The following is a 144,179-nucleotide window of genomic DNA, read 5'->3' as shown; positions in this document are numbered from 1 at the left end:
CAAAAATGGAGCTTGCGAGGGCTACATGCTGTTCTCCTGAGCTGCATTTTCACTGGCCGAGGGCTGCTGGAGGCAGTCACAGTTGAGATGGAGCTTGGGAGCCCATTTTCACTGGCAGAGCGCTCGGGCCTCTAGGTGGCCCCTGACACAAGTGACATCAAGCTGCCATGCCCACCTTGGCCATGCCCCCCCAAGCCCCCCAAAGTCAAACACAACCCTGATGTGCCCCTCAATTGAGGCCCTCGATTGAGTTTGACAACCCTGATCTATATGAAGCAGTTTCATATCGATGTTAAGAAGAAGCAGAGAGAGTCTTGAAAAACCTTGCAAGCTTTTTGTCTCTTCACCAACAATACTATCTGGAGCTAAGCCAGAAAGATACTACAATCGATGGTATCAAAGCCATGAGAAGTCAAGATGGGCCCAGATAGATGCAGTATCCCTCATTCTAAGCCTGTGATGTAATTAACAAATGTGATCAGTGCTGCTTCCGAACCATTTCAGAACTAAATTTGAAACCTGACTGAAAATATTCCAGATAATCCACTTCCTTCAGGATCCTCTACAACTGTAAACTGTAGGTATCTTCACTACAACCTTCCCTTAAAATAATAGTTCAAAATCTGGACAAAAATTGTCCTGTTCCTCTGGCTCCAGAAATGGTTTCTTGAGACATGAACAGATAAATGCTTCTTTCAAGACAGGTGCCACCATCCTGCAGAGAACCATTAATTGCTTCATGGACTCAGGCATATGACACTTTGCAAGAGCCTCCACCATCCATGAGGGCATCAATTTAAAGTACAGGTCATCAAACTACAGTGTCAAGGAATCTGTCCACCACATTTTTTAAATTTATTAGATTTTTATGCTCCCTAAGAAAGTGAACATACATAATGAGAAGGGGGAGAGGGGGGAAGGAGAGAATTGGGGGAGGGCAGGTTAGGGAGGATCACCCAGCTGGCTTTCATGCCTAAAGTGAGGTTAGAACTCACAGACTTCCATTTCTTACTTCATCACAAGTAAATTCTTCTCAGATAAGCAAGAAGGACCATTCCTCGGGCACCTCCATAGGATCTGTACAACTGAAATCTAGTTCTGGGCAAATCCTAGTAATTTATTCCAAGAGATGCCTACAATGATCTTCACAAGGACCAGCCCTGCAGGAGGGATTAGTCATGCAAAATGCACTGAAACCATGATGTCATCTCTCCGTAGACACCTCACACATCTCTGATTAACTTAGCTAAGAGCTACCATTCCAACCATTGTATCTATGATTCATCAACATATTTCCTGCAGTATACCATCACAATAAAAGTTGAAGAACATTTTAAGCATCTTAAATAATATGACCTCTGAAGAATTTTTTTTAAAATGGGGGGGGGAGAGAGAAAACGAAAGTAACAAAGTGCTATGAATAAAAAGCCAGCTTTCCCCCAGGCATTGGGTAGGGTGAGGCTGGCGCCCAGTGACTATCTTTTTAAATATATTGGGGAGTGAGGAGTCCTTGATGCTCTCTGAGCCTGCTTATTTTCTTGCAAACCTTTAATTACCCTACCCAGGTAACATCATAAGTGCTAATAGAAGTGTTGTTTGCTATCAGATTATATTCTGGTGTCTTGCCTGTCTGTGTGGGTGTGGCTGGTTTTAGAGATTCTTCAGTTGGGCTGTTTACTGTTGGTTCTTTGGCAGTTTCTTGATTGGGGTATTGTTTACTTGATTGTTGCTCTGAAGTTAACTTTGGAGTTATCTATGCTGATTTGGGTGTTGAATTTTGGTGGAGAGTCTTTTTCTCTTTTGGGCTGGTTGATTGTCTCTTTTGCATAATCCGTAGATGTTGATAATGTCTATGTGTCTATTGATGGCTGATTTGTCAGAATGCCAGGCTTCTAGAAATTCCCTGGCATTTTTGGACTAGGTCTGGTCTAGGATTGTCACATTTTCCCAATTGAAACTATGATTAAATCTGCCTATATGTTGTGAAATTAAACATTTTTTGCCCTGTCTTCTGACTGCTAGTTGGTGTTCATGGACATGTCCTGCCAGTCTTCTGCCTGTTTGTCCTATATAGTGGTTGTTGCTATTCTTACATTGTATGTTGTAGATGAGTCCTGTTTTTTCTTCTGAGGTTACTGGGTCTTTTGGTTCGTTTAAGCTGTTTTGAAGGGCTTTAGTTGGCTTTGGGGGGCATATTGGGGAGTGTCAGTTTAGGATACTGGGTGTTGGAGTATCTGTCCGATGTTGGCTTTTATTTTTGATGTTTTTTAATGTTATCACTGTTGCTGTGAGCCACCCAGTTATGGCTCATAAAATGTTAATTAGTTGCTGGTTGTAAGCATTCAAAGGTACAAAACTGCTGTTCATTTATTTGTTGTGGGCCCTGCCATCTTTACCTCAGCCTGCTTTGGTAGTCCACCCAAAGGAAGGTTTTCCAGGTAGAAGCTTTAGGATGTACAAAAAGCCGGTTCCCATACCTGGGCAAATAAGGTAGATGCATTTTTATTTTTGCTACTCCATTGTGCGAAAAATGCCTTTTAGAAAATGACGTTGGCTGCAGCAAAATAAAATAAAACGGGGGCAAACATCATAAGCATTCGCAGGACGGCATTTCTGCTTTTCTCACAGGAAAGCGCTTCGTGATTTCCACCCGGCCAAGGAGACACAGGTGCGAAGGGCACACCTTTCAAGCACAGAGCCTCGTTTTTTTTAAAGCTTTCCTGAAGGCTGCGGGCCCTTTAAATGTTCGCGCTCGGCCCGTGCTGCCTTCGGCTGGGAAACCCCGTGTCGCCAGTGAGAGGTGAAACCAAGATGGCGGCCGCATAGTGACTGAGACTGGGGCAGAAGGACACGGGACGGCCACCGCTTCAGCCATCCTCCCCACCCGCGGAGGCGATCCACTTCTTTGCCGGGTGCACGGAAGGACTCCGGCGGCGTGAAAGGGACGAGGGAGCTCGGCGGGAGTGCCGGCAGCATCCGGAAGAGCGAGCGCAGGAAGAACATGGCGGCGGCATCGCGTTGAGAGTGCAGTCATCGCTGCTCGTGAGGGGGGGGGACGATCACGCCACAGGAGACGGGCGCCCACGCCGCGGGCCGTTCCGCCGCACGCGGGCCTCTTCCTCTCCCCGCCCCGGTCTCGGCAAGCGCGGCGTCCCCCCGTGGCCCCCTTTTAGGTCGTGGCCTTCCCTGGAAAAGAAGGGGCGGTTCCGTCTCAGTCCCTTCGCCTGGCTAACGGAGCGCGAGGAAAGGGGCTTCGGGCCTAGCAGCGCCTTGCACAATAGGCCTGGTCTAAGGGGAGGATTTGACCCCCTTTCCTCCCCCCCCCCGCTTCCCCGTTCCCCTCCGCTGGCCTTCGTTCGCTCCCTTCTCAGGATGCCCGGGAAATATCCACGGATTTCCCTCCCCGTCCTCGTGGCGTTTTTACCTCTCCTTTTGAAGGCTTTTTGCAGGGCCAGTTAAGTCCTCCCCACTTTTCCTGTCACGGGCCTGTTTTCCACTTGCTGCTTTTCGGTTCACCTCATCTGCCCCCTAACCAGCGTTAGTGGTCTGCACTGCTGAATTATTTGTTTTTGGTGGTAGTGGTTTTTTCCCCCGCTTTGAATCGCCTAGATTCCTCTTTTAACTGTTTCCATTTTCATCGCCCTCTTCGTTTTTTCCTAGTGTTTTCTTCTGTTCCTTCTCTTTGAAATCTTGGCGTTTTTTATTTCCTGTTTTTCCCCCCTTCTTTTTACAAAACTACCATTTTGACAGCAAAAAGTTCTATGCTCCCTTGGTAGCGTTGCCTTCTATTTTAAGTTGCCCCCCCCCCTTTGGGGTGATGAGGCAGTTATTTTAACAGTCCCGATAAAAGATCTGTTTGGGGTATCGTGTGGGACTCTTGCTCCCTTTTCTGCTCCCCTTCATTGAGGGGGGCAAAGCCCCCCCATCACAGCTCTTCTTGGTAGACTATCACAGACCCTTGTGGTTTGGAAAAGGCAGAATGACCGATACTCGGAGGAGAGTGAAGGTTTATACATTAAATGAAGATAGACAATGGGATGATCGGGGCACTGGACATGTGTCCTCTGGCTATGTGGAAAGGCTGAAGGGCATGTCCCTGCTTGTCAGGGCAGAAAGTGATGGTAAGTATAGCTGAACAAGTCTGCATCAAATATATTAATCCTTGTATTAATGAACTCTGGCACATTCTTATAATTAGATGTGGGGCAATGCATTTTTGTATTGCTTAAATTGGATGAGAATCAGGTAAGGGCTATTTTCTATATGATAGCTTTAACAAAAGACAATTTTCATCTGTGTTCATGTAAGTTGCATAACAGTCATCAAAGTATGTAGCTTTAAATACTTCTAGATGGTAGACTATGGATAGTGTTAATTATTTAAAGTATTCATTAAACTTTTCCTAAACATTGAAAACTTTTCCTATGATACCTAAATAACCTAATTGTTTAAGCTTATAGTATTCTTGTTTAACCATTAAAATACTGTATGGCCAAATATTTAACAAAATGTCTCCAGATCTTTATACTGTATTAGCTTAGAAACTTTGTAGACTATTTAAAATACTTTGTCATGTTTTCCATATCCTGTAGAAATTTTTAATTCGTTTTTTTTTAATAAAAGCAAACCCTATCCATTAACCTCCCTTCTTCGACTAAATGGAATCCATAATTTGAGCATGTTAAAAAAAAAATTAAACACTGTTTCCAAAGTTGTCAGTTTTGGAGCATGTCTCTATTTTCATTTAAAATCTTTTTGTGAAACAAGTGAATTTTAAAGGTTTCAATATATCCTATGTATTTTAATTATTACCAATGAAATTTAAAATCCCATCTTGTCTCAATGTATTAGTACTCCTGGCTATTTGGCCATGTCATTCTTGTGTTTTTAATCATATAGGTGAAAAATTTCACATAACAAGTTTGAAGGTTTTTCTTCTAAAAGCAAGCATGAATGAAGCTAATAGATAGGGCAAAAATAAAACTGGAATCAATTTGCCACCAGTTTCAGTATGTTATTAATTAACAGTAAGTCACATTCACTTCAGTGAAACGTGTTTTTAATATGTGCATAAAATATTCCAGTCTGATTTTAATTAAGAGATGTATTTGCTTAGATTTGAATTAAAACACAGTGACATGGTCATAATTTTAACCAAATACTCAAAAAATCTCAGAATATAAAATAACTTAGAAGGTTGCAACAGATTATCAGAAATGTATCTTATGTTTATTATACTAAAAATGTGAAATCTCTCATTTGGGTGTATTAGTATAATAATGTATTTCTGTGCTGTACCTGGCATTGTAAATACTGATTGTAAATAGATCAGTATTGCCCACCAAACAGAATATAGACCATGTGACATTTTGGATGGCAAGATGTATTTGACCTTCCTCTAGCCAACCCTCATATGGTCCCTTATATGATCCTTTCATCATAACAAGATTATACTTTGAATAATATATATCCTTGGGAGGTGGGATTGGTAGTTGAGGAACAAATTGAACTCTAGACATTGTATGTCTATGGAGATTATCAGTAATCCAGATCATGGTTGTCCCAAAGGTGCTTTTTAAGAGGCACCTGGACTTTCTAGAAGTCCAGTTGCCTCTTGAAAAGCACCTTTGGACCAGATACTACAGTTTTGTGACAGGTCTATAGGAAATTACTGTGGATTAAGTAAATAAAGCTTTATTAAGCTTTCTTCTCTAGCAGAGAATTGAACTAGAAGACTCCAAGGTCCCTTCTAGCCTTATGATTCTATGATAGTCTTTTTATTATGAGTAATTTGAACACATTTCGTGATTTTTATTCTATGGGTATTCATACATTGAGTTTAGGCAGTCATTTTAATCATTACCATTAAGGAGCACACTTTAATGTTATTGTTAAAAAAGAGTATCAGATAGGATATATTGAAACCTTTTAAAATATTTTGAGACAGTCCTTTAATGTTTAAATAATGGGTGTCTTTTTTTTTGCCTGGATGTAAACATGAACCATTGTTATCATTCCTTATTATTCTGTTGTGTACAAAGTAACCATATGGATAGAAAACCTGTGTCCTCTTCACCTAAACAGCATCTTTGTGGCAAGTCACAAAGACCTACTCAAATAGCCCCACTCATGATTAGAAAAGTCCAGCATGTTTCAGTGGCATAGAATTTAACATCAGATATAGGGCTGATATAATGATAAAATAATGACGTGTGGAGTCTTTGGTGCTCTCTAAGGTTGGTTGTTTTCAAACTAGGTAATGTGCTAGAATGGAGTGGAGTTTGCTCTCTTTTTATATTCTAGTGACTAACTCTGTGAGTGTTGGTGGGAGTGTTCTTGGTGAGTCCTTAATTAAGCTGTTGTTTCTGTTAGGTTGTCTGAGTTGGTAACTTCTTGATTGGAGTATTGTTTGCTTCTTAATTGTTGCTCTAAAGTTAATCTTGGTGTTACCTCTATTCATGGGGGGGGGTTGATTGCTGGCAAGGCAGTGTTTTGGCTTTTGTTTTCCTTTTGGTTTTTTGAGTCTTTTTTTAATGGTACATAGATGTTGTTTATCTACATACTATTCAGAATAACAATTTGTGATACTTTACTTATTGTTAATTGTTTATCACACAAATCAGTGCAATGCAAAATGACGCCTAGGGTTTGTTGTCAAAGTACATTTTGTTATAGTTCACCTCTTCTTCTGGTGACAAGTTATAAAGCACTAAAATATTGCACAACAATATAACCCTAACCCATCATAATAATTTCAGTTTAGTTTTATTTCGGCCTTATTTGGAGCAGATTTTAGTGGGAAAAGTATACTTCTTTAATAATTTTGAAATACTTGCTCCATTTCTATATTAAAATATATAAATAATATAAATGTTTTTAGTATTTTGTGAAAATGTTTTGATTTCCCATGTCAATTTCAGTGAACTTTATCTTTGTACTCTAAGGTAGCCGTTATAACTAAACACACCATTATTGGTGAGAGTGTTAATATTTTAACCATTAACTTTATGACATTTTAGCAATACAAAACTTCCTTCTAGTTGAACTTTGAGGAAATGACAACTTTAAAAGAAACTTTATTATGTGATTAAAGTCGGTGTTGTTTCTATTTTTTAAAGAATTTTCAGTTATTTTCAAAATGCTTTATACAATTGTATTATAAAAGAGATATTAACATAGCCCTGACAGTGTCAGTTACACTGGGAATCAGTTTTAAGAGTAAGATTGTCTTTTTGTGTCTTTTTGACACAAATACTTCTTCACTTTGCTACCATCCTAATTTTTCAACTGTTATTCAGCCTTATCAATATATTTTATCTGTTTTTATATAATTTTCAGGTTTTGTAGATCACCCAGAGGCTATTGAAATTGTGTAGTTTATAAATTAAAGCAAGTATAATCTGGTGCTTGGAGGTACTGTAGATTACAGTTCCCAGATTTCATGATTGTACATCCAGCATATCTGGGTGATATCAGATGGGCGTGGGTGGGGCTTTTGAGCCACTGATTTAATAAATTATAAAACTATGGCTAATGGTAGCAGAAAATATTCTGTATTGCATACAGAATGTTGCTTCTTTCTGACAGAGACAGTGAGCGCAAATCAGTAGTTTCAGTGGTCTGGGAAATAATCTTTAGGAATTATTTCCAAACCTGGAAAGTTCATAATTGCCATCTAATATTTTTAAATGATTAGTGTTCAGTAGTGTGACTGAATTAATAAATGTGGCTTAAAAAAGCACAATTTTAACTGTGGGGCTGTTTTTAGGAAATTTGTACTAGCTTTTCTTACCTTATCTCTGTATCGTTGATTGCCTATATTTCTAATTCTATAGAATAATGATACTTTCTGTTTATGCCTTTCAAAAGCTGAGAAAAGGTGTCGATGGTTGATTCTTCCATTTGGATTTTTTTCAGATAGTTTTTATCACAATGAATATTTATAAGAAAACACATCCAGAATGATAACTTGAAAAGTCTGCTTATCCAGTCTAATTCTTGCTTTAATTTTAAATATTGTATGATTTAATCATTGTCAGTTCATAGGAGAACTCCCTATAGGATAAATATTTAATAAATTACTCTTTAAATAGGCATGTGTTATTTACTAATAGATAGGTCTTTTAATTTTTAAGCATTCTTTGTAGAATGCTATGCACATTTAAAATCTATTTTATAAGCACAAAATATGCTGTACAAATGGAAATGGAACCAATCAAGTGGTTGATTTGATTGTGTTGTCTCTGCCTTGGGGTGGGGTGACTTTTTCATGGGGTTTTATGTGGTGGATTTTTTTAATGTTGTAAGCCTCGTGGAATCACCTATGTATGAATTGGGCAGCCATAATAAATATATTTAATAAATAATAAATTTGCTGTAATAAATATTGCATTTCCCCCCTACTCTTTAGGTTCTCTACTTTTGGAGTCCAAAATCAACCCTAATACTGCCTATCAGAAGCAACAGGTAATAGTTTACTCAGTTTTATTTCCTTGTAATTAATGAAAAATGAAGATATACTTCTTTATGAAGTATAATGATGATAAAGATGGAGAATTTATGTTGATAAAACAAAATTACAACAATTTATTAAAGTTAAAATAGAACACCAAAGAAAATCTTACAAATTAATTTCAAATTCATAGATTTCAAGTTGATTGAAAAAAATGTTTTTATCTCTGCTATGAACCTCTAGCATGATATTGAAAATAGTTTATCAAAACTATGTAGCAAGCATTACAGTCTTTTGATAGTCTACTAAAAATAAAGAATGGGTCAAATTGATAAATTAATTGTGGATGAGAAGAATGAAACAAAACTAAAGTCAAGGAATTTTGTACTATTATGGCCATGTGGGTAGAATTGATAAAATAAAATACCCAAATCAAGGAGTATAAAGTAGTACAAAAATTAAAATAATTAACGGATGTCTTGTTACATTAAGAATGGATGAATTAGCATGATTTCAAAATGGATGTTCAGAATCAGCATACTTTATCATAAAATTAATCAGCTGCAATCAAACATGATATTGATATAAAATAATTTTAAGGAAATGAACCAAGCAATTGTAATTCACATGCTACAGAGGCATTGTATGGATATTGTCATTGTGCGACACATATCCATTTCTTTGCACATTGTTTCTAGGAAAGTAATTATTATTATAGTAACTCTTAGATAATATTTTATGTCCTTAAATATATTTGAAGTGCAATCCTGATAAATGCACTTTGAAGTAAGAAGAGGCTGGTTCTGAATTTGCATCTCTTCTGAAGCAGCTTGTTGACCTTCTTACCTCAAATGCATATGTTGGTTAAGATTATCATTTGAGCCCACAAAAAGGCACCTCTTCTTTGATGAGGTGTTACCAGATGTATAGTATTTTTACCCAGAGTTCTATAAAACTTCTGCTTTGCATGTCCTGACTGACTACAGTTCTAGTAAATTCTTATGTATGTATTTATTAATTTTGAAGGACACGCTGATTGTCTGGTCTGAAGCGGAGAACTATGACTTGGCTCTTAGCTTTCAAGAAAAGGCTGGTTGTGATGAAATATGGGAAAAAATATGTCAGGTAAGATTTGTACTGTGAATGTTTATCTGCCATAATTAATGCAATTAACAATACTAAATAATCATCTCCATTTTTCCCAAAGGTTTCACCTCTTGAAATTCATACACTGTGTTTTCAGAATTTTAGTTGGAAATAATTTAAAGGAGTTGTAAGTAGACTAAAGGTGTAAGCAGATTCTTAAGTGACAAAATAAGTAGTACTAAGATATCAGGAGCAAATGTTTATATTTTAATGTGAGCTTATTTTTAGCTTCACATATGCAAGTAGTCCTAGAGAAAAAACTGTAATGGAGCCTGCCTATCATGGTCACGTTACAACTGTCATTAAGTTAAGCATTTCACCTAATGACCCCATCCCTGCTTTCCTCAATGAATCATTAAATGAAAACATGGGTCATTAAATGTAATTCAGGTTGGGGAGGCCCTTGGAGGCCTAGCACAGGTCCAGGCCCGCCTGCCTTGGCCCTCCCTTCCGCACTGGGGTCTCCAAAGACTTTTTTCCACTCCCACCAAGTTTACCCAGACCTTAGGACTGATTCCTACCCCACCAGGCCAGACACCCTCCTCCTCAACTTTTGAAGAACTCCTAGGGTTTTAGAGCACTGGAATGGATTGCTTCTTTGCACAGCTGCTGGTTGCAATTTTGGAAGTGGCTGCTATTTTGTCCTGGCCACAAAATAGCCAGGTTTGTTTTGCTGCCATGTGACCTGGGGACAAGTTGCTTGCTTCTGCTGTTTTAACAAGGTCTGCATAGCACTGAAGAAGCCTTCTGCAGCATGCAGAAACTTCTTCGGTGCTGTTCAAACCTTGTTAAAACTGCAGAATGAAGCAGTTTGTCTGGTGGTTACCATTTTGTCCTTGTCCACAAGCAGCCAAAACAAAATGGTGTCTGCTTTCAAGTCATTGCTGTGTGGCCCTGGGACATGTCGCCTACTTTCCTTTCCCAAAACAGGGTGCAGAGAGCTACAAAAGGTAAGTACAATGACTGATGGGCGTATTAGGAGCAGGTCCAAGTGCTGTGGAGTCTGGTGAGGTGGGATGGGGATGAGAAAAGGCGGAGGATGATGTTCAAGTGCCAAGTGGCTCACAGCAAGTGGAGTTTTGCACCCTTGCATACGTGCCTACCACTCAAAAGGGACCATCCCCTCTTCCCCCCATCCCACCCCTTCAGGTTAGGAAAGGTGGGGGACCACAGCCTTAAGTGACCTTTCATTTCTCGTGGAATACCTGTATAGATCAAGAAACTGGAAAACATCAATTTGTAATAGAAGGCTCTCTCACCCTCTGGAAAACTATAAATTATTGATATGCCATCTTGATTTAGGATAAATTCAGGGCAATTTACAACAGTTAAATGAATGTTGAACTAGAAATACTTTAAGTCAAAATATAAAAGTACATGCCTACATAATAATCTGAGGCTGTTAAGAAAAAGTGAAGGTACAGAAAGTTGTTAGTGTTACATACTATTAGTGGTTACATCAAAAAAGTTATTTTAAGCATTTTGTTATCTTTATTTTTAACATATATATTCCTTGGAAATGCTAGCTATAATATCATAGCCTTTTATGTAATTGAACTCCTTGATTCATGGCTTCGTTCTATGGTAATTGGTAGTGTATTTAAGTTTTAATGTGCTTTATTTTGCGTTTATTCATGCAGATCTATAATTCTCAATTCTATTAAAAAATAACAGTAATACATCTGTATAGGTTTGTAGACATTTAGCAACTGAGATGGTATACTTTATAGTTTTCTTTCTCTTTAACAGGTTCAGGGAAAAGACCCTTCCGTGGACATTACTCAGGATCTTGTGGATGAATCTGAAGAGGAACGTTTTGATGATATGTCATCTCCAGGTCTAGAGTTACCGTCCTGTGAATTAAATCGATTAGAAGAGATTGCAGAACTTGTGGCATCTTCACTGCCTTCCCCATTGCGGCGTGAAAAACTTGCTTTAGCACTTGAAAATGAGGGCTACATAAAAAAACTCTTAGAAATTTTTCATGTGTGTGAGGACTTGGAAAATACTGAAGGACTACATCATTTGTATGAAATTATTAAGGGAATCTTCCTCTTGAATAGAACTGCACTTTTTGAAGTCATGTTTTCTGAAGAATGTATTATGGATGTAATTGGATGTCTAGAATATGATCCTTCTTTATCACAGTCACGGAAACACAGGGAATTTCTGACAAAAACTGCAAAATTTAAAGAAGTTATTCCAATATCTGATCCGGAGCTGAAACAAAAATACACCAGACATACAGAGTACAGTATATTCAAGATATGTTCTACCTACTCCTTCAGTATTTGAGGAAAACATGTTGTCTACGCTTCATTCATTCATATTTTTTAATAAAGTAGAAATAGTTGGTATGTTACAGGTAAGTCTGGATATTTTTTTAATTGAGTTTTTTTTCATTTACAGGTGGTCCTTGCACCAGCCTTACTATTAAAAGTAATATTGCATTTAATGCTGACAACACATCCTTCACAACAAAGTGCCATAAGTGTTATGGATAGGGTGAAGAAAATAGTTTTGAATTTGAACCACTTCTATATATTTTGTTTTGAATGTAAAATACTTTTTAACAGACCAGTTTTACATTCTGATAATCTCTGAACATTTGAAATGTTTTTGCCTTTCTATAAAACATCAGAGGTTGTTGACAATTGCAAGGCTTAAAATGCTACATAGAAATATTTTTTCTTAAACAAATAGATAATTTTTAATATATAATATAATATATATATAATATATTTTGGGCCGTTCTAAGTAAAAAGGCAAGAAGCTGTTTATAAAACAAAGAGATATTTTTAGCACTTGCCATAGCAAAAGGTGAAAGCATCTATGCATGAGCAGGTTGTTCAATTAATGTAGCAGCTGCACTTTCTCAAGGATATGGTTTTTAAATCAAGGATTTATCAGTGATACGATTCTTTGAGCAACTGGCTTATAGATGTACATTTGACATTTAGGATGGTCTATGACAGCTCGCTATGGCCAAGTCACCATGGCCAACTTGTCATGGAATAACTCACCATGTGACAACTCACTGGGACAATTCAATGCTGAATTAATCATTTCATTTAGTTACTTTTATTATTGGTGATCGCATTATAATCAAACTTATTGTAACTCTTGTATTTTAAGATTGAGTTAATGTTATTATTGACCACTGTTCTGTTGAAATTAATTTAATTTTTATGTTTGTTGAATTACCTTGTGGTGAGTTGTCCCTGGCAAGTTGGGCAAGTTGGCCATTCCCTTCAGGGTTTTTTGAAAGTTGCTACCAGGAATGGAAATGATAAACAATTAATAGATTCATATAGCTGAAGGAGACAATGTATGTTTATGCTCTTAATACTCTGCTTAGTGCAGTATCCATTAAAATACTACTGACATAGCCAACCAGCTTATGTTTGAAGAACAATTGATACTTTTTATGGCAGTCTCTTCCACTGTCTTTCAGACAGTTCATAAAGGAAATTCCCTCTGAGGTTTAGACTGAAGTGTTTCCATGTAGTTTTATTCCATTGGTTCTGATCCTTTCCTCTGAATTGGACAATAGGGAATAAGCCCATTCCAGCTTCTGGTGGCACAGTGGTTAGAATGCAGTACTGCAGGCTTTTTCTGTTGACTGCCAGCTGACTGCATGCAATTTGGCAGTTCGAATCTCACCAGGGTCAAGGTTGACTTAGCCTTCCATCCTTCCGAGGTCAGTAAAATGAGGACCCAGATAGTTGGAGGCAATATGCTGATACTGTAAACTGCTTAGAGAGGGCTGTAAAGCGGTATAGAAGTCTTAAGTGATATTGCTATTCTGTGTAGCAGCCCTAATTTAGATGCCTTAAATTCTGACTAGAGAGAGGTAGCACATTTTCATGATAATGTCTTGGTTCTACTTGATCTGTAGATAGTATGTGATCAGTCTGACCATAATATCTCTTTACAACACTTTTTACATTGACTTTAGATATCACATTGCTAGGGTTTGTCCGTAGATGTTCTGTTACAGAAGCTAAATTGGGAGACTTCTGATTCCTTCTTATTCATCCAATGACAGTTTCAGATTATAAATCTGTTGACATTATAGCTCTGCTCTTCTTTCACACCCAAGAATACCATTATGGGCCTTTTGGATTTATTTGTTGGTGTCTAAGAGGCGACAGCAGTAACCAGGAGTGCTTTTTATTGCCTCTTTATTATATTCCAGTCATGGATGGACTAGAGTGATTAGATCTGAGCTATTTCAGAGTGCAATGTGCTTTATAAGAGCAGAGTGCAAGTGCAATGTGCTTTATCAAGAGCATCCACTGGAGCTTTCAATTGATACAAAGTAGCACTTCCCAAAGGCTGATGTGGCCCAGAAAATGTGAATCACTTCTAATTAAAATTGCCAAGTTTGTTTTCATAACAATATGTCTGGAACCATGTTCCATCATAACCTAGCATTCAAAGGAAGTATTGACTAAACAGCAAAGGGTAAAGTCACTGCCAGTAGCAACAATATATGTACTTCAGAACAGAATATTTCTTCCTTCAAAAAGATCATTTCTACTATGCATTACTACTTGTTGAAATACTGTAGAGCAGACGATAGCAGAATACTATCAGGCTTGTTCATCTTACTTGCTTGCAGGTACTTTGAGGACTATCCTTTTCAAATAGAATTGACATGAAATACAACTTTTAGAGCTACTGAGAATTTCTTGTTTTGGGGAAGTGAGAGAAGCAAAGACCCAGAAACAGTCCCCTAAACCAGATATTAACGTAATGATTTTATGAATGCTTAAGACAAGTTGTATCAAAGAACCAATAGAAGAGAATACATAGCTCAGGGTTGAACTGTGGAGTTCTTGGTGCTCTCTGAGCATGGTTTGCTTACAGACATTTCATTACTTGACTAGGTAACATCATCAATTCTAGGGATGTTACCAGAGAACCTGGTAACAGGTTTAAAGGAATGGGCTCACTTGGTTTGATTTTGGTTATTTATTATTAGGGATATCATGTTATTCAATTTTCATATTTATATTTACATTGTTAATTGCTAGAAAGTTTGTGATTAGAACATTATAAAAGTTTGATAAATCAGAAGTATCTATTGTGAGGCTTTATGTGGAGATAATATGAATTTGACTGTTGTACTACATAGTGAAAAATTGTCATTCCTTTTCATAGCATTTTGTTACTTTGAGATATGACTATAAGGCTTTATTAAAATATAGTATATTTTATTCAAGGTATTTACTGTTTTGTTTTTTAAAGTAGTTTTATAAAAAGTCGATGTTAAATCATTTAAACAAGTCTTATATTTTTAAAAAAATTGAAAAGAATACTGGCAAAGGAGGGGCTAATACAATACTAAATCTCCTTTGAGTCCTATAAACTGATTTATTTACCTTTTTGTCACTATTTTGGATAAGATTAGAGATTATTAGTGGATTAGAAGTAGAAAAAGTTAACATGCTACAAATATTTCTAGTCAGTCAGAATAAAACCTTGAAGAAGTAATAGGGCTGTAATGTATAGGAATAAATGTGGAATGGTAATGTAATACAGTAGAGAACATAATGGACATTTTAAAAAGTAAGGTAATATGGTGAATAAATATGTTGGTACCTGCAAGATAGGAATTATTCTGATTAAAGCTCAGTTTTAATTAAGCTGCTACTGAGATAAATTAAATACATTCTTGTTATTTGACACCCCTTAGTATATATTAATTTCTACTGAAAGATAAGGTATGTGTTTATTTTGTAAGTATGACTATTACGAAACATTTTTATTTTGTTTTTTTCTGATTAATGTTAATGCTGTAAAACAATTGGATGATGATATTTAATACTAAAACAGAAGCAAAGCAGTGAAATCGTTAGGTGGTAAATCAGTTTCATTTCCAGTTTAATTAAGTATGACTGGAGGATATTGTTTTTACAAGTTTAGAGAAGAATCATAATTAGTAAGCAGTTTTACATTGTATTAAAAGATTGTTTATGTTGTTTATGGAATAAAAACTAATCAAATAATGGTTTAATAAATTAATTTCAATTAATGAAATGTATTTCTGAATTGTTTTTCGTAAAGTATTTTTTTAAAGGACGGGGAATTTCACCTGAGTTACCCTTATTTATGTTTGCATTGTTCATAGTCTAAAAAGAAACCTTGTTTCCCAGTTTTGCCTATTGTACGGTAGTCCTTGACTTACAACAGTTCATTTATTGACTGTTCAAAGTTACAACATACTGAAAAAAGTGACATGACTGTTTTTCACACAACCAATGCAGCATCCCCATGGTCATGTGATCAAAATTCAGATACTTGGAAACTGACTCATATTTACGAAGGTTGCTGTGTCCCAGAGTCATGTGGTCACCCTTGCAACCTTCTGATAAGCAAATCAATGGGGAAGCTAGATTCACAACAACTGTGTAACTAACTTAACCACAATGATTTAGTTAATAACTCACAAGAACGGTCGTAAAGTGAGGTAAAACTCAATAACTCTCTCACTTAGCAGCTGAAATATTGGCTCACTTGTCGTAAGTTGAGGACTATCTATTTTTTCAGGATTACTATGGTAGGCATTCCTTTTTATGATCAATAGTGGACATTCAGAATAATTTTTCTTGAGCCTGTATGTTGCTTCTGTTTCATTATCTAATCTGTGCTCCACATCCTGTATTCCTTGTACTACTGTCATTGTGTTTTAGAGGAAAGGATAAGAATTGATGAGGGATGTAGAAGGACATCTGTTCGGTATCTACCATCTCCAGATACTGGTCATCTGTAGAATATATTTTGGTTTACTCCTTGTGATATCTGAGATAGAACCCTTGTTAATAATATAGAAAAGAAAGTATTTACATTTTAAACATCAGTTTTAGTTATTTAAAATCCTCATTTTTATTTACCTGGCTTATGATACTATGGTATCAAAAAACCTAAAGGTACTTTCTACAGCATTAATAGGAATTTCATGCCTATGGATGCAATTAGAAGGTATTTGAATAATATAAATAGGAATGATATGTAACTATTAAAAATAAACCATCTTTGCAGAAATGATGAACAGAAGTGAAGACCACTGTCTTCCTTATAGCAATAAACCTTATTCATATAAAATTCTAATTTTATTTATTTGTTTATTTATTAGAGATTGGCTTTTGATGGTCCATTTACATTCTGAAATAGTAATATTTTTAATTTAATATTCAAAAAATGTTATTCCTACTCTTTAAAACTGGTCCATTTTTAGTTTTAGGAGATTGGGTCTAAAATATGGTCTAACTATTCAAATACCATTATCTTTGGATATTTTTAAATAGGTATTTGATTACAGTAAAAATTAGCATTTTGTTTGCTAAAAAATTAATATTTAAGACATCCTCTGAACATGAAAAAAATAAATAAACTGAAGAGGAATTGGTTAGCATGACATAATTTCTATTCATATCTCTGCAAAAAACTTAGTAATATTACATAAATGACATGTCTTGAAATACAATTGATCCTGGTCACTTCTTAAACATTCTCAATGATTGAATGGTAAATCTTAGTACTGTTTCAATTCCTTAGATTCTGATGTTCAGTGATCTCTTGCTTAGAAAATGTGTATGTAGCATGAATATTGTGTTTGACTTTTAAAATTTGCGGAAATTTATTCTTAGAGCAAAATAAAATTCATTTTTTACAATATTTTTAAATTGAGCACATATTAATGATCTATATACTGTACTTGTCCTTTCAAATTATCAGATTTGTCCCTGGTGCTTTATTTCCTAGAGGGGAATGATGGAAGATTCATTATAGATATTTTGTTTTAATTCAAATTTGTGAACATAATTTGTGTGCTTTCTGTTTTATTTTACAGGAAGATGAAAAATTCTTAACAGACTTATTTGCACAACTTACAGATGAAGCTACAGATGAAGAAAAAGGCAGGAATTGGTAGGAATGCTTTTATAATTGATTAAAAAGACAGTGCTGTATTCTCTTTATTGATAAATAAGGTTCTTTTTCCTGTGTTTCAGGTAAATTTCCTTAAAGAGTTTTGTGCATTTTCTCAAACATTACAACCTCAAAACCGTGATGCTTTTTTCAAAACGTTGTCAAATATGGGCATACTTCCAGCACTAGAAGTTATACTAGTAAGTTTCCAAACTAGATATCTTAATTTGTGTAGCTTTTTCAGCCTTCCATAATACTAAATAACTTAATTTTGGGTGGAAATACAGTCTATATGTAATTTATATTCTGTCCTATCATGACCCACTGAGAAATAAAAGAAACAGAGCAAAAAACACAGGCAAACAGAAAAAAAGAGGAAAAGCCTAAAAAACTTTTTCCTTTCAGTTTTCCTAAAAACTGAAGTTTTAAGTCAAGGAACACATTTTGTTTCAGTCTTATATAAAACCATAGAAACAAATTTGAACTGCAATATTGTCAGAATGGAGAATACTTTAAGATTGAGGCAGTACATAAAAAATGAAATTATAAAGAAATGAATTAAAACAGTGAAAAATAAATGTTAGTGTTGCCTTTCCATCACAGTCTGTTTTGTTTGTTTCCAGGGCATGGATGATGCCCAAGTACGTAGTGCGGCTACTGATATATTCTCATATTTAGATTGAATATAACCCATCTATGGTACGAGAATTTGTCATGCAAGAAGCTCAGCAGAAATGATGATGTAAGTAGATGATCTTTGGTGATACATCTATTAATAAGGAATATGAATAAAATTTGTTTCAGAACTGTTAATTGAGTTACTTTTATATAACTTTACAAGTGGCTAACAGTTATATAAATTTGTGGCTCTCAGTTTTGCATAACATACAGTAAAACTATATTACAACTTCTTGAGATGTGTTGGATTATAAAATTCAGTATATTTATTTGATGAAACATAGAAAAAATATCTCATCTGAATAATCTGTCACTAACTTCTTGCAAATGAGTTTACGTTTAGAATTTAATTTGGGGAACATACAACCATCTCCCAAATTTATTTTCTTAGCACATATTTCTTTGTTTTCTCCCAGGTCTGCAACTGTGGTTCAGTATTACTTATTTATCAGCACTATTATTGTTACAAATGACATTTCCTTATGGTAGCTAGTATTTGCAAATCAATTCCTTTAAATTATTATTTGAGTATTCTACTTATTAACTCTAATGCTAATCATATTGTAATCTTGTGAGCAACAATTGGGCTATTAAATTTTTTTCTCCTCCATATTACTAAAAGAAATATAGGTAGTCCTCAACTTACAGCTGCAATTGATCCTGAATTACAGTTGTAAGTTGTGACAGTCATTAAGTGAGTCATCTTGTGACTGACCCAATTTTATAACAGTTTTGTAGTGCCCGTTAACGAATCACCTTAATTCATTAAGTAACTCACGGTCATTAAGCAAAGCAACTGTCAATAATTGGCTGGTTTTTGATGGAAGCCAGTAGTAAATACTTGTTTCTGCAAAAAATGATGTAAATCATGATTATGTGACTATGGGGCAATCCACAAGTGATCACAGAACCTTGTGGGCGGGACAACTGTCAGAACTTTGAAACCAGGTCATAAATACCTTTTTAGCATCTGTGGAATTCAACAGATTAACAAGAGTTGGAAGGGACCTTGTAGCCCAACCCCTCCCCTGCCCAAGCAGGAGACTCTACACCATTTCTGACAGATGGCAGTCCAACCTCCTCTTGAAAGCTTTCAGTGATGAAGCTCCTATTACTTCTGAAGGCAAGCTGTTCCATTGGTTAGTTGTCACTGTCAGAAAGTTCCTCCTTATTTCCAGGTTGAATCTCTCCTTGTTCAGTTTCCATCCATTATTCCTTGTCTGGCCTTCAGGTGCTTTGGAAACTAGATTGACCCCCTCCTCTCTGTGGCAGCCCTCAAATATTGGAACACTTCTATCATGTCTCCCTGGTGCTTCTCTTCACTGGACTAGCCATGCCCAGCTCCTGCACCGTATGTTTCAGCCTCCAGTCGCCTAATCATATTGGTTTCTCTTTTGCACATTCTTTTTAGAGTCTCAACATCTTTTTATAGTGTGGTGACCAAAACTGGATGCAGTATTCTAGGTGCAGTCTTACTAAGGCTTTGTCCAGGATTCTCTTTTGATCATCTTAACAATATAATTGAAAAGAAAAATTTGCACACAAGACTATATAATTGTCTAAAATAACGAATTTACTGATGGCTTCTTGAGGGGATGGAAGATAAATGCTTCTTTTTCAAAAATGTGTTACTTTGTCTACATCAAGTATTTCCATCCCTTGCTGCCTATTTCCTATTATAAATATATTACCTGTCAAATTGTGCAGTCAACATAAGTATCTGTGATCATTGGCCAATGACATTACATAAATATTTTTGCTGCCTTCAGAGATCAAGTAATAAAAAAAAGTATAACTCTTATTGGGATCTTCTTGTCTCTCTTTGTGGATGCTCCTTAAAATATTGTTTATAATATAAAATAGCTACCTTGGAACACATTACTTTTTTGAAAAAGTATTGAATTAGTGGATGCTGATATAGAAACACAGTTCCATTTGATTCACAAGTTCAGACCTCTTAACTGGAATTGCTTTTTGGTATATTTCATCTTTTAGTAATGCTTAATGTTTTCGGTGTTTTATATTTTTAATTAGGATATCTTGCTCATTAACCTCATCATAGAACACATGATTTGTGATACAGATCCAGACCTTGGAGGAGCAGTCCAATGTATGGGCCTATTACGTACTTTGGTGGATCCAGAAAACATGCTAGCTACTGCAAATGTAAGCACAAAAATAAATTCTTACATTATTTTTTTCTGTTAAAACATTAAAGGATTAGAATGCATTAAGTAGCAATTGGTTTCTTTTTGTTCTATAGAAAACAGAAAGACAGAATTCCTGGGATTCTTTATAAACACTGTATGCATGTTCTCACTGCACCATTACTGGCCAATACTACGAGGAAAGCCTAGCAAAGGTGAGCCTTCAGGGTTTTTTCCCAGTGTTGTTTCTGAACCATAAAATTAACATGATGATGCATATAAGAAACATATAAGGATTATTGTGGTATCATACTCTATTACATTCCTATTAGGTTTTGGGTCATAGACCTGTCCATCCTAATGTGTTTCCATTTTAAAGTTATTTGATGTTACAGCTCGCTTGAATGTATTTCACTCAAGCCCAGATTTTTTGCTTATAGATATGTGAAGTTTATTTAGCTCTTTATTTATATCTTAACTTTATTCTAAAGACACTTCTGCAAGTAAAATAACTTCAGAAATAGTGGTGAGGAAAAAAAGCTTATGCTTTCCTCCCTTTTTAATGGTATTAAATTCTATAAAGTATTTTCTTTACATGCCTAACAATTGAGAGAAAAATTAAGTGGTACAATATAGCTTGTTTTATGTTTATGGTTAGCTTTTTCAGGTAATAATTGTGAGCTATAAAAGGACATCTGTTGAAAATAATGGAAATGTATCAGCAAATACATTATTTGTTTTGCTTTTAGATGACTTTCAGACTGCCCAGTTATTGGCCTTGATATTAGAGTTATTAACTTTCTGTGTAGAACATCATACATACCATATAAAGAACTACATAATTAACAAGGATATTCTCGAAGAGTACTAGTTCTAATGGCCTCAAAGCATGCATTCTTGGCACTATGTAAGTACGATGTAGTGTAGGCCTCTGGCTTTATGTATTCACAGTCTTTTTAGATGTTTCATTTGCTGTTATTTTGAATGAAAACAGAAAACATGAAATAAAACATAATTTGTGTTGTTTTTAATAGCACTGTGTAGTACTTTGAAATTCATCTCTAAAGATACTCCTGAGTACAAATATGTAGTACCTGCCAGCAGAACCTTGGAGCACGCATACTTTTTCCCATCCTGGGAACAGATGTTGTAGCCAACTGTATTCATACAGTCTTAAACACTTTTTGGAGGACTGAATCCAAAGTGCTGCACAGCCTTATTTTTTCTCCCTAATTTCTAGCTATAAGTATTTTATATATATATAATACCTTAATATTGTTATGAGTGATATAAAGGATAGGGAATCTGATATTGAGATGCTTTGGGATATAATTTGCAGATTTCTACTATTGACCATAGAGATCAGACTGATAGGAAGTTGCTGGACAGGCCCAAGACTGCTTGTCCTTGTTCTGTGTATGTTTGCTGCTGCTAGTATATTTCCAGTGTCAACTGAGTTTGCTTCTTTGCTTTTTGCTATAATGTTGCTATGTTAAGAAAAGGCCCCCTATCTACAGATAGAATAGCTTCTTTAAAACAAAAAAATAATTCACTCTTCCCTTCATGTAGCTCCACTTTGCAGAGTTGGATGATGTTTCAGTGTAGAATTTGGCAGAGCATAGGAGCTACAGATAGAAGGACATAGAGAACTTCTCATTGCACAACTAGAAATTCATTTACACAATATTACATGTCTGTTATATACAGTAATACCTTTTGACAATACATTCTACAAAACAAGAATAATCACAAACATCTTGACCAAAGAGTGGGCAGTTTTTATTCATCAGTATTGTCATTTTACCTGGAAGTGTAGCATGGCCAGTTGTAAAACATACGTTTACTAGACACAATAAATGAGGCTCTACACAACATTTTTAGAAAATAATGTGAATATGTAGAAAGTTGCCTGCAGGTACAGTGTTAACCTGTCTATGATCTATAATCCTAGGACTATTTTTGTACAAGACGAATGAAAATAGCTGTTTTCACTATTGAAAATATGTATTTTCTCTACTAGGTGCCCTACGTTTTAAAAGAAAAATAATTGGATTGAAGGATGAATTTTACAATCGCTATATAATGAAAAGTTTTTTGTTTGAACCAGTGGTCAAAGCATTTCTCAGCAATGGATCCCGCTATAATCTAATGAATTCTGCTATTATAGAAATGTTTGAATTTATTAGAGTGGTGAGTATTTCTTTTTAGAGAGGAACTAATGTCGATACTTGGGAATTAGTTGAAGTTGACTTGCATATATTCACATGGAGGGAGAAGTTCATAAAGTCATAAATATTGGAGATTAGGAATAATGACTGTTCCCATAATATTGTGAGACTTTATATGGATTCTTTGAGGAAAACATTCACAATCACTTTTTCCTAGAAGTAAGACTTAAGGAAAAATGTCCATTAATCATTGTTATAAAGACAGAAGCTCAGAAATACACAAAAATGTAAAAATGGAAATCTACAATTTACATGAATCAAAAGATTGTGATTAATCTTTTGCCACAAAATAGGGTTCAATAACATTAGATCAGGATTATAGAAGATAAAGAACTTCGTTTGACTATACAAAAGGAAGTCACCATTCCTGATCTTTAAAGAAAAATAATGTGTTCGACTTCAAGAGACCTGTGTTGGATGCTGCTCTCAAAAAATTCCAGCTAGTATTTGTCAATGTGTTCTTCTACACACATAGCCTTAAGCAGAAAAAAATTGCATTTATTTTACATGGTGGCCCTAATATTTTTTGAATTATTTTCTAAATTAAACCTCACATTATTGTAAAAGTACTGAAATCTTTGAAAAGTATATTTTATTTTATTTCCTTATGGAACGACCACAAGATCATGTAATTCTATGAATTTTAATTTTGCCAAATTGGAAGTTACCCTGTAAGTGGAATGTAAATGGAATGAAGATAATTCTGATCTAGTACCTCCTCTTCTGATCATCACTGACATACTAGGAAATAATGGTATTTAAGATAGAGGCTTATACATTTTTTTGAAAAGTACTTTATTACCAGTTCTGGAGGACAAGTTTGATGTAGTACTTAAAGATTCTGAATTAGAAGTGGGTAGATCTCTGTTCTAGCCCTCACTTTAGTACAAACTTCAGTTGAGTGGTTTTGGACCAGTCATTATTTCTCAGCCCTAGCATGGAAAGTTGAAAACTATTCCAGAAAATATTGGCAAACCACTTATAAAAATGTTGCTAAGAAAACTCTATAGTTCTGTGTTTGTAGCCGCCAGAAGTCAGAATTGATCCAGAAGGCTTAATAACACCATTATAACTTGTGTTAGAAATGATTGAAGCCTAGATGTTTTGAGCAAAAATAAAATGAACAGTTTTATAAAATTTTGATGGACATTCTTTAGTCTACCATGTTATTACCATGAATTGGGGCCATAGGTTCCTTTCTGCCTCCACAAATAAGCACTGGTTTATTTGACTTTATGTTGCTATGACATCCAAATGTAGCATGACGGATTCTTTCAAATAATTTAGTTTTTTTTTTTTTTAATTCAGTTTGTACTGCTTGAAAGAATGGCAAAATAAGATTAAATGACAAAGTAAAAACATACTAAGGTAGATGGACAGTTTACAACTATTGCACTTCAGTGCAGTACACCAGATGTTTTTTGCAGTGATAATTATGTTTAGCTTATCAGTGATGTGCAAGAAAGACTACCTGACTTATTAACAGATCTGCTATGCTCTATTATATGTTTTTGAGGAAATTGTATAGTTGTTAATGTTTTAAATGGATTAAAATAACTTTGTTTTCCAGGAAGACATAAAATCCTTAACAGCTCATGTAATTGAGAATTATTGGAAGGCACTAGAAGATGTAGATTATGTACAGACTTTCAAAGGTTTGAAATTACGTTATGAGCAACAAAGGGAAAGACAAGATAATCCCAAACTTGACAGGTTAGTGCATTCTGAAATTATTATTAGATTTTTGCCTATTGAAAATTTACTGAAAAATAGAACAGGATTCATAGCCCGGTTATTGAAATGTCTTTTCTAGGGTAGTTGAATGATTGTTATTTTGAAACAGCAAGAATGAGAGTGGTGTAACAGATGATTTTGGAGATATGTTTTAAGTTTTTAAAAAAACTTGTACAGAAAATAAACATATCCATTGAACAAATGTATATATAAATTTTGCAGCATAAATTCACATTATTCATTGCCAAAAACAGATGGTCCTGACAACTATTATATAATTTACTACCAATATGGTGCTATAGGTACTAAATGCATATTACAAGCATAATTTGTATATATACCACTCACTTGGCAGATCCTCTTCAATTATCCAATTAATGTAGATAATTTAGTAGAAATCTCTGAAAAAGTGAAAAATTGATGAAATTTAAGCACAATCTCTTCGCTGATTTAAGTTGCATGAAAAAATGTCTTTTTAAGAATACCTCTGAATTTCCAGTCTGACTTTGAGTAGTAGATACTTCCTCGAGGCTGCCAGAAATTGATTTATGTCAACCATATGTTTGCACAGTGGCTAAGTAACTAGGTCAACACACAAGCATCTTCTCTTTTTCATTAATGGCTGCAATCTAGAGTTAGTTTATTGGGAAAATGTATTAAAGTAGTTGATTAAGTGTGTTCTAGAAATATTAGAGAATTAGGATTCAGTATGATTCTATTCTTAACAGTGTACGAATATTATAAACTCATTAAAAAATCATCCTTTTATAGCATGCGATCCATCTTAAGAAACCATAGATACAGAAGGGATGCAAGGACCCTGGAGGATGAAGAAGAAATGTGGTTTAACACTGATGAAGATGATATGGAAGATGGAGAGGTAGTGGTGCCACCTGCTGATAAAAGTAAAAACGATGAAGATATTATGGATCCTATAAGTAAATTTATGGAAAGAAAAAAATGTAAGTAATTTGAGTAATGTTATGTTCCAGATAAGTGCTTTTCAAACTTTATAATTTGAGGATGTGTGGACTTCAATTCACAGAATTCCCTAGCCAGCAACAATTAACTTCCATTGTTCAGTTCCTAAGTTGTGTCCAATTCTTCACGGCTTCATGGAGCATAGCATGCCAGGCTCCCTTGTCCACCACCGTCTCTTGGAATTTGTTCATTGCTTCAATGACACTATCTAACCATCTAGTCCTCTGTTGTCCCTTTCTTCTTTTGCCTTCAATCTTTCCCAAAAATATGGTCTTTTCCATTGAGTCCTCTCTTCTCATTTGGTGGTCCAGGTATTTCAGCTTCAGTATCAGTCCTTCCAAAGAATAGTCAGGGTTGGTTTCCTTTAGGATGACTGATTTGATCTCCTTGCAGTCCAAGGGACTCTTGAGGATCTCCTCCAACACCACATTTCAAAAGCAACCAATTAATTATTGGGGTTATCTTTCTAACATGGGTCACCCCCTGCTTTTCCTCTGTTGCCCTTTGTTGTGATTACAACATATTATTAACAGAGGGATAGAATCAAGATCATGTGAAGTGTTAATACCACTTTATAATGTCTTGATAAGATCGCATTTGGAATACTGCATCCAGTTTTGTTCGTCACAATATAAAAAAGATGCTGAGGATCTAGAAAAAGTGCAGAGAAAAACAATAAAGAAGGTTAGGAGATTGGAGGCTAAAACATATGAAGAATGTTGCACAAATTGGATATGTCTAGTTTAATGAAAAGGTGGGTGACATGATAGCAATTTTCCAATATCTAAGGAGCTGCCACACCTGAAGGCAGGAAAAGAAGCAATGGATGGAAACTAATCAAGGAGAGAACCAACCTAGAAGTAAGAAGAAATTTCTTGACAGTTAGAACAATTAATCAGTGCAATGACTTGCCTCCAGAAAGAGTCCTCCATCACTGGAGATTTTTAAGAGATTGGACATGGTCTGAAATGGTATAAGGTTTCCTGCTTAAGCAGGGGATTGGGTTAGCAGATCTCCAAGGACCCTTCCAATGCTGCTATTCTGTTATACTATTAGTTGTAATCTAATGCCAACTTAAGGGCTCAGTGCTAAGACACTGAGCTTGTCAATCAGAAAGGTCGGCGGTTTGAATCCCTAGCACCGTGTAATGGAGTGAGCTCCCGTTACTTGTCCCAGCTTCTGCCAACCTACCAATTTGAAAGCATGTAAAAATGCAAGTAGAAAAAATAGGAACCACCTTTGGGGGAAAGTAACAGCGTTCCGTGCACCTTTGGCATCTAGTGATGCTGGCCACATGACTACAGAGACATCATTGGACAGCACTAGCTCTTTGGCTTTGAAACGGAGATGAGCACTGCCCCCTAGAGTCGGGAACGACTAGCACATATATGCAAGGGGAACCTTTACCTTTAATGCCAACTTGGATTTGCTATTATTTTTAGATCTGGTTATAACACTCTTCAATCATAAAAACAAGTTAGCAAGAAACGTCTGTCTGAATTAAATTTACCTGACTGTTTTTGGATAATAAATAGATATTGAAGTTATCAATATAATAGATAAATAGGTATCTATCTATAGACAGAATAATTATGTTATCTATTCAGCAATTCTTCTGTGAATCACTTTCAACAATGAATACAATATAAATTTGTAATAAATGAAAGTAATGCAAAACATATCAGTAGTCAGCAGCAGTTTATAAAGCAGGTAAAAGAATAATTGAAACTTTACACTAGAAGTAAAATTTAGTCAGTTGAAATTCACAGATTTAAAGAGCTTTGGAAAAATGTATGTAGTAATGCATAGGTATAGGTAACAACTAATGTCCTTTCCATTTGGAGGAAAGATGGTGATAAAATGTCATTGAAATAAGCAAAGGTACTCCAGTAATATCTTTATCCTATTTGTTTAATAGTCCAACTTGTTTCAGCAGTGTTTGTTTTACATTCTAGTTAAAGAAAGTGAAGAAAAGGAGGTCCTTCTGAAAACTAACATTTCTGGTCGCCAGAGTCCAAGTTTTAAACTTTCCTTCTCAAGTGGTACAAAGACTAACCTCACCAGCCAATCATCAGCAAGTAATTTGCCTGGGTCTCCTGGATCTCCAGGATCTCCTGGGTCACCAGGATCTCCAGGATCAGTTTCTAAAAGCACATCTCAGATGGCAGCTATAACTACAAAGGTACTTTTTTCCCTTTAGTCTGATCGCGCCTCATTATATTTTCCATATTATTCAATCAATCCTGTTGTACAAATAGAATTGCCATTTGGTTGAATAGAGTTTGTGTTTCTTTCTCTAGTTTTGTATCTGCTTAATAATTAACTGCTTTAAAATAATTATTGTTTGTATCTAGTTCCCCTCTATTGTATTTTATTATCCACATCGGAAATATAAAGAATAATTCAGGGGTCCCCAACCCCCCGATCCATGACCCAGTGATGGGCTGCAGCCTATTCAGAACTAGGCTGCAGAAATAGTAGGTGAGCACATAAGCGTGAAGCTGCTAAGTGGCACATGTGTGCGTGAAACCATCCTCTCTCCCATCCCAACCAATTTTGTTGTATTTAAGTACAATGACAATAAAGATTATACTTATCACCTGCTCCACTGCCACCACCAGTCCACCAAGCCAGAAAGATTGGGGACCGCTGGAATAATTGATAGAAATTAATCTAGTAATGATTAAGAGATTGGGGTCAGGGCTCTCTTGAGTTTCTCAACTTGATGGTTAAAATGCATACTTTTAGAGGATTCACTATAGAGGATTTTACCTGAGGATGCTAGGTGAAAACTGCCCTCCAATTTATCTTCTCCCCTCAGTTCTTTTTCAATCTCCAAATTATCAGAGATGTTGAGACTGTTCTATATTTCTCTTGAGATAAATTGCTTCACCTTTGCTTTGGCTTTCCCATATATCCTGATTTACAATAAAGCACTTAAAGAATGATGAATTTTTATTGGGGGACGTAAAATAAAATTGAAAATCATTAGCTTTCCCAATGGGTCTATAGCTATTAAATCTTTTCAGGGATGTGACAAATGCAATAATAAGCTTGCATCTGTGGATGGGGAATTCAAATGTACCTTTCATATCAAATATTTGACAAAACATTTCAGACAATTCATATCAATAGATCAATCATTAGCTGCTTTGGTGGAAAATTGGTTTCCTGACAGCAGTCTTAACCTTTTGGTTGAATCAATCTTATTTGCGGTTCAGCATGAGCAATGTAATTTTCCAGTTGAAGTTACAAAACTCTTTCATAAAAGTAAGGGTCAATGTAAATTTTCCATTCCATTCAATAGATCTGGAGTGACCTCCATTCTCTCAAGATACATTGGCTTATTTTGTAGTTTGGACTGTATGTCTCCATTGGTTTGGGCATGTACATTTGTTCTTGGGGACTAACAGTTTCATTTAAATGTATCTGCCATCCAATCAGATTGGATAGATATACTCCACATTTCTTCCCTTGAATGTTGCCATCTTGTGAGACTTAGGAATCTCACTTTTTCCACAGGTTCCCTACCCTGGGGAATGCCTTTTCCCTTGAGATCCAGCAAGCCTCTGCCCTCTTGAACCTCTAGAAAATCATAATGAGCTGGCTGTTTCCTGAAGTACTAGATACAATAAAGTTGGACGATGTAAAAAACTGTATATATTTGTCATAGTCAGGTTTTAGGACATGTTGTGAATAGCATTCATTTAGTAATAAAGGCAAGACAAAAACCTAAGAAATAAATATTCCACGTTTGCCTTACCTGAGTGCTAAAGAGACATCATTGTATGTTTTAAGATGTGGATAAACTCAGATTAGACAGAACATGTGCTAGGGTAACAATTCATAATCTTTAAATTTCAGGCACCTTAATTCTTTACAAATCACCTAAACATTTCTTAGTCGTAATAATGATAAAGCCATTTACCGAGTTCCTGCAATAATATTATTGTATGGTGGTTCAGTGTATTTGTAATGTCTAATTTAAATACTGTTAACTTTAAATATTGTAAATACTATAATTTAAATATAAATATTGTAATGAAATATTGTAAGCATTGTGTTTTACAAGTTTATCAAGGTATTATAGTTCTACATGAAACAGTTCATTTAACTGGTAAATTAAATTTATGAATGAAATTCAGTTCAATTTACAAATGGTTTTTAATTTTTTCAGAGAGGACTAGTTGGGCTCGTAGACTATCCTGATGACGATGAGGAAGAGGATGAAGAAACTCTACCTTTGACACAAAAAACAAAATTAGAGTCTTCATAATGACAAGTCTGAAGACCAGTATGGATTATGATATAAACTAGGTTTCCGGGTTTCCAGAGTGGGAAGTCCATATTATAAAAATAATAAACTCTAATGAATTACTGTGTATAACACAGATCAACTTTTAATACAGATTTCTGCTAATCAGTGCCAATTTGGCAGAGCAGAAGAAGAGGAAATACTACGCTTTATGGAAAAACATGCCTTTGACCTCTCCAGCTTGGACCACACATTGCCCTTTTCTCAGGGAAGGAAATGGAAAATACAACGCCAACAGGGCAGGAGTTTTGATGGTGGAATTCTGGATTGGCTGTTCAGTTGTTACAATCAGATTATGATTTCTTGGACCATGTATGCGATTTTGAAGAAAAGGCTTTTCTGCCATAATTCTTCATTAACTAAGAATGCCAGCAGTTTCTTTATATAAAGAGACCTGCCTTTAAAACCACACATTCTGAACATTTTAGTCAAACTTCAACAGATTTAAAAAAAAAAAAAAACTTTTCGGGGAGGGCTCAAAATGTTTCCTCTTTTTTTAATCTGTTCCCTATTGCCCTTTAAACTGCAGATTTTTGTTTGGAGATAAGGGATATATCTGTCCCTTAATTAAAAGATTGAATGGAATTCTAGATGTCACTTTTATGTCATAATTTTATTTTTATTTTGCCCCGAGTGTATGCTTGGTTGTTGAGTATATATTTGGGACCATTAAAATTTTTTGATGTAATATAATCTCACTGTTGTGCTGGTACCTGTTTCATATGTGTAATTCTGTTCTACATCACATTTCCTAATGTGTTTAGAATTTTATGGGAGATGGTATAGTTTTTATTGAAAAAGAGCAAATTAATCTTGCCACAATGTGCATACAAAAGCAATACTATTTTGTGACTAAATATTTTATATTAAACTTTACATCATCAACTGTCTTGAAACAATTCAGGGAAATAGGTTGATTTTTTTTACCAGAAAATACTTTTTAAGTAATCTATAAATATGAAATTAGTATTCCAAAGAGATTTTGAATTTTTTTAACTCGGAACATACTGGTATGTTTAAATTCAATTTAAAGTGGTTATCAAGAATACAGTCATACTAACACATTTGAATTTTGAAAATAAAAAAAATTAAAATTAAGGACTACAGCATAAGTTGTATTTTTTAAAAGTGATTCCCTTTGGAATACCAGTTTTAACGTTGCACATTATTCTGGGCTTATGACATTTTTATGAGAATTCAATTAAACTCATTCATGGTAAGAAAGTAAGTTATTATAGGGAGAAAATAGTTATCATTGCCTTACTGCATACTAGACTAATCTTTAAAAAAACCTGTTATACAGATTATATTTGAATGCACCTACGATTCTAGTCATAAAAATATAGCATTTTTTCTGTAAAAGTGCAGATTTCAAGTATGATTTATATCCAGTTTCCTCATTTCTTCACAGTTTAGAAGACTTATTCTTTAGGTTAAAACTTCACATAAAATTCCAATGCCCAAGTATTGTGCTTTACAAAATTGTCTTGGTTTTTTTTAGATGTATTAGCTGCAAATATATACTAGATATATTTACTGTTTATCCTAATAACACAGTTCTCCAACAATTCATCAGGGAATAAGGAGATGTCTGTGTTGTTGCTTCCAGTGATTTATTATCCATACCATGGATAATTGTGAGCAATGGTGATGGCAAGCACACAACTATGTTATTGCTAAATTGACTTTTTCCTAATTTTATCTACTCAATGACAATCATCTTGTCCTCATGAGATACTTACATATAAGTCAGGAAGCCATGGTAAGGTCAAAACATGAAAACTGAAACAGACTGCTTCCAGATTGGCAGAGGAGCATGACAAGGCTGTGTACTCTCCCCTTGATTATTCAATTTACATGCTGAAGCTGGATTGGAAGATGAGCATTGCATGCAATTTACATGGGAACAAATTAGACTATGTTCCTCCATCAATGATGCTAGCCTTATCTCAAACCCTAGACCAACATATAGGTCATCTTATGTCAAATCTTCCAATTCCAGAAAGTAACGAGTTTCCTGCTTCTATATATCACAAAGCAAGACATATAAACTTTGTTTAATTACATCTCCCTCCAAGGAGACCACACCAGCTTTGAAAATCATTGAGCGATTCCTAAGATGTACTTGTATTTTAGGACAGAACACAGGTAATCCTCGCTTACCAAAACACATTTGGGATTTAAGTTCCATTGCTAAGTGCTACAGTTGCCAGGCAAAAAAAATCATAATGATTGTACTGGACTTATGACACTAGACCAGGGGTAGTCAACCTTTTTATACCTACCGCCCACTTTTGTATCTGTTAGTAGTAAAATTTTCTAACCGCCCACCGGTTCCACAGTAATGGTGATTTATAAAATAGGGAAGTTACTTTATAAAATTTATAAGCAGAGTTACAGCAAAACCCCTACTGCTCACCATGAAAGCTGGAACGCCCACTAGTGGGCAGTAGGGACCAGGTTGACTACCACTGCACTACACAGAGTATTTGTAGCTCGGGTTGTAGGTTTTAGCAGGCGTTTGTTCTCCAAGCTTGCTATTTAGCTCCTGGGTGTTTCATTACCAAACTAGGTAACATTCACAACAGGATTTCTGGGTGAAGTGTCTTGTTCATTTATATAGGTCCTGGTGGTCTATTGGTCTTGTCACAAGGCCAACCTACTTCACTCAAAAAACCCATGTTACCTAGTTTGGTAACAAAGCATCTCAGAAGCTAAACAGCAAGCTTACAGAACAGACCCCTGCCAAAATCTTATTAGGTATATTGTGTGAAAGAAACCCAGTGACCTCTGTGGCTGAGCAAGGACTTGAACTTAATCTCTCGCATCAAATTGAACACTTTTCAAATGCTACACTATCTTAGTTGATTTTAGTTAATTTTAATTGAATCTGCTCTTTAAAATGCTGCCTTGCATTTGAGAGGAGAGCGTCCCTCTTTAGGAAGCTGTTAATTTTTTTTCTGAAAGTCAGCATAAGTAGAGGGATTCCAAAACAAACATTTTTTTGATACTCTAAAGGTGGAGAATAAAATGGTTATCTTAACTGAGTTTTATTACTTGAATGTATAGTGTACAAATTTACGGTAAACTCCCAATTTTTTTAAAACAAATATAGAATCATGTGGCATCAGGATCTTTATTTTTAACAAGGGTTACATTATTTCAGGAACTCCGTATTTTTTAAAATCACTATGAGGTTGAATTTATTTTGGGAACTTTTCCTTTTTTGGTTTCCCCAAATTTCTGCTTTTAATCTAAATCTACAAAACACTTAGTAAAAAGGGTAAAACCAGTTGCAAATACCATGTTTTCCCGAAAATACAACCTGTCCTGAAACTAAGGCCTTGTCACATCTTTCGCATGGGCAAAAATATAAGCCCCCCCCCCCTTGAAAAAAAGCTCCCTGGACAACCCCCCTCCAGCCAGGCAGGGCACCCCTCACTGACCTAGCGGTATCCCGAAGGCACCAAGCTGCAGGAGCCGGGGGAGAAAGGCATTCACGTTGCTTGCCGCCTTCGGAATTCTGCTAGGTTGGGGAGTGGCGTTCTGCCTGGCCAGAGGGGGGAGTTGCCTGGCGGCTGCTTCCTTGTGAGCAGGCTCCTGAAGAGCCGGGCACAGCCTCGGGTGAAGAAGCCATGAGGTGACCACACTCAGAAGCAGCCACTTGGCAAACCCCTTTCCAGCCAGGCAGAGCGCCACTCACTGACCTAGGGGGTATCCCTAAGATGCCAAGCCACGTGGCGCTCTGCCTGCCCCCAGCTCCTGCGGCTTGGCACATTTGGGATACCCCCTAGGTCAGTGCATGGAGCTCTGCCTGGCTGGAGAGGGTGGTTGTGTGTGTGCCTGTTCTGCTCCCAGCTCGCATACCTGCAGGGAGAGCTGGGCCAGGGCATGGAAAGGCTGGGAGGCATGCAACTGGGGGCACAACAGGTGCTTGTGCAACCACCCTCTCCAGCCAGGCAGAGCTCCATGCACTGACCTAGGGGGCATTCCAAATGTGCCAAGCCTTGGGAGCTGGGGAGCGGGCAGAGCACCATGTGGCTTGGCGCTTTAGGGATACCCCCTAGGTCAGTGAATGGCGCTCTGCCCAGCTGGAGAGGGGGTTTGCCGGGTGGCTACTCGTGAGCGTGGTCACCTCATAGTTGCTTCACCCCTGAGGCTGTGCCCAGCTCTTCGGGAGCCAGCTCATAAGGGAGCAGCCACCCGGCAACCCCAAAACAATAAGCCCTCCCTTGATAATAAGGCCCAAGCCATATTTTGTGGGCGAAAAGAAAATAAGACACGGTAGTGCTTGCCGACTGATTACTTGGGTATATGTATAAATGAGAAAAATATATCAACTACAAATAAGCCAGCTTTATTTTATACAGCTTTATTTTATACTGATTGCTATTATATATAATCTGGCCTGTATTTGCAACAATGTAGTTTTTGAAAAGTTTTTTTGAAGATTTAAATATACTTACTTTAAAAAAGTAGTAGCTACAATGTTGTCTTACTTGTTAAATCAAGAAACATTTTATGCAATTTCTTTTTAAATTCTGAGAATGGTATGGCTTGTCATCCCTTTAGTTTTGTCCAGCCATTTTCTAAAACCAAAATACTTTTACCTTCCCCCTAGTAAATACTAATAGAAACACATGAGCAAGGAAGCTTTTGTTGACGCTTGGAATGGTTGCTGAGTAACAGTCAAAGGCAGGCAATTATTTTGTTGACAATTGGCACATAGTATATTTGAATGTTTTCACACAGGAAATTCCTCTCAACTCCAAAACTGTTTGAATATGCCTAGGGAAACCGCAATATCAAAACATCCACATCTAGAGTTAACAAATCTTCAGTGAAAAAAATAATGTTACCACTAAATGGCAGGAAGGCAATTCAGAAAACAGTTTGCTTTTATCTAACTGGATTTTTTTCAGCCCAAATCTGGTAGTTTTATCTAAGTTTTTAGACTTTCTGATTTGAACTAGCATAGATGAAGCTTGAAGGGAATTTTCATTTTAAAAAAGAACAATTGATTATAAAAAAATGGCGGACACCACTGTTGTGTTGTAAAAACCAGAAAAATCTAACAACTATTTAATCCTATACATGCCTACAAGTAAGGTCCATGATGTATACTAGAATTTATTTCAAGATAACTGCTGATTTGAGGGGCCCTTTCTGTCTGAGCTTGGTTATTTTCTTGCACACATTTCGTTAATCAAACTAGGTAATAGCATCAGCATCATAATGAAGTGCTAGCATTTCATTACCTAGTTTGGGTAATGAAATATCTGTAAGAAAACAACCAAGCTCAGAGAGCACCAAAGGGGCCTCATTTCAATCCTGAGCTACAAATATTCTCCTTTTTTAATGTGTTGATTTTTCTGAAGGTTTAATAACTGCTAGTCTAAGCTGAACTAGTATTAGCAGTTTATCTGAATTCCTTTTATATGTACAATTGTGTTTTCAGTTGGTTCTGAACCAGTGGTGGGTTTGGGATCCCATCACAACTGGTTATGCTGTGACGGGGCTGGACGACCACCTTTGGGCACATGCGCTATGCGTGCATGCACAGACAACAGCCCTGCGACATCACAGCTGCTAGGCAAAGTCGTGCAGGTGCCGTACACTGCATGCAAGCACAATTGGCCCTTTTCCCTAAAAAAGAGGTAAGGAAAGCGGGCGGGCGGGCAGGTGGGCCCACCAAAACAACATTCCGGTATGGTGGCCGCTACTCCCAGCTGCCACTAGTATGCTCGTACCGGGCTGTACCGCCTGTAACCCACCATTGTTCTGAACGATGGCTTAATGGTACATCAATCTAAAAAGATACATTCACAGATCTTTTAAATAATGATTTATATTCTCTCTGTGTGTGAATATGTATGTATGTGTATGTATGTATGTATGTATATATATACATACATACATACACACACACACATACATACATACATACATATGAATGTATGTAGTGTCACAACCCCTGGTATGCCCAAATATTGGAGGAGGCATACTGCTTCCTTTCTCTGTCTATCGGCTATCACAAAAGACCATCCAGACAGAAAGCCAATATTTTTACTGTTGCCTTTGTTACATTTGTGTTGTTATTTATTGTGTTATTTATTTATCAACTCAAATACAACATATATATGAGTATGTATGTATGTATGTATGTGTATGTATATGTACATACATACGTACATGAGGGCTAATAACATAACAAATAACAAAAATACAAGCCAGGAAAGGTACTGATGAAAGCGCAACAGTTAAAAGTGTTTGTTAAAAGCAAACATTTAATGTAACAAAGCAACCATTCAGAACAGAATAAGCAAATACTTGCTGAAACAGTTTATCCAGCTGCAAGCAATGCCTATTTTCAATCTGGGAGGATGGTTTGCATCACTTTTGTCTTTATGTGTGTTTTGTTTGAAATTCCCCATTTGCTATGGTCACTAGGATATTTTTTTTGTCATAATAACCACTAGATGGTGCAAATATACTACTGTAAGGTCTTTGTTACTGTAAAATGCACCTAGTTTATCTTTTGTAAGATAAATCACCATGTTTAAAGCGTCAGTTCCATGATGTATTAGTTTTTAAGACACCAGAATTATATTTGTATCAAAGTTGGTAGATACTATGTATGAAATCAAACCACTTGGTATATCCCCACAAAGCCCAAATGTTTATTTTATATAATTTTCACTCTTCTTCAAATTTCCAATAGCTTCTCTCCTGATGTTCTATAAACCAGAAACACAAAGACTGGATGAAATTCATAGAGACTATTATTAATTTGCAGAAAAAAATCTAAAAAGTATCCACATTTTTATTTAAAAAACATTTTCCTGAGACATGGACAGGTGTCAAATAATGTCATCAAAGAAACAGTATCAGTTATTTAAGAAGAGAAATGGAAGAAAGAAAAATTGATACAGTATGCTTGAGGGGCAACTCACTGAACTGTAATGCAGTGCCTGCCAAACTTGTCATTAAAGTTCCTGCTTCATTTGTGCATCTTGCAATGCTGAACAGTAATGTGGTAAAAGCAACAGATCCCCTTCCTGCTATTCCATGCTCTAAAACAATAATTTATGAAACTATGCCATGGAGGGAGTTCCTTTTTTTAAAAAAATGTCAGTTCCACCAATCAAAACTAAGCATAACCTTGAAAATAAGGCAAATTAGCTGATCATATTTGATCACCGTCCAACTGTATATACAGGCATTTCCTGATTGTCAATTAGACTACAATTTCCAAAGCTGCAACTATTTCCTGATATCCATACACAATAGTGCCTCTGAAATGTTAGAAGTCTGGCTGTCTCATTGTACTTATTAGCAATAGAAAATAATGCAGATTCAAATTTCCAACATTACTGATTTGGGAAAATCAGTTCAGGGTCAGGACTATGATAAAACAGGAAGTGATTTCCTATCTGATTGGCATGTATTTATTAAGACAAGACATTGTTCTCGGCTTCCAATAACAAATTACCTACCTGTTCAATACATAGCTTCCCCCAAATGCCTTAGGTCCATCTTTTAAAACCTTTTTTTTTTCCAGTCAAACTATATTTCTCAACCTTGGCAACTTGTGGACTTCAAATCCCAGGATTCCCCAGCATGCAGGATATAAGGTGTTGGGAAGGAGGGACAAAGCTTTGATTGTGCTACACATGACAGCTAAAAGGGACGCGGACCGGTGGCTCCGTGGCTAAGACACTGAGCTTGTCAATCAGAAAGGTCAGCGTTTCGAATCCCTAGCGCCGCGTAGCGGAGTGCTCTCCCACTACTTGTCCCAGCTTCTGCTAACCAAGCAGTTCGAAAGTACATAAAAATGCAAGTAGAAAAATAGGGATCACCTTTGGTGGGAAAGTAACAGCGTTCCATGCAGCTTCGGCGTCTAGTCATGCTGGCCACATGACCACAGAGACGTATTTGGACAGCGCTGGCTCTTCGGCTTTGAAATGGAGATGAGCAACGCCCCCTAGAGTTGGGAACAACTAGCACATGTGTGAGGGGGAACCTTTACCATGACACCTATCTTGTTTGTTTTTTAAGTTCTCCTCTAAAAACATCTGGCTAGATATCACAGTAGTTAAAATGTTTGAGATGAATATATTTTTAATTAATGCTATATTAGTAGATATAGTAGATTAGTAGATATTAAAATATATTTTGAAATCATTTATAACAAATCCACTGGGTGGATTGTGATTTATACAGTAGCGGTAAAAGCATTTCTTTACCGGAATACTGGGAATTGAAGCCTACCTTGGCAAGGCTGCGAAACTTTTAAATTTTCAAAAGTGCAGCTAGTACATCTCTGTCCTTATCAGTTAATTTTAAGGGCAAGGTCAGAAGGAAGGATAAAATAGGGAACTTTTAAACCATATTCCAATACACAATAAGTCAAACACTAATTGAACTTCCCTGTAAAAGACAACTTGTTATGCTTCCAGAGGTTAAACACCTCAGTCAAGAGAAAATTGGGAAGGACATTCTTCCTACTGAAATACCCGGGTGACCATACGTGGTTAACCCACTCTCATGCCCTCCAGATGTGAAGATTACAACTTTTATTTAACTCAAACAATATGTCCATTAATTCTACGGACTGGAATAATGAGTTGGGGCTGAAGAATGCTCTAGACCAGGGGTGTCAAACTCAAGGCCCAGGGCCCGGATCCAGCCCACAGGATACTTAGATCTGGCACATGCAGCTGCCCTGGGAACAGCGAAGGAGCAGCCCATGGTGCTTCTGCCAGCAAAAACAGGCTCCTGACCTGTTTTTGGCTGCCACAGCCTCCTGCAGCCCTCCGACAGTGAAAACGGGGCTTGGGAGTCCGTTTTCACTGGCAGAGCACTTGGGCCACCACAGGCATCCCTGACAGACTAATGTCGAGCTGGCCATGCCTACCCTGGCCACACTCACCACAGTCCCCCAAGGTCAAACACAACCCTAATGCGTCCCTCAATGAAATCGAGTTTGACACCCCTGCTCTAGACAAGCATTTATTTAAGCACCAATGTCCTCCTCAGTAGCACCAGACTAGTTAAAGAATGAGGTCATACAACATACTAAGTTAAAAGTAAGTAAGCTGTTTATAGCTCAATTATTTAATTTAGCAAACCAATGTTGACTATCCTGTGTTTGAGGAAATGCAATCCTTGTGATCTATGGCAGTGATGGGCAACCTTTTTGGCGTGGTGTGTCAAAAATCGGCAAAAAATCGAGCATAACTCGCGTTGTGTGTCACTTCGACAAAAACATAATTTTGCGCAATTTATAGTTTAAACTACAAAAATGTATAATGGCGCTCGCAGTTCCCGTTGGCACTCCGCTGTTCCCTGCTGTGGTGCGGTCGTAACCGACAGTCCCAGGAGTAGACTCTCTGTGCCGGCCTGACTGGAGAGAGGCGCGCACTGTTCCCGCGCTCCTCTCCTGCGGGTCCTCCCTCGCCGCACTGATGACGTGTGTGCGCACGGCACGCACACCTTACCAGCAGCCCCTGCGCTCAGAAAGGGGCGGCGGCGATACAGTAAGTGAGTGTGGGCGGGGGAGATCACACGTCCCCCCCCCCATTCCTCCAGCACAGATTCTTTCATCCTCGGCGGCCGTGCAGGAGCCGAGGATAAATCGCATGAAATCCTGTGCGTGTCACCCCAAATGGCTACGCGTGTCAGCACTGACACACGTGTCATAGGTTCGCCATCACTGATCTATGGTATGATATGGAATTTGCACTATAATTGACCTTTCAGTTAAAAGTACTTTCCCTTTGAGTTCTAAAATAGATAATCTACTGTAGTTATTTTGCTTCTGCTAAATCTATTAAAACCTAATGTTATTTGCTAGACTGTGTTTCTACAGTATTATACATTCTGCATATTACACAAATCCAGAAATCCAGATATCCTGCATATTACACATATCCAGAAATCCAGATTTCTACAACCGCCCATCTCAACAAGTGACTCTGGGCAGCATACATCAAACATAAATGTGTATTACTACCATAAATCACAAGGGAGTGTATTGTGTGAACAAAACCACAATTATCCTTTTTCATTTTCATTTCATTTTCATTCATTTATTTCATTTGTATGCCGCCCTTTTCCCCGAAGGGGACTCAGGGCGGCTCACAAGTTGAGCAAGGGAAGGGGGATACAAACAGTTTGACACCAACACAAAAACAATACATAATTTAAAAGCACAACAATCATACCATTCGAGATAGGGGGATTTTTTTTTGTATATTGTGTATTTGTCTCCATTCCTTCCAATATCTGCTGGTCTAACTAAATACGAATCTACCACTCCTATAGAAGGTAATAATACATTCTATATTAATAAGAAGAAAGGAAGTTATTAAGGCCCTTTTAAATGTTTTATTATTTAAAACTATTTCTGAAGATAACTACTAGGAAAGAGCTTCGTTGCACACAGCAAAAGCCAAGGACAACCGGATGTTGTTTTTATGGTTCCCACCATAAAGAGCTGCAGTTTCAGCAACAGCTGTAATCTGCATTCGCCATCACCCTCTCTAGATTTATTCTCAAAACTATCTATTTCTTAAGGATCACTTGTCCACTTTTTACCCTTTGCGCTTTGGACGGGTGTTTTTTGGGGGGGAAGGGGGCATAAGTTCATATTTAAACCCAATAGGGAAACCTAAAAAGTTGCAGCGCTGTTAGCAAAGGCCGTTAGTTAGCACGGAAGAAAAACATCCTGGGGCGCCAAAGGACGACACGGTTGTCTGTATGTGGAGGGGGGGGGGGGATGTTCGGCTGCTACGGTGGGTTTTGTGTTGAAAACAAGATTGGCCGATCCCTCCAGTTACTGCCAAATTTAAGCAGCCAGAATCGTTCTCCTTTCCCCTGGTCGCTCAGGGCCATCCGTTGCTTTACGCGCAATGGGGCTCGTCCCTTTCCTCTCCCGACAGAGCGAACTCCTCCCCGGCTTCCCCCAGCGAGGCCAGCCGTCAGAGGTGCCAGCCACGGACGCCGCACTCCCCTCCACACAATCTCCGTGGCACCCACGCTCTCTTCTGCTCCCTGGGCGTTGCGGTAGCTGGATTTATCTGCTCGAAAATGGTTGGACTTGCCCTAACTTCGCAAGTCAGCTGGCTACCAGGATCGCTCGCGAAGAAGAGTGCGGGGTCTTCTCGATGCGTGACCCCCCCCATTTCCCGTACCTACTTTATTTCCCCCCCCCCCAAACACGCTCCCATCCATCCCCGCCTCCAAGGGCTTCACTGCGAACACCTTTCCAGCCCAATTCGACTGCAAGCCACTTCTATTGGTCACTTCAAACCTTTCCCCCAGATTGTCATTTGCAATCCGCTACGTCGATCAACATGTTTTTCTTACCCCCCCCCCTCCTCCCTCCGACTCCTCCCGCTTGCCTCTTTCTCTCTCTCCCTCCCCTCCCCGTTTCCAACCTAAGAGAAAAGCGCGCGTCCTTCCTACAGGTAGTAACTCCGGCGCTCGGCACGTCCTGTCGCTCTGTATAAGGATTGGGGGGCTCGAGCGCGCGAACGCGAACCGTGGCGCCCCTTCACTTCTCGCTTTCGACCTTCCGCGAGAAACCGAACAAAACTTGCCAAAGCTGCCGGTTATAAAGCTCGCTTTTATTCTCCTCAAAGAAGTACAAACTCTTGGGTGGCGACGGCGGTAGCAACAGCAGTGGGGAAAAACATACTCGCGACGATCAGAAGCCACAAAAGCTGTTGCAAGCAGTTCCGTCCCGTTGCTACTATCCGCTGACCGGCTACTCGGCCGCCCCTTGCCTTCCCCCTCGGCAGGTTGTGAACGGGCGGCTGTTTCCCCTCCCCCCCGCGAAAGTGGGGAAGGAGGGGAGGGAGCTGATCGCGCGTCCCTCCCCACTCTCGCCTAAGGGGAGGGGAAAGGAGATGAACCTCGCATTGTTCCCCTAAGCAAGCGGCTGCTTTCTGGGCCATGGGCTCCGCGCCTTTGTTCCCAGGCTGAGCCCTTTCCCAGCCGCCGCCGCCTGCTCTCGGATCCAAAGCAAACGCGGAGCTTTTCCTTCTGAGGCAAGATGGATGTGACCGTTTCCGAGCTCCTGGAACTCTTCCTCCAGAGCCCTTTGGTGACCTGGGTGAGTTTGCAAAGTGGCCTGGCGTTGCAGAACCGTTTTCTGGGCAACGAAGGGCGGACTGAGCGCTCGGCTGGGGTGAGGGAGAGGGAAAAAGTTTGGGATGAGAGGAAAGCGCCTTTCCTCGTGGCGCACCGGGCCGGCCACCTGAGAAAGCGCGCTGTCTGGCCAGCAAGGGGGGAGGCAGTGAATTGGGAGCGGCAAGCATCAAAAGTCGGGCTGTGCCTTGGTCGGTGAGACTTTTCTCTGGCCTTCCGAGGGGCAGCAAATTAATTGGACGTGCTGGCGAAACTGTTATTTCAGCGGAAATAAATGAGAAAGGGTGGTTTCTCCGGACCGTAAGTTATTGCCAATGCAATAACTTATTGGCAATGTTGACTAACCGGATCAAAAGCCAGACCGAGGGCAGAGAGCATTGGTATTGTTGGAAGTTCCGCCTTTTGGTTCTGAAAGAAAGTAGTTTATGTTTTCTTGTCGATATGGCAGCAAGGTGTCAGGGATTAAAAGGGGGAGGTCCCCCCCCCTTTTTAACTAGATAGGTTTCTCCGTTTTAAAATACATGGTTCTATCAAACTTTGTAAAGGAAAATATTTTAATAAATGTACAAATCTTGTGTAAATCATTAACGATTTTGGATTAGTCATTATGTACATTGCACTTGAACACTTTTTGTAAGACTGTATTTGACTGTAACTTCCTTTATGCTGCCTTCTGTGCTGTACTCCTTTACATTAGAATCGTGGGTGTGCATGCATGCCTCATTGTTGTACATATGATTTTTATATGGTGTGTGCTGACCACTTTGTAGAAGTTTTACTTGTACAGATATATTGCTGCATTCCATTTAGACATATATCCAATTTGTTTTCTGGTCTAGGGATAGAATTTTACTTGATTAATCAGTTTCCTTTATGTTAGAAGGAAGTGGGTCCACTTAGGAGGAAATGTTTCTGAGATTGGTACTAGGAACCAATGCCTTTTAAGGATACCATAGATTTTATAAAATAAATTATTGAAATCATCGGAGCAGATGGAAGGATGGTGATTTGTGGATAGGCTTTTAATTTACAGGTGTTTATACAAAACGTGCACATTTGCAGGGAAACATAAAACCCCTGCAAATATGCTACCTCTGATGCCAGGCTTAGCCATGTATTATCTCTTCCTTTGATTTCAGCAAAATTTAAAAGTGTCTTTATCAAACCAGCATTTGGGAAAAAAGGAAAAGCAAACCAATCTGACATGACCAAATATTTTTCCTCTGCTTTTTGTAGTCAAACACTAAATTGACCCTGATTTTATTACATGGTGCAGAAATAATAAGAGAGTAGTGAAATTCCCTTAAATAGTCCTAATAAAAATGTACACAATACTCAATGAACTAGCTAGTGCATTTCTTCTGGTTGTAGTTCTTGTTTGCAGGAAATTCTTACTCCAAAATTCAGTAATATACCTGCAGTTTGACTTCTTGTTCCATGTTGTGACATGTATAGATCAGGACTCTAAAGAATCCGATATGGAAACTCTTAATAATGTAGCAGGAGCAAGATAAGTGCTGTGTTACAAGGTTACATTGGAAGAAACCAAACATTTTAGCAGAATTGTTCTGCTTATAAGTGGCTAACAAAAATTTCATGATAAACAGATTCTTTTTAAGGAGCAGTGGAATAAATTTAACAAAGATCTTGGAAGAAAACTAAATCTGGATGAGATGAATTTTGAATAGATTTATAGCAGAGATAGGGAGCCAGTTTGGTATAGTGGTTAAAGCATCAGGCTGTGGGAGACTGTGAAGTCTAGTTCCACCTTAGGCACAAAGCCACTAGAGCAATCACCTAGAGCCGGGATGGTGAACCTATGGCACGCGTGCCACAGGTGGCACGCGGATCCATTTGTCAGGGCACGCGAGGCGCTGCACTGTCAGCTGGCCAGCGCGCATGCACGTGCTGGCCAGCTGAATTCACCCTTTTTTAAAGCCATTTTTCGCCCTCCCCAGGCTCCAGAGGCTTTATAGGAGCCTGGGGAGGGCAAAAAGAGCCTCCCCGCCTCCCCAGGAGGCCTTCCGGAGGCTTCATGAGCTTCAGGAACGGACTTCTGGTTCAGGAACGGACTTCCGGTTTGCTCAGAGGGTTGTTTTAAGCGCTCCAAAGGCTTCAGGGACCTTCCGGAGGCTTCCCTGAAGCCTCCGGAGCAGTCAAAAATGACCCTCCGAGCAAACTGGAAGTGACTTCTGCTTTATTCGGAGGGTTGTTTTGACTGCTCCGGAGGCTTCAGGGAAGCCTCCTGAAGGTCCCTGAAGCCTCTGGAGGGCCTCCGGGGGGGCGGGGGAAGCTGTTTTCGCCCTCCCCAGGCTCCTATAAAACCTCTGGAGGCTGGGGAGGACGAAAAAAGCATGCGAAAAATGGGGGGGTCACACCTGTAGTGCGCACATGTGCACTGGGGGTGGTCGCACATTGCATTATGGGTGTGGCACTCCCGCACATGACTCCCCTGCGCTCCCCCCCTTATGGCATGCAAGCCAAAAAAGGTTCGCCATCGCTGACCTAGAGCAATCACTTTATTATTATTATTATTCTCTCAGCCATAGGAATGGCAAACTACTTCTGAAAACCCTTGCCAAGAAAACTGTGGGGATATGTTCAGACAGTCTCTGAGAATCAGACATAATTGAACTGAAGGTAAAAAAAAAATAGCAGAGATAATCATGGATATTTCTTTTTCTGTAAAAGAAATAGGAGTTTTTTATGTACCTTCACCTTATCACTACTACTATGGCTACAGATATCATGGGCAAAATAGCAAGGAGAGTACACATTTCCGCTAAATGGGATTCTTGTTCTAATATAGAAGGAGATGTGGATTCTTCCAATCACTCTTAATAGTTGGAGAATGGATCCCTTCCAGCCCAACAGAACCAAGTTTTTTGCCACAAAAAAGAGTCCGATAACCATTTTCATGATTAGTTTATAACAAGTCAAATGAATATAAACACGCAGTTTCCAAAACAAAATTAGCATGTTTCATCTTCTGAAAGCATTTTCTAAAATGTTTTATTTTATGTTTTCTGGCAGGTAAAAACGTTTGGACTACTAGGGAATGATAATGAAGACAAACTTGCACTGTATATGAATCTAGCAGATGGAGTCTTCCTGAATAAAATAATGTTGCAAATGTAAGTTAACCCAAAAGAGCAAATGGCTTTTAATTTTTATAAAATATATCTGTATTGGAAATCACTGAGACTGAACAAATATCCTGTTTCCATGCTAGATAGATAGTGTAGTGTTTTCCCCCCTTTGGAAAATTTAATAAAGAATCAGTCTGAGCTTCCGAGATTCTGGAACACTTTTTTGTTTTATGTTATATATTTAGTAAATTTAAAAAAGAACAGCACAGAAATGATAATCTGTCATATTGTGCCAATTATTAAGCAAAAGGCAGTTCTTGTTCCATAACACTAGAGCACATCCTGACATACACGTGGTCTCTTATGAAAATCTTGATACCTCCAGTTAAAGATTTTTAGAAAACGGGCAGAGAAAAGTTTCCAACTGAGAGCTTGAAGAACAGTTGACACTTAACCTTGAACAGTTTTATTCCAAACTGCCTTCCAGAAGAGCTGCTCCTGTTATTTTTGATTTGCTAATTGGGCTTATAGAAAATAGAAACTGAAACTTTTGAAGGTAGTTAGTTGTAATAAAAACTGGTGCAGGTCATAAATAGTATGCCTGATGGTCATAAAACTAAGGTATAATTTAGAAGTTGGGAGTGAAGTCATATGGCTTTTGAAAATAACTCTTTAATATTTTAAATGGAGGACCCCCCAATGATATTTACTTTTCCCAACCCATGTATGTTAGAAATTGAGTACATAAAGCAGATTAGGACTTCTGTCTGTCTCCCAGGATAACTCTGAAAATTGAGCAGAAAGGACAAAATTTGGAGTAGGAGAGAAAACAGCAAAAAAAAAAGATCAGGTTAAAAAATGTGTTGGATCCAGATGGCAGCTGCAGCGCATCGCTACCATTGAAGCAGCAGAGTGCCTGCTGAGAATAGCCCCTCTACTTCCTCCTTCCTGATCACATAACCTAGACGGGGGCTGTCCTTAAGGGATCATAAAGATTTTCATATGCCATGCCCGCTATTTGACAAGTATATTTCATAGCTATGTAAGAAGTGTCTTAAACGTGTCTTTTAAAGAGTCATGTTATTTATCAGCTCTTCCAAGCATGGAATTATCACAGATCAAAAATTGACATAAAATGGTAATGGATAAGAAACTGTAATGCCCAGGGGAACTTTTAATTTGTGCATAAGTCTTTTTTTTTTTAGCTCCATTAAGCCCTACTTTGACCACATCTCTTCCTGTTGCAGAGTTTATGGCGGGATGAAAAAAAACCCTCTTCCATTTCAGTTTCATGCTTGAGTTGAAACAGGCACTTTTCAAAGACTTTCTTAAGTCATATAGTTTTCTCAAGCCTGAGGTTTTCTTTAAAGATGTCCTTATTCTGTTCTTATTGCACGACATGCCCACCCATCTGAAAAGTTCATTGATTTCCAGAAATGAACATTTTGCCCAGATGTGATGTGTGTTTAAAACTGGGACTGTTGGAGGAGCTCAACAAAGCTGGTTTTCTTCTTCCGTTACAGAAGGGATTTTTAAAACAAAACAAAACCAGTATTGGCAGCATGCCCGGTTGTGCCTCAAGATCAATGAAACTAAAACCTTTATCCAATAGGGTTGGGTCTGTTTAACACAAAACCAGAATGGTAGCATTTATATACAGTCCAATCTAGCTTCACTGTAAGGTGATCTTGGTGACAGTCTGTGACCTTTATGGCTAGCTGTTCAGACTTTTCAAAGTACTTATTTCTCTACTGTAAAGCATGGGTTTTTCTTCCTCTTCCTTGTTTCTTTTCTGTGTCTGACCTTTTAAAATAAGAATAAATCTTTTCCTGCCCCTCCAGGACACATCTATTCTCTGATTTAAAAAATCAATGTGTTGTTGTGTGGTCTTTTGCAAAATTTTGCAGGTTTTTTTTTTTTTTGAGAAAATATCGGTATATTCTCTTGGCATGTAGCTACACCTTGTGGTTTTTCCCTTGAGTCTCAAAAAATATTCTGATAATTATTTCAGTTTTTTGCTGTGAGCACTCAAAAAATAACAAAAATAGAGTAACAACTTCCGACATCCATTACTTTGCTTCTTTGAATAGAATATAGTTAGTCAAGTTGTGGCTGAATAACTGTATTTTCCTTTAGTGCAGATTATTCATCCACATGCTATAGTGGAAAGCAGTAAAAAAAATCCTTCATCTAAGATGTTCTACAGCTTCAGAGAGACCTTTAATATATGTTTCTTATTTTTTTCCTGCCCTCGTGAGTGTTTTTCAGCAGGTAGTTCCCCAAAAGGAGCTGCTTGAATATGCTCTCATCCAGTATACCGATGACATGATCTGTCCACTGGGTCTGTGCTCCCATTAGCAGTGTGTGAACTGATGGTAGACTTTCTTTAGAGAGAACTTCAGCGTTTGATACTTTATCTAATGCCTAATACACTTCAAACACAAGTCATATGGAAATGGGTGAACTGTTTTGCAAGAATGAGTCCTTGCTTCCAGAAATACTGGAATAACTTATTGAGTTTCACTATGAATACAGGACCACAACTTTGCGTATCTCTATGGTATGATATCTACCCCCGGAGCTTTGTCAAAGGATAACTGGCTGACAGCTACTTTCTATGTCAGCGGTCAGCAACTCGAAGCTCTAGAGCCTCATGTGGTTATTTCATCCCCCTGCTGTGACCCCCTGTCGCCGGTCGGCTCAACAATTGATAAGACTTTCAGTAGGACAGGTAGAGAAAAAGGGATGCTGCGCTAGGAGGAGACTCTATGGTGAGGGACTTCTGGTTAGCTCCAGAATTGAACGGGGGGCTTCTAGTTAGGATCTTTGTGGCTCTTTGAGTATTTAAGGTTTCCAACTCCTGCTCTATGTCAACTTGGAGAAACCTTCCTATTACTTCATCATTACTAGATTACAGTCAGTACTTAACAACCATATTGCTTAGTGGCAGAACTTTTGGTCCCACTTAGGGTCACTAAGCAAGGACCAGCTTTGGTGCATTCCCACAAAATTTAGAGGCATACTTTCAAGAAGACTTCCACAGGGATTAGGTTGTGATGACTTTAGGTCTCTTAAGGAGACTTGTTTTTCAAATACAGTAACACATTTAAATAATATAGGTAATAGCAAAATTTAAATGATAATTGATAATGGCAGTTACACACACACACACACACAGAGTTTGTTTTTCTGTTGCAGTTAATCAAGAAAACTGTTTTTCAAGAAGCTGATCTAACCTGGCAAAAATTGCACTTCCTGTTAAACTTAAACCACTTTCAAATCCTTTTATGTATTTGTTGATTGGCTACATAAAATAGCAAATTATGCATGATCATTAATTGTAAGAAATAGAGTAAGCTCTAGGCTCAATAGTCCTCTGTTTAGCAGGGGTCAGATACAGTGGAGATATTTTTCTTTCAGAGACTTACTTCCATTTAACAGGCTGGGAGCTTGTTAAATTGGGAGGAGGGGTTGTCTATTAATTATAGCCTTTTTCCCATAAATGATTTTGTTGCAAATGATGTACTTATGACTATGACATAATTAAACAAAGACATAAATCAAGGCAAAATTTGTAAATTTGGATTTAATGGATATTGCTGCCTTCTGAATGATCTGTTAAATACTCTATAAAATTTTAATATAACAACACCAGCTGTGAATTGGACCTTTCATGGTTATTCCACACCGACAACTTTTTTGAGTTTATTTATAGCCCTACTTTAACTTCCAGTAAATTAATTTTCAATCTATACTGCATTTTTAGTTTACTGCAAAGAATTGTGTTGATTTTGAGTACTTAGGATATTAACTGTTTGAGAAATAATAAATAAATGGTATAAATCCCTGATGGCGAACCTATGGCACGCCTGCCACTGGTGGCATGTGGAGCCATTTGTCAGGGCACGCAAGGCTTGCCCTGTCAGCTGGCCAGCGTACATGCACGCGCAGGCCAGCTGACTTTGGCCTTCTTTTGAGGCCATATTTCGCCCTCCGGAGGCTTCAGGAACTTCCCTGAAGGCTACGGAGGGCAAAAAACGACACCACGAGCAAACCGGAAGTGATTTCCGGGTTGCTCATAGGGCCGGTTTTAGTCCTCCAGAGTCTTCAGGAGCCCTCAAGAGGCTTCCCTGAAGGTTCCAGGGGGCAAAAAATGACACCATGAGCAAATCGGACTTCCGGGCTGCTCATAAAGCCGGTTTTAATCCTCCGGAGCCTTCAGGGAAGCCTCCTGAGGGCCCCTGAAGGCTCCATAGGACTAAAACCGGCCCTACAAGCAACCTGGAAGTCACTTCTGGTTTGCTCGTGGTGTCATTTTTTACTCTCCGGAACCTTCAGGGAAGCCTCCTGAGGGTTCCTGAAGACTCTGGAGGACTAAAACAGGCATATATACCTACATATATACATATATGACTATGGTAAATTGAGTTCTAAGGCATCTGTAGATTAGCAGTCCTGAACTAACAGCCATATTATTTTACCAAATGATTTCCTAATCTCAGTATAAATTAAATTATATTACCTTTCAAAGGTGTAGCATGTGCTGTGTTAAACATGTTTCAGCCAGTAGCGATAATTCTGATTCAATTTAACCTGATAGTTTGAATTTCAATAATAACAGTTTGAAAACCATATGAACCTGTATTAGGAATTCAGTAATGGCATATTGTTAATGGCCCAATCCTGTTCCATGTTTCTGTGCAAGGATGTGTCTTCAGGAGATATGCATTACAGTGCAAGCAATATCACTTTACCAAAATGGCATTGTTCTACCTCTTGAGGTTTGTAATGGCATGAACTAGCCTTCCCTTTCTGATCACTGTGGGTTGATTCTTGTTTGCACTCTTCATTTAAGGTAGTGTTTCCTGTACTATCTGTGTTTTCTTTGATCTTGGTGGAAAACGTATACCCAGATTGGAGGCGGGGCTTGACATCGCTCCCACATGACATGCAATCTTGGGGCTCCAGGATTGCTGTTGACATCTCTGTAGCTGGATGATCCTTTTTGGATCTAAACCATTCTGAAGGAACGGTGATAGAGAAGGGCATGTCCTGCTGATCTCAGGGGCATCACAAAGCCTCTGATTGATCCAGGAAAAACTCTTTTTGCCGGCTACAAGAGAAGCAGCCAAAATGGCTGCAGAAGGTTGGGACAAGCCCATGAAATGGAAACAGAATAGGAGAGACAGTGTGTCGAAATGGTGAGAAAAATCTTTATTATTAGAGAAGAGAAAACCAGAAGACTTATAGTTAAAATAAAATTGAAGACAGAAGGAAGCAAGCGGCGAATTAACCCTGGTTTAAAACTATCATTTATCTTTTCCACTTTAATTTTGTTTGTTTTCTATGGATGGACTTTTTACAAATGCCTCTTACTTTTAAACTGGATTGGTCTTTTTTCCCCCTTCTTCCTCTATACTTTTCCCATTTTTTGTATTTGTGGATTAAAAGTCTCTTTTCACGCAAGGCTCGGCCGGATCGTAATCTTTAAACAATTTTTTTTCTCTTCCGGAGTTTGGAGGGAAAAGATGTAACACTGCCATCTAGAGGCTAGAGGCTTGGCAACATCTGATATCACAAAGCTATGGGCTTTGTTTACTGAAAGAGTCAGTGGAAAACATTTTGTTTATACAGATGTTCCTTTGAAGGAAAGAGAAAGCTTTGACCTGAAAAACTTCACTGAATGTTTGAAACCTAGTAAAAGCCTTGGATGTTTTAGTGGCAGTGTTTATAACCTGGAAAAATGGCGCAATATGAAGAAGAAAAGGAACTAACATTGCAAAAAATTATGTTAGAAATTTAAAAAGTCTTAATAATTACAGAGAGATTTGAAAGAGACTTGAAATTATAGATCAAAATACAGAAAGTACGGAGGGAAGAGTTCAGAATACTTAGAAAACAATGATGAAATTTGAGGACAGAGTTCAAAAAATCACAGAGACATATGAAAGTGATAAGAAAATTGTTGACACTGACAGCAAATCGAGTGCGGAGGGAAATGATAAGTGCGAAATACGGAAAGGAGAAATCGATGAACTGGAACTATCTCAGATGTCAAAACATAGATGAAGAAAGGGGAGAAAATCTGGCAGAAGCAATGAGAGTAATTTTGGCAAAAGCACCAGTGATAACAAAAGGCAAGCTGATGAAAGGAACAGATGGAGGGTTTCGAATCCTTATAGGATATGCAATGAACAACAAGTTGTCAAGAGAAGTCCACATAATCAAGAAAACACTTAGAATACAGATTCTACAAATGGCAAGAGATATTGGACTGCACTATTTCTGGAAGGATACAGGATGATGAAATGTCACAATAAAATTTAGTTAAATGTAGTTAAACTTTGAGTACTATGTATAAGAGAAAGTAATAATAGGTATAGTCAAATAAATGATCAATAATGATAATAAAACATGTATATATATACTAGATTGATAATATGAAATTTTATACAAACTGTAAATGAGAATGATGGAGATGATGTTGAAAAGCCTTTTTATAAAAGATAAATAATTCTATATAGAATAAAATATAAAGATGTAATATCATTGGGTGATTTCAGGATGATGTAATGAAATGCCATAATATAAATTTACTTCACATTTAATATGCCTCATATAAAAAGGATGTAATAATAGCTGTGCTTAATGGATGTTTAACAATTATAACAATTTGTATATATGTATATTAGATTGATGCTACCAATAATGGAAAAAACATGGAATTGAAAATTATTAGAGAATGTTATCAATGCTAAAATAATAGAATGATTTAGAATAGGATATAAAAAAATCTTTATTATTGGATATATTGAAGATGATATAATGAATCTATCATATAAATGGATACATATTTAGAATACCTTGTTTAAAATGGAGAAACAATAGTGATAATCAAACAAGTGAAATATAATAATAATGTATATAAAAATATTTGATTGACAATATGTGATTTTTTGATAAATCTCAAGTGATGACTATGGAAAGGACGCAGAAAGACCTTGTAATCAATAAACACACTGGATGCAGTTGAAAAGGTTTTTATGTTATATGTTTTGTATGTGTGTGTGTGTGTGTGTTAGTTTGAAAATAAAAATTTTATTAAAAAAAAAGAAAATTTATACCCAGATTGTAACCCCCCCAAAAAAACACTGTTTCTTCCTTTACTTCCGACCAACAGTTATATTCGTGACATAGGGCCTGTTATCTGGAGAATCAGTCATCTCTGTTTCTGCCTACTCAGTACATTCAGGTAGACCTGTCAATTCCTCTCAATTGCTGTTATGTTGTGGGACTAAGGAAGCACAATTTCTGTGTTGTTATTCTCACCTTTTAGAACAGCATCTCTGCCCCTCTCCATTGTCTTAATTTCAGAAGGCCCTTAAGATCTGGCTCTGCCACTTATCTGGGATAAGAGTGCTTGTGAAATCCTGTCTTTGTGGCTGTTGTTATTTTTAGGGTTGCTTTTTAGGGGGTCTGCAGTGAAGAAAAAATTGAGAACCACTCCTTTAAGATGTTTTAATTGCATAGTTTGATATATGGTTTATATAAAACCATATATATGGTTGATATATGTTTTATTTGCATAGTTTGATACATGGTGGCCTAGTGTGAAGAAACTTGCCTCCCACTCAGAGGGGTTGAAAGTTCAATCCTAGGTAGTAACAGATTTTTCTCTCCTAGGGCGCAAAGAAAAAAAATCTGCTGTGAACTCTGCATGGTGTCAGGAAGGGCATCCAGCTAGTAAATGCTCAGCTCCATCCAATCATTGTTACTCTACCCCGAATAATGGGATTACAGCATTGTAAAAAAAAGGGAGGGGTGTTTTTAATTCGAGGAGCCTGGAATGGGTGGCCATAACAAATTTAATAATAATATAATCCAATAAAAAAGCTTTCATGTCACTGGTGTCATATTTGTGCTTCTTGATTTATTGTTTAATGTTGTTTAGACATTGGGGAGACTCCTATGAACTCCAGGCTGGGGCTGCTGGGATTTTGAGCCCAACAGCGTCTTACTGTCCAGTCAAGTATTTCGATTGGTTCTTAGTATATAGGGCCACCTATAGTGTTATAACTGTGCTTGTCAAATGGATTTTTTTTTTTGGCCTATGGCCGATAACAGATATTATATAAAGTGACATGAAGTGTATTGGTCATTGCATTTATTTTTTGTGAAAGGTTCAAAGTTTACATAGAGATTTCTCTTAATTACCCTTAATTACCTTATGTAGATCTGGTTGAGTGTTAGTAGTCAAAGACCCTAAAATGACCACCATAGTGAAATGGGAATTTGAATGTGAGTTTTCTCATTCTAAGTCAACACCTGAGCCACTGCAGTAGTCTAGTATATTGATATACATACCACATTTGGAACTGGAGTATTAGAAGAGTTGGTCTTTTTTCAAGCCTTCCACTTTCAAAATAATCTGTATAGAATAGCTTTGGGATCCCGTAAAGTATGGCTGTCTTTCTACTGATCTCTTTGTGTTGTCTACAAGAATGAGTTGGAAAAAACCTTGCAGGATCTTTAAACTGAGCAGGCAATCCTTACTGTCTCATAGAAAGGATTCGATAGGGGTTCAAAATTGCTCAACCCAGAATAAAAAGCAGTAGGGAAATTGATATCTGTAAGACAATCTTCTAGCCCTTCAGTGTTTCATAGTAACCTGTATTGTGATAGTATCAGTTCTTAATCTTTTATAAATAGTTCCCAGGTGGTAAGCTGAAAAACTTAAAACTCTTTTATTGTTTCAGAAGAAGAGGATTGTTGAACTCTTTCAATAATAAGTTATTTTGTTTATCATTAGGAATCCCAACCTTTCGGAACTTTTAAAAAAAGAGTCTTATTATTGACTTACTGGAAAATACCCATGAACTTATGCTACATCATGGAAGATGATTAGTTCTCAGTGTGTACGATAAAGTAGTTGAGACAGGATCATAGGTTCTTGGATTCCCTTCATAGGTTACTCATTGAACAACATGGCCATCATTTTTTTCAAGGTTTAATAATATCAGTTGTGTGCTATGGACAAATGTGCTGCTATAGATAGTTTTGTGGGTTCCATCAAACAGTGACAACTGGAACTAAATGACTAAGATGTACAACTTCTAAGTAATGTTGGATCCAAAATGTTCTGAGGTTACCAGTTGTCTTATCATCAGATGAACAATACATGCTTTGAACTTCACAAAGCCCAACTGTTGTCAGTATAGTACTATGGAGTGGATCTCAGAGCAATTAATGTGAGTGATACAGTATGGTTTAGGTATTGCCACTCAATAAAATGTTTAGTATCTATGGAATATATATTAAAAAAAACATGAAATCCTAACAAAATTATCCTTGGAAAGTTTGGGGACATACTGTATCTCTCTATTCCAGAGTTCAGTAAGCAATAGAACATAATGCATGAGACTGTTTCCTGTAGACCCAGATCTTTCTGGAGAAGTTATTATTTATTTTCAGTAATTTGGTTTATTTTTCTTTCATCACTATGACGCCACAGGTGAATGCTGATTAACTCTATGTTCTGCTCTTAAATTCACATGGAACTTTAATAGAAGCTAGTAGACCCTGCATGGGCCTGTTTGAAATAAAGGCTGGCATTTTAGTCTTATAAATCATCTTGATTTCAGCAGAAAGGCTTGTTGTAAATATAATAGTAAATTTTAGAAACAGAAATTTTATTTGCAGAAAATGTTTACTTTCTCCTTTTCAAGCATAGCTGGAACAAGGGTTAGAATATATTTGCAAATGATTCACCATACAAAGAATTCCTTGAAATATATGTGCACTTGGTTATAAGCTTACCTAATTAGGCATTGAGATCTTAGAAATTCATGTTGCAAATTGAAGGCAATTGGGGTTTGCAATTCCTCTCCCCCAGTGTTATTGTTTGGTCACCACACTATAAACAAGATGTTGAGACTCTAGAACAGTGGTTCTCAACCTGTGGGTCGGGACCCCTGTGGGAGTCAAACAACCCTTTCACAGGGGTCGCCTAAGACCATTGGAAAACACATTTTTGAAAAAAATACAGAAAACAAAATAATCTTATGGTTGGGGGTCACCACAACATGAGAAACTGTATTAAAGGGTCACAGCATTAGGAGGGTTGAGAGCCACTGCTCTAGAAAAAGTGCAGAGGAGAACAACCAGGATGATTAGGGGACTGCAGATTAAAACATATGAAGAACAGTTACAGGAACTGGGCATGGCTAATCTAGTGAAGAGAAGGACCAGGGGAGACATGATAGCAGTGTTCCAATATTTGAGCGGCTGCCACAGAGAGGAAGGGGTCAAGCTATTTTCCAAAGTACCTGAAGGAATAGGAATAATGAATGGAAACTGAGAGATTCAACCTATTGCCAACACACTTGGTGATCTTGACAATATAAAAAAAACTTTTTAGGTCATTTTACATTAGATAGATGGGGGAGTCAGGAAGTTGAAGTCCACCCATCTTCAAACTGCTATGGTTGAGAAACACTGAGATATCTTATTACCATATTTTTCGGAGTATAAGACGCACCAAAGTATAAGACACATGAAGGTTTTGAAGAGGCAAATTTTTTAAAAGTAGGTAGGTAGATAGAGGGATAGACAGGGAGAGAAAGAGAGAGAAATACAGTAGGTTGGTAGGTAGATAAAGGGAGGCAGAGAGAGAGAGAGAGAGAAACAGGGAGAGAAATAAAGTAGGTAGGTAGGGAGAGAGGGTAGGTAGCCAGGTAGAGGGATAAAGAGAGAAATAGAGAGAAAGAGAAATACAGTAGATAGGTAGAGAGAGTAGTTAAGTAGGTAGGGCAGATAAAGGGTGAGAGAGAAATACAGTAAATAGGGAAAGAAAGTATGTGTAGGTAGGTAGGTAGAGGGAGAGAGAAATAGAGATAGAGAGAAATACAGTAGAAAGGTGTTTCTGCTGGCACAGCACTTGATCAATGTAATTCTCATCAATCAGTTAAAGAGCTCCTGGGAGGTGTGGGTGCCAAAAATGAGCAAAAAACAGCCCGTTTTTTGTCAAAAAAATGCATACATAGCCTTATGGAGGCTTATAGAATGCTACTGGGGGTTGGGGGGAGCAAAATGGCCCATTTTTTGCTCATTTCTGCCCTCCCGAGCCCTCAGGAGCTCTCTGAAAGCCTCCATAAGGGTATGCATGTCCATTTTGGTGAAGGGGGTGGGGTTCAGGAGGCAAAAATGCTGTATTCGATGTATAAGACGCACCCAGATTTTTAGCCTCTTTTTTGAGGAAAAAAGGTACTTCTTATACTCTGAAAAATATGGTAACTTAACTATTGAAATGTCAGTTGATGTTGATGTTTTAATACAAACATTAGACATATTTCTTTTTTTTAAAGAATATTTTGCACTATGATATTATTTAAAGCAATAAAAGTTGGCTATCGGAAATAATTTATTATGACAGGATTATGTCAACAGAACCTGAACCGTTTATATTGGCTCCTCATTCATTCCTGCATTGTGCTGTTGTGTTGCATTCTTGCTTCCCCATCTCAGTACAGTCAGCCATCGGAATCTGTTTAATAGCCAGGAGATCCCACAAATGCACACATTGGAAAGTATGGATGATTCTTTGAAGGATGCTATCTGCTTGTTAAAAAATTTTTTTAATTTTTTTATTCTTATTCTTCAGACAACTTTTCCTGATGTGATGAAAAAGAGACATTCCTAATCCTGAAGGTTTAGGTTGAATCAAATTTATTTACTAAGAGTTCACCGGCTTGAATTAGGGTTGTGCATATTTTGAAAATGATTTGGAAGAAATGCTTCTGAATTCGTAAGTGTGCTATACTGATTTTAGCAAGCACTTTTCCCTCCACCTTCTACAGATTCTGGAAATGATCTACTTTTTAAAAGTTGACTCTTTAATCAGGGGGTGGACTTCAAAAATTTCAGCAATGGGTTCTCTGTCAGTTGCTGGCGGAGTGGAATTTTTGCCCTCCCCAGGCCCTGGAGGCTTTCTTTGAGACTCTGGGAGGGTGAAAACTGCTTCCCCCAGGCTCCGGTTCCATTTTTCCCCATCCCCAAGTCTCCACGATGGCCCTGCACTTACCTCGCACCCAAAACAGGCCACGTGGAGACTCCTGAGGGGAGGGGGGCAGCTAGGGGTGGGATTTGGAGGTTCTCCCAACCAACCATAACATTAGCTATGGTTTATCACGAGCCTGTAGCTCTTTGAAACTGCTTTGAATTTTTGAGATAGCACAAAATCCTGAAATAAACTTCGGGTGCTTTAATAGTTGCAGTGCAATGAAATCGAATTTGATGCCCCTTCTTTAGACCATGGATGCCCAACCATTTGGCTTACTTGGGCTGTATTGAGTGAAAAGGAATTGTCTTGGGCTGCATATAAAATATATAGTTAATGTATAATGTTAAAAGTTTACAATCTTATGGGACTGCATGACTAGCTGTTTAGGGCTTCATGCAGCCCACAGGCTGCTTGTTGGACATGCCTACTTTATATGAAACCACTTCCAGTTCTTCCCTCCTCCACGTATCTCTATTAAAAGACTCTGATTGTATTCCAAAGTTTACTTGGCTGCACTCGTAAATAGGTTATATTTGTGAACCCCTAGCATAAGTATAGGGATGTGGTGGCTCAGTGACTAAGATGCTGAGCTTGTCGATCAAAAAGGTCGGCGGTTCGAAACCCTAGCACCGCATAATAGAATGAGCTCCTGTTACTTGTCCCAGCTTCTGCCAACCTAGCAGTTCGAAAGCATGTAGAAATCCAAGTAGAAAAATAGAAACCACCTATAGGAACGCCAGTAACAGTATTTCATGCGCCTTCGGCCCATTTAGTCATGTGGGCCCGTTTAGTCATGCCGGCCACATGACCACTGAGAGGTCTTCGGACAGCACTGGTTCTTTGGCTTTGAAACAGAGATTAGCACCACCCCTAGAGCCAGGAACGACTAGGACATATGTGTGAGGGGAACCTTCACCTTTACCTAGCATAAGTATTGCATGCTATCAAGGGCATTTTTGCTCTACCCTCCTTTGTGAACTGCAGAAAAAATTAGAGATGCTGTCTGTTTCTACCATATTGCAATAAAGCTGAATGTTAAATATTGCCCCATTACTTATTAACCAAATAAATAGCGTCATTTTAAGATGTAGGATTTGACTAATTTGCTGTTTTCAGGAAAGATCAGAAGTTCTCCCCCCCTCCCTCCCATGACCAAAGGCTGTTAGGTCAACCCATGTGAACCTTGCATGTAGTAGTCAATTTGAAATCTTCATACTTCTCCCATCCATTGTATTCCTTTAGTGTGTATTTATGTGTAGTATTATTTTGTGTGGTAGTCCAAATGCTGGCCAAGAACCCAGGAGGTTGAGTTCTAGGCCATTTGGTAACTTTGGGCCAGTCGTTCATTCTTAGCCCAACTCGCCTCATAGGGTGGTTGTGTAGAAAATGAGAAGAGGAAGGAGTATTGGGTTCAGCTGCTGTTGTTGCTGCTGCTGCTGCCTGAATTGTGGCTCAGTCTTAAAACTAACTTAAAAGGGGGGGATTTATAGGAATTCAAGGGTGTCTTATGGCTTTCCTAGCTATTTTTCCTAAAAAGAGTACTGTAGACCATTCGGTATCAGTTTGCCTTACTGGGTCTAAAGCAACGTTTCCAGCATTGGGGACCACCAGATGGAATACAGATGGAAGAAAGCTTGTGATATTTACAAGGGGACGGCTGGTGTGCAGTGAAGAGATTTAATGTTAACACTTGACTTCTGTTTATTTTTCCTCCCTGCCCCTGCCCCTGCTACTGTTATAAAAATGTACTTAACGCCCTGAGAGTATGAGCAGCCCAGCACCTGCTAATACTTAACAGACAGATATAGCAGCTGTTCTGAGACAGCTTTGCAATAATCCATAGAGGTTTCTTCAAACATCTGCTAGAAGGGCCCTGCCAGCAGCTGCATTTTTGACAGCAGCAGAAAAGGCAGGGGGAAGAAATGAACCACAAATAACTCTTATCTGGTTGCAAAATGGGTGAATGCATGCAGCCTTAAAATAGATCTGATCAGGAAGGGCATCTTAACTTAACCAAGTGGTATGTATCGGGTTGGTTCCTACTGGTGTTGGTACTGGTTTGTTTCACGCATGCAGTTCACTGTAAATTGTTCTGCGCATGCACAAAGACCATGAAAAAGTAATAAAAACCATGCTGGCAACGGCAGCAGAGACTTATATAATTGGTTTGGGGGCATGGCCAGCCTGGGTCGCTGCCAGTTCCGCAACCCAGGCCAAATTAGCACTACCGGTTCGCCCAAACCGGTGCAAACTGCTAGAAACCTACCTCTGGTGTGTATTTATTTTAGGGGCATATGAAGAAAACATTTTGCTCCAGTTTGTGCTGGGAAGGGCATGACAGATGTGAACTTTTATGTGACGAGTAGCTGGAAAAGGTGAAGCCTCAAGCACTCAAGCTCCAGGTGGGGTGCATCCTCCCTTCCAGAACAGGCCCTGGTCATCCTCTTCCCCTCCGCTTGTATAATGCCTGTGTTGTGCTTGCTTTTTTGCCAGTTCCGTCTGCCACAACCATTGCTTCTAGGCCCTGTTGGGGCAGGTCAAGGGGCAACTGCAGCCATAACCCTGCAAGGAAACCCCATTATAGCTAGCTTCTTCTGTCACTGGATGCAGTGCACTCATCAGGCCTCATAAACATGAAATGAAGTAGAAATTACTTACTTTCACGTCTTTCATTTCCTTTAAAATGTATCCAGTAAATAAAATTCATAACCTACAAATAAAATACAAATACTATTCAAATTGAAAGTTCAATCATATACTAAATGCCACCAAGATAATTCAGTAATTCCCACCTTTTGATACTACACTTCTGACTAGTAAATGACAACAAAATAACAGTTAAACACATTTAATAAAAAACGGTCAAGAAAAGCACATCATTTGAATACCTGTAAACATAGTATGAATACTACAACGTAGTAACTCTGAAGACACATCACAGATATAATTAATATAATTAATTGGCAACAATTGATTATTATTAAATGCTACTTATAAATATATCATTTACTATCTATCTGTATGAAGACAATATTGAAGTGTTGGATGCCCCAAGTTTGCCCATATTACATCCCTGTTGTACAGGCTCACTGCCTCCCAGTTTCCTTCAGGGGTGCAATTCAAAGCACTGGTTATCACCTTTAAAGTCCTACAAAACCCAGGAGCAGGATATCTGTGTGACTTCCTGTCCCTGAGAATATCTTCCCATCCTACCAGAATGAATAAAGTGGACGTGGTGCAGGTCCTTTCCCTTAAACATTGGCATTTCGTGGGCCTTTTCCATTACAGTCTCTCCTCTATGGGGAGGGCCTCGTCCTGGAAGACTAAGAGGCCCACAAACCTTTAATTTTCAGGAGAGCACTTAAAATGGTAATCTTTTATAGGCTTTGGGATGAGGCAATATTCCTTTTACTTTAAAAACTTTATGGACTTCAACTCATTCTGGTTGGAGAATTCTGGGAATTGAAGTTCAATCATCTTAAAAGTTGGCAACCGGAATAGGATAGGCATAGGGTTAGAGTAGGAGAGAATGTTTATTGCCTCTTGGAGGTATTACCAGACTTTTTATTTTGCTTTTTTTTTTTTTTTTTTTGCTATTGCCTTTTGGCTTTTATTTTGTGTTATAGTCTTGATTGTAAGCCACCCAGAGTTTGATTTAAGTTGGGTGGCTATGCAAATGTTTTAAATAAAATCATATGAAATACACATTTTAATATATTATTAGTTTTATGGAGAGAAGGGACCATCAAAGCAAAAGTGTTAATAAAAGTTTTAACCTTTCTCTGGTTGCACGGTGCAGCTCCTTCCAACAGCTTTAGCCTATTCCACCTGTGTATGGAGCCATACTTCTCACCCTAAAGCTAGAGGGAGGAGGAGTAGGAGTAGGAGTGGTGGTGTAAGCAGGCCCCAGCTCGAGCTGAGATCATGCCAAGTGGTGCAAAATACTCCATGAGTCAAATGTTTGAGAATGCTGATATTAATGAGTGGCAGACCCTGGTTTTTCAGAAAAGAGAAGCAAACTCCAGCATTTGAGATGAAATCAAGCCACTTTTTCCATTGCCTTGTCAATAGAAAAGAGATAATATAGCCTTAGCTGCCAGGTTGCCCAAAATGCTACTTTTCCTTCTATATCTAATGCTTTCCTAGCAGTATAACAGTATGAAGGAAGTCTTTCTCCCTTTTTTCAAAGGTTGCTTGTTTTGGCTTGGTGGATGATAAGAGAAATGACATTTATATAAACTACTCCTTGTTCCATATCTTACATTGCCCATAACAATTCTGTTCTTCCATTTCACTGTTAGATATGGCAATCCTTTTGGCTAGAATTTAATAAAACTGATGTCTCTGAGAGAAAAAAAGAGTTCTAGATTTTGGGTTGACAGTTAAATTTGCTGCTTCGTGGCCAAATTGTATCTTTTGCAGTGAAGCTGCTTTAACAATCTAGATTCCAGAGTTTTAAGTAGTAATCTTTTCCAGACATCTTTTTAAAGCCTGAGACACCTGCTTTTGCCATCACTTCCTACAATTCTTTAAATTATTATTTTGCATTTGATTTCTGTCATGCAGATGAATTGCATTAAACGTCTCTTAATTACAGCTTTTCTTTTGTTAGTGAATGGCTGCCTTCCTCACTTGTCTGCATACTTAATGCCTCCTGTCAAGACAGTGGCCTGAGGCAGGGCAGGAAAAAGTCCTACTGCTGCCAGCTTCTGGGCGAGTCTCCAGCTTCACCATTGATGTAGCCTCTGTAGTTGCAACAGCATTTCTTTCTCCATCATCACAGAAATTGTCTCTGGATTATGTACGCTTAGTTTGCTCATATTTGTCCAAGGAACTTTTGTAGGATTTGTGAATAATTTGTATATTACTAGCATAATATAAAATAATATATTTTTAATATATTAGCAATTAAATGCTAACTTGAGTTTGATATACTTTAGTCAGTAGATTTAGTGAGTGGCTTATAACAAGAAAGTCTGTGATTAAGGGTTGTTGGGTGGGGGGGTTGCATTTATACCTCCATCTTCTCTTGTATTACAATAATGGAACAGGTTGGGATGAAAGAGATTATTGACACAAAGTAATTCAATGAATTTTGTAGCTGTTTGAGGATTTGAACTGGGGTCTTCACAATCAAAGTCTAGCATTCTAACTATTAAATGAAACTTCCAAATATGTTAGAAAAGGTGGCTTAACTTAAAACAAGTCCTATTCAAAATGAATGCCTGCCATTATTATACAAATTGCTCTTAAGCGTTATTACTTAACTACTATTGTGATTAGGTTTTGTGCATTGTAAATATAATTAGCTATATATAATGAAGATGTCACTGCCTGATCTACATGCTAATATAGTGGGATGATCTGGGACAGTGTTTTGCAACCTTGGCCATATTAAGATGGGTGGACTTTAACTCCTAGAATTCTGGGAATTGAAGTCCACCCATCTTAAAGTAGCCAAGGTTGAGAGACATTGATCTAAGAAGTTATGTTCAGACTGATGTAAACTAGCTCTTCAGTCATTTCTAAAATTGGGCAATAAGCACCACTATTGCTTGCTAAGTGATTACTAGTTTATTTTTAAAAATCACATTCTTTTGTCTGCAAACTATTTTGATACTATTCACTACCATTAATTTCGATCTAGACAATGTTATCCAACCCTGACAAAATCCAGCTGTGTTGTGACCTTGAAGTCCATACATCTCAAACCCTCCAAAAGTTAAGAAATAACATGTCTAGATTAAAGTTGCAGCCTGATGTGAATAATATATAAGGCAATATACATACAAGGTATATAATTAATTATACAACTTTTATGATTTATAGTGCGTAGATGGAATATTGTGTTTTAAAATGATACCCCATCATGAAAACTCAATATATGTAGTGAAAGAAGTACGTGGGGAAGAAGATTGTGTCATCCTTGTGAGTTTAGAAACCATGAAAAATTGGGCCTGTTTTAGTATTTGAATGGAAGATCACCAGGGAAGGTCAGGACTGTGAGTTAGTTTAGGAAGTTGTACAGATACTATGTACACATTGAAACTACCACACAGAGAAAAAGACTAGACTACATTACACTAAGGGGACATGGTAGCTCAGTGGCTAAGATGCTGAGCTTGTTGATCAGAAAGGTCGGCAATTCAAATCCATAGTGCCGCGTAATGGAATAAGCCCTAGCACTTACTTGTTCCAGCTTCTGCCAACCCAGCAGTTTGAAAGCAAGTAAAAAAGTAGAAAAATAGGGACCACTTTGATGGAAAGGTAACAGTGTTCCCTGAGCCTTCAGTGTTTAATCATGCCAGCCACATGACCATGGAGATGTTTTTAGACAGCGCTGGCTCTTCGGCTTTGAAACGAAGATGAGCACCGCCCCCTAGGGTCGGGAACGACTAGCACATATGTGCGAGGGGAACCTTTACCTTTGCATTACACTAACATTTCTGAACTATCATCATTCAGTGCCTGCTACAACCTTTCAGAAATATCAGACTACAACTCTGAGAACTCTTGGAGAGCACAGGAGTTGTAGTGTAGCATGTTTAAGGTTGGATGTCCAAATTCTCCAGTTGCGTATGTGTACTAGTTGGAGGAAGCGGCTAAGATCCATGAGCCTTATTTTCTTAACAAGAATTCTATCACTCCATTCTGTTAAGCTTCCTAGAGTTTTGAGCATCAGGTTATTATGAGGAAGTTTAAGTCGGGAAATGTTTTTAATAATATTTTAAATGGTTTAATTTTCAAATTGTTGTAATTGTTCTAAATACTAATTTTTTTCTTATAGAGATCCACGGCCAACAAACCAACGCTTCAACGAGCATGTCAACAATGATGTAAACCTACGGATACAAAACCTCACTATTTTGGTCAGGAACATCAAAACCTATTATCAGGTATATGTGTATACATGCATTTATCTGCAATACCATCTGCCAGAAAAATACTATAAAACATTTTGTTAAAAGAGCAGACCAGAGGAAGTTGTGTTTATGAATGTGAATATGAAACTGAAATTTTCAATTAATGTTAAGAAAAATGCTGAGCCCTATAAAAGTGCAGACATTTGTTTCTATCATGGGAGTGATTTCAGGTAGATAATGTCCATTGGCTAGTTTTAGACAATAATACAGATTATAGTGAATCTCCTGCCCTGGATGATTGAGAATCTCCATAGACAAGCAGCATATTCACCGTAATCTGTATTACTGGACATTTTTCTTCTTGTTGTTTTCCTTGAAAAAAAAGAACTAAAGAAGCTTCCTGGATAAAAAGCTAAACCTTTTCAAGGAAGGGAAAAAAAACCCAAGAAAGTTCAGTTGCATTTTGAAAAGCAACTTTGGGACATGAATTTGCTGCAGTAAAATCTTTTCAAATTATATTTTTCATGTAAAGTCTATCTAGAAAATTGATACTTTGGCTTACTAAAGTCCAAGAATCGTCTATCAGAGCATCCATTGTTGAGCCAGAGAGTAATTATTTCTTTTGATTTCTTAATTACGTCATTATGTAACTTGATTTAGGCTGAAATGTTTACACGGAATGCACACATCAGTAGCAAATTAAAATGTGAATTGAAGGTTTCCTGTATGTTTTTAGATTGTATAAGGTGTGTGTAGCTCAACTAGTTCAAACTTTTATGGTATGAGTAATGTCAGTCTTTTTTGGTAAAAGCATGTGAAGTTATATAAAATTGGTAACCATTAATATTTTTTTAAACTCCCAGGTCAAGTCTAAAATAGAACCTACATAACTAAATTCCTCTGTATGGAGGTGGCATTGGCAGTTTAAAGTTAAATACAGTATCATAATGATATGTTATTATTAGCAAGAAAAATCACTGGTCCTTATCTAACATTTACTATTCACCTGGATGAGCACATCTAGAACATTATTTTATGGTTGATCAGTCTTAAGCTCATACCACTCAAATTATCCAGCAGTGTATATTTAGTTTCAGATTGACCAGTTGATTAATTGCTATAACACAGTCTACCATTATTTCATCGGCACTAACACTCAGACTTAAATTGGTGGGGAAATCCTGATTTCTGTATTATCTGAAATATAATCTAGTAAACTATAATCAGCTAATTTGTGATTTTTATTTGTTTCAATTTATAAAATATATTCCTGTATAAAGTCTTGATAAGTCTCTAGTTACCAGAATGATCAGGATATGAGTACTAAAAGGAGGTTTTAACTTTTAAGAATATTAACTCTATTCAAAATTATATCCTTTAAAAAGACTTCCTGTAATCTTGTCAGCCCTTGCAGATAAACCAGACAGGAAACATGACTAGATGAGTTAATTCTACTTTATTGCAAAGCTACCTTAACAGAATCTTGCAAGACTGAAGGCACAAACACCCCATCATCTCTTTTAATTACTTAAACCATTAGAGCAGGTCTAAGTTTCTTTCTATGATCATTAAGCTAATGGGGACCCCTCCCACGCTCCCTTAATTGTTTCCTAGGAAGCATCTCTTCCCCTCATCTAGAGGTGGTATTCAGCAGGTTCTGACCAGTTCTGGAGAACCGTTAGCTTTTGAATAGTCTGGGGAACCGGTAAATACCACCTCTGACTGTCCCCACCCCCATCTATTCTCTGCCTCTCGAGTCCCAGCTGATCGTGAGGGAATGGGGATTTTGCAGTAACCTTCCCCTGGAGTAGGGAGGGAATGGAGATTTTAGAGTATCCTTCCCCTGCCACAATCACAAAGCCATGCCCACAGAATGGTAGTAAAAAAAATTGAATCCTACCACTGCCCTCACAGTCATCCACATGTTCCATTACAACTTTTTGGTACATTGATAGAGATGGATGATGGCCCTGAAGCTGTCATTGTATATAAGAGAAGATTGGAATCACAATTTGAAGCATAATATTGCTCAAATCCAGATGATTTTATTTTTCTGATTTTAATTCAAGATGAATTAATAAAAAAATTAAAATGGATTCTACTATCCAAAAACATTCCACATTAGTTTTATGCTACTTACTGGTAATTAATATGCATATGATTAATTCTTAAATCTGTCATTCTCTAATTTTGGATACTAAGTAAGGTCTGACTGGCTTGTGTTTGGATGGGAACAACTAAGATAGGAGTAGAAATTGAAAAAAAAATCCAAAGAAGGCAATAGCAAGCCATTTTCATATTGTCTAGAAATCTCCATGGATGTATTCAGACATTCATCCAGAGTTAAACATGATTCAAAGGTATCTCTGCTTTTTTCATTTTATATTTGGGGATATAGTTCTGTAGACAGCTAACTTGGAAGTTAAGACTCTGTGCCTTCCTCAGAGTCAATTTATATACGGTAGTAAAATGGTATTCAAGGAAGGCAATATATGCTAAACTCATTTGTATTAAAATTCATATTTTCTTGCCTTGTAAAATTTCTACTGATTTCTTCATTAGTAAAAAAAAATCATAATTAAAAGAATATAAGTTAAATATGGTGCTTGAAAATATAATTATAGGAATGCTTTTAAAACAAAATTTTAAAGCAGTTGATCAGAGCTGGTAATAAATAATAGCAATATATATGGTAGGTGACAGGTTGAAGAGTAAATTTCTAAGTATCCATGGCAATAGTAGATGAATTTTAATCATATGGAGAACTCCTATTGTACAGTATCTGGGAACCAGCCTATTCTTCATCTGTAGTTTGCATTTATTATAAGTGTTTCCATAATGCAGCAGATGTTGGTCAGTTGATACGCGTTTTGGAGACTCCTAGTTGACTAGATTCTAAAATAGGTGTAAATTAATTCTGGCCACAGAATTCTGCCCTTCTGAAAAGTTTACATGTGTTTTCTAGTTTCTTCTATAGAGTAATTAAGAAAACAGAAATAAGAATGGAGTGATTTAATTTATCTCTGGATCATGAATGCTTTGTATTCCCTGAGTTATGCAGAAAAGCAAAATTGAACAATGGGAACTGGTAATGTGGACCAAATTTGTTAAGGAAAAGCAATCCTGCAGTCAAGATGATTATTTTGCACTTGTGATTGCTATCAAAATAATGTATCATGGAGATTCCCCCGCACTATTTCAGAAATGTTGACTTTTATCTCAAGGTCAGCTGAGTTCCAGCATCTTCCCAGTTCCAGGCTGCTGCTCTAATTTTTACAGTCTCATAAATCTAGTTGTTGTAAACTGAATAGAAAGTGTAAGAGCTGGAGATCTAATAGCAAGATTGGGCATGTTTTTCTTTCTTTACATTCCCCTATCTGCTCCAAATGTTTAATTATATTACAGCTTTGTCAAGCTGGTGCCTTTCTCTCCGAAATGGCTTTTTGTTTCCTCAGAGTGCAAATCAGGCATTATCCGAAGCAAATATTTTAAACCCTCCCTTTTTTTTAAGTGAAGTGAAAATATGGAACATTCTTCAAATTCTGCATGCAGTTTTGTTTCTTGGAAAATTAAATAATTTTTTGCTCTACGTGTAAAATAGTTGTGCCATTTGCTGCTTTCTTAACTTTCTTTAATTTTTCTGGGATCTTTTGTCTTGTTTTTAAAAGAAAAATATGTGTTATATTTTTTTTTTACTTGCTGGAGGTGAACAGGTTACTATGTGAAAATGTGCTTGATTTAAATTGAACAATAGAAATAGTTTTGGAGGTTCCTAAGCAACAATAGAAATAGGCTGTGTTACTTCCTCAAGGGAAGTTTTCACCCTCAATGTATTTGAGTGGTGGTGTTTTTCCTTTGTCTGATTTATTGCTCTTCTTTGCTGGGCAAAGAAAATGAGTCCTTTCTAATTTGAGGAATTCTGTAGTAGATGAAATTAAAAAGTAGTAATTTATAACAGCCTCTTTATATTTTAACCCTTCATAAGAGAACAGTTTTAACCTTTCATAAGAGAACAGTTTTAGCTTTCCTAATTTGTTAACAAGTCCAATGGGACAGAATACCCATATTTAATGTTTTTCAGTATATATGCATTAAAAAAAACCCAGCATGGCTACAAAATCAAGTAGCTCCTTAATAGCAAAAGGTTGGATCAGAAATAGTACACCTTAAGGTTACCAGATCTGTGCTGACTTAATACAGGTATCCCCTAAATGGTAGCTAAAAATTCAGAGAACCCCCTTTGCTAACATTTAGTGGTTGTCAAGAATTTGGAAGCCTTAATTTATAGACCTACAATGCATAGAAATTTGAAGCCATATTCATCGCTAATGAGGAAATTCTGCCTCTGGTTTTTATATGCTATTACTAGAATAATATATTAATAACATGGCAGGGATTTATAGAGAACATGGTTATACAGGTACTTCTCAATTTAAAACCATTTGTTTAGTGATCGCCTGAAGTTACAACAGCAGTGAAAAAAGATTTATAACACCTTTTCATACTCACATACACACAACTCCCCGTGATCAAAGTTCAGATGCTTGGCAACTGCCATGTATTTATGACCGTTGCCATGTCTGGGGTCATGTGATCACCTTTTGCACCCTTCTGACAAGCAAAGTCTGTGAGGAAGAGAGAGTCACTTAACAACTGTGTTACTAACTTAACAACTGCAGTGGTTCACTTAACAATTGTGGCAAGAAAGGTTCCAAAATGGGGCAAAACTCACAATCAATATCTTAGCAAGACGTTATGGGATCAGTTGTGGTCGCGCTGATCGATGATCTCTGGCGGGCCAGAGATAGAGGACATTCCTCTATCCTTGTGCTTCTTGACCTCTCAGCGGCCTTCAATACCATCGACCATGGTATCCTTCTGTGACCGTTACGGGAGGTGGGAGTGAGAGGCACCGTCTTAAGGTGGTTCTCCTCCTACCTCTCGGACAGGTCGCAGTCGGTGTTGGTTGGAGGACAGAGGTCGACCCCTAGGCCCCTCAAATATGGGGTGCCACAGGGTTTGGTCCTGTCCCCCCTCCTATTTAATATTTACATGAAGCCGCTGGGTGAGATCATATGCCGGCACGGGATCAAATATCATCAATATGCGGACGATACTCAGTTGTATCTGTCCGCCCCGTGCCAACTCAGCGAAGCAGTGGAAGTGATGTGCCAGTGCCTGGAGGCTGTCAGGGTCTGGATGGGAGCGAGCAAGCTTGCACTCAATCCAGACAAGACCGAGTGGCTATTGATGCTGCCTCCCAAGGATAGTCCAGACATTCCACCTCTTAGCCTGGGGGATGAAATTATACACCCCTCAGAGAGGGCCCGCAATTTGGGTGTCCTCCTGGACCTGCAGCTGACGTTAGAACATCATTTGTCAGCTGTGACCAGGGGGGCTTTTGCCCAGGTTCGCCTGGTGCACCAGTTGCGGCCCTACCTGGACCGGGAAGCACTTTGAATGGTCACTCACGCCCTCGTCACCTCAAGACTGGATTACTGTAATGCGCTCTACATGGGGCTGCCCCTGAAGAGTTTTCGAAGACTACAGTTGGTTCAGAATGCAGTTGCGCAAGCGATATTGGGTGTACCTAGATACACCCATGTTACACCTATCCTCCATGAGCTGCACTGGCTCCTCATTGGTCTCCGGACGCACTTCAAGGTGCTAGTCATTACTTTTAAAGCCCTACATGGTTTAGGACCTGGCTACCTGAGAGACCGCCTCCTGCCATTTACCTCCCAACAACCAATAAGATCGCACAGGTTGGTCCTCCTTTGGGTACCGTCGACCGGACAATGCCGGCTGGCGGCCCCTCAGGGCAGGGGCCTTCTCTGTAGCTGCGCCGGCCCTGTGGAACGAACTACCCGTAGAGATCCGGACCCTCACCACTCTCCCGGCCTTCCGTAAAGCCACCAAGACCTGGCTGTTCTGGCAGGCCTGGGGCTGTTGATTAATATCCAACCCCTCTTGGACAGAATGGATGTTGTGTTAATTTTAATATTGTATTTCTTATTTTAATTTTTTTTTAAAAAAATGCTTTTATCTTGCCTGTGAGCCACCCAGAGTCCCAGTGGGAGTGGGCGGCATACAAATTTCATTAAACTAAACTAAACTAAACTAAACTAAGAAGTCAAGGACTGCTGTAGACAGTATCCCCTAAGTTAACCATCAATTCTTAACTGTGCTAAATATATGGTGTGTAGTTGGGTTTTTTTTGTCTCAACCAATAAAATGACTGGGCCACCTCTGGCTGGCACTATTTACCCCATCTGTTGCCTGATTTGCAATAATTGAAAAACAGATTAAGAACCGTATTTTGAAGCAAAGGCCATCTTGAATGTTAGATAGGTTGCCCTGCAATTTTGTATGATGACTACAGTTTATTGAACTCAAGACATGATTGAGATAGGTTAAAGTCAATTGTCCTTTAATCCAGTTTAATAAGGAATGTATTCTGCCAACTAAAACTCCCTTTCTGTGGTGTTATTCCTGTCTGTCAAATTTGATAAACATGAGTTAACACAAGTTAATTGCATTGAACTACAAGAGCAAGATAAAAATAAACCATTTAGACACATCTACAGTTTACATAAAACAAATACTGTACAGGATTACGTGGAAGATTGCGCTTGAGATGAGATGCAGTTTATAATCTGCATTTAACAAGAGGCCTACAGTATTGTGGTTACTTTGACACTCATTTGATTAGAAGAGGGAAAGGTCACTTTGGGGTTAATTCTTAGTTTATTTGGAACAGCTGCATTGTGGTAAAATATCAAAGGGTCTGTTCCTCTGGGAACTACAAATAGCCATGATTAGAAAGTGAAACCAGGTGAGCCACTTTCTAGGAATCTGTTCACTTAGGGGAAGAGAGCATATTTTGCACATTCCAAGTTCATGAAATGTTAACATTTTAAGCACCTCATAACAATCATTCTAACAGTTAAGATTAACATTGTTTTGGGTTAAGCGAAAGTACTCCTCTCTGTGTTATTACACTACACTGGCGGTTGGGCCATAATTAGATGTTAGGTTTGGCCTGGCAAGTCTATTTGATGCAAATGACAGCAAGTCCCTGTTATTTCTATTCTTATCACCAGCCAGAGGTCAAGGGCAAGAAGGGGGGACCTTAGTGCATAAAAGTCCATCACTAAGGAGTCTCAGTTCGACACCCAGAGAATAGCAGATGGTGGGGCAAGCACAAACAGCTTCATTATTTGCACCTGAACAGCTTTCAGCACCATCTTTTCCTGTTTTTAAGAGGTTTTTAAAGGTCTGATTCAGTGGTGGGTTGCTAACTGGTTTACTACCGGTTCGCTTGTGTTCATGTGCGTGCTCCCGCACAACGCTTCTGTGCATGCGCGAACAGAGATCACAGTAATGAAGGCACTACATAAACGTGACGCACAGAACAGCCCAAAGAACATATTCCTGTAGAGAATTTTCCTGAAGAGCACCAGCCTAAGTCGGAAAGCTCAGAAGCGTAAATATCTGGTCCCAGTGATAGACCCAAATTTGATTTCATAGATCACAGTCCTCATAAACAGATTAAATATGGTTACACCATCTATACTTGCAGCCTTATCATTTGCAGCATTCTCACAGCATGTACTATTTCCTATGTGAATGTTGGGACCTAGTATTTATAATACTCTATTATTTGTTCTATTATTTGACATCCCTAGATCATGCTAATCTTGAAATGTTATTTCCAACAGTCCCATTCTTCAGTTTCATGTCAGGATTAGCATGAATTGGTGATGTCCAAAATTGTTTAATCACTTCTATTTTTATTTCTACTCACACTGCTTCACACCCTTGAGTAGCCCTATTCATTCAATTAAGAAACGGGTTTTTTTTACTTCATTCAAAAAAAATCCTTCATATTTTCTCTTTTTCTAATCATCTATGACAATTACAATTGATTAGAGCTATGTAATCCAATCCTTCTGGACAGTGATAAATTGAAAAAAGTAATTCAATGCATTTAATATTTTTCTCATAATATAAAGTGTAATTTATCGCATTTCCTGAAGGTTGTATTCCTGAAGAAGATTTTGGAGATGGAAATAGAGCATGCATAGATTTGTAGTATTTGAATATAGTAAATTGTAATCCAATAGTATTTTATTGGTCCCCCAAAGATATATATGCTTAATAATGTGGCTCCAAATTTTGAGACTTCATGTCTGGCTAGGCAACCATTAGACAAGAGCAAAGAGATACCAAATCTCTTTGATACTATCATATCATTACCGTGATTTTTTTCATCACAGATAAATTAACCCTACCAAAGTATAAGCAGGGAGTGATGGAAAATGAATGATACACGAGAAATGGTATAAATATGAGAGTTATGTAGCTCCTGGCACAAGGGAAATACAGGTCCACCACTTCTATTTCAAGATTACGATAGATTGTTTAAGAATTACAGGATGGATTACAGTTTTAACATATACATTGAGTTTAATAGCAGATAATTTATTTCTTTTAAATAACTAAAAAAACACAGTGTGGATTTCAGGGCTTTAACCTAAAAGCATCATGATTTGCTGCTGGGGCTTTATCTAAAAGGTTCATGCGTATTCTCATGGCTTTTAGAAGCAGAAGGCAAAGCTGATAGGATACAAAGACAAAAGACTTTCTATTCGAGGTGACTGGATATTTTGAGTTGGGCAGTTCTCTGATTGTGGAGCTCTTAAATGGGATTTTTTTAAAAAACAGATTGGTTTTTTTTGTTTTGTTTTGAATAATGTATGAATGTATGCTGTTTTTGAGGCATTGAAGTTCTCTTTTAATAGGGATTTATCAGTTTAGAGCAGGGGTGTTCAACCTTGGCAACTTTAAGACTTGTGTACTTCAACTCCCAGAATTCCCCAGCCAACCATCATCCACCATCACCATTGCCATTCTGAAAAAACATCACTGGAACACAGTGACAAAAAGCAAACATGGAGTTACTGTGTATTCAGAGAGTCTAGTCATGTGGTGCATTGACATATCACCATAATGACAAGAAATCTGGTCCTGGTTGCAGTCATAAGTTAAGCACTACCTCTTCTATTTGTCCTTGGTTCTTTTCCTTGAGACCGTGTTCACAATTATATATGAATCACTGTCATTGATAATCAGTGTTCACCTTATTCCTAATAAAAATTACTTGCAATTTATAATTGCAAAAGAGGTAGTCTGTTTTCTACCGAAGATATGTGAAGACTGAAAAACTGAGGTGTTGACAATCAGCAGGCATGTGTCAGGGGTTCTAGTATTTATTTTTCACTGATCAGAGATCTTAACATGCTTCTTTTTTGTCCTGTATTTAGTATGTCAAGCTAATCAGTGTAGATTGTAAGGACAGTAAAATGTGAAAGAAACAATAGTACAACATGATGATTTATTTACATTTATATTTCACTTTTGTACAAAGATAGCAGGGCAGCATACATTCCTCTCCTTTTTCCTGTTTTTCCCTATAGGAACAGCCACATGATGTAATTTGGGCAAAGGGAAAGTGGTTCGTGGTCACCCAATAAACTTGATCAATACCTTTTCATGATTTAATGAATGAATACACGTATTCTATATTACATTCTTTCTTACTACCATGCATGTTAAGTTCAAAGGCGCCAGTTCAAAAGAGCAGAGCAAATGACCTGAAGTTATACAGTACATCAGTGGTTCCCAAACTTAGCAACTTTAAGACTTGTGGACTTCAACTCCCAGAATTCTCCAGCCAGCTCTGCTGGCAAGTCTTAAAGTTGCCAAGTTTTGGAATAGCAATAGCAATAGCAATAGCAGTTCGACTTATATACTGCTTCATAGGGCTTTCAGCCCTCTCTAAGCGGTTTACAGAGTCAGCATATTGCCCCCAACAACAATCCGGGTCCTCATTTTACCCACCTCGGAAGGATGGAAGGCTGAGTCAACCCTGAGCCAGTGAGATTTGAACCGCCGAACTGCCAAACTAGCAGTCAGCTAAAGTAGCCTGCAGTACTGCATTCTAACCACTGCGCCACCTCAGCTCCACTGCAGTACATAATACAGAGTGACAGAAAACACTCACCATTGATAAAGGATCTACGGTATCTGGTTTATATGTTTATAAAATATAATTGAGTAGAACATAGTTCTCTTCCTATTTCATCGTTATAATAATTTTTGAAAAGACATGGTAACAACTGTAACTACTTTTTACCTGCATTGTATCTTTCAAAACCAAGGCAAAAGTTAAAAGTATGAAAACATATGTGTATATTCAGTGTGTATCTCCACTGAATAAACAATCTAAATCCTTGTTTTAAATCCTAAATCCTGTTCTGAAGGATATATATGTGTGTGGGTGGGTGTCATCTTGCTTCTGTTTGAGCAGAGAATCGCTTCCTCAACTGCTCTGTCATGCACATCTCTTGCCCTTCATGGAAGGAAATTCAGAAGTCTTTGGCCCTAGAAATAGCTTTTGATATTTTTGATATTTTTATAGTTGATTGGGCTGGCTGTGTACTTCATGCATAACAGCACAAGAACCTTTTTCCTGTGCTCTGTTCATCAGACTGTGCTGATTCTATAATAACACAATTTAGTGACACTTTAATAACACTTTTGTATGTAGAGAAAGTCTGGAATCAATTTAGTAATAATGTTGTGGTTTAATATTACTATCCTATATATTCCTATTAGATATTGCTGATTAAGAAAAAGCTTGTGAGGGCTTCCTTTAAGTTTGTTTTTGAGATGGAATGAGCTAATTCCCATAGTTCTATGGTTTCTTGCCAGCCTTTTATTAAGATCAACTACCTGATTTCCTTCTCTTTCAAATAACAGGTTTGACAGGGTAAAGTGACACCTTGACCCTGGATATTCTTAACTAGTGACATGAAGAGTCTTAATACTGCTGTGTCTGAACAAGCCCCATTCCATGTTGATTTTATAAAGGTGTTTATATAATACTTGTTATTCTTCATGAAAAGTGTAACAGCAGATGTTGTTGAATTCAGCATTTATATTTTTTTCATACACTCTCAGTTTAAATTTCTGTCTGGAAGAGCTATATAAGAATTGCACCTGAGGAAGTGTCAACATGAAATTTCTTGGCGTTTGAAAATGGGACAACATAAAATCTTGCTGTTGACACACTTTTGAAAAATGCCCCCCACCCCTCAGTTCCTTAAACAGATTATAATTCACAAAATCAAGAGATCCTGTAATGTGCAACTTTAATACTTGGATCCCTCTGAAACGCACCTATTTTGAGGTTACTCATTTGTGAATGTTAATTAGAGATAGAGAACATTTACCTGTGGGTTTGTTACATGTCAGGACAAAAACACCTTCTTGATGTGGGTGCACCTGTTAATTTTTTTCCTCATGTCTTTTATTGTTACTCCAGGTGATGTAATAAATACCTCATGACTTCAGAGGTATTTTAATTAAGGAATTTGCAGGAGAGAGGGAGGGAGGGAGAGAATGTTGATGCGGATAAGGCATTCTGTGATCTAGGGATCCTCAACCTCCGGTCCACGGCATGCCAGAAACTGGCAAAGCAAAGCTCAATCTGCAGGACACAGGCACCATGCAAAACCATGCCCCTCCCGTGTGCAAAAAAACCCTCTCTCCACAGAACCAGTCCTTGGTGCTCAAAAGGTTGGCGGCCGCTGACTTAGCACAACTATTCTGGTCCTAACAATTATATTTTTCAATGCCTGTTGATTTTCATCAATGCAAATAATGCTGAATTGGTTATTAGTTCTTACAGTGGCCATAAAGAACAATATGTGGATCAGTTAAATATCATCAAGTTATTTAATGTTAATCTATTGTAAAATAACAGTAGAATAATAGTAAAATAACAGTAGATTACAGGTACTCCTCAACTTACAACAATTCCTTTAGTGACAGTTCAAAGTTACAATGCCACTGAAAAAAATGACAACCATTTTTCACAATTAAGACCTTTGCAGCATCCCCACAGTCACATGATTTACATTAGGATGCTTGACAAACGGTTCCTATTTATGACGGTTGCAGTGTCTCAAAGTCATATGATCATCTTTTGCAATCTTCTGACAAGCAAAGTCAAGTGGGGAAGCCAGATTCACTTCACAACCGTGTTACTAATTTAACAACTGCAGTGATTCACTTAACAAACGTGGCAAGTAAAGTTGTAAAATGGGGCAAAATCATTTAACAAACTGCTCATTCAGCAACATAAATTCTGGGCTCTGTTGGGGTTGTAAGTCAAGGACTACCTGTACTTTAAACTGAATTGGTTGTATGCACAACTCAGATTGTTAGTGCCTCCTGGGCGATGATGAAACTTGAGAGCATCATTCAGGAGATGACTGGGAGGATTAAACACATCATCAGTGATTAGTCCCTTTGTGCCAACAAGAGACCTAAGTCCAGGCCACCTTGAATGCCTCTCTTATCTCCCACTCATTTCCTTTGCCCATTAGTTGATAAGATTCTTGTAGAGCTCTTAAACTTGCAATACATTTTTATACTGATTTGAACTGCCTGAATCTTCTGATTTACCCAGTGCATAGCAGTCTGGTCTAATGGAGAAATTCACATTTTTTAGTACCGGTTCTGTGGGTGTGGCTTGATGGGCGTGGCAGGGAAAGGATACTACAAAATCTCCATTCCCACCCCACTCCAGGGAAAGGATACTACAAAATCTCCATTCCCACACCACTCTGGGGCCAGCCAGAAGGAATGGAAAGATGAACAGAAACCAGTGGTATTTGCTGGTTTTCCAAACTACTCAAAATTTCTGCTACCGGTTCTCCAGAACCTGTCAGAACCTGCTGAATTGCATCCCTGGTCTGGTTCTCTGTACCTGTTGCTGTTCCTCTTTCTACTCCTGCTTGTTCAATGGCCTTTTCTGAGTTGTAGGCATTGTAGGAAGTCAAAGGGGATGGAGCAGTTTCTATTCTCCTTAACATTTCCTTTGGTTGGCTAACTAAGCACATTGGCTCTAGTAAGGAGGAAGATAAAATTCAGCAAGATAAACATTTTGACTTAGCTCGTGTTTTTTTAAATAAACCATTAACATAGCAACTTCTCTTATTATTCTAGCTTGAGTAATTTCATATACTTCTTGTTTGATTTGGCTTTGGGAGGTTTACTTTTTTTCTCATATATGTATTACTGAATATTGAGTTATTATAAAATTTATATAAAATTATACTAACATATATATCATTGTGGACTACTTTTACTGAAATAAATGGCATATCAGTTTTGCAATTAGTCATAGTTGAATTATGAGATTAATTCAGTGTGTACATAATTCTTAGGTTACCGTATTTTTCAGAGTATAAGACGCACCAAGGTTTTGAAGAGGAATTTTTTTTAAAGTAGGTAGGTAGATAGAGGGAGAGAGGGAGAGAAAGAGAGAGAGAGAAATACAGTAGGTAGGTAGGTAGGGAGAGAGTGAGTAGGTAGGTAGGTAGGTAGGTAGGTAGGTAGATAAAGGGATAGAGAAAGAGAGAAAGAGAGAGAAATACAGTAGGTAGGTAGGGAGAGAGAGAGTGTGTGTGTAGGTAGGTAGAGGGATGGAGAGAGAAATAGAGAGATAGAGAAATACAGTAGATAGGTAGGGAGAGATAGAGTAGGTAGATAGCTAGGTAGGTAGAAGGATAGAGAGAGAGAGAGAAATACAGTAGGGAGAGAGAGAGAGTAGGTAGGTAGGTAGGTAGATAGATGTTTCCAGGTGTATTCCTGTGCTGGAGAAGGAAATTGCTGACAATCTGCAGCACCTTCAGAATTTGTTTCTGCTGGCGCAGCACTTGATCAATGTAATTCTTGTTAACCAGATAAAGAGCTTTCCAAAAGGAAAACACGGTTTTTGCACTCTGGAAACCTCCCAAAAGCAGCCTGTTTTTTGCGAAAATGTGCTGGTTTTTTTTAAAGGCATGAATAGCCTTTGGGAGGCTTGCAGAGTGCTCCTGGGAGTGGGCCCCCCAAAAACGAGCAAAAAATGGCCATTTTTTCACAAAAACGGGCCCGTTTTTTGTCAAAAATATTGCACACATAGCCTTATGGAAGCTTATAGAATGCTACTGGGGGTTGGGGGGGCAAAATGGCCCATTTTTTGCTCATTTCTGCCCTCCCCAGCCTCCAGGAGCTCTCTGAAAGCCTCCATAAGGGTATGCATGTCCATTTTGGTGAAGGGGGTGGGGTTCAGGAGGCAAAAATGCTATATTCAATGTATAAGACGCACCCAGATTTTCAGCCCCTTTTTTGAGGAAAAAAGGTACCTCTTATACTCCAAAAAATACGGTACTTGAAAAAATAGAAATAGAAAATACAGATATCTTGGAAAAGCTAGACTGCTTAAGTAGCATTTATAGTTTAATTTCAACTAAGCATTAGAATTAAGCTCACGGTATTTACAGGATATTGTGTAAATACTCCAAAATTGCAAGCTGCAGTATAAGATTTGATTAAATAAAGTACTATGACAGCTGCCAGTTTTCAGTGAGTGCAAACTGAATTAAAACATTCAAATACTCTGTTGAGACTTTTACATTTCTAGAAAGATGGATTGCATTTTAACCATTTAAGTGACAACTTTAAGTGACAGAAATTTAATGTTATATTTTCTTATTATTAAATTACCATCAGGGAAACCATCAACGGACTATTTGATAGTATAATCCTAATAAACTCTAGGGTAATTTGCCTGGAGAGCATTTTAAACATGAATTATTGGTTGCATATGGTTTGATATTACAGTGAAAATGATCAGAATTGTTTTTATAAATTTCCAGTTGGGAAATACATTAATAAAATATGCTGCTGGCAATGTATTTGCTTCATTTAATTTTGTATTTACATAATAACAGATATTTGATTTGTGGGAATCAACACAAATTGGTAGGTTTTGTGCTTTATGTTTTCTCTGGCAACAAAGCTTTCTGTGACTCTCAGCAATAAAATAAAGTGAATGTTGAAGCATGAATATTATAAGCAAACAGCAGAGATTCACAGATATGAATAAAAATCCTGGAAGAATGCAATGAAAAACCATTTCCATATCAGCACCATAAAGACTGCATAGAGATGTGGTCACCAGGAATCTGTTTAGGTAGATCAGAGGTGTCAAACTTGCATCATCATGGTGACATCACATGACATATTGTGCCTTTCCCCCCCTTCGCTAAACCAGGAGTGGCCAGCGCGTAACGCATCCCATGGGCCACGAGTTCAACAGCACTGAGGTAGATTTATGGTCTGATTTAGGACTTGTTTTTGCTACTGAGCCAACAAGTAGGTTGATTATAAACAGATAGCATTTTTACATAATAATAAAATTAAAATGTACTGAAATTGCTTAAATACACATTTGCATATAACAATATATACAATTTTAAACTGCTGTCTATTAGTAGGACTATGAATCTTATTTATACAAGAAGGCAAGCATTTACACACGAAGAACCGAACTTGTGGGCAATGTTATCCAGACAATTAACATATGGAATTAACTTTACATATTGAATTTCCAAGGACAGCACACTTTGAATTATTTATTTGGCTACTTTTTCATAACGGCACAAGGCTAAAACACTGTATTCTTTCTGTGGTGAAGGTGAGACACTGTTCTGACCTAACCCAGAAAGAGTTTGTTGCTTTAAGCATTTCATTTAATGCGAAGATTATGATTAAGGCATGATTTTGAAATAAAAGCCAAGGTTTAAAACCAGCTTTTTCAAAACTTTTTGTGGAAATATGTATTGTCTGGGGCAACATTTATTGGTTTGATTCCATATTATAACTCACAGTAGTGACATTGGACATCTTAAAAGCATTAAATACAGAAAAACCCAACATACAGCCGGGTGCCCAAGGATAAATTTTTATAAAAACCCACTTATAGAAAATGCTCCCAGATGTACAGTATAACTAAAGAAATATTTTCCAGAGGGAGGAAACAAGGAACGTTACTACTCAAAAAGAACTAAGACACGCAAAAAACAAAATATTCACTGGTGAGATTTGGGAGGAGGTAGGCATAAAGTATTCTGGTGGAGGGTGTAGCTATCTGAAGGGTTAGACATCTTATTTATTTATTAAATTAACATGCCACCCATCTCATTCTAAAAAACAACACTATTAGTTACAGCTAAGATCATAAATATAAAAATATTAAATATATTAAATACAGAGAGAAGAAGCAAGAAAAGCAAGATCAGTATGGCAGCCATAAATCACATTAATTACCCTTAATCATAAAATCTGTAACACTTTGCATAATAAAAAAAATCTGTTGTCTCCCCCACCCCCCGCCCCATAGCTTGCGTCTTTAAATATTGTGATGGTGAACCTGTGGCATGCATGCCTAAAGTGGCCTGGGAACCCATGTCGCCCAGCACTTGCAGCCTTGTCTATTTGTCTTCCGGGTTTCTGGCGTGCATGCACATGTGACAATCAACTGTTCTTCGTTCGTGTGGCAGTGCTGAAAACTGGTATGTGCATGCACATCAGCCAGCTGATTGTTGGGTGTACATACATGCCAGAACGCAGAAATTTGGCTTTTCTAGAGCATGATCCCTTCTTGTGCAAGGCAGTGCCGAAAACCAACATGCGTATGCACGCCGGCCATCTGATTGTAAGGCATGCTAGAACCTGGAAGTTCGGCTTTTCCAGAGTGTGATCCCTTCATGCATGCGTCAGTGCTGGAAACCGGCATGCACGCTAGCCAGCTTGTCAGACATGCATATGCGCCAGAACCCAGAAGTTTGGCTTTTTCGGAGCACGGCCCCACCAAGAGTGACATTTCTGCGTGACTTTTTTGGCACTTGGTGTTGATCGGCCATCACTGTTTTTTGCAGTTGATTTACAATACTTTTCAGAATAGTTCAAAAAAGATTATTCCAGAATGCATTGCAGTTCTCACACTTTTAATCCATTGTTTTCTGCTTATGGTTTAAAATAACCTCTTGAAGAGATTCAGCATAACATAAAGGTCAATAATTCTCATAACTTCCTTTCCACTTTCCTCCATTCTTTTCTTACAGCTAGTAGAAGATTTCATGGTGGCTTTAAACAGTCTGTGTGGAGAAAAAGGATTTTTTTGAAAAAAAAATCCCTAACCACAGAACACCTTTAATTATTAAAAAAAATCTTGTAATTTGGTTTGGGGCCTTCAGAGGTGTGTAGAGTCGAAGTCTATAGCTGTGCTGGCCAGAAAGCTGAGAGAAAGTGAAGAGCACTTGCTTTCAATTCTGATGACTGCATTTCAAAGTTGTTGATGATGGGTTAAAGCTGATCTCAACTATAGAGAGATTCTATTACCAAACTAGTTAAAATTAACTTAAACTAATTAAATTAGGATTGAATATCCAAACCCCACCCACATACACTTGAAGGTCCCAGCATATTAGGTTCATCACAGTCATTAACCGTCTCATCTCATAATATCGTAAGATTGTTCAACCGTGTGCTATAAATATGAAATCATAATAGCTTTGTCAGCTTAAAGCCACTAATAATAGCAATAGAACTTAGATTTATATACCGCTTCATAGGGTTTTACAGTCCTCTCTAAGCAGTTTACAGAGTCAGCATATTGTCCCCAACAATTTGGGTCCTCATTTTACTGACCTCAGAAGGATGAAAGGCTGAGTCAACATTGAGCCTGGTGAGACTCGAACTGCTGGCAGCTGGCAGTCAGCATAATTAGCCTGCAAATTACTTTGTGGTAAATAAAATCTGATTTCTAAAATGTTTGTTAGAGCTTACATTTGTACCTCTTCGAATCCTTGCTGAACAAGATGTGAATTTTAATTATTGATGTTAAATTACCATTAGAATCTGTGAGCAGGAAGAATGTTCTTCTTTTCAAGAATTATCCATAAATATCAAAATGTTTGCCATTTAGCTCAAGTAACAGTAAAATCATTGGTAGTGCCAATGTCATTAGTGAGCCAAATGCTGAAATTAGCCAAACATTGACTTTGCAGGAAGAATAGTAGAGCATTATTCTGCAAGTTTAATAAAGAGGCTCATTTATTCTGTGGGCTTTCCACAATTCCCGTAATAGTTTAAAAGAAAATTGGACAGTCACTTAAATGCCCTCTGAGTTACGTGTTCTAGCTGTTCGTTTGCTAACTCTGCCCTGTGGCCATTTAAACATTCTATCGCCCCCACCACTAACCCAATTTACACAAAGCTGAGGCTGACTTTGAAGAAAGTCTGCTAAACAAATGTTATTTCTTTAACTCTCTGACCCCGATTGACCCTGACAAGTCATATCTAAATTGGAAGGAGGAAGATAGGGCACTTTGCTTGTGTCACTGTCTCTTTCTCGTCCATTTAAATTGTTCATGCCTACTATAATGACTTCTTTAGGATTAGGATTTTAAAAAAAAAGATTCATATCAAACTAAATAACAGGAAGAGGAGTAAATCAGAATAACGAAGGGGGGGAGACATGAGTTTATATTGTGAATAAAATAACTCAAAGTTTGAAAAAAATGGTTTCAATTTATTTGCTTTCACTCTCAAAACAATACAAAAAGCATGAGAATTCGACAGACAACATACCCATTGCTGCAGGTCAGGTGTAAATTCATCCTTCCAGTGTCATATAATAGTTTTGGTCATTCCTTACATTCTTGATATCCTGATAAATTACATATATTGGAGATATAACCAAGAGGAATATAGACACCTTGCCCTGTGTGCCAACCTTCCCTCCAAATAAACTACTACAAATAGTCTTAATACAAATTGAAAAGTGTCTTTCAAGAACTTTAAAAAGTTCAGTGGTACTTTTACCAAAAATAATGAGTTTTTCTACCAATATGAGAAGACAAGAACACAGAAATTGCAAGATAGTAAATCCCTCTAGAAACAAAAAAATCCTAGCTCTGCCTGTACGTTTGCCGTACTGGCTCAGTGGCTAAGATGCTGAGCTTGTTGATCAGAAGATTGGCAGTTCAGCGGTTTGAATCCCTACCGCCACATAACAGACTGAGCTCCCATTACTTGTCCCAGCTTCTGCCAATCTAGCAGCTTGAAAGCACATAAAAAATGCAAGTAGAAAAATAGGGACCACTTTGGTGGGAAGGTAATGGTGCTTGGTGCACCTTTGGCGTTTAGTCATGCTGGCCATATCACCACGGAGATGTCTTCAGACAGCGCTGGCTCTTCGGCTTTGAAACAGAGCACCGCCCCTAGAGCCGGAAATGACTAGCACCCATGTGCAGGGGAATCTTTACCTTTAACCATTCCCGTTTATATCATAGTCTCCTGTGACTCTCACCCCTTCAGAAAATTGCCTACCCTGTCATAAAGAAAGAATCTTTTCCCTGAATGAAGCAATTGGTTACATGAACCAAAGAAAGGAAGTGGCTGTTTCAAAAAGAATTGCGCATGGTCCATAAACAACATGATTATTATAAAGCTTCTTCATGAAATGGAAAGCAATGCATAATCCTTCTTGAGGGTTTTCCAAAGGGTAGGAATAGAAGTTGAATGCATTTCATTTCAGCATACAAATGCTTATATACCAGATATAATTCCACAAATTAATAATATGCAGACATACTATAAGTGATTTTCATATGCAGTCTAATACATGATTCAATTCAGCACACTTTATCCATGGTCAGATTAATTTATTTTCAAAGTTAATTTTTTTTTGGTCATTTAGACAAGTGACATTAAATGACAATTTCTTTCAAGTTTCTACTTCTTTCCATTTTTTTAGGAAGTCCTCCAGCAACTGATCATAATGAATTTGCCAAATGTCTTAACAATTGGCAAAGATCCTCTCTCTGGTGAGTACCTTGATAACATCATGACCCCTTTTACTTTAAGCTAAATGTTTTACTATATACTGTATGAGCACATAAATACTTTATATGAATGTTGTCAGGGTTCCAAGTAACATACCTACAGCAAAGAAAACTCGGAGGCAGGTAGATTCCTCAAAGAATAGTTTTATTGGATATGTCATATTGGCACGAGCTGCTGAAAACCGACTCTAAATCCATGGTTTTCATTTAAATTAAAAGTAGAAATTTTTCAGTTTCTCAAAACAATCAGTTACACAGTCCAATCAGGATAAAGTCCAATTGCTAGGTGACTTCCCCTCCTTCCAAGCACCTGCTAGAATGTCCTTGGTTCCCAAGAGAAAGTATTTTGTTTTGGCTACAAACCTCAGCTATCTCTCCTCCATCCTCCCTATCCTTTAGCTGCAGCTGTGGCAGCATTGAACCCTCAAAATGGCCTCAATCAGGTCAGCTTCAGGGTTGACAAATGTCTTACTTAACATTAATTTGGCAATGATGAACAGGATATGCAGAATAACAGTACAAATTAAACATGGTGTATGTGCATGTTTCTATCAAACAATAGAGACCTATGCCCTAAGAGTCATTTGGGGGGAATGCGTTTTCCTTGTATGTCAGCATTGTTTTATTGCAGTCCTCCCCCAAAAGACCAAGGGACTGTAGAGTTGTGATTTTAGCTGCAGTTCTTCCTTGCTGTTTGCTACTAGCTTAAGCAGCAGAGGGGATGTCTATGTCTAAAGACAGGTTACCATGGCAATTTTTTGCCATTCTCTATTTTTTCTGTAGGATTTTGCAGTTTCAGATATATTTTTCAGGGCTTGAAAAACAGGAAACTCTTTTCTCAAAATTATGTTTTAGATACCAGCGTATAATCTAAGTTGTCAGTAATAGGCATATTACACTGATAAGTAATTTTTCTAGGCTAATCAAAGAAACCACTACAGGTAGTCCTGAACCATTTATTTAACCATTGTTTGATGTTACGATGGCACTGAAAAAAAGTGACTTCTGATCAGTTCTTGCATTTACAAACATGGCTACGTTCTTGCAGCCACATGATCAAAATTCAAGTGCTTGGCAGAAAGCATCTGCCTACAATGGCTACAGTGTCCTGAGATCATGTGATCACCATTTGCAACCTTCCCAGAGGGTTTCTGACAAGCAGAGTCAGTGGGAGAAGCCAGATTGTTTAATGACTGTGTGATTTGCTTAATGACCACAGCAAAAAATTGTAAAATTGGACATGACTGCCTCACTTAATGACCCATCACTTAGCAACAGAAATGCTGGCGGTGGGGGGGAGAGCCCTATATGGGATGTTTTCTAATGCAGTTTAGCATAAAGAACTTTTCTGCATCCTCAGGTAAATTTTTACTGTTTCTAATCATGGGTTATGGGGTACTGAGCAGTATTTTTGGCCAATATTTAATGATGGGAAGGTGATTCACCTATAAGGCTCACAAGGTTTTATCCATCAAGGTATAAATAATTACAACTAGACATTCTACTCTTGCTTTCCCACAGGGAGAAAGATATAAATTTTAATCTGGATGCATGGCTCACCTGACAACATACTCATACAAAAATAATGACAACCCTTATAATGCCAATACTTAGCTAACTTCCTGAGCTTCAGAGCTAAGCAGAATTGAACCTGGTTACTTACATATGCTAACAAATTACTAGGGTTATAGGATGACTTCAAAAAGCAAGGTTTTTCTTTTTCTGTACAATTGCCAAGAAAACTACATAGAGAGGTAACCCTGAACTTAGCAGAAGTCAAGTTTTACGCAGAAGATTTTATTACATAATTGGTCTTTCTAACTCGTGAACCAAGATAATAATCCATTATGAAGGTGAAATTAAGACTTATTTTTAAAGCCCAATAAAATACTGAACATAACTTGTGGACTCAATTCTGTTTTGTAATTCCCATGTCGTACAAGAACTTCTATTAATAGATGTGAGATAGTGGGAAATGCACAGGAACATGTACATTAATACAAAGAAACCCACACAGAGTTACTTCTACAAGGTAAATTTGAGTCAGTAATCTGTTCTTATTTCTTATTATACAGTGGCCTTAGCTTAACAAACTAGTACAAATATAAGCATACATGTACATACACATAAATATACAAAGCTTTTTTTAACTGTATGTCTGTATGTGTGTGTGTATATATATATGGTATGTATGCATATGTATTAGTGTACAGTGGCTAAGATGCTGAGCTTGTTGATCAGAAAGGTTGGCAGTTCAGTGGTTCGAATCCCTAGCGTACTTGCCTCAGCTTCTGCCAACCTAGCAATTCAAAAGCATGTAAAAATGCAAGTAGAAAAATAGGGACCACCTTGGTGGGAAGGTAACAGCATTTAGTCATGCCAGCCACATGACCACAGAATTGTCATCAGACAGTGCTGGCTCTTCAGCTTTGAAACGGATAAGAGCATGGCCCCCTAGAGTCCGGAATGACTAGGACGTATATGTGAGGGGAACCTTTACCTTATATATTATAATCGCTCTTCTTTAGTGCAGCCAACTCTTTTAGCAATTCTAATTCTTGATAACACACTGCAGTCCATAAAGCCCAGAACACCAGCAATCTCTCCCATGGCTTAACAGATCTGCCCTTGTAATGAATTTTCACCACTAGGAAGACTTTTTATAAGTTCCCTATAATTGTCCTGAAAACCTTTTAGGTTTCATTTTGCATAGAGCTCAGTGGTGGGATACGATTGTTATGCCCCGGTACGGTCGTACTGGTGCCTGCTAGTAGCACCAGGTACCGTTCCGGTACAGTGCTCCGGAGGGCCCACCCACCCGCCCATCCTTCTTACCAGTATTTGAGCTGTTCGGGGCTTCTGCGCACGGAGATACTCCATTCACGGATCATCGTGGGCTGTAAGTACACATGCGGGTATGTGCATGCGTGCTGCACGCGTTCATGTGGTGGACGTCAAGCCCCGTTGCACCGTACTGGTTGCAACAGGATCCGGAAACCACCACTGATAGAGCTGATATGTACACAAATGTCTTTCACCTTGAGACTAATTTCAACACTTGTCTCAATCAAGGCAACTCCCTCTGTCATAAAGATATACTTGGTTATGTGGACCAGATCACTGGAGCATGCTCAAATCTATAATATCAATTGCTCAAGTGGTTTGTAAAAAAAAACAAGAGCAGAGTCTTTTTTTAAAAAAATGGTCAAAATCTAGTATTTTTATACTCAAAAGATTTCACCCCGAAAAAAAGTTTGTTTTATTAGAATGAAATATTGTAAATGTTTCAACATGTCAGCTCTATGCAAAATGAAACATGCACTCCTATATTTATTTTAAACTGACTTGTTTCTTTTGTGTTTTGTGTTTCTCATCTTCCATGGAGGTTTTGAAAGAGGTTCTTTGACTCATAGAATTAGCTTCATCTTTGATAAAACTTGGCATATAGAAACAGCCAGGTAAAGTTTTTGAAACAGCCTTGCAGAAGATGTAGCGGCTTTAATGATTTGAACAAAACACTTTGTCTATATTTCTACACATTGTAAAGCACCTTTTCAAATGCTTTGTGCGGTAGTAATAGAGTACATAGAGCCTTCCTAAAGTGGTATGTCAGCCAGTTTTTCTTTATTGCTTTGTAGCAGAGGTGGTATTCTGACCAGTTCTGGAAAACTGGTAGTGGAAATTTTGAGTAATTCAGAGAACTGGTAAATACCACTTCTGACTGGCCCCACCCCCCAATCTATTTGCTGCCTCCTGAGTCCCAGCTGATCAGGAGGAAATGGGGATTTTGTAGTATCCTTCCCCTGCCACACCCACCAAGCCATGGCCACAGAACCAGTACTAATAAATTTTGAATCCCACCACTGCTTTGTAACCTACATTTCTCTTGACCCATTGGTAGTAATTTGTTTGGCTAAAGAAGTGTCATAAAATGTTTTCAGCTCAAAAATTATGGTCTCCATGCTAAGATAACGGATTATTTTGAACTATTGCTGAGAAGTGAAACAGAGAAAAGACTGCAACAAAACTGGCTCGTCCTAGAGCAGGATAGATCAGGATACTTCAGTTGATAGCACTGATGATATCAGCAAAAGGAGTAGTGATCTGATTGATACAGAAGGCAAAGCATTTGAACATTTATTGATAAAGTATTTACATTCATTTTGGCAACACTAATTGAATGGTGTTTCTAATAATGTCATCTATCAGACCACCCTCAATTGATAGATCTTCCTTAAATCATTCAAATTTACCACTCTTTGTTGTAGATTAGCATATATGATGTTGAAGAATAAGGGAATTAATCAAGTAAATATTGAATTTTTCATTCCTTTTTTATTCAGGTTTAAGCCTATTCAATCCATAATTTCTATGAAAATACATTTTTTGCCCAGCAATCTGAGTTCATAAAATGTCTTCACTTTAAATCAGTGTTTCCAACCATTCTTTTCTTGTTTATTCTCCTAATCTTATTTCTTTGTCATTTTATCTTTGAGTTGTACTGTAATCTCTTTGCTGCCTCCCACAAAATCTTACCATCTGTTTCTACCCTATTTCTCAGATTGTGAGAGTGGGGGGCCTTCTCTGGTCTTGTACTATAGAAAAGCTTCTAGACTAGATTTTATTCCCTAAAGATCTAAAGACCTTAGCCCATTGTGGGGAGCAGATGGTTGTACTACAAATCCCTCCATTTTAATTATCTAGTTAGCTAGTGTGAAAGCAGCTGCCTTGGAATTTTTGGGAAAGGAAAATGGCACTGAGTTAATTTTTAAAGCAGTGATGGTCTTGTAGGAGACCCCGTTCTTCAAATTTAAAAGATGGAGCATCCTGTGGTCCCTTCAGTTTACAATCCATTGTGACAATCCATTTTTGCAGGGAAGATAGTTTTTACTTCGATGTGTAAAGTGGACCCTGATTCACATATAGTTAAAAGCCTGGGAGTTTGTGAACCAGAGATGTAAGCAAAGAAGGAAGGACCTAGGAAATGATGCATATAATGCTACTGAATACATTATTAATGGAAAGCATAATCAAAATGTGTGCTTTTCATATAGAATGTAAATGTTGAAGAATTACTTCAACACTATTCAAAGGACATGAGTAACTGCTTGCTTTTTTGAAACTTGTAGCCAGAATCCTCATTTAAATAATGACATAATTTGTTGAATCTGTTAACCCAGATGCATAGTTTCTCTTTCACAGTCTTACAAACCTGCTAACTATTACAATCTGTTAACCCAGATGCATAGTTTCTCTTTCACAGTCTTACAAACCTGCTAACTATTACAGTTGTAATGCCAGAATAATGTCTGGAAGGAATTAACTAGTTTTTCCTAAATATATATTTGAAGTTAATACAGAAAAAAAAACACGTGTGAGAGAGAGGGGGGGGAAGAGACAGACACACTGATACAGTGAGTAACTATTTTTAGAGGCAATAGATTTTTCCAGAGTGAAATATCAAGCCACAATGAATAATTGGTACCCATTATTTCTATGTCAGATGAGGGTATTTCATCTTTGTCTCCATCATACCCATCTTATTCAGTGTTTAGTAGAGAAAGCTAAAAATAAAAACAGCTACCTTTTCTAAAACAAGTGAAAGGGTAAATGTTGAAATAGTGGCTAGTTTCGAGGGTTTTTTTTAAAGGCGACCTGGAGGGGAATAGAAGAATTGTCATTACAGGTACACCCAGTCCCAGCTTATAAAAGACCTTTATAGGTCTCTTTAAAGGTCTTTTATGCAATGATTTCAGCCTCCTCCCACTATCCCCCCCCCCAAGCATTTAATAGGCACAATGATTTCAGGGAGCATGTGATTGTATTAGCTCGACTGGAACAAGGAGGATGAATTTCAATCATGCAAAACTAGACATGAAAGAGTAACACATTGTTCCCCTAGAGTAGGTCAATTTACAGAGTCCATGGCTTGGCAAAGACACATTTATTTTTAATTCTACATAAACTAAATTTAACAAATATTTAACAAATAAAACTTAAATTGATGTTTGTTATGATTAAAAGATGTTCTGTATGGTGTAATTCAATTAGTATGGATCATAACCATTTAAATGGACAACCATTTAAATTTGAGTCAGCAGTGTGCAGCAGCTGCCAAAAAAGCCAACACGGTTCTAGGCTACATAAATAGAGGGATAGAATCAAGATCACGTGAAGTGTTAATACCACTTTATAATGCCTTGGTAAGGCCACACTTGAAATACTGCATTCAGTTTTGGTCACCACAATGTAGAAAAGATGTGGAGACTCTAGAAAGAGTGCAGAGAAGAGCAACAAAGATGATTAGGGGACTGGAGACTAAAACACATGAAGAACAGTTGCATGAACTGGGGATGTCTAGTTTAATGAAAAGAAGGACTAGGGGAGACATGATAGCAGTGTTCCAATATCTCAGGGTTTGCCACAAAGAAGAGGGAGTCAAACTACCCCAAGACATCTGAGGGTAGAACAAGAAGCAATGGGTGGAAACTAATCAAGGAGAGAAGCAACTTAGAACTGAGGAGAAATTTCCTGACAGTTAGAACAATTAATCAGTGGAACAGCTTGCCTCCAGAAGTTGTGAATGCCCCAACACTGGAAGTCTTTAAGAAGATGTTGGATAATCATTTGTCTGAAACGGTATAGGATTTCCTGCCTAGGCAGGGGATTGGACTAGAAGACTTCCAAGGTCCCTTCCAACTCTGCTATTGTATTGTATTGTATTATAATGAATTATTTCCAGCCTTTTAATCATACTAAATCAAATTCCATTTATAACATGCATTGTTCTAAAACTCAAGTTATATAACTTAAAGCAGTTATGAGATCTACTGTTATAATTTCAAATTATAAGCAGTTTATATTCTCTAGCAGAAAAATAAAAATATGATATAAAACCACTTTGTATGTGATCCAAATTTAAGGATTTGCAGTCTCCTAAACAGCAGTTTGCCACTGATTTTAAATTGTACATGATATACTTTTTAAAATAAAAACCTTCATAATTTTTATATTAATGGTCAATTTTTTGCTTCTTAGGTAAAAGTATGGATGAAATTAAGAAGCTGCTACTTTTGGTATTGGGTTGTGCTGTACAGGTAAGTTTGGTTTTGATTGCTATTAATTCATTTAAATAAATGGAGTATAAGTATAATTGAGTAATTGTGTCATGAGGTACATTTACACCTCCAAATTAGTGTATATAACAGCTGCATGGTAACATTGGTAACAAAATACTCATAGTCTAACTCCTTAATGTTGTTGATTCACTAAAATAAATAAAAAATGCTCATTTTTAAAATATAATTTGTAAAAAATAATTTATCAGATGAAATAAAATATCAAAGCAAAGCAAACCACTTTCTATAACCTCTTCCATCCTAGTAACTTGTTTAAGTAAAAGAAAATGCATAGTGGTACAAAGTACGTAGTATAGAAAAACTTTTTTTTCAAGTTTAAATAATTTGAACTAAATGACATAAGCATTTTAGAGTTAAAAATACTAAAGTTGGTTTTCCCCATGCTATAATTAAATAGAAGGTTACTGATATTAAAATGTAAAATACATCTTGTGCTTACTCAACAAATAATAGAAGGAAATAGGTCAACATCTTAGTGTTTATTTCCAAAAGATACTCATCACAGCAACAGTTTTATGATGTTCAGACCAATGCAACATTCATATCAAAAACCTTTTGGACGTCAAATCAAAGTACCACAGTTGTAATAGAGAATTAAAACTAAAAGTTCATTTTATCTTGTTCATTAATGTTAAAATCACATTGAAGCTCATGGCTGTATAGAATTTTGAAATTATATTTCTGTGTCCATTATATTACAGTAGCATGTGTTAGTAAAATGCTGGTACAGATCTTATTCACTGGCTTCTTTCGCACAGTTTGCATACATTTCAGCTAGTATACCAAATTTTACATATATTACTATTCAAATATAAACTATTTTAACAATTCTCATATATATGTAAAATTTCAGAAGAAATACCTTATGTTCCAATTTCTGGGTTTATGTTATGAAAGCTGAGAATTATTCTTCAGACATCTGCAGGGTTAATTTGATGTTATAAGTATTCAGATGCTCTTAGCAACATTTATTTTAACAGATTTAAACATTCATTCAGTTGCGTTATATTTTGTTTCCAATTATTCAGTCCTGTGTTAAAATGCCAAAAGCCGTAACGATTATGCACAAGAAGAATAGATTATCTGTTATTGGAAAGTTTGTATAATGCGAACACACAATTCTGCTAAAATAACTATGGGAACCAGGATTTAAGGTCAACCTTTTTGTTACATGGTTAGGACTTCAGCGGTTGGAAATAATTTATTAACTACTTAAATCATACTTGACATAAACTTTCTAAATAGTGATGAAATTTCTTACCCCTCCCTAGTTGTTACATTAATATATCATTGAACTTTAAAAAATTCAGAATAGTAAAAGTGTTTTGTATTTGTGATCCTGATAAACTTGTGTACGATGCATTCATTATTATTATTGTTGTTGTACAATTGTATCACAGCGGCCAGTTGTTTCGCCGGATTTGGCATTGGTTACTAGTCGGGCTCCACCCAGGGGCCTAGGACGTCGTAACGTATTTTCGTAATATGCGTGCAGATCCAAGCAGTGCGGCTTTTTGCATTTGACTGATGGTGATTTTGTCAATTTTTAACTGTTTTAAATGTAATTCCAGTGCTTTTGGAATAGCACCCAGTGTGCCAATTACCACTGGAATTACCACTGCTGGTTTGTGCCATAGTCGTTGAATTTCGATTTTTAAGTCCTGGTATCTTGTGATTTTTTCATGTTCCTTCTCGGCGACCCTGCTATCACCTGGTATTGCGATGTCTATGATTGTGACCTTATTTTTCTCAACCAGTGTGATGTCTGGTGTATTATGCGCCAGTATTTTGTCGGTTTGTATACGGAAATCCCACAAGATCTTGACCATCTGATTTTCGGTGACTTTTTCAGGCTGATGTTCCCACCAGTTTGTTGCTGTTTTAATATTATAATTTTTGCACAAATTCCAATGGATCATTTGTGCTACTGAATTGTGCCGCAATTTATAATCAGTCTGCGCGATTTTTTTACAGCAGCTGAGTATGTGATCAACAGTTTCATCAGCTTCTTTGCAAAGTCTGCATTTGGCATCATCAGAGGCATTCATTATTATTATTATTATTATTATTATTATTATTATTTTGCTTACAGTGTGAAAGAAAAGAAGAATTCATTGAAAGAATAAAGCAGCTAGATATTGAAACTCAAGCCGCAATTGTTTCACATATCCAAGAGGTGACATTCTAATTACCTTAAAAATTCTAACGTTTTACAATAAAACTTCCTTTCTGTTGTCCAGATTATGCATTTTCCCTATCCTATTTTCTAAGATAGCCTAGTACCGTATTTTCACGACTATAAGCCGCACTGAAAATCCTAAAATTTGATCCAAAACCGGCAGTGCGGCTTATAACCCGGTGCGCTTTATATGTGGAAAAAGATCTCCCAGCTGCTTTCGCGGCTTCCTGGAGCGCCAAGAACCTTCGCGCTCTTCTCCGCTCCTCGCGACTGCAATAGATGTCCAGAAGCGGCTTTTGGGGCTAATGGGGATTGGATTTCCAGCTCGATAACCCCTGCCGCTTCTGGACGTCTATTGCAGTTGTGAGGAGCCAAGGAGAGTGTGGAGAAGAGCGCGAAGGTTCTTGGCGCTCCAGGAAGCCGCGAAAGCAGCTGGGAGAGGCGCGCGGTTTGGTTTCTCCTCCCTGGATGTCGCAGCAGCAGCCCCAAACTCACCGATCTCATGCGAAAAACACTGAGATCGGTGAGTTTGGGGCTGCTGCTGCGACATCCAGGGAGGAGAAACCAAACCGCGCGCCTCTCCCAGCTGCTTTCGCGGCTTCCTGGAGTGCCAAGAACCTTCGCGCTCTTCTCCACACTCTCCTCGGCTCCTCACAACTGCAATAGACGTCCAGAAGCGGCAGGGGCTATCGAGCTGGAAATCCAATCCCCATTAGCCCCAAAAGCCGCTTCTGGACATCTACTGCAGTCGCGAGGAGCGGAGAAGAGCGCGAAGGTTCTTGGCGCTCCAGGAAGCCGCGAAAGCAGCTGGGAGAGACGCGCGGTTTGGTTTCTCCTCCCTGGATGTCGCAGCAGCAGCCCCAAACTCACCGATCTCATGCGAAAAACACTGAGATCGGTGAGTTTGGGGCTGCTGCTGCGACATCCAGGAAGGAGAAACCAAACCGCGCGTCTCTCCCAGCTGCTTTCGCGGCTTCCTGGAGCGCCAAGAACCTTCGCGCTCTTCTCCGCTCCTTGCGACTGCAACAGATGTCCAGAAGCGTCGGGAAACATGCGGCTTATAACCCGGTGCGCTTTATATGTGGAAAAAGTTTGAAAAATTAACGTTAATTGATACTGCGGCTTATAATCCGGTGCGGCTTTTGGTCGTGAAAATATGGTAATTAATTGTTCTGTTGCTACAATTCAGTTCATATACAACACCATTCTTTTAAAAATGTCAGGAGACTGAATAACAACACCAAGGGTAATGTTATATATGATCTTCACACCTGAATGTTGCTTCACCAACATTTAGCTATTCTTCAGGACTGTATAATACAAACACATTTTTTCAGTCACTGTATTCTTGCCTGTAATTCTCATTATTGTATTTATATTCAGTTTTTCTCTTGAGAACTCCAGGCAGGGTACATGGGGTGGGGGTATTTCCACTCATTTTATCAACCCCACAGCAACTCAAGCTGGTTTGAGAAAGAAAGTGAGTGGCTCAGAGTCACCCAATCAGCCCATTACTGAAGTGGAGATTTAAACCTCAGTCTCAACATTAACTTCAACACATTAGCCATTATATTAAATCAATGATTTATGTTGTTTGCATTCAATATGTTAATTTTTAAAATATTTACCACATCAGGAAAAACTTGCATTGCGTGGATGAAGAAATAAGGCCTTACTGCAAAAGTTCATTATTTTTATTTTTTTTAATTGCTCTTTGATTTTTAAATAGCTATTCCAAAACTACAGTTATATTTAATTTCACAATGCAAATTTTATTTATTTTGACCACTGGCTATTCATAGAAAAACAAGCCTGGCTTAGAAACACATCCATTTTGACTGTTTTATTAAAATCTTGGATTTCTAATTTTCATAGCCATTACATTTTTGTTGAAGAAAATCTAATCAATGGTCTAGAATAAATGCAATGTATTTTCACTAAAATAATGCACATGGGGTAGCAAAGGATTCCATTTATTGCCTACAAGTACCAAACACAGGAGCAGATTAATAGGTTTCCAGTTTGCCTGCTAACTTGGATTCCCCAACATTTTGGGTATCAGTGTCCAGCCTCCTCATTGCCTCATCTGAAGTCTCCCCAGTTATTGTTTCCTGCTGTTGAAAGTCAAAGTGTTCAGGTTTAGGAAGAATAATTTGATAAATCAAAAGTATTCCTATTGGCATAAACAAGTATTATAACTGTTTATCATAAATTATACTGAAAAGTTATTAGAATTTAATTTAATTAACTGGCATTCTTAAATATCGCTTACTATGTAGAACAACAGTATGTACATTGGAAGTTAAGCAGAACAGTCTGGGCAGGGATAACACCTGCAGATAATTTGCAAAAATAGAGTAAGAGAGAAAAGATCATTGCGAAAAAATCTTAATAAGGATTTCTGTCATTAAAAGTTGGTTGCCAAACAGCAGGCAGTGATATGGTATAATTTCTTATGCAAGCTTCTTATGCTAGTGGGTGTGGCTAACAAATCTGTGCAGTTTTGTCTATTGTTTATTTATTATACCAAGGCCAGGATCAGACTTGTTGCCTGAATCATCTATTATTCATACCTAGAAATAAACAAACGTCACATTCATGGCTTTTTACCCTTCTTACTTTCAGGTAACCCATAATCAAGAGAATGTATTTGACTTGCAGTGGTTAGAGCTACCAGCTATGGCTCCAGAAGAACTAGAGTCTCTTTCCAGAAATATGGTTTTTCACCTTAAGAGGCTGATTGATGAGAGAGATGAGTGCACTGAGGTATGTATTAATATACGGGCATACTTTGGACTTTTCTTTTCTCTTAACCCTGTACTCTCATATTGGATTATTTCATTGTTTCTAAAATACGAGCTTTTTATTAAATAAATACATAAAAATTTATAAAATAAATATATAAAAATTGGGTAAAGGTTCCACTCACACATATGTGCTAGCCATTCCCGACTCTAGGGAGCGGTGTTCATCTCTGTTTCAAAGCTGAAGAGCCAATGCTGTCCGAAGACGTCTCCGGGGTCATGTGGCCTGCATGACTAAATGCCAAAGGCACACGGAACGTTGTTACTTTCCCCCAAAGGTGGTCCCTATTTTTCTACTTATATTTTTTACATGCTATCGAACTGCTAGGTTGGCAGAAGCTGAGACATTCGAACCGCCAAACTGCTGATCCTTCTGATCAACAAGCTTAGCATCTTAGCCACTGAGCCACCGTGTCCCCTTATAAAAATTAAGACACCCTTAATCTCTCATTTTTTTTCAAAACTAATATAAAATAGATAGTAGTATTCTTTTGGCCTGCTTACAGTATTAACATTAAGAAGTTAAAATCTGGTAAAATTAAAGATTCCTTTAAGTTAACTTTGACTCTTGGTTGGCACCTGGTTTAGGAAGATTTCTCATTGTTCACTCTCCTGCATTTGAGCCATTCTGTATGTTCCTTAAATTTATCACCTATTCTGTATAATAAAAGGCTTCCCTAGCTTATTTTCACTTGCCATTTTTTATCTGTGCATTGAGACACAAGAACCTTTTCCTTTGATATCAGGTCTTTTAAAAACCTTCCTATTTTCTGCAAGATGGTCTCACATTAGGAATGAAACTAAATGTGACTGTGAGACTAATGTGACTAAAGGAGGCCTGTCTTCCACATATGGGCCAGTCATGATGATACAAGAAATGGAGATGAGTGGGAAGACTAAGTGTAATAGCAAAATATTGTGAGAAACACACAACAATTATTTTCTTATTTTACTTCCCCTCCATCTGTCTTCATCCCCTTGCAGTTTTCTCCTAGTTGGAGTCACTTGGTAGAATCTGAATTTCATGGACAGAAAAGTGATCGGGAATAAGCTATGCAAGTTAAGATATAAAATGCAGGCAGTTTTATGGATTTTTGCTCCTACTATACTTTTTCTTGCAAAAGGTTCACTAGAGCCTCTTGATCTCCTGCTTGAGCAGGAGAATCCTATACAGGGGATCCTATAGGAGCAGGAGATCCTATACCAAGAATCCTGGTACAGAGTCTCCTCCTTGAACAGGAGGTTGGACTAGAAGACCTCCAAGGTCCCTTCCAGCTCTCTTCTGATTGAAAGATACTTAATAAGAAAATGATGAGTTTACATTGGTATATCAGAAAATAACTTTTTAAATGTTTTTAAAGACAGTGCTCCATGCTATTGTCAGTGTATCCTTGGATTATTTCCACACTGTTTTTGTTAAAAACATGGCTCAGATATACTTAAGTTTTCACTAACATATATGCCCTTATAAGGAAGCACTGTACATTTCAGTAATGCATGTTAGAATAGCGGAAAGGAAAATAATAGAAATAGGCAATTCCTAAGATCCCAAACAGAGATTAGGACTTTTTAATCTGTAAATAATAGAAGAAACCAGAAGGGAATGATGACATCATAATTCTCAAATTGGGTAGCAACCATCTCCAATGACCATTTCAACATTTCTAATTGATTTTCTGCATGGAAAATCTTCAATCTAGATATAAGCATGCATGGACTTTTATGGATAATTATGTGCCTGTATACATTATTGCCCATAGAGGTATTGAGGCACAATATGCACTGGTTCATGATACTAGGGAACGACAGCTGGTCCTGGCCCCCTACCCTGAAATGTTCAATTTGAGTCAATATTTTTCTTTTAAGAGAGTGAAACCTATATGAATACCAATATGTATTTCTTCATATATTTAAGAAGAAAAACTTAAGCATATGTAACTGAATTGAAAGCATCTTACTTTCCTGTAACCTTACTGCCTTTTCCTCCTCCCATAAGTGTTCATGTCATATATGGATTACAAATTCCTCAAGATGAAAATATGTCTCTTTGTTATAACTCTGTGAAGGAACACATGTTAAATAAATCCAGCATCTTGGGGCCTGTTTTGTTAAGATTCAACTAAACTTGTTGGTAACTTCTTGAATTTGTGCCACAACAATTTTTTATGTCCATTTGTTTGCCATTTTCTTTTTGTAAATCATTTCCTTCTATGAATATCTTACATATATGATGCACTTTTTTCTCATACCTTTTAGTTTTCCTTCCAGGTAATTGTAGATCTCACTCAAGACAGAGATTACCTGCAGTCCCAACAGCCACTGAGTCCTCTAAAAACATCAAGTCCAGCTTCTTCCCCAAATCTTGCCAGCCGTCTCTCCAATGAGGACAAGCAGCATTTGTCTGTGGAGCTTGCAGATGCAAAAGCCAAACTAAGAAGGATCAGGCAGGAGCTGTGAGTACTAAGAGTGAGAGCACTTTGGTCTGTACTGGTAGTTGTTCATTTGGAATATAATTTTCAGGATAGGACACACCATAAAAAACAAAACATTGCGCGGTTGGTTCATTTCTCCCTCCTACTCGTGCATATAGACAAACTTCCATACAATAGCCATTCTTAGCAGTTTGTGTAAAGAATTAGCAGAAAGTACAACAATTTTCATTTAGTGACAGTTCAAAATTACAGTGGCACTGAAAAAAAGTGACATGACCATTTTTCACACTTATATTGCAGCAGCTCCCATTGTCATGTGATTTACATTTAGAGGCTTGACAACTGACTCACATTTATGATGGTTGCAGTGTCCCAGAGTCATGTGATCTCCTTTTGCTACCTTCTGACAAGCAGAGACAATGGGGAAGCCAGACTCACTTAACAACCGTGTGACTAATTTAAGAACTACAGTGATTCCCTTAACAAATGAGGCAAGAAAAGTTGTAAAATGGAGCAAACCCACTTACATTTCTCACTCAACAACATAAATTTGGGGCTCCATTGTCATCATAACTTGAGGACTACCTGTACACACTTAGAAATGTTATGAGCGGATATAAATACAGGAGGTCCTCGCTTAATGACTGTTAAGTGTTCCACAACCATTCAAATTTGTGACAGCACTGAATGAGTGCCACTTAAGACCTGTGCTGAGAATTCCTGCCATTGTAGTGTCCCCATGGCCACATGATCACCATCTGCAGTTTTCTGTGCCTGCTTCAGAATAGCAAAATCATCAGGGAAGCTTGCAGGAGGTTGCAAATGGCAGCCATGTGACATCCACTTAGTGACCTGTGATGCTTAACTATGGCATTGCTGTTCTGAAGCAATTTAAGACTACATGGCTTATCAAGAAAAATTCTGGTCCCAGTTGCCATTGTAGATCAAGGACTACCTGTAAGACAAAAAAGACTTATTGTTTTGAATGTGTGTAACTTGTGGCAAAAATCTATTTTAGAACAACTTGCTGAAACCCACTGTTCAGTATCATTTCCCCTGTGTTATGATGCCTTTGGGTGAATTTCTCATTTTTCTAATAATTGTGGCCTCTTTTTCATTGGTCTATGGTCATTGTTGGTTTTGCGGATTTAATAACTAGGAAAACTGAACCTTTTTATGTTCCTCTTGCTGAACTTCAGTGATTTCCACATTTGGCAGAAGAGTTACTAACTAACTTGTATGAAATCCTCAGGGAAGAAAAATCAGAGCAGCTTGTTGACACCAGACATGAAGTAGATCAGCTAGTCCTGGAACTACAGAAAATAAAGCAGGAGGTAATGATATCTATTAAATTATAAAGAACAGCTATTAACATGCATTGGTCTTAAAGTGATACATATATACATACACATCCAATTTCAGGGCTGGTACTCTTGATCAGGACAAGAAACCCTTCTTAGTGTATTTAAGGAATTCAAACTTAATGAATGGAGAGATCTGAATCTGCAGATCAATTGGCAATTTCAGGTCATTTATTGCTATGTTAGTTGCTAAGAGTTACTGGGCATGGTAATAACTCACATGTTTCATAATTTCTGGCATACACTTACCTTTGTTTTGTGGGAATGAATAGAGAATGAATTGTGCATACTGAAAATAGCATTAATTCTTAGTCTTGCTCTCCTTACGGTGCTTCCTTTTTTGTTAATAAGTCATTTCAAAAGTTTGCTGTACTGATTTTACTTTATTCAGAATATTACCCTCATGGCAGATGCTCGCTCTGCTCGGGCCTACAGGGATGAGTTAGATTCCTTAAGAGAGAAAGCAAACAGAGTGGAGAGACTTGAGATGGAGCTGGTCCGGTGTAAAGAAAAGCTTCACGATGTTGATTTCTACAAAGCACGGATGGAGGCAAGTTGGGTTATAGCAAGAATGGGAATTTTGGTGTTTGCTAATTTAATATGATGTATATTATATTATATACTGCAATTGTTTAGATTGACACTTGCTACCTAATGGTTTCATACAATGATAACAACATAATTCTTATAAGAACTAGCAGCCTTTGGACATTTTGATGGCCACGGTCCCATATAAAAGGTGGTTATGAACTATCTTTTCTCTGACTGAGACTATTTCTAACACTACCTGTGAGCTGGTCACCTTATATTCTTAATTATATCCTGTCCTGGATAAAGTTTTTGGAAACCTGAAAGGGAACATATCAATCCATCCCTGTCTGCCAGCCTACAAATAGAACTCTACCTGTAGCTTTCTCCTCTCTGTAGCAGAAGACACTGGTAGAGGAGTATGACTACAATTAACACTCCAGCCCTGGTTATTTAAAATTGCAGTATAATGACACTCTTCCCCTCTAGCAAAAGACCTGGCCATAGGTGAGAGCTCACTATTAGATTTGGAATCTGTGCTTGGTTTAAGTCCAGATGGTTAAAGATTCTGGTAATCAACAGCATGCTCATGCATCCCACCTGATCATTCCCCTGGGCTGTAGAGTGCCTAGTTTCTCCTGGAAATACTCATATTCATATTCTGGTATGTCACTTTTCTAGGAAATCAACCTCCATACGCTAACTCCAAAATCTGCTCTCAGATTCTCATTTTTGAAGAAGTGTCAGATCAGAAGTTCAGATCTGAGTGTAATGCTCTACATTAGGGGTGTCAAACTCAAGGCCCAGGGGCTGGATCTGGCCCACAGGGCTGCCCTGGAAACAGTGAAGGACCAGCCTGCGGTGCTTCTATCAGTGAAAATGAAGCTTGGGAGGGCTGCATGTGGTTTCCCTGAGCTCATTTTTCGCTGGCAGAAGGTTGCAGGAGGCCATTGGAGCTGGAAACAGAGCTTGTGATGGCTGCCTCCCCCCCAGCTTTGTTTTTGCTAGCAGAAGGTTGCAGGAGGCTGTTGCAGCCAAAAATGGAGTTAGGGAGACTACTTTCACTGGCACAGCACTCGGGCCACCACAGATGTCCCCCAACATGAGTGACATCCTGCCCCCCGAGATCAAACACAACCCTGATGTGGTCCTCAATGAAATCGAGTTTGATACCCCTGCTCTACATTTCTGTTTTTAAATTTACCCATGCCCAGCAAGGGAGGAACCAACTTCAAATGATCAGGGATATTTCTCCAAAATACTGCTCTTTACTAATAAATTAGATTGATCAACAAGTATGGCTTTGTGTTTTGAGAAAACACTTGGGTGGAAACAACAATTATATTAGCCGATCTGTCATCAAAAAGTAATGATGCTGAATACTAGTATAAAAATAATTTCTTAAGGGGAACGGATTATTCCAAAAGCAATACCATTTAATAAAGCTTTGTTCAGGATTGCAGATAGGAATAGAAGTTTGCTTTCATTTAATGATGTTCTTTTCTGTGGAATGGCCAAACTGCCTGCTGTGTAATCCCAGCTTATTGTGCAGCTGTCTTGGACATCTAAGAAAAGGGGCTGTAGAAACAGAATCTAGCTTTAGTACCTCTTTCCTCCCTTACACTCTTAGAATTCATCAACTCATGTTGTTTAGTAAAGTGTTGACTGTTTCTTTGCTCTCAAATTGTTTAAGATATTAAAACTTTTCATCTACATAGAGGAAGAAGTAATAAGTAGTCCAGTATTGCACCCTGTCATCTTATCTACAATGGCTAATTGCAACTGTTAATTGGCAATTTGTTTATTTACTTATTTTATTTGTTTGCTGCCCATCTCACCTAGAAGCACTTGCTGGTATTTCATCAGGCATAATTGTATTTCATCCTTTTATCATAATAATTTTCATAGGGATGTAGGGTTCTATTCTTGTAGAAGAAGGCACATGAAAATTACTTTTACATTCTAGCATAATACTTTTGCCAATCTAGCTAAATTCTAACTTTGCAATAATTGAAGAATTTTGTAGATACAACATTATTTTTCTATGTCATCCATTGCCCACAGAAAAATATTTCATGGTATGCTATTGATGCTGATATTAAATTGATATTATTAAAATTGGATGGTGTTTAAATCACTCAGCAATTTGTGTTTTTTTTTACTTGCAGGAGCTTAGAGAAGACAATATTGTATTAATTGAAACAAAGACAATGTTGGAAGAGCAACTGATGATATCAAGAGCTCGTGGTGATAAATTACATGAGATTGAAAAAGAAAATTTGCAATTGAAATCCAAACTTCATGACATAGAACTGGTACAGTGTGATATTTTTAAACATTGGCAGAATTTCTTTTCAAGCTAATTAGTTTTCAGGCAACTGAAGAATGGTCTCATACCAAAAAGATTAACAGTGCAGCATTTTTTGAAAATGCTGAGAATCAGAATGACACTAGCTTGAAAGTATGAAGTTATATTCATGTGTCAAGTTTGCATATTTTAATGGTAATGTACAGGTGAAACTCAAAAAATTAGAATATCATGCAAAAGTTCATTTATTTCAGTAATGCAACTTAAAAGGTGAAACTAGTATATGAGATAAGACTCATTACATGCAAAGCAAGATAGTTCAAGCCGTGATTTGTCATAATTGTGATGATTATGGCGTACATCTCATGAAAACCCCAAATCCATCATCTCAGAAAATTAGAATATTACATGCAATCAATAAAACAAGGATTGTACATAGAACAATATCAGACCTCTGAAAAGTATAAGCATGCATATGTGCTTAATACTTGGTTTGGGCCCCTTTTGCAGCAATTACTGCCTCAATAGAAGCTATCAGCCTGTGGCACTGCTGAGGTGTTATGGAAGACCAGGATGCTTCAATAGCGGTCTTCAGCTCTTCTGCATTGTTCGGTCTCATGTCTCTCATCTTTCTCTTGGCAATGCCCCATAGATTCTCTATGGGGTTCAGGTCAGACGAGTTTGCTGGCCAATCAAGCACAGTAATCCCACAATCATTGAACCAGGTTTTGGTGCTTTTGGCAGTGTGGGCAGCTGGAAAATGTAGTCAGCATCCCCATAAAGCTCGTCTGCAGAAGGAAGCATAAAGTGCTCCAAAATCTCCTGGTAGACGGCTGCGTTGACACTGGTCTTAATGAAGCACAGTGGTCCAAAGTCCTGTTGCTCCTTGGTCCAAAGCCCTCTTTTCTGATGAGAGCAACTTTTGCCAAAAGCACCAAAAATTGGTCAATGACCGTGGGATTACTGTGCTTGATTGGCCTTTCCATTCTTCCTCCATACTCTGGGTCCTTGGTTTCCAAATGCAATGCAAAAGTTGCTCTCATCAGAAAAGAGGACTTTGGACCACTGAGCAATTAATAATAGGAATAATTGCCTAATCTACTCAAATGGTGATTCATCACTAATATAGGCATAGGTGTCCTTTAATGTACATTTGAATTTTATCTTTCTCTTTCCTTTTTATTCTTATGTATATTAGATTAGTTCTGCTGATATTGACATAGAAAATTCACCTTCCATTAGGAAAAGCCTGACAAGAAGTGATTTTAGAGCTATAATTTCAGATATTTTTAAACTGTGCAGTAGATGTTCTTCCACCAAATTGATGGGAGATGATATCTTGGTCAGGATAAACTTCAGCCCCTTATCTAGGCTTAAGAAATTGTAAATGTTGCCTTTTCCAGGGTGCTGCGAAAGAGAGTCCAAGCAAGGGTTAAATACAGCCAATCTGCCCAGAACTGAATTGAAACTTTAAGCCACACCTCTGGTGTTGACAATCTTCAATTTTTCAATTCAGCTAGCCTATTGGATGCGCTTTCGTGTTTCTCTCCAATTCTACAGATTGCTTGAACTCTCCTAGAGAGTTCGAGCAGGTTTGGTGAGGGAAAATTCCTTTCTTTTCAATTTGGCCATTTGCTCACCCCTTTGGTCCTCCTGGTGTCCTGGGTTCGCTCGGACGTCGTAGGGCCACAGGCAACTATCATGGGAGGTGCATGGGTCAGAGTGCCGACACCAGCGCTGTCGCAGCACCTCTGCTGTGGTGGAAACCCCTGCTGAAGGCTCCGTTGCCGCCGTTTCCACTTTGCAGAATCCGGCATTCAACGCAGCTCTTCAGGGCTCCTATCTAGTTCTGGTGGCAAATTTGAGTTGCATTACTGGCGTGGTGGCCGATTTGGGACACACGGAGTTCTGTCCGCCATTTTGTTTTTGCCGGTTTCATTTCTGAGCACATTGCTGCAGCTGCCTGGTCGTCTGACTCGTTACAGGTGCCGCTTGGAGGCTCCTTCTCCGGTCTGACCGGCGATTTGACTTTTAATCTAGCAAAACCACCAGATTAGTGCGGCAAAGGATCATGGCTTATCAGGTTGCCTTCTTACCTGACCTGCAAGGCGCTGGGAGCTGCTAACTCTTGCGCTGCATTCCTGCTTGGCTGGATCTGATCTCAGTGACCTTCTATGTCTCCTGAGCACTTGGGTCCGCGGTCGGCAACTGTGAAGGTGGTGAATGGAGGTAGTCCCTGCCTGTTTCAGTTAGACTCCAACTTTTCAGCCATGGCAGATCAGATCCCTGAGAACTCAGAGCAGATTGGGCTCTCTTCCAGAGCTTTCTCCAGGCAAGCTGGCAAGTCTGCCCAGGAAGCCATGAGAGGCAGCAAACACTATTGTAGGCCTGGACCCAAACATGGATCAGGCCCGGATAAGGATGCCATACGTTGCCAGAAGGCCTTAGAGAAGCACTTTCCAAGGCTCAGCAGCAGGCCCAAACCTCCCAATCAGTGTCTCCAGTGGAGCCCTCCATGGAGGTTCAACCAGATTAGAGGCAGCCCATCTCTGATAGTGATGAGGAGGGCCAAGAGTTTTCTCCCACTGCTTCCCTTGCCATGGTGGCTTCTCCAGGTCCTTCAATGGTTGACCAGGCTGATCTCTTTGCCTGTCCTTCAGACCTGGAGGAAGGGCCCACTCCCGTGGGCCCCTTGGCACCCCAGCAGCCGGGCCCCTGACCCATTCCAGAAGTTTGACCCATTGAGGACCAAGGTCCCAACCTTTCAGCAGAAATGCAGGAGGTCATTAACGGGGCTATATCCCAGGGCATAGAGGCGGGCATGCTGCAGCGAGGCAAGCAGCCGCGCAAGACCCGAAATCTCCAGCCCCAAGATGCTCCCAGAGAAGCACCCTTCATCCAGTCTTCTCAGTCTCCACATTCCTCTCTGGCCAGTGAGGATTCTGACTGGGAGGAAGAGGACATCCTACCTAGGCAGCAACCTGAGTTTTCTGGGGACGAAGGGGTTGCATCCAAAAAGCCTGTCTTTATTTAAGCTTGCCAACTTCAAAACCATCTTGAATAAGGCAAAGGTCTCGATCCACTTGGGGTCTACCCCCTCAGATCAGGTGACTAATGATCCAGATGACATGTCTAGGGACCTCTTTGAGGAGCCTGTGTCGGCCCAGGAGATAGTGCCAGTCCCCAAGCTCTTTCTGAATGTGGTTCAAAAGCAATGGGCATAACCAGCCACCCTTGCTACTCCTAGTAGCAATGATAAGAGGTTGTACACGGTAGACGCCAGTCTGGAGGACTTGCTTAAATTACCTCCCATTGATCCTCCTGTGGCAGCCCTTACCTCATCCTCTGTGCTCCCTCCCGATTTGCTGGAGGGACTCAAAGCGGAGGACAAGAAAATAGAGAACGCCTGCCACAAAATGCACCAGGCGGCGGTTTGGGCGATTAAAACGTCTGCCTCAGTGTCCTTCCTGTCTATGGCTGCCCTTCTCTGGTTGAGACAGTTGCTGACCAAACTTCCGGTCTGATATACCAAATTAAGGGAGGATGTCAATAAGATTATGGCGGCTACTGAGTACACTGCCGACGCCACTCTGAGTGCAGCCAAATTTGCCTCCCAGGCCTTGGCGTCCAATGTCACTACTAGGTGTCTCTTGTGGCTCAAGCACTGGAATGTTGACATGCACTCCAAGTGGAAGCTGTTTAAAGGGGACAAGCTTTTTGGGGAGGTCCTGGACTCAGTCCTAGTAGAAAACAAGGACAAAAAGAAGGTAATGCCATCGGTCACCAAGAAATCTGACTGGAAGGGCTCCAACTCCTATAGGAGGCAGCCCTTTCGGAACGTGGAGCCTTCCTCCAGCTCTGTCTCTTTCCATCAGCCATACTTACAGCAGACTGACCGGTTCCAGGACTGTCAGTCATTTTGCGACAGAGGTCGCCAGCAGAATTTCTCCAGGTGTCCCTTTCGAGGGGGGTCTGGTTCCCACCCTTTCAAAAGTGACCACCAACGGTCAGCTCCCATAGGAGGGCGTTTTCAGTTATTCCACGCCCAATGGAAGTGGATCACGTCAGACCAGTGGGTCCTACAGACAATTCGCTTGGATCTCACCTTGGAATTTCTCTCCCCTCCCCACGACACTTTATCTGCTGTCCCACCCCTTCGCGTCCTGTCAAAAAGGCTCTCATGGAACAGGAGATCAGGCATCTCAGGGACATCAGGGCCATAGAACCGGTTCCACCAGGTCTGGAAGGAACAGGATTTTACTCCATTCTGTTCCTGGTCCCAGAAAGTTCCAGGGGTTGGAGGGGAATCCTAGATCTAAAAAGATTAAATTATCACATAACTTACCAGAGATTCAAGATGTAGTCCCTACAGTCCATCCTGGGCTGCATCAGGCCAGGAGACATCTTGACATCCATAGATCTCAAAGAGGCCTACCTCCACGTACCCATTTGCAAAGCTCTCAGTACCTGAGATTCGCTTATGCCGGCCGCCACTACCAGTATCGGGCCTTGCCGTTTGGCCTGTCATCGGCCCCCAGGACGTTTACAGTGGCAGCCTTTCTCAGATCTCGTCCGGTGCTGCTCCATTGCTACCTAGACGACATCCTCATCCAGTCGTCATCACCTCAGCAGGCGAACCAAGACCTGAGGTACACCATGGAGCTTCTCCATAAATTTGGAGAAAAGTCATCTTCAACCAATGACCAGGTTGCAACATCTAGGCGCTGTCATTGACACCATCACCTGCCAGGTCTTCCTGTCCCTGGAGCAGGTAACGAGCCTCAAAGAATGGGTCCTACAGGTGCAGCAATCCCCTCACACCAAGGTCGTGCAGTTGTCACAACTCCTAGGCAAGATGATATCATGCCTGTCCATCATCCCGTGGCCAAGACTCCATTCTCGTCCCTTGCAGTGGCTCCTGCTGCCCTAACAGAGGGCCAGTGAAAGCAGCTGGACAAGGATGATAACGGTCTCCCTGAAGGTACGTCACTCCCTCAGGTGGTGGCTGTCTCCAGCCCTGGCGAGGGGCTCTCCATTCAGGGAACCAGCACATCTCACCATCATGACAGATGCCAGTCTTTATGGCTGGGGAGCTCACCTCCACAATCAGCTGGCGCAGGGCAAGTGGTCTTTGGCTGAGGCCGCTCACACCATCAATTGGCTGGAGCTGAGGGCAGTCAGATTGGCCCTCCTCCATTTCTGCCTCAGCATACAGGGGCATCACATGAGAGTGCTAACGGATAATGTAGTGACAAAGGCTCACATCAACCGCCACGGGGCACTCGCTCCAGATCCCTGATGACAAGCTGATGCCCTAGGTCGGTGGGCGGAGAAACATATCCTGTCAATACAGGCAGAGCACATTTTCAAAGCAAACAACATCCAGGCAGACTGGCTGAGCAGAGCCATGGTCGACCACTTGGAGTGGTGCCTGCCTCCGTTTCTATTCCAACGCCTGTCCCAGAGGTTCGGCTGTCCGCTGGTCAATCTGTTCGCCACCCCAGCCAACACACACCTTCCCAGGTTCTTCACCAGGTTTCACGATCTGCAGGCCAAGGGAGTCAACACCTTGCACTGCCCATGGCCGCGGGGACTGTTGTATGCATTCCCGCCATTACCTCTCCTTCCCAGAGTCATCTGGAAGATTCTGTCGGAGGCAGCGGAGGTCTTGCTTGTGGCACTGTTCTGGCCCAGGGGAACCTGGTTTGCTGATTTGGTGACTCTCTCCATCGACCCTCCTTGGCGGATACCACCGCACGAGATTTCCCTCAGCCAGGGGGCCCTTCAACATCCAGAGCCCCAGTGGTTGCAACTGGCCATCTGGCACTTGAGAGGGATCTCCTGAGCAGGGGCAGCCTCTCGACCAAGGTCATCTACACCATCCAGGCATCCCTCCATGACCCGGATCTATGATACCACCTTGAGGTCGTTTGCTGACTGGTGCACCTCTCACAAGGTATCTGCGACTTCGGCCATGATTCCCATTATCCTGGACTTCTTGCAAGATGGCCTTGACAAGGGACTAGCCCCCAACACTACAACATCAGGTGGTTGCAATCTCCACAATACTGGCGCCTGACGACCACTCCTCACTTGGACGTCATCCTACTATCCATAGTTTTCTGAGAGGCACAAGCAATCTGAGGCCCCCAGTGGTCCACAGATATCCTTCATGGGACCTCAACATTGTTCTCCGTGCTCTGATTGGTCCTCCATTTGAACCACTTCGTTGGGCCAGCATTAAGCATTTGACCTTTAAGACCGCCTTTTTGATCGCCATGACTTCTGTGCAGCATACCTCAGAGCTGGCAGCCCTATCAGTTCGGGAGGACTTGTGTTTGATACAACAGGACAGGGTGGTCCTTCGACTGGACCCAACGTTCATCCCCAAGAACAACTCCTGATTCCACCGGGCCCAGGAGATCAATCTCCTGGATTTTTGCCCGCATTCCAGGCACCCGAGGGAGAACCGTTGGCACATGCTAGATGTCCGTAGGATGCTCCGCAGATATGTCAAGCGCACGGCTGTGTTTTGTTGTTCAGAATCGCTCTTTGTTTCTTTCCAACTGGCCTCCCGGGGTGGAAAGTTTCCTCTTCTACTATCGGATGGTGATTGAGAGCCTGCATTGTCCTTGCTCATGTTCTGCAGTCCAAACCTGTGCCTAGCCATATCACGGCACATTCTACTAGGAGTGCCGACACCACGGCAGCCTGGGCGATGCAGGCACCGATCGAGGAGATTTGCAGGGCAGCCACTTGGACTTCGTTATCTCCGTTTGTTCGGAATTACAAGTTGGACAAGTTTGCCTCAGGGGAAGGGGCCTTTGGGAGGCGAGTTCTTCAGGGCATTCATAACAGTGGAGAGACTCTGAACGCGACTGCTTCCCGCCCTAGTGACATTTAGCTTGGGTATGTCCCTTGCTTGGACTCTCCAGAGCAGCGCCCTGGAAAATGACCATTGGCTTACCTGAAGGGTCGTTTTCAGAGCGCTGCAAAGGAGAGTCCAACCCCATCCTGGGTCTGGTTCCGCTGGTTTCAGTACAGACGTCTACAGTTCCAGTTGGATTTGTTTCTCTGTTGGATATGGGTTTTTTATTTATTGTTGGCTGTCTCAGCGCGTAACAGTTCCATGCCTTCATTGAAAAAATCTGAAGATAGTCAACACCAGAGGCGTGGCTTAAAGTTTCAATTCAGTTCTGGGCTTATTGGATGTATTTAACCCTTGCTTGGACTCTCCTTCGCAGCACCCTGAAAACGACCCTTCAGGTAAGCCAATGGTCATTTGCTGCATAGCTTTTTTTGTAGACCCAAATATCTTATCATTCAAGCTAGATTATAAATCTATGTGCCTTGTCCTCCATTAGGACAGGGATACCGACAAAAAGAGAATTGAAGAGCTCTTGGAAGAAAATATGGTGCTAGAAATTGCACAGAAACAAAGTATGAATGAGTCAGTCCACCTCGGCAAGGAACTGGAACAACTGTCAAAGAATACAGATCTCACAGATAGTAAGTATGACAAATCAGTTTGCTATTCCTCATGTCATGTCATCCATTTGATTTTTGTTCATTAATTCAGAATTAGTAGGAAAAAGGAAGAATTCCTATAATGAATTTGGGTTCATACATTGCAAAATAACCAAAAGTAATTTTGAGTTCCAGTCTTATGAGATATTCTTCTTTTCCTTTCTCATTTTTTAAAATGACTCATTTTACTTTATTACGCAGAATAATCCACTATGTTCTCTATTAAGCCGGGCTCTCATTAAAGTCCATGTTTATGGATTTAAAAGTGACTGTTTTTAATTAATTGTATAGAATTACATTTTAATAAAATAACACTGGCTAGGGTGTACCTTGACCCCCTATTTTTAAATGGATGTTAAATAAATTAAAATTATTTAATATAAATTAAAAGATTTTATTTAAACAAATTAGTCCATTCTGATCAACAGATTAAGAAATAGTTGGAAATGGATCCATGTTTTCAAATGTGTTTATTGTTGGGCATTCTGGATATTGTATTTCAACAGCAAGGAAATCTTTTGTCTTTGAGTTGAATGAATGTGCATCAAGTCGTATCTTGAAACTTGAGAAAGATAACCAGAGCCTGCAAAATATCATCCAGGAGCTCAGAGATGCATCTGTAGTCACTGAAGAGAATAGCCTCAAATTTGTAGAACTACAAAATGAGAATCAACAGCTTGGCCAAAAGGTAAATAACATAATTTATATTTACAGTCACCCAATCAAGTGTGTTTGGAAGTTATCTACCACAAGACATAGTGTTGGCTATCAGTTTGGTTGGCTTCCAAAAAAAGGATTGAACAAACTGTAGCTGTTGGCCTTGAAGGTAGTGTAGCTGCCTCTGAAAGCAGTCTGCTAGGAGACAAATTGTGCTCTTGGTTGGCAATTGTGAGAAAAGATTGTTGACTAGACAGGCCAGAGGTCCTTCATTCTGTCACTTGTACTTTTTACAGTAGTGTTTTTGCGACCTCAGCCTCAAGATGTGTGGACTTCAACTCTCAGAATTCCCCAGCCAGAATTCCCCACTGTGGCTGGGGAAATCTGGGAGTGACATCCACACATCTTCAAGTAGCAAAATTGAGTAACACTGTATTACAGAAACTATTTAGATTTTATTTGGTCCTTTTATAGTTCCTGTTAACTGATTGACAGCATCCTTAGAGGGTAGGAACAAATCTTAACATTTCCTACACTTGTATTAGTTCTGCATCTGCTCTGCACTGAGAGTATAACCAACTTGCACATTTCTGTATGGTTTATGTAGGGCAATTCTCTATTTTTTAAAAAAAGAACATGATAGATTGACTTTACTGTTAGTGTTAGGATTGGCAACCTTTGGATGACTGTAGTTGGGCTGTCCTTGGAGTGTCTACAGTTTTAGGTAGTTCTATGATGTAAAGAAAATAGTACTACTATTTATAGTACATGTTTTACTAGTGTTCATTGTCATTGTTAGTTTTTTTCATAATGTTGACTATATTTTTCAGCCTAGTGCAGAATGGTAGAAAGAGGACAGATTCATGACATATCACAGAAGGATTTGCTGTATATTTGGCAGTTGTTTATAATCTATTACATAGACAAAAGTAGTAAATGATAGTTGCCCATGCCTCTGAGCTTATCTCATTTCACCCTTCTTAAGATGATGCCCAGATCTTGTGAGCTCAGCATGATTCAGTTCCCTTGTTTGTCCTCTGGCTTGAAACAAAATAGTATTTTCAGAGCCCTGGGATTATGATTGACCAAATGCTGAAAGGTGTTAAGAGGTTGGATGAAAAAATAAATAAAAGAATGCAGAAAGATAAGTAATAATGGCAGCTGCTTGAAAAGGGTAAGGCCATCTGAAGAACAGCTGTTAAAAATAAAAGTCATTGGTTAATGATCTGCTTCATTTTGCATCTGTCTTTGTGGTTGACAAAATAGGCCACATCATCTGACCAAGCTTATTTGGAAGAAGAATTGGGCAAATAGATGACCAGAAATAAAGTTATAAGCCTGAAAAAGAAATATATATGTATAACCAAGTTTAGTTGTCTACCTGTATCTTCTTAAAATATGAAAGTATTCATTTTCTAATAAAAATATGGAGCTCGGCTGTAGTCAAGGAATTGGGGGGGGGAGACAATGTAGTTCTATTTTTTAAAAGAATTAAGGAGTGAGAATGGATCAAATTTTAGGTTGGTTAAGCTTCATATCCATTCAGAAATTTTGAAAGTATTTTTTTGAAATTTAGTAAATTTTGAAATTTAGTAGACTTGCTTTTGAGATGTCCTAAAATAGATTAAATAATCTTCAATTTTCAATCATCTGAGCAAGCCTTAAACACATGAGTTATATTTTTTAAATTTCATGTATTAAATGAAATTGTAACATTTCATCCTGACAGTCTCTGAGTGGAAAGAAGCAGATTTAATTAGATCTTCCCCTTTCATTTCTTGTCCTCTGACAAGACAATCCTACAAGTTGAATTTACTGCCACAAATGATTGCTATTCCAATCTTCAGTAAATATCCTCTTGTAAAGCATGTGGCAATTATAGGCTTCTTACAGTTAAATGTTCTTATCATATTGGATGAGCCCCTTATCTAAACATATTGGATGAGCCCCTTATCTAAACTTTCCTGTCATGTAAAGTGAGTTCTTGATCCTCCAGCCTTCATCCTTTTCTAAATCATCCATATACTTCTTAGTTCCAGTAACTTTTAGTTTTTGGATATATTGCCAATTCATTCAGAAATCAGAGCTCAACTGCCCCAGCACTCTCATGGCCAATTAATTTTTTATATGCCAATAATAGCTTCAATAGGCTTGATGAATGTTGGATGCTTAGCCAAGACTGGATATTCTTTTATGCAATTAGAACTTATAAAGTGTTACCTCACACATATGCAGACTTTTTGTGTTACATTCCTTGTGTATTATTGAATTCATGGTAGTCATGCTTACATAACCTGCGGACTACCTACATTTGGTACTTTGGGCAAAGGGAAGGAGGTATAAATAGTCATTTTTGTACCATCCAAGAGCAGTGTTGTTGTAGGTACTCATCCAAACATATAGCTAATATATTTTAGAAATACCATCTCATTAAGTAGCTGCTATGTTGTCTTTGATTCATTGCCACATCTAAAGAAGGTGGAAACCAACATATTTTATTTCTGCTGTCTTATACTGCTTTGGCAAACATATTGATAAAGATTAAAATACTTAATTTCTCAAAATGTCCTTCTATGTGCACAGTGTTTCTTCTTACATAAAACCTTTCTTATCCAGATTGAGAAGCTGCAAAATCAGATAGAAAAGGAGAAACAAAGTAACCAAGACTTGGAGGCTTTAAGTGAAGAACTCTTGAAAGAAAAGCAAGATCTTAAGAACACAATGGAGGCTTTAAAAGCTGATCAAGAAAGACAGGTAGAGATGTGGGTTTTGCTGAAGTTATTTCTAAAATAACTTCAGTTGGGTGTTAGAAAATTGTTGGCATACATATATATAACAAGAGGAGAAACATGTTTTTGCTGAATTCAAGAACCGAGCATACTCAAAATAGAAAGCAGTTTATCCCTTTATTTTCATACTTATATTTAAATTGGTTGAAATGTTGACTTCTCCAGGAACTGTTTTTCTGGTTGAGTCACCTCAGTATAATGATTTAGAATGATGGTTAAGAGATGTCACATCAGCTGACATTGTAAAGGTGTAATTGAGTTGCATGAAGTGACATTGCTGCATAAATACGCCTTCCAGAGTATCATTTGATGAATTGTATCTGTTTGAAATAATGCTTGGTTGTTCAACTGAATCATCTTATTCTTTTTCTCTTGAATTTTGGATTGAGTCTAATTCTTGGTGTTAGCAACCTCATATGGCCTTCAGCCATTCCTCTAACATTTGTGCTATTGTCTTGGATAAAGACAAATTTCATATGACTCATTGTGTTAAATGTCATTTAAAAAATAGAGTAAAAGCATGAATCCAACAATACCTTTTTTCTCTCATACAGTTTAATATAAAACAGTCAATTTCATTTTATTAATCCAGATTTTCTTTTATCTAATATGAAATCTACAAAAGTGCATATTTGGTATATAAAGGATGAATTTTTTTTGTTCTGACTCTAGATACAAGACCTAGAAAAAGAAACTGATCACCTGAATCAAGTGGTTTTCTCTCTAAGACAGAGATCTCAAGTCAGTACAGAGGCCAAAGTGAAAAACATTGAAATGGAAAACAAAATGCTTCACGAGGCAGTTAGTGAGAGCAACAGCAAGCTCAGTAAACTTGAATTTGAAAAAAAGCAGTTGCAAAAAGATTTTGAGCAAGTTAAAGAAAAAGTAGAAAGAGTAGAAGAAATGGATAAAGAGCTTCATCGGCTAGAAAAAGTGAATGACCAGCTTGCCAAAAAAGTTGCAGTCATGAAAATTACCACTGAGAAAGTAGAAGTACTTGAACAAGAAAACAAGGATCTGGAAGTAGAAAACAGAAAGCTGAAAAAGTCTCTAGATACTTTGCACAATGTTTCTATCCAGCTGGAAAATTTAGAAAAGAATAATAAACAACTAGATGACAAAAACCTGGAGCTCAGGCAAATTGTAGAAACTATGAGATTCACCAGTACAAAATTAGCCCAGATAGAGGCAGAAAACAAAGAGCTAGAAAAGGAAAAGGAAGAACTTCAAAAAAACATAGTCATGCTGAACGTTCTGCTCAAGAAATCAGAAAGGTTGGAGCTGAGTTACCAGAGTATGAATGCTGAGAATCAAAAACTGCAGCAAATTCTAGAAAGTAACAATAAAAATGTTCAACAGTTGGAAAAAGAACTCCAGCGTGTTGAAGATGACAATCAAAGTCTTCAGAGAAAATTGGAAGAACTGAAGATCTCAAGTAAGCAGGTGGAATGGTTGGAAAAAGAGAAGAATTTGTTGGAGCAGGAAGTATTTCAATTGGATAAAGACAAAAAGATGTTGGAAAAAGAGACAAAGAGACTGTGGCAGCAAGTAGAGCTAAAAGATGCTAACTTGGATGAGAATACTATAAAATTAACAGCAATTGAAAAGGAATACAAGATTTTAGAAAGAGAACTTGCTAGAGTCAGTGCTTCATCAAATAAGATGAAGGAATTTGAAAAGAACAATAAAGATCTACAGAAGCAAGTTACTATTGACAAGAGAACTCTAGATACGTTAAGAGAGGTAAGCATAATTTCACTGCCTACCATCTAACGAGGAAATAGGAAATCAGGATGTAGTGATTAAAAGCTTTACAACTTCCTTAGAAATAGGGAATAATGAATTGTAGGCACTCATCACAGTCATTGATTTTATAATTCATGGAAGCCAATTGTTGATTCACATACAACACAATTTAGATTTATCTTACACTAAAGTTCAGTTTACTTTATCATGCTGTAGTATGTGCAAGCCTTTTGCAAATTCATGGAGCCTCTTTGTATGGTGGGACAATATTAGTATTTTTATGAACTATGGTATTTCAAATAGGGGAGATTATTACCTTATACAATCAAGTTAATTTTAACATATTCAGATATTCCATAACTGATGACACTTCCCTTTATATGAGAAATTGCAATAGATTTCCTCATTTAATCATTGCTTGGCATAGAGTAACTACTTTATTTTAGGAAAAAATCGTAAGTATTGTATAGAAGCTGAGAGACAATCATTCAAATTATGGAAGAGCATGTTCCAAAAAAAGCTATTATTGCTCTTCAGGTATGTTGAGCTATAACTGTTTTAGTTGCTCACTGTTTGTGAGAAGTGAAGTCCAGTAGATTTGAAAAGTACCAGATGTCTAGACAATGTCTGATTAAAGTAAGATTTCAGCTACATCTAAAACCTTGTTTAAAACATTTTGATTTATGTTTCTTCACAGTAAAATTGTGTACACGTTCACCACATTTTTTCCCCTAGCAGCCTTGGAAATTATTTGTTTTGTCATTATTGTTCTTATTTACAGGATTTAGTTCTTGAGAAGTTGAAAAGCCAAAAGTTATCTAGTGAGATGGATAAATTGGACCTAGAACTAGAGAAGATGGGACTAAATAAGGAGCTGCTTCTGCAGGATGATAATGGCAACAGTGATAAGTGAGAAGATAGTTTGTTTCTGAATCTGTATTTTTCTGTATTTTAACTTCTGTTCCTTTAGTCTCCTTCATGTTTTAGGCATATGTGCTTCTTTGCCATTGGAAGTTGTAGTTGTCAGGTAGCTGGAAGAAAGTCCCCAATCTAATCTAAATCTTTTAAACAGGTGGTTTTCTTATTTAAACAAATGGCCTACAATTGGCAACAAAACTACTAGTTGTAAAAATTTGTTAATTAGTAAGTTTCTGTAGAAGCATTCTTTCTTCCAATCACTGCTTGAAAGAGTATGAAAGCTTCTTTAGATAAAGGATTGCAGTTACTTTGTGGATAGTGGTCCAGATACCACATTACAACAAGTGGAGGGGCCCAGAATAAAACAAGAAGGACCAGGACAAAAATGAATTTGAAAAATGTGAAAATCAATTTACAATCAAATTAGCCAAACACGTGTATACTTAATACTTTCCCCTTGTATCAATTAAAAATTCTAATCCTATTGCAACGTTTATGGGTACACTGGAAGTTTCATTCAGGGATTTCTGAAATGACATGACATAATCACTATCAGAGATAATAGTACTTTTCCCCACCCTGGTTTGTCTCTGGGGTAAGCCCCTTTGCATGGGACAAGCTTTACTTCTAATCTAATGTTGCAATTCTATACATTGATCCTATTCGTTGATTTTTCCCAGATGAGAAAATAAAATACTGATATAAAGTAAATTTTAGGCATTCGGTTAATACTTGCAAAACATGGACTTTGTTCTTTCATATATTTTCAGTTACTGACATGCTGTCCTTAACACCCCTCAGGAAATATAAAATCTTGGAAAGCCAAAGTGAATGTATTCTAAAGACAACACTAGCTAGTAAAGAAGAGAAAATTGTTGCATTGGAGGCCAAACTACAAGAGTTTGTTAACTTAAACCAACAGTTACAGAACGAACTAAACATGGTAAGACAGAAACCCAGAAATAATGCTCGATAATAGCAAGTGACCCATGACAGGTCACCTATGAAATAATGCAAACCTTGATATATACAGAAATTCTTCCTCCCGATTGTAAAAAGTGCTTTTGATCCTGTTCTTTCTAATCTATTGATGAAGGTCTCTGGTTTTTGTTTATGGCTTAGATCAGGGGTGTCAAATTTGATTTTATTGAGGGCTGCATCAGCATTATGTTTGACCGCAGTGGGGTGTGGCTTAGGGCGTGGCCAGCTCAATGTCACTCATGTTGGGGGCACCTGTGATGGTCCGACTGTTCTACCAGCAAAAATGGGTTCCCATTTTTGAAAGCTCCATTTTCAGCTGCAATGACCATCTGCAATTCTCTGCCTGCGAAATGGAGTTCAGAAGGGCCACACACAGCCCTCCTGTGCTCCATTTTCACTGGTAGAGGCACCACACACCAGTTTTTCACTGTTTCCAGAGCAGCCCTGTGGGCCAGATCTAAGCAACCCGTAGGCGGGATCCGGCCCCTGAGCCTTGAGTTTGGCACTCTCGGCTTAGATCTCTATGCAGTTTTATTTTACAATTAAAAGGGGTTTCTCCTAAATAATTACCTGTAATTCATCTTACATTTATTGAGAATAGAAGATCCCCATGTAGAAAGTGAATGTTAGCAATGGATATTTTTATTTACTTAAGAAACTTCTCATGAATGAAAACAGAATCCTTAACTGAATATTCTTGTAATCCATTATTAGACATTTATTCTTTTTTACCCATGGAGGGAAAAGAAAAGAGAATTGATTAACATATGAATGGGACAGGACTGACATGTTACGGATTCTTACATCCAAACTAAAAACTTCAAATTGATTGAGATTTAGCTACAGAGTAAGCATACATAGAAGATTGCAGTTCAATGAACCAAAGATTATTTGGCTTACCCAGTGTAAGCTGCTCTAACTAAATCCATCCTCAGTACTGCTGTAGTTCTAGGCATATTTGCTTGGCAGCATTAACTATTAAAAGTCTTATGCTTACTAAACCCAGAGTTTTATTAATTCTTTGTGAGTGAGTCATTAGTTTGTTTATGAAAATACAATTTCTATATAGAAGCTTACTTAATTTCACTGATGCAAGTGCCTTATTTTATTTGCAGAGAATTTTAATCAATAGTCCTGATTTCTTTTTTCTGGCCTTGCCTAGTTTTGACTGGCTCTGGTCAGTGTATTTATACGGGCAACACACATACATATATATACATATGTGCCTGTGTGCACATACATAAAGCCTTATATAAATAGGTAACATGTATGTACTTTTTTTTTGGAGACAAAATCTCCAGAATTTATTTCAGTAAACATAGTTGACCATGTAGGGTTTTGGTCTGTATTTGTAAAGTTTTTTCCTATCTAACGCTGCTTTTGTTGGAGGATTTTCTTACATTTTGTGTCATCTTTTCAAGTAAATAACTGCACATGTTACGATCTTTGCCTACATTTACAGATGAGGAAGGATTTTGAATGTCTTAAGCAGAAGCAAGAAGAAGGAATTTTTGTGCAGAAGCTGAATCAACCGTTGGAAAATTGTCAGAAGGAAGCAACGATGGAGCTTCTCAAAGTGAAGGACAGAGCTATAGATCTAGAAAGGAATGTAAGATGTCAGCTATGTGTGTTTATTTCTATTTTAGGTTACAAACAATTCACGTATTTTAATTCATTCTTGGGTTATATTTGAACATGTCTATGTACCAATTGAGTAGTGTCTGCCTACTCCTCCATGCATCTGCGGTTCTGAACTTATTTTGTGCTAAACTACAATAAATACACATTTTTATGTAACGTTTCAGAAGCGTATTATAACATATGAAGCATCCCTATGAATAATACTTAACATTATTTTCTTTAATGTGTTTCACCATTCTAAACATTTAACCTTTCTTTCAAGTTGGTGAAATAAGTTGCCTAAATAAAAAGGGCAGTTATATATAACAGTTGATCTCAGACTGTGAGGATTTTATTTCTCCTGCTTTATCAGTTATTTTCTCTCTCTTCAGAATGCAGCCCTGCAAACAGGGATACAGCTTCATAAGGAGCAACTAGCACGTTTGGAAGTGCAGAATAGCTCCCTCAATAGCCAGATCCTGACTCTACAAAAGCAAAATGCTTTCCTTCAAGAGCATAATACTGCAATGCAAACACAAACAGCTAAACTCCAGGTCAGAAGAAATGTGTCTAAAAATTTCTAGATAGTTTGTTTTAGAGGAAGCAGAAAATAACTATTTTATATTGTTAATGCAAATTACTTTTAATGTCAGTGTGATGTATCTTCCTTTCCCAACCTGCAAAATAATACATTGAGTATTCTACTTTTTGAGAAAATTGGAAAATGTTTGGATTTGATGTATTAAAACACTTTATTATGCTTTTTCTAAGATGAAAAAAAAAAACAAAGACGAGGCAAAAAGAAGTAAAAAACAAAAAAAAAACAGATAAAAAGGAAGGGAAATTGCATTTAAAATTACCTTTCACTAAATGGAGTTTGTGGATGTTCTGATTAAATTCCATACAATGTGGTTCTAATAGTGGGAAGTAAGCCAGTTGTGATAAGAAAATTCTTAAAGAGATAGAGCAGAGAGAGGTATGGTAGGAAAGAGGGAGCAAGAAGCATATGTTTTAATAGACAACTTCAGACTGGATCGCTCTTTGTAATAGTAGATTTGTCATTTTCTTTGGGAAACTATAGGTGGAGAATTCAACCCTGAATTCCCAGAGTACATCCTTGATGACCCAGAATGCCTTACTCCAGAATCAGCAGCTGGCCAAGGAGCATGAAAATGACAACCTGCTGAAGCAGAAAGAGCAACTCAAAGCAGAATTTGAGTCGCTTCTTCAGGATCATGAACACTTCGTGTTGCTGCACGAAAGGCAGTCTACAGAATATGAAGCACTAATCAAACAGCACAGCAACCTAAAAACCTTGCACAAAAATCTTGACTTGGAGCACAAAGATCTAGGGGAAAGGTACAGGGTTTTACTTCATAGTAGAAGTTTTTATCTACCTAAAGCGGCAGATGGAGAGAAGTATATAGTGATAATCATATGATCTTTAGTATCCTTATGGCCAATGATGTTTAGATGATGTCCCTAAAGTATAAGTTATTAAGTACATATTTTAATAAAGTATCAGTATTGAGCCCTTATTTGTTAAATTGGATTTGTTTAAAAATTTCATATAGGCCTCACTATATTTATCATGTATATACTCAAATTTGATTTATTATATACATATAATAGACAACATTCAATAGTTCATGTTCTGTTGATTTGAATGGGAACAAATGAAACATGCTTAAAAATATTTAACTTTGGGTGAAATAGTATGGAAAAACAACAGAATAAAGATTATTGTTAAAGAGAAATCTTGTTTAAGCTTTCTATGCTGATCATATTCATTCAAAATAATTGGTATTGTCCCCTCTTGGGTTGAATTGGATTAGTTTGAAAATTTTATAGAGGTTTTATAATGTGTTTTAAGGCAAAATTGCACATACATATTTGTTTCATACAGATACAGCAGTTTAATAGAACACAAAACAGAACTGGAAGAGATGGAGATGATTTTAAAGACAGAAAAGGATGTTTTACAACAGGAGAAGAGAACAAGTACAATAATGATTGCAGAGAACCAAAAGCTTAGAGAAGAAATAGAAAGGTATCTGTTTTCAGAAATGATGCAGACTGTTAATATATATTAATGGGATAATTTGGTTGATCCATATCAATTAGAAATGTATACAAATGATTGCCTATTAATTGCGTATCCTTAACATTTATGCTAAAGTGGCTGCACTTGCTCACAATAACTTATCTAGGTATGAGGAGAATGTTACTTTATATTACCGTATTTTTCAGAGTATAAGATGCACCGGACTATAAAACTCACCAAGATTTTGAAGAGGCAAATAAAAAAAAGTTTTTGCACTCTGCAGACCTCCCAAAAATGGCCCATTTTCATGGAAAATGGGCCATTTTTTTGTTAAAAAAAGGGCATGAATAGCCTTTAGGAGGCTTATAGAGTTCTCCTGGGGCCTGGGGGGGACAAAATTGAGCAAAAAGTGGCCCATTTTTTGCTCATTTTTGCCTTCCCCAGCCCCCAGGAGCATACTGAAAGCTTCCTAGAGGCTAGTCACGGGCATTTTGGTGAAGGGGCGGGGTTTTGGGAGGAAAAAAATCTGTATTCAGCTGCACCCACATTTTCAGCCTCTTTTTTGAGGGAAAAGGTGCATCTTATATTCTGAAAAATATGATAATTCCTTAACTGCCTAGTTCTAAAAAGTCTTGAACTGTGGTATAAACCTGCTTTCCCAGTTGTGGAAAATGGCAATCTTTAGGCTGTGGAATTTTCACCTAAACGTGCCAACTCCTTAGAAAATGGCAAAAGCCCATCTCTTTTACAAACCTTTTGTTAGTTGAATTGATCTTGATTTTAATCATACTGATTTTAATTTTGCAAGGATTTTAATTGCATTAGTTCTGTTATGTTTTATCATTTGCATTTTTAATTCCTGCAAGTGTCTTAGAAATTAGGAAAGTTCTAAGCAATATTAAATATTGCACGACTAAAGAATTACAAACTTAATGAAATTTGCATAATAGAATCCCAGTATTGTGAAACACATTTTACTGGATGTGCATATTTGCATCAAGACATTGTCCCTCAAACAGTGGACTAAGTTGATTGTATTGAAAGTAGTCAGGTGTTTGGTTTATAATTTAATTATTTCTGACAATTTATGTCATTGGAATATTAATGTATTTGGGCAATGATCCCATTGCACAACTTTATGTTGTTGCAAATTTTACATCAGTTTGTATTGTGATACAAAAGAGTAATTTGGTTCTAACATATTTGGAAGTAACAGAAACTCCCACCCATATAACTTCTCTTAAGGTCTAGTATAGTATTTAGTTTTAAGTCCTCAAATAACAGCAATAATATTTCTCAATAGGAAAAGATATAACCAGGGAGCTTAGTCTAGTAAAATAAAGGATGTAAAGCCATAACAAGCAAGTCTTACTACAGAATTTTGTCACCCTTTCATATTGTTACTTTAATATTAAGTAATAGGATATTAAGAAATTGAATAGGATATTCAAGTTTTGGGACTATAAATATATCTGTGTAGTAAAAACAATGGATTAAACCAAAGTTTTAGTTCTTGACCTTGTTAAGATTTAAATTCTACAAAAGTCAAAAGTAATTGCTGCTGGGCATTTGAATGAGAGTGTTTTGCTTTTCTATTTGAGGATGAATATGTCACACATCAAACTTAAAGCTGAGTATGAAGGGCTTCATAGTCACACTAAGGAGCTGAAAACATCCTTGAATAATTCTCAACTAGAGCTGAACCGTTGGCAAGCTCGTTATGATGAACTGAAGGAACAGCACCAGAATATGGACATCACCTTAACTAAACTGGACAACCACTGTGAGGTGAGTGCTATGTGTTATGAAAGTACAAAAATTTTACACCTCTGGGAAATATCACTGCAATTCAACAGATGTAGTATGCATAATCTGTTAGAACTGATTTATTCTTAAAACCATGGGTTAGGATTGGAATTCATGTTCAATCCTAAAAAATTGAATTGGGAGAAAAAGAGACCTTTAAAGCTCAGTAACAGTAGGGAGAAATGTTTTTCTAACCCTCCTTTTACCCCGTCCTAGAATTGGTTTTTACTTTTTCTAGGCTAGCAAAAGAGGAGAATAAAAATTCAACCCCATACAGATAGTTCTTGACTTACAAGTGGGACTGTAATCTTGGTCACTGAGCAAAGTGGTGCTTCACTGCTGCCTGACCCTAAATCTAGCACTCCTGGTTGTGGGCATTAAATGATCTTACAGGTTATTAAGCAGACAGAGTTCCAGAGAAGGCGTGTGGGGTACCTCAGGAGGCAGGAAGGAGACCCTGAGAGGCTCTGGAGCTGAAAATCTTCCCTGCTCAACTCCAAGCAGGATTTTCATCCCCCAAGCAGAGAGGTATCTATGCATGGACTGATCCTGGTCTCCCCTGAAGCATCCTACACTCTTTTCCTTATCATGCTCCTTGCTTGGATTTCCGCTTCCTCTCATCTCTGAGACTAGCTGAAAGAACTGTTTGCCAAAACAGGGCAACTTGCTCTATGAATGGAAAAGAACTCCTTCAGCAGTTCACATGTTCAAGATTTGAGTTCTGCTTCTGCCCCTCACTAAAGGTAGGGTCAAGCTCCTGTCCATGGATGGAAAGGAACTCTTTCAGTGGGGCACAGGAACAGATCTTGATTCTGTATCCTTCCAAAGGAATTCAGCTCTCCTTGACAAGCAGCTCTTTTAACCAGCCCTCCCAGAGAGGAGGAGGAGCTTGCAAACTTCTCAGCAGCTTGCAAACTTCCCTGATGCCTTCCTCATTGACTTTTAGGGGAAGCTGGCGGAGAAGATTGCAAGTGACAATTACATTGTTGCAGGGTATTGACAACTGGTTATAAGTGTGAACAGATTGCCAAGTACCCAGATCGCCATCATGTGACCACATTTGTGGTGGTACAACATTTTGCAACCCTTTCTGAGCTGTTGCAATTCCGAACTCTTGTAAGTCAAGGACTATATGTAATATCCTTTAAAATTCTCCCTGAGTGCTTTTAGTATTGATTATGTCTAATTTTGCTAAGTGCTAATTGTGTATTTTAAGTGCTGGTGATTGCATTATGAAGTATATATTTGTGTATCTTAAGTGCTGGTGGTTGCATTATGACTGCTAGTACTGAAGTTCAAAGAACTGCTTACTGAGCAGAGATTTTTCATAAATAAAAGTCTTCTCTTTGGTTGCTTTGCAACATGTGGACAAATGTGTGCAGAAAACCTCATCTATGGTATGTCTGTTAAATAGCTGCTTGGTCGACTAAAAGGAAACTTGGAAGAAGAGAATCATCATCTTCTCAGTCAAATCCAACTATTAAGTCATCAGAATCAAATGTTGCTGGAACAGAACATGGAGAATAAAGAACAATACCACGAGGAACAAAAGCAATATATGTAAGAGAAGCAATCTTTTTCCCTACTGGTCTTGGCCTATGACCGTGATGGCGAACCTATGGCACGCGCGTCAGAGGTGGCATGCAGAGCCCACTCTGTGGGCACGTGCGTCATCGCCAATTGCGCTTCATGCACGCTGGCCAGCTGGTTTTCATGGCCTAAAAACAGCCCCCAAAATGGCAATTTTCCAGGCTGGTTTTGGGCCTTTGGGGGTTGTTTTTGGGGGGCCTGCAAAACAGCTGGAAAATGGCCTGAAAAGCAGCCAAAAATGCCTGGAAAACAGCCTGAAAACAGCCAAAAAACAAGCATGCGCGCTCCAGCCAGCTGGTATTCGGGTTTCTGGCGCTTCAGCATGCACAAATGCACACGTTTCAGTTTGGGAACTCGGTGCCGAAAAGGTTCGCCATCACTGGCCTATGTGATTAATATTATGTCACAGGGATGCGGGAGTAGGACAACTTTTTAAAAGAGATCATTGAGGGCTGCCAAAAAGCAATTCTCTACAACTAAAATGTAAGCATACAGTTCATTGTGTACGTTTTAATCTGATGTTTGAGTATGAAAATAGGCGCAAGTCATTGGACTTGTTAAATGAAATGGTGACTGGGAGTAAAGAAGGTTTACTCCCAGTCACCATTGTTGTTAGCACCAATAATGCATGATGATGTTGTCATATATGAGCTTTGATGTATAATTTCTGCTAGGTTGAAGTCATACCACAGTGTATTGTAATACTTATCATTCTTTATCTCAGCAAGCAATGATACCAGGTTCTTTGTGATTGGTTACTAGGTAGGTAGGTGAGGGGAGAGAGGGAGGGAGAGAAAGAAAGAGACAGACAGACAGACAGAAACAATCCTATTTATAGGTATATTTCTCAGACAATATTTGTGTTTAAATTAGATATGTCCTGAGAAGGATTTTTTTTATGTTGCTATCAGGGATACTGACTTCTTTTCCTGGAAAAATATTATAGTTCAATTTTAGCATTGTAATGTTTCCTCAGCAAATAACTATACATTTTTAATTTTCTCTTCATTATATGTTTTTTTTAACAGTGATAAATTAAATGACTTAAGGAGACACAAAGAAAAATTGGAAGAGAAAATAATGGATCAATACAGGTTTTATGATCCAACCCCAAAAAAGTAAGTTTTATAAAGGAAAGCATGTCTTATTAATTATCACATCCAAATGAATTCATAAGATACAAGCCAGAGATGGGTTCCTACCAGTTCACACTGGTTTGGTGGAAGCGGTATTGGAAATGGCAACTGGGTCTCCGAACCGGTAGAGACGGCATGCTCGTCATGCCCGATCACCGCAACATCTTTTTTTGACCTTTTTAAATGTTCTGCGAATGTGCAGACCTATTTATAGGCAAAATTACATGCACACCGAACCAGCAGTAATGCTGGCAGAAACCACCCCTGGTACAAGCTGTACTTCACTCATCACACTTTGACTTAATAAATTTACATATGAATAAACCATGGTGCCCTTTCTGTAAGTGAAAACATGAGGAAGCCTTCCCTTAGCTGGAGGCTTCTGTTTTAGAAAAAAATGATAGATAGTAGACAGTACATTGAATCAGTACTGCAAATTATACATCAAATGAAGATATGATTTTTAAAACCCCAATTTTGGATGTGGCACAATTGCATGTATAAAAATGGTTTCCAATTAGAGTTAAATTCTGCATTGGATTTTCTTTTTAAATACAAAATTAATCTAAGCATCGAAGCTTGCTCACACAGTTTAGTTAACCATACTAAGAGGGAATTAAAGATATTTTCCAATAAAAGACATAAAATCCTTGCAGCCATTAACATACACAATACTAACTCAGTATATTTTGAAGATATATTTGGTTTTAGTGCAATTTAAAGCAGAATATTTCTAGCTCAGTGTTGAAATTAGGGTCTCTGGTGCTCTCTGAGCTTGGTTGTTTTCTTGCATATGTTTCATTACCCAAGTTAGGTATATTTTCTACCAAAAAGTTTTTAAATAGATCTTTTATATGACCACCCCATTTTATGGCCATAATAAAAAAAAGCTCTTTTATAAGCAACAGAATTCAGAAATGTTCCATTTATATCACTTGTTTTAAGTCATAATTAATCAATTAATCTTACTGACTTTCTTGCTGTAGAGTAGCAGTCCCCAACCTTTTTGTGGCTCTGTGGACCGGCCGCAGTAGTGGGGGTGGGGGATGGTTTTGCATGTACCTGCTGCTGGTGCAAATGGAGCTTTGTATGCTTGCCTGCCGCTTGCACCGCCCGGGGGTTGGGGATCCCTGTCGTAGAGAATGAGAAAATTAAATGAAATAATTATTGTTTAAAATATAAGAGGAAAAATATTGCTGTCCTATTAAAAATTTCCAATAATAGGAAAAACCACTGGATAGGAGCTAAAGCCTTGGTTAAATTCATGAAGGCAAAGAAAGAGCCAACGAGAGAACGAATGAAATCTTCAGCAGATAGTTCTCCATCTCAGTTAGAAAGCATGGAGACAGCGGAGTCACAAACTCCATCACAGCTACCCAAGCAACAGAAGAGTCTGGAAACTACTTCCAAAGATTTCAGCTTCGTGGAAGACAAAGAGCATAAAGCAGGACCCATGGTCAAAGGTAGGCATTTCATTTCGTTGGAGAGTGAATTAACTTTGTAGCACCGTTCTGATTAGTTTTTGCTGACAATATTTTGTTAATCAAGAACATGTTGCGTTTGTAATCCAATTAATAATCACTTCTGTTTGGCACTGATATCTTTTAGGCCTTTTAACAAAATGTGATTAGGTATATAAGTGAAAGAGCTAGCCATAAGTATAGACTTATGGATGGAAACTAATCAAGGAGAGAAGCAGCTAGAACTAAGGAGAAATTTTATGACAGAACAATTAAATCAGTGGAACAACATGCCTCCAGCAGTTGTGAATGCTCCAACACTAGAAGTTTTAAGAGAAGATTGGACAACCATTTGTCTGAAATGGTATATGGTCATCCTGCCTGATCAGGTGGTTGGATTAGAAGACCTCCACGGTGCCTTCCAACTCTGTTATTCTATTAAGGTGTTTTCCCTTTCCCTTCATTTATTTAGACCAGTGTTTCTCAACCTTGGTCACCTGAAGATGCGTGGACTTCAACTCCCAGAGCAGAGCTGGCTAGGGAATTCTGGGAGTTGAAGTCCATGCATCTTCAGGTGACCAAGGTTGAGAAACACTGATTTAGACAGTTAGACTAGGGCAAAGTTGTTGATACCAATCTTGTGCAAATAAAAAGAAATATTGGCATAGGGTTCCTTGTCAGCTTCAGGTCCAAGCTTGCCACTCTGGAATTAATTCTGAAAATTAAGCAAGCGTTTCTTTCACAAGACAAATATGTTTGTTTGTTTGTTTTTGCAATGCATGCTTATTTTTTTAAGTACAAAGTGCATCATAATTCTCAGCAACAAACGACTTTTTTTAATGATGAGTCTCTTGCCTTTAGAGCCCTCAGTATCCTGAAGATTTATTTTTATTATGGTATCATAGATTTACCAAGTTGTTTTTGTTGTTTTGTATATTATTTTTGTGTTCTTTTAAGATTGTAGTGCTGTTCTTAGAATTGTATTTTAATTTTCTGTTTATTTTATCAGTCATGTAGCGCTCTTATAACTAAACTATAACTGAAGCATTGCACTTTTGTTATATGCCATAATGTACGTGCTAATTCTATGTGTTTATCAAATGTTAGTTGCTTTACGCCACCTTAATAGTATAGGTGCATTCTGTTAATAAGATTGGTTTCTAATTGCATTAATGAGTGTTTTTTGCATTATGGAACTTTCCCACAAAGCAGAAACTTTCTGCAGAGTTTGTAACCCGCCTAATTTTTCTGCATTGAAAAGTGTCATCTGACTTGGTGACAGCAGAGGGAGCAAAGAGAAAAGAATCCGCAACACAGATTTAAATATGAAAAATGTGAAGAATCCTTAATAATATATGATATTTTCTTACGTTTTTTTATTGCATAATATGTTTTGGTAAAGAATTGAGTAGATTTTGTTGATAATAATTCATGGGTAATAATTGCTTCAATTCAAAAAATTTCTGGAATAGACCTTCCTCTAATTCTTACATTGACTTAAGCACCACAAAACAAGGAAATTATGTTGATTATCCTAATACATGCCCTTGAACTGTAATGATATTGTACAGGTACTGTATTTTCCCCAAAATAAGACAGGGTCTTATTTTCTTTTGACCCCCGAAATAAGCATTTGACCTTATTTTTGGGGAGGTCTTATTAATTTTGAGGTGCAGGAGGTGACGAGTGTGGTCACCTCATGGTTGCTGCTGTATTGCAATATTTTCAGGGGAGGGCTTATTTTAGTGCATGTGCTCAAAAGCCCAATTGGCCTTATTATCCAGGAAGGTTTTATTTTCAGGAAAACAGGGTAGTCCTTGACTTATGACCACAATTGGGGCCAGAATTTCAGTCATTGAGTGAAGCAGCAATTAAGTGGGATGCCCGTGTGACCGCTTCATTCAGCAAACTATAATCCTGATTCTCCCAGTTGTGACTGTTAAGTGACCACATGGGTCATTAATCAGACAGAGTGAAAAAACTGCCTGTGAAATGACAGCAGGCAGCTTCCCTTCATGCTCAGAGAAACAAAACTGGAATCTTCAGATCTTCACTTACCTAGCCAGCTCAGAAGCCTCCCTGCCACCTTGCATGGAAGGAAACTTCTGTGGCAAGCTGAGAAAATGAAGGATCCAAGCTTCATTTCTCCAGTCAAGAAAAGATTTCCACCATCTGTGCAGTCCCTTCTTCGTGAAGTGCTTCAGGGCTTGGTATTCTCTCCCTTCTTATTTATCTTCTACATGAAGCTGTTGGGTGAGGTCCTCTGATGGTTCAGAGTGAAGTATCCTTAGTATGCTGACGATACCCAGCTTTATATCTCCACCCCAGGTCATCTGGATGATGCCATGGAAACTATGAAGGCCTGGATGAGTAAAATAGGCTTCAGCTCAACCCAAGCAAGACTGAGTATCTCTTTTGGATCTTTCATGGGGTCTGGATGGGGTGGCAGACAGACCCAGTGTGCAAACTGGGCCTCATCCTGGACTTATGGCTCTTGCTCAAAGGTCAGGCAGTGGCCTCGAATAGGAAGACTTTTGCACAGTTTCATGTTATGTGCAAGTTCCACCTGTTTCTGAAATGGGGAAGGGACTGCTCATGGTCACTCATGCCCTCTAACCTCTATGCTGGATTACTGCAAGTGGCTTTATGTGGGGCTGCTCTTAAAGTGTATTTAGAAGTTTCAACTGGTGCAAAATACAGCAACATGGGCAGTTCCGGGTTCCAGTTCCTGGCAGGAAAGGCATCCCCAGGTACCATCAGTTAGGGAGTATTGACCTTTCGAGACCCAGAAGGAGAGTCTTTTCTGCCATGGCAGCTTCTCTTTGGAATGTCAATCCATCTCTTAGATAAGTACTGTCGTTATTGGCCTTTTGTAAAGCCTTGAAAACTTACCCTATTTTTTGGGAGTATAAGACACACCAAGATTTTGAAGAGGTAAATTAAAAAAAAAGTTTTTGCGCTCTGCAGACCTCCCAAACCCTCTGCATGCCTCATTTTTTTGTGAAAAACGTGGCATGCAAAGAGTTTGAGTGGCCTGCAAAGTGCTCCTGGGGGCTGGGGGGGGCAAAAATGGGCCTGTTTTTGCCAAAAAATGGGTATGCATTGCCTTTAGGAGGCTTGTAGACTGCTCCTGGGGCCTGGGGGGGCAGAAACTAGCAAAAATGGGGCATGCGGAGCGTTTAAGAGGCCTGCAAAGTGCTCCTGGGGGCTGGGGGGGGCAAAAACAGCCCATTATTCCTGAAAATGGGCCCATTTTTTGCCAAAAAAAAAAGGGCATGCATTGCCTTTAGGAGGCTTGTAGACTGCTCCTGGGGGCTGGGGGGGCAGAAACTAGCAAAAATGGGGCATGCGGAGCGTTTAAGAGGCCTGCAAAGTGCTCCTGGGGGCTGGGGGGGGGGCAAAACAGCCCATTATTCCTGAAAATGGGCCCATTTTTTGCCAAAAAAAAAAAGGGCATGCATTGCCTTTAGGAGGCTTGTAGACTGCTCTTGGGGGCGGGGGGGTGGTCAAAAACTAGCAAAAAATGTCCAATCTTTTACTCGTTTTTGCCCTCCCCAGCCCCCAGGAGCAATTTGCAGGCCTCCCAAACCGTCTGCAGGCCCATTTTTGTGAAGGGGCGGGAGGCCAAAACTGCTGTATTCAGTATATAAGACGGACCCTGTTTTTCACCCTTTTTGCGGGAAGAAAAAAGAGCATGCTATACTCCAGAAGATATGGTAACTTTATGTTTGAGCCTGGGGTCCTGACCATGGGTTTGAGCCAGCCTTCTGGTTGTATAGATGATGCCTGTTGCTGTGTGGTTTTATTTTTGTTTTATATTATGTATTTTGTGTTTTTATTTTATTGTAAGCTGCCTTGATTTTTACAAACTCAAATAAATACATATGTTTACCTCATAAAAGAAATTATAATGTATGTTTAACCATAAATACTAGAGCAGCCTTTCTTAACAGTATTGTACCCTGGAGGAATTCTTGAAATACTTTTCAGGCCTCAGAAATCCTCTGCACAAAAATTAATGTATCTACAAGTAACACTGCCTAATGTGCAACCTTCAGAAAATGATCTGGATTTTTTTTTCCAGCCACAATCTATTGTGGAATCACACTTGAGAAAGGCTGTTCTGCTGCCGTTGATAGTTATCTATCTTAATGTGAACATTATCTGGTTAACAATGGCTGTAGAAACGCTTAGTCCTTGTTCATGTTAACAGTTTTCATGGATGTTTGAAATTACATTTTAGTTATTTCTGTTACTTTTTTCTCTCTTTTCTGGGGTCTTTGGGTGATAAAACTTAGCAGCTCAACGTAAAAAGATTGCCTTTTTGAGAACCACAAGCAAGCCCAAGGAAAAGTCTCCAAAGTCACCATCGAATAATTCATCTCTCTCTAATCGTCTCCGGTTCTGGTCGTCTTCCGACATCTCATCCTCTCCTAATGAATCATTTTCTTGCTCAGAAACAAAAGATTTCTAACCTCTTATCATATATTCCGAATGCATTTCCAGTGTTTTATTTTTGAACAAATGAAATCTATAGCCCTTCTATACACAGTCATAGATGCTCAGCGTATAACTGAGACAGACTAAATCCAAGATCAAATCAAGTCAACACGAAGAACATTTCCCCATCAGTAAAATGAAGGACCTTGTTGCACAATGTGGAATATTTCTTCAGAGCTGTACACTTTAATGGGGCATGACATACTATGCCTATAGTTTTGCAAGTACTTTTGGTGATGGTGCACATGCTGAGTAAGTGAACCTGTTGTGTACTACACTAATGCTTTGCAGATTTGCCCATGTGCCTCGTGTCCTGTCCAGATGTTAAAATAGATTTTTGTTGCTCTGTCACTGGCAATGCATCCTTTTAATAATATTCTGTTCTGTGTTAAAAAAATAACTCCTAACAATTTTTGCAATTTCTCCTATATTCATTTTGCTGCTTGTCTGTTGTCTAATATTATTGTGGTGTAAACATGAAAATATAGATACCTCTGCCTTTGATGAAAATAGCTTGATAATAATCTATGTCTTGTTTTTTTTTAAATGCTAAGCCAATAACTTCAAAAAAGGCATTAAAGCTGATTTTTGTTCTGATTGGCAAACACCATTGCAATTGGATAGTAAACAGCCAAAGTTGCAGCTGTGCTTAGCCAGTTAACCTTAAATGCCATAGCAGTGCATCAGAATGAACAGTATATTCAACAGATGCTTGAAACTACATGTAAACAATTTGTCTTGTGCTGCTTCAGCCATGGTTTGCTTTGTTAAGTTTAGCATGCTACTTCAATAGCATGGAATGGTTTGTGCCTTTTCTTTGCTGTTTTAGTTGACTTAAAAACGTTATGCTCTTAGACCGGTTTTGCTATGAGTGAGAGGTTTTACTCTTTTACTTCTTGGATTATCTGTGCCACTTCAAATTTCATGTAGATCACTCTTGAAGAAGGTTTCTCAACTTTGGCCGCTTGAAGATGTATGAAGATTCCATGATAACCGGAAAATTCTGGGAGTTGAAGTCCACACCTCTTCAAGTGGCTGAAGTTGAGAAACATTGCTCTTGAAACAGTTGAAATGAGAATGCCTTCCAATTCGTTCTTTAAAAATTCAAGTAGGACCATTTGTTTCAGAAAAGAAAGTATTCTGTTCTCTCCCATATTATTGATTCAGTCTTGCTTCATTATCAAATATATTTAGTAGAGTGGAATGGATTGAAGTATTAAAACACATTAGCAAAAGAAATCCCTAAAGGGTGTATGAATATTGAACAAACACTCAGAACCCAAATCCTATTCAACTTTAAAAAAAAAAAAATCACTTAATTTGATATAAAGCTCCCAAACACTTGTGCTTAGGTTTTCAGCCTTGGAATAGCTTCAGTTATTCCTCCCCCTCCTCAAATTGTATTATATATATACTGAATAGCACTTTACATACATTATGGAACCGAAGGAGCTATACATATATATATAGCTATATATATATATATATAGCTCCTTCGGTTCCATAATGTATGTAAAGTGCTATTCAGTCTTCTGTCACTCATTCTTGCTGATCTGAAATTAGGTTAGAAAACTGAATAGAAATAGATACTATCTGATCATAAATGAAAAGATTTAAAAATCAGAAGAAATTGATGGAACCATTTTTCCCTATGAATTTCTAAGGCGATGAATACCTATGTCTCTTGTCTCTCACTTCTTTGAACATTTCAATGTTTTCCCATTTGATGTTAGGGGATTCAAATCTGAAGAGAATTTCACACTGTGGAGGCAGCAATGACCACATTGAAAATACAAGAGCTCCTGCTATTAAACAGTGCTATGTGGACTCAAGTTCCAGGACTTTCTCTGCTCCAGTCTCTAGACAACTGAACAAACCAAAAGGTAGGCATATAGCATGCTTATCTTCAATGATTTGGATGAGGGGATAAATGGGGAACTCATCAAATTTGCAGATGACACCAAGCTGGCAGGAATAGTAAGGTTCTACATTTAGGCAAGAAAAACAACACACAGATACAGTATATGTGGTACCTTGTTCAATAGTAGTAACTGTGAGAGGGATCTTGGAGTCCCAGTGGACAACCATTTAGATATGAGCCAGCAGTGTGCAGCAGCTGCCCAAAAAAGCCAACACAGTTCTATGCTGCATAAACAGAGGGATAGAATCAAGATGATGTGAAGTGTTAATACCACTTTATAAGGCCTTGGGAAGGCCACACTTGGAATACTGCATTCAGTTTTGGTCGCCACGATGTAAAGATGTTGAGACTCTAGAAAGAGTGCAGAGAAGAGCAACAAAAATGATTATGGGACTAGAGGCTAAAACATACGAAGAACAATTGCTGGAATTGGATATGTCTAGTTTAATGAAAAGAAGGACTAGGGGAGACAGGATAGCAGTGTTCCAATATCTCAGTGGCTGCCACAAAGAAGAAGGAGTCAAGCTATTCTACAAAGCATCTGAGGGTAGAACAAGAAGCAATGGGTGGAAACTAATCAAGGAGAGAAGCAACTTAGAACTAAGGAGAAATTTACTGACAGAAAAATTAATCAGTGGAACAGCTTGCCTCCAGAAGTTGTGAATGCTCCAACACTGGAAGTCTTTAAGAAGATGTTGGATATCCATTTGTCTGAAGTGGTGTAGGGTTTCCTGCCTAAGCAGGGGGTTGGACTAGAAGACCTTTAAGGTCCCTTCCAACTCTGTTATTCTATTCTATTCTATTCTATGGGTATTTTTTTCAGTAAGACATTATTAGTTTCAAAAGAAAGAAAATTTTATGTATTTAAAACATTTACATAGCCACCCAACTAAAAAAAAATAAGTGTAGTTTGCAGCCAATAAAACAGCATAAAACAATATAAAACTAAGCAGAAAAACTTGACGCCACCATGTATTCACATTCTCATACCACCTTGCCCTATCCCAACACTTGGCAGAAGAGCCAGATTTTAAGTGCAGTCTGGAAGGATTAAAGGGTTAGATCTGTTGGACATCAAGAGGGAGAATCAGTGGTGGGATCCTGACGGTTTAACAACCGGTTCAGTTATTGCATGCTCTGTGCACATGCACAGTTTTAACACAATTTACCTTCCATGTTATTTCTTGGGAGTAACAAGGCTGAGGCGCGGCAATCCGCTGTGCCATGCGAATCAGCTAAGAGAATATAAGAAAGTAAAGCACAGGGGTGGGCGGTCCCTCCTGATTGTCAAAGCAAACTGGTTTGCTCCCCAGCTGATCGTCAGAGCTACGGTTTGCCTGAACCAGTCAGAACAGGCTGAATCCCACCCCAGGGGACAGTGTCCATAGGGCAGGGGCTGCAATGGAAGAGGCATGCTTCCAAAGATCCACAGATGGTCATGTTTAAGGGAAAGGATATACCTACTTTATCTATGGTGAGACAGACAGGTGTCCTTGAAGAGAGGCAATCCTGTAGATAATGATTGACATTATACTAGCCAACTGAACATATCAAATGCCAAAGAGCAAACAAACCTTTAAAAAAATGTTACATTTTTCAGGCCATAATTCAGATGATGACCTGTATGCTAATTGCTCTGCAGCACAACTTTCCAACAAGCAGCACAGTAAGTTAAGCTCTTTTCCTTTGATTCTGACCCTGAGCTTGGGATGGGAATGATCCTCAAATATTCAGGGTTATTTTGACAGAAGAAGATGGCTATGAAATCAAAAAGTTCTATTTTAAAGAGAGGTTTTATCTCCAGTCCTTGAGCCTCAAAATAACATAATGTGAGAAGAAGTACTGACTTCTTTGGTGCTACTGAAGATGTTTCTTGGAAGATAAGCAGTTGTTTCATCCTGAGGCATCTTATCCCCTCTATCTTTTGCTGTCAGTACAGAGAGATAGCAGTTTTCAGATTGAACTTTTATTGCCCCAATTTGAGCAAAGCATTTGCTCTACTATTGACCCATGCCCTCCAGTAAGTTGGTTTTAGAGGATGATTATTTCAATGCGGAAATTCTGCCTTTTCTTTCTTTCTAACCTGATGCAGCCTAGAAGCAGCTCTGATTTTTTTTGTTCTTTCTTCTGGTTTCTTTTCTTTTTTTAAATTTCCTGCAGTGTCTGGGTCAGATAGCTTAGAGAACAGTGAAAATGCATCCACTAACAGCTCCCCTCTAAACCTGAAAGGTATGATATTTTCACAACAATATTCATGTACCACAATCCCTTAATTATTAGACAGGAATGTTCATAAATTAATTCTTAATCTTTTGGGTAAGGCTTGCATTTTTGTTCCTGTTCCGTAGAAGGCAGATTCTGTAGAATGCAAATATTAAATCAGTATTTGTATATATGACTTAGGATGCCCCAAATCCTTTTATAAGAATGGGTCAAATATTTTTAAAAACAATTTTTAAAAGGTTATTTTATATCTTTGAATTTCTTGATACAGGATCTTATGATTATATTCGTGACAGATCAGAAAGCTTTAGCAGTGAAGATATGGTGCTAATGAAAAATATGCCTGGCACATCTAGAGATGGTCTGTTTTGTTCCACTTCTTCTCCAGTTGTGGGTTCAAACACTAAGCAGAGTTCCTCATTTAATAAGAATGGTGCATTGTTATATGATACATCTCAGAAAGGCAATCATGTACAGAAGCAATCTGTTAAGCACCGATCTGCCTCTCCGGGTAATGAGATGGTAACCTTAGAAGAATTCCTGGAAGAAAGCAACAGATTATCTCCAATGAAAGTAAGTAAATTATACAGAAAACACATTGTTGTCTCTATGGGGATAGAAGATCATCAAAGGTACATTGCAGGCTATGGGACCCTGATTGTTATTGGAACACATAGGTTTATCCAGCAGTCAGACTGGTTATCCCACAGTCTGAATAAACTTTTGTGTTCCACTAACAAGTTAGTCAGACTCCCTCTCCCTCTCTCTCCCTCTCTCTCCCTCCTTCCCTCTCCCTCCTTCCCTCTCCCTCTCCCCCCCTCTTCATCTCTCCCTCCCTCCCTCTCTTCTCCCTCCCTCCCTCCTTGAGTGTGGTTATTAGATTCTGTTGATAAAAATTCATGGAAATTATTAATATTGAATGATATATAAGGCAGGGGTGTTAATCTAAAGGGATGTGGGCTGGATCTGGCCCACACAGTGCTTAAATCCGGCCCATGGGACTGGCCTGGAAATAGCAAAGAACTGGCCAGGGGTGCCTCTGGCAGTCAAAATGGGGCATAGGGCCCCCCATACAGTGTCCCTGCACCCCATTTTTGGCCTGGACGGCCTCCTGCAGCACTCTGATGGCCAAAACAGGGCACAGGGGGCCTTTGCGGGGGGCCTCCACACCCCATTTTTGGGTTTGGTCAATGTTTGCTACATGCCAACCCGCAGAGAACTACAATGCTCATTCAGCCCTTGAAAAAATCCAGTATGACACCCTTGTTATAAGGTACCCACTTCTATGTACAATTAAAATGAACTTGTATATATATTAATTTAAGATTGCAATCCCATTGTCACTCTAGGCATACTCAGGTGTACTATCAGACATTAATCTCAATATGGTTAGTAGGCAACTCAGTTCTTAAGCCTAGTTTATATATAAGCTTATATTCATTCAATATTAATATAATATTTTAAAACAAGCAGCCTTAGGAATATACTAAACTTTCTGCTGCCTTACATTTTAGAGATGCATTCTAAGATTGTTTACCATATTGAAAAGTTGGTTGTCCAGTCATACCTGTTTTTACAGGAATCTTCTGAAAATAACTTCAGCTCTAAAATATCCATTTGGCCTGGATTTCATATCAGATTGTTCTATTGTGATTACACAAGCATTTTGTTTAAAACATTTTATATTGTCCTCTTTTCTGCTTGAAAATTATACTACTGAAGACCATCAAAATTTTTGGATTGTGTCTGTGTATCTGCTTGCAAGTAAACTGCCATGGATACTTAATGCATAAGTGCAGCTAGTTGCAAATAACTTATTTGGTCTGACCCTGCATTAAAACGGGTTTGTATTTTATGTTATAGATATGCTATTATTAAGAATAAGTATTTTTGTGATAAATAAATAATAAATATTCATTAAATTACTGATTAAGTTACTGGCCATAGCTTTTCTGTGAGGGAAATTGGATTTAAGAAGTTTAATATATAACTAAATAAAATTTTAATTCAATCCTTTTTAGGATGCATCCGGTAAAGATGACTTGCTGAGTGACTATTTCAGAAAAGCTAGTGAGCTTCCATGCCCTGGAGGTCAGTTTCCACAGTCGTACAGGAAGGAGCCAAGCAAGACACCCACCAGTTATGTCACTCCAACTATAAAGTTGCCTGGGGCCGCTGAAGATGGAAGACCACCTAAACCAGGCCACTACCTGAAACCAAATCTTGGACCATCAGAATCGGAACTTGTGGCAAACTCCAACAAGCTTACCCATGGACCTCGAAATCAAGCCAGTCGAGCATCAAAACCATTGACATCCTCTCAACAGAATAACAACATGGGCAGGCAGAGTGCTTCACTGAACCGGACCTATAGCTTGGCTTCAGCAGATCTTCTGAGAGCCACTAGCGCCGATGTATACAGACGATATGACAGTCTTCCAAAGCCTGTGGCTGCAGATAGGCAGATAGGCAAGGACTCAGACAGCCAGACTTCCCAGTTGCCTTTTGCTTCTATTTCGCAGAGCTTTCTGAGGGAACGATCACAGCCTACAAAGATAACTGGTTCTTTGCAAAGTGTGGATTCTCGTTGTCGACAACTTGATGTCAGGCGCCTTTCTCTTGCCCCTCCGAAAGATGAGAGGTCACTCTTGTTCCCTCCATTTTCTTATTCTTCCACCATTTCTAAGGATGATCTTTCCTCTCAGCCACAGGAACGGGCAAAAGTAGATTTAGAGCAACACTGTTCTCCCCAGTATGGATCTAAAACCAAATCAAAGTCATTGTTGCAAAGTGGGGAGGTCTCCACTGGGACTTCTGTCAGAATTGTTCCTAACAGTTCAGAAGGGAACAATCTTCAGGGAGGTGGTTCAATTGACATTCAGATTGCCAAATGCCCAAATCCATCACCAGAAAGTAAAATTTTGGCAGAGGGCATTGAGGAAACAAACAAAGGACTTGGTTCCAAGAACCCTCCTTCATCAACCGATCCCCCTGTTGATCAGCAAACGGTTTGGTATGAATATGGCTGTGTCTGACTCACCGCTTCCACTTTGCCAAGAATTGTATAAGATATGTTTCACTACTGAAAATTGAGTGACATTGGATGACGCTGGGAGATTTGCTAAACACTGTTGTCTTAATTATTTTCTGGATGCTTTGCACCTCAGTAGAAACATGTATACTTGAGGTTCAAAACTGTTAACAGTTCTGATGTCTAGAATACTGTTTGAATGATTTAACCATCTCTTCTTTCTCTTCTTCATTTCCAAGATCATATTCTCATAATCTGGGATGCTTATCATTTGGTCCTCTTGTGCCTTTTGCAGGCCTTTTTCTTTTACTATTTGGGAAATTGCATTGTGTGCTTGTCTACTGATCTCAAATCTTATTCACTTTACGCACAATTGCCTGTTCTTTTTAAATGCCATCTTTTTACTATTCTAAAATATTATTTTGGGTGTTAAAAGCAGCATGAGGCAAGTGTGTCATCTTTGCACTGGTTACCTTATTACCAATTAGAGACTTTTAAAAATATCCTGGCTTCTTTGCTGCACTTAACACTAATGTGCAGTACAGATGCTGCTGTTTTATATGTCTGTGATATTTTTATTGAAAACACTGGAAATAATGCACTCTTACTAAAGGGCATGGGCTCCTTTAAATGACAACTTACCTTGCACTGGGCTGATCTGTTTACCATTCCATGCATTCAATCACTTAATGGCCCCATTGGTTGCCTAGAGAACCTGTGTAGCCAATCTGCCCTCTTAATGTGTACAGTTCTTTTGTCTAAATGATATATAGGAGATTTTTTTAAAATGATGTCAATGGATATTGGAATGTTGAAGCTTACAAGCTTTCTCAATAAACAATGGCAAGTTGAGGCTCTGGTTCTAATTTGGTCAGCATGATGATCTGTGTAGAAACCAGATTCCATTTGTATACATATTTTTATGAAATCATATTTATATCCAGATCAAATATTTTATTGTATGAGTTTCATTGGCTTCTTGTGCATACCTCCTATTTTATTGTTTGCTTATAAAGAGATTCTTTCTAACAGATTGACATAATCATAAAACTTCTCTGGATGTCATAGAAAAAACTGAATCTGTAACAGATCTCACACACAACCAGTGATTAGAGTGTGTCATAGTGTATAGCAGTCACATTGTGAGAAGAGCAAATTTGTAATAAAGACTTTTTAAAATACAAATATCTGTCAAAACTGTCACTTTCTCCCAGAAAAAAGGTGTTATTAAGCATTGTTCTGAAATGTAGGCTGTCACAATGCACACCCTTTTTTAACAGAGCTTTAATATGTGTGAGTGTGTAGGTTGGTACCTCTTTCTTGTAACTTCAGAGTATGATTCCCCACCTTTTAATATTTATAGACGTTTTTGAGTTTAGTTCCATAGCAAAGCCTACTAAATGCATTTCATAAATGTGTAATAATGTACACATTTTTCCAATGTAGACAAAGACAATATTTGCTTTGTTAATTCTGCAATCAGTTAAGAGTCCTAGCACATCTGGAAACAGCCATGCTTTGGAAGACAAATGCTACATAGTTGTTAGTAAAGTTACATAAAAATTTATTGACAGATTCTTAATGCAAGCATGCTGTAAGCATTCTCTTTGAGGTGATGGATAGTCATAACAAAAACCTGAGTCATATTTAATGAAATTACTCCTTGATTTTGCATGAATGCAATACAATGTATTTCAGTGGAGATGATCTATCCATCATATATGGAAATGTTTTTGTCAATGCATGATAAATCTTAATACAAGCTTTTATAGAGTTGGTCCCTTTGCTTCCCATGAGCACATCTCTAAATCCTTCATTTAAAACATTACTACACCCTTCAGAACACTATTGGGAAGATATATGGCAATAATGCTGCCACCAGCCACTTCCCTAGAGACATTCCTCACTGTTTTGATTTACTCTGGAGGATGCAAGGAGCAATTTTTCTTTCAGCAGTAGCTTGCTCATAAGAAAGAAATGTAGTTAGGGTCAGGAATTCAAGTATTTATTATGTATATCAAGATTAAAGATTTATAGGAAAGTTAAAAGGGAACAAAGAAAAAGACGTGAACAATGAATATATGAAAAGATTGAGTTTCTAATACAGAAGACGAAAAAAGTCAATGCATTCCTAGATTGCATCAATCAAAGACTATTGCCAAGTTCAAGAGAAGTAACTGTTCATTTACTGCATTGGTTATGTACCTTGAATGGTTATGTACAGCCAGCAATGGACACCAAATTTTATGAAGGGCAGTATTAAATTACAATGTGACTAGAAGGGGCAACCAAGATCATAAGATCAGAAGGATAAATATACCAAGAACAATTAGAGGAAATACATTTGCTTAGTTTTGGAAAGAGAAGACAGAAATATACTTGATAAACTCTATATGAAACTTACAATGTGATGGGACTGCAAAAAACAAATATTGTTTTAGGCTTCATCAATACATGCATAATTTCCCTATCATAGGAAGTAGTAGTTCCACTCTGTTCTGCCAGACTGAACTTGATCTTAGTTTTTGTGGCCAATTCTGAGCAACATAACTTTAAAACAGTTTTTTGAAACAGTTTACCAAACTGAATGTATGTTTAGCTTTGAGGGGGAAGGGGACCCAACTAAGTTCAGGTGTAATAACCCTTTCATACAGATGTACCAGTACCTCTTCTCTGTCATCCCAGAGTGCAGGACATGGAATAATAGCCTTATTTTGCAGAAAGGCATATTGTAGAAAAAACTATTTGACAGTGAACCTAAGGGCTAAGTGATACTGCACATTCACTGGAGCTGCTTGAGCTTGGATTTGTAAGCTGATTGAGGACTTACACTTCAGTCCTAAATGTTGACTTTCTATATTATGATTCTCCAAGATATGCTACACGTGTTGTACCCTCCCACAAATGCAGGTCTGCTCCCAAAAGAGCCACCAATTAAAAGGGGGAGGTCAACAAAAGAATATGGAAAGAGGGCAGGAGTAAGATGGAATGGGGGCAGCTTCTAGTCGTCTTTGTCATCTGTCCTATGAATTCATCTGTCCTGACTGCATTGTTGATTAACAGTGGTGGGAAATTGAGGAGGCAATAGGTAGACTTTCCTCTCTTTTAAGTTTAAAATTCTATTGATTGTAATATTACTTAAAATACTTCATTGGGATATCAGGTATAAAGACTTGGAGAAAAGAACGGTTGCTTTAAAATAGTCTATGTTTCATTAGCATTTTAAGAAAACATAAAAAATACAATACTGTAGTTTTATTCTGACATTTCCAAAGTTAAAGGGGAAGAGGGGGGAATTCCAAATTGAGTGTGTAAGTTGAGACAGTCCTATTCACAGTATGCTTTTCCCCATGACTTTTGGTATCTTTTCAAAGTAATGATTGTTATTTTTCCTGCCACCTGACAATTTTGAATCTTATATTAAATCCTTATCACTTGTTGCAGCATTAGGCAAGCCTACTCTTAAATTAAACTCTAAACAGTGAAATCCCTCAGAAATAAAGTACATAAAATGCATACAATCCCCTAACATAGTCATGCATACATACAAGCTTGTAACTTTAGGATAATATCTTGTCAGATACATAAATTAAATTAAACCCACAACAGGTTATGTTGTTTCATTTATATAAGTTATGTGTCTCAGTACAATAGGTGTAAATGGGCATTCCTTGCCTTGCTCAGTCAGTACAACCTGCAGAATGGAGTCAGAGGACTTTTCGATAAGAAACTGAGCAACGTTTTGGAGGCATTTCTATAAATTCAAGGAGAGAGGATTCAGAAAGTACTGATTGTGGGGAAAATAGGAGGAGGAAGGTGTGTTGAATATATTCGCCCCCTTGAGTTATTTGTAAAAATAATAAAGGTGGAATACAAACAAGCACATACATATTTAACAGGGCAATTTGTAAGTAAAGGCAAAAGTAAAAATTCCCCTCACACCAGGGGTTGGGTTCCTACCAGTCCTTGCGGAATGGTTGGTCGGTGAACCCGGAAGTAATTAACTTCCGGCAATGCCGGCAATGTTCCCTGTAAGGTGCGCAGCTGCACTGCTCATTAGCATCAGTTGCCCCATTTTCAGCAAAGCAAGCGTGGGAAAGTCCATTGCAGGCGTCTAGCACTGGCCACCCACAGAGGACCTCCCCAGACTTGTTTTGTTGAGCACTGGGTGACTGACGGTAGTTTGCGCTGGCCGCAGCCGCTCAAACTAGCGTCAGTCGCCCCATGTTCAGCAAAGCAAACTGGGGAGCTCCTTTGGGGGCGGCCAGTTCTAGCCGCTTGTGCCTGGCGCTGCAGCTGAAGTGAAGCTCCAAAGTCCCCGCCGCCACTAGAATAACTTCTGCTGCCTCCTCCTCCTCCTCCAACAGCACCACATTTGCTGCCCAAGTCCGACACTGCGGCTGAGGTGAAGCCGCCAAAGCTCTTGCCGGCCCCCCCACCCGTGGCAGCAGCACCTCCCCCTTCGTTCGGAGCACCTGAGCTGGGTACCGCGTTACCCCTGGCCCCTCCTCTGCCATGCTTTTGAGGAGCCATGAGGCTGCGGGAGCCAGTAGGAAGGTGGGGGGGGGGCAGGAGTAGGAAAAAATGGCCTTATGGCTTCTCAAAAGCACAGCGGAGGAGGAGGCAGCGACAAGGATAGCACGGAGCCCAGCTCAGGTGCTCCAAGCGGAGGAGGAGGCGCCGCCACTGCTGCCACAGGCGGGGGTGCCAGCGGGAGCTTTGGCGGCTTCACCTCAGCCGCAGCACCAGGCAGCAAATGTGGTGGTGCTGTTGGAGGAGGAGGAAGAGGAGGCAGCAGCAGTTATTCTGGTGGCGGTGGGGGCTCATCGGCATCTTCAGCAGCAGCCCTGCCCCCTGTGAAAAAAGTGAAGATGGAGCAGATCCAAGCAGATCACGTCGCCGCAACATGACTGAAGGAGGAATTCTGGGAGTTGAAGTCCACAAGTCTTAAAGCTGTCAGATTTGAAGACCCCTTGTTTTTTTTTCTAAAGGGTTAGGGGTGCAAGGATCTTGTAACTTGACATCTTTAAGACTTGCATGCTTCAATGCCAGAGTTTTTGAATAGCTACTTTGACCGACCTAAGTACTAATTCATAATTTCATATCCGGTCACATGGGTGGCAAGCCACTCCCACAAAGGGGGCCACACCCACAGAGTAGGTTCCAACAATTTTTGAAACCCACCACTGCCTTGCACATATGTGCTAGTCGTTCCTGACTCTAGGGGCGGTGCTTATCACCATTTCAAAGCCAAAGAATCAGCATTGTCCAAAGACGTCCCTGTGGTCCTGTGGCCAGCATGACTAAATGCCGAAGGCGCTTGAAATGCTGTTACCTTCCCACCAAAGGTGGTCTCTATTTTTCTACTTGCATTTTTTACATGTTTTCAAACTGCTAGGTTGGCAGACACTGGGACAAGTAACGGGAGCTCACTCCGTTACACAGCCCTAGGGATTCGAACAGCTGAACTGGTGACCTTTCTGATTGACAAGCTCAGTGTCGTAGCCACTGAGACTGTAGAGAAGAAGGCCAAGGTGGGAAGAATAGATTGCTTAGGATTCTGTGAGAATGGGGTCTTTGTGGAATAAGAGTTCCAAATGAACATTTTGCTTTGGGGCTTTTCTGGACCATTGAGAGGCCCTCACATGATAGCATTAAGAAAATGCTGAGAAGAATCTGGTGGAGTTTACTCCAATTCATCTGGGCAGGGCAGGGTTGTGGTACTGACAAACAAAGCAGCTGATCTGCTGCTGCTGCTGCTCCTCCTCCTCCTGATCAGTCTCTGACAGTTCTCCTTTGAGAGGAGGTTAGTCAGAGAAGCCTCACTTAAACTCTGATGCAGAAGCTCCATTTCACAGGCAGAAGAACTTTCAGCACTTCCAAGGAACTCGG

The 144,179-nt window shown here is 38.4% G+C and overlaps 2 protein-coding genes across 6 annotated transcripts; both read left to right on the top strand.

The window, feature by feature from the left end:
* Positions 1-2,763: 2,763 nt before the first annotated feature.
* On the top strand, positions 2,764-30,722 carry PPP4R3A (protein phosphatase 4 regulatory subunit 3A). Its single transcript, XM_032233127.1, is given in 23 exon segments — positions 2,764-4,121; positions 8,411-8,466; positions 9,479-9,577; positions 11,348-11,828; positions 11,831-11,866; positions 11,869-11,963; positions 17,457-17,514; positions 17,517-17,533; positions 17,617-17,733; positions 18,157-18,210; positions 18,212-18,265; positions 18,267-18,275; positions 20,246-20,381; positions 20,475-20,501; positions 20,504-20,558; positions 20,560-20,573; positions 21,108-21,212; positions 21,215-21,265; positions 22,379-22,548; positions 24,157-24,299; positions 25,092-25,282; positions 27,257-27,483; positions 29,479-30,722. Coding segments are annotated over 23 exon segments (2,436 nt in total). The 5' UTR covers positions 2,764-3,979; the 3' UTR covers positions 29,578-30,722.
* Positions 30,723-41,059: 10,337 nt separating this feature from the next.
* Positions 41,060-139,472, top strand: CCDC88C (coiled-coil domain containing 88C). Of its 5 annotated transcripts, XM_032233072.1 has the most exons (30): positions 41,064-41,734; positions 44,803-44,903; positions 63,704-63,812; positions 83,500-83,569; positions 90,626-90,684; positions 92,819-92,902; positions 95,531-95,671; positions 97,978-98,162; positions 99,394-99,475; positions 99,894-100,052; positions 102,199-102,345; positions 109,703-109,847; positions 110,372-110,553; positions 113,139-113,276; positions 113,984-115,054; positions 115,839-115,966; positions 116,777-116,918; positions 118,419-118,565; positions 118,969-119,130; positions 119,658-119,935; positions 120,483-120,626; positions 122,222-122,408; positions 123,841-123,986; positions 125,045-125,134; positions 126,377-126,615; positions 132,846-132,995; positions 134,634-134,699; positions 135,194-135,262; positions 135,528-135,829; positions 137,278-139,472. In XM_032233072.1, exons 1-30 carry the CDS (start codon positions 41,675-41,677, stop codon positions 138,289-138,291), a joined length of 5,997 nt encoding a protein of 1,998 aa, XP_032088963.1. In that variant the 5' UTR covers positions 41,064-41,674; the 3' UTR covers positions 138,292-139,472. The 5 variants fall into 5 exon arrangements, with proteins under 5 accessions (XP_032088997.1, XP_032088988.1, XP_032088963.1 ...); XM_032233089.1 differs by lacking the exon at positions 92,819-92,902; XM_032233081.1 differs by lacking the exon at positions 135,194-135,262.
* The last annotated feature ends 4,707 nt before the right edge of the window (positions 139,473-144,179 follow it).

Source organism: Thamnophis elegans, chromosome 1, assembly GCF_009769535.1.
Source record: "Thamnophis elegans isolate rThaEle1 chromosome 1, rThaEle1.pri, whole genome shotgun sequence".
Classification (NCBI taxonomy): Eukaryota; Metazoa; Chordata; class Lepidosauria; order Squamata; family Colubridae; genus Thamnophis; species Thamnophis elegans.
The sequence above is the reverse complement of the archived record's forward strand: the minus strand, read 5'-3'. Positions and strand labels throughout refer to the sequence as shown.

What these genes read in the sequence shown, in the direction of transcription:
- CCDC88C (XM_032233072.1), top strand. Translation starts at nt 41,675, where the DNA reads ATGGATGTGACCGTTTCCGAGCTCCTGGAACTCTTCCTCCAGAGCCCT. An exon ending in ACATCAAAACCTATTATCAG is followed by an intron (nt 63,813 to 83,499) that starts GTATATGTGTAT and finishes CCATTTTTTTAG; the next exon opens with GAAGTCCTCCAGCAACTGAT. An exon ending in CTCCCCTCTAAACCTGAAAG is followed by an intron (nt 135,263 to 135,527) that starts GTATGATATTTT and finishes TTCTTGATACAG; the next exon opens with GATCTTATGATTATATTCGT.